This window comes from Coturnix japonica, chromosome 2, assembly GCF_001577835.2.
Source record: "Coturnix japonica isolate 7356 chromosome 2, Coturnix japonica 2.1, whole genome shotgun sequence".
Taxonomy (NCBI): domain Eukaryota; kingdom Metazoa; phylum Chordata; class Aves; order Galliformes; family Phasianidae; genus Coturnix; species Coturnix japonica.
The window spans coordinates 82,756,642-82,889,391 of NC_029517.1; the positions used below are offsets into that span (position 1 = coordinate 82,756,642).

At 41.1% G+C, this 132,750-nt stretch overlaps 5 protein-coding genes and 1 long non-coding RNA gene across 9 annotated transcripts in view; 2 read left to right on the forward strand and 4 right to left on the reverse strand.

Annotated features, from left to right (window-relative positions):
* The window catches only part of CNDP1 (carnosine dipeptidase 1), a 12,446-nt gene extending 6,308 nt beyond the window's left edge, over window positions 1–6,138 (reverse strand). Inside the window, 5 exon segments of the mRNA XM_032442612.1 lie at window positions 576–738; window positions 1,861–2,004; window positions 2,224–2,348; window positions 4,777–4,862; window positions 4,864–6,138. Coding sequence (XP_032298503.1) covers window positions 576–738; window positions 1,861–2,004; window positions 2,224–2,348; window positions 4,777–4,862; window positions 4,864–4,934 — 589 coding nt within the window. The 5' untranslated portion in view covers window positions 4,935–6,138.
* A 9,437-nt stretch (window positions 6,139–15,575) lies between these two features.
* Window positions 15,576–31,867, reverse strand: CNDP2 (carnosine dipeptidase 2). The gene is made up of 12 exons (XM_015855164.2): window positions 31,737–31,867; window positions 28,955–29,035; window positions 28,255–28,398; window positions 26,201–26,363; window positions 24,638–24,726; window positions 23,569–23,769; window positions 23,016–23,100; window positions 22,317–22,477; window positions 20,368–20,532; window positions 19,709–19,850; window positions 18,977–19,124; window positions 15,576–18,200 (listed from the first exon to the last, which is right to left on the reverse strand). Exons 2-12 carry the CDS (start codon window positions 29,012–29,014, stop codon window positions 18,131–18,133), a joined length of 1,428 nt encoding a protein of 475 aa, XP_015710650.1. The 5' UTR covers window positions 29,015–29,035; window positions 31,737–31,867; the 3' UTR covers window positions 15,576–18,130.
* Window positions 31,868–42,629: 10,762 nt separating this feature from the next.
* On the forward strand, window positions 42,630–51,841 carry DIPK1C (divergent protein kinase domain 1C). Its single transcript, XM_015855219.1, has 4 exons — window positions 42,630–42,894; window positions 46,587–47,264; window positions 50,568–50,732; window positions 51,446–51,841. The coding sequence occupies exons 1-4, from the start codon at window positions 42,712–42,714 to the stop codon at window positions 51,659–51,661; spliced, it is 1,242 nt and encodes a 413-aa protein (XP_015710705.1). The 5' UTR covers window positions 42,630–42,711; the 3' UTR covers window positions 51,662–51,841.
* A 7-nt stretch (window positions 51,842–51,848) lies between these two features.
* Window positions 51,849–71,977, reverse strand: LOC116652940. The gene is made up of 4 exons (XR_004306173.1): window positions 71,650–71,977; window positions 70,883–71,005; window positions 55,541–55,668; window positions 51,849–51,985 (listed from the first exon to the last, which is right to left on the reverse strand). It is a non-coding gene; the product is annotated as an uncharacterized LOC116652940 (long non-coding RNA).
* A 1,973-nt stretch (window positions 71,978–73,950) lies between these two features.
* On the reverse strand, window positions 73,951–94,457 carry C2H18orf63 (chromosome 2 C18orf63 homolog). Of its 4 annotated transcripts, none has more exons than XM_015855166.2 (15): window positions 94,326–94,457; window positions 92,567–92,718; window positions 91,298–91,376; window positions 90,760–90,816; window positions 89,599–89,710; window positions 88,195–88,236; window positions 86,744–86,820; window positions 85,322–85,431; window positions 84,440–84,536; window positions 84,248–84,333; window positions 83,508–83,691; window positions 81,104–82,144; window positions 79,809–79,928; window positions 78,648–78,734; window positions 73,951–75,374 (listed from the first exon to the last, which is right to left on the reverse strand). In XM_015855166.2, exons 2-14 carry the CDS (start codon window positions 92,698–92,700, stop codon window positions 78,678–78,680), a joined length of 2,196 nt encoding a protein of 731 aa, XP_015710652.1. In that variant the 5' UTR covers window positions 92,701–92,718; window positions 94,326–94,457; the 3' UTR covers window positions 73,951–75,374; window positions 78,648–78,677. The 4 variants fall into 4 exon arrangements, with proteins under 4 accessions (XP_015710652.1, XP_015710651.1, XP_032298504.1 ...); XM_015855165.2 differs by lacking the exon at window positions 94,326–94,457 and adding an exon at window positions 94,030–94,287; XM_032442613.1 differs by lacking the exon at window positions 94,326–94,457 and adding an exon at window positions 93,397–94,287.
* Window positions 94,458–94,538: 81 nt separating this feature from the next.
* Window positions 94,539–108,147, forward strand: LOC107309963 (cytochrome b5). The gene is made up of 5 exons (XM_015855168.2): window positions 94,539–94,757; window positions 101,910–102,038; window positions 104,208–104,237; window positions 105,844–105,878; window positions 107,020–108,147. Exons 1-5 carry the CDS (start codon window positions 94,614–94,616, stop codon window positions 107,096–107,098), a joined length of 417 nt encoding a protein of 138 aa, XP_015710654.1. The 5' UTR covers window positions 94,539–94,613; the 3' UTR covers window positions 107,099–108,147.
* The last annotated feature ends 24,603 nt before the right edge of the window (window positions 108,148–132,750 follow it).

Consider the following 132,750-nt stretch of genomic DNA (forward strand, 5'->3'; position numbering starts at 1 on the left):
ACATGATGCAGTTTCTGCCTAGGCGAGAAGCAGCAAAAGAGCACAGATCAGCACTGCTGCAGAAGTGCAAACTACAAATAAAGTTGCAAAATAATTTTTTAACCATCAGCAATATAGGTACATGGGACAGATTTTGCCTTCATGTACAGCAGTGAAAGTCCTAGAGGACCTTTAAGGGTCTCTTCCAACTGCTCAGAAGATTCTACAGTTCTATAAAATGCTCCTAGCTGCCATCGTGGCAGAAGGTGCTAAAGGATTATGAGGCAGGAACAAGAAGAGTAAGGGAGAGCAGTGGCTGACTCAACAACCCAACAAGAATCTTAAAGCAGAAATGGACTTTCTAATAAACACTGTAAAGTGCTATTAGCATCAAGTGGCTTTTCCACATCGATTATCAAGCAGTCAGTGTTAAGTCTCACCAGTCACAGCATGGTATCAAGTTGCTGGATTTGTCCCATCAGATTCCATGGGAGAAGTCCTTGTGCTGTAGTTAACAATACAGGGAACATCCTCCTGCTGGAAATCTCAGAGTCACGTCTCAAATAATAACAGAACAATTACAGTTGGGTACACACCATTGATTTCAGTCAATATGTAAGGATCAGTTTTCCAGCCATCTTCCTTTTTGGCAGGCTGCACATCCACGTGGCCGTAGAAACAGATTGTGAGGTTTTGGGGATCCTTGCCAAGTTCCCCAAGAATGACAGGTGGCAGTGGAAGGTGCTGGCCATTCAGCAACTGTAGATCAACATTATAAAAGCAACATGGGGAAAACAAACAAACAAACAAACAAACCACTTTGAAAACTTGCAAATGTTATAAGAACTGGAGAACTCGTTGCATATAATTCTGCATACTCAGTTGATTTGATCAAGTTCTTAAATCTGACTTTGAATCCAAATCTAGCCTACTTAGAGATTAAGACTTTTTTGCTTTGTCTTATGCTGGGACTTTATGGAGCTTCTCTAACATTTTATTGCGGTAAATGGACTCTTAACTAGTAATAGTACTGGAGGAGAGTAAGTTGACTGTATGCTGTGTTGACAAACACAAATCTTGTGATGTTATTGTCACATTATTGTTTTGAAAACAGGTTGTGGCTCCAAACTACTCTTATAATTCACAGCTATGCAGAACAGATTACCACGTTGGCAAGGAGAGGCTGGGTATCTCACAGGGGTGAGAAATTAGAAGTAAAAGAATGTGCATTCCTCCTTGAATTCACCAGTAGAATTGATATGTATTAATCTGTTGAATACTAAAACGTAGCTGCTGCTTGTCCAGCAATAGAAGGCCCTAAATAGAGAGATGCGCCTCCAGTCTCTGCTTCAACAACATGTAATCCATTCCCTGCTGTTATTGACTCAGGCTGTTGATACATATCTCGGCAACCATAATTGCATGCCATGTGCTCAGGTTTTATTTGTGAATGCATTCATTATGACTAGTAAATGACATTGCCTGGTAGCATATGAGTTTGGAATTCCTCTGAGCACAGAAGCCCAGCAGTTTGGGGCAGGAAAGAGCCACATTCTCAATGAGATGAGTAAACTGGAGATAAATTTTCTCAGAGGCCCACTCACACCTGTTGTTTTCCAAGAAACATTAAGCCCCCCAGAAACCAAAGATGATGCTTAAGGTCCCATTTCTGGTAACATTTTCCTTGTAAAAGTTACTTCCTCATATGGAGACTTTGATAAAGAGCCAATGCATTAACTGTTGTAAATTATCAAGAAGGAAGTTAAAATAAACCCTGGAAAAATTCAGACCTTTTTCCTTTTCCTTTAGTACTATAGTTAATTGGTAAAACATGACATATGCACAAATATGACATTTTAAATACAAGAAACAGACATGCACCTGCTGTGACCCCAGGCTCACTGAATTAACAGTGGCTCCCAAAGCTGCAAGCCTGGCTGCTGCCAATGACATCATTTGTATCACTTCTTTCCTCAGGTCTGGTTGCACAGAATCACTTTCCACTGCCACCCATTCCTTGAGATTCTACACAGGGAGAGAAGAACAGCTCAACAAGCTGGTTGATCTAAAACTCAGGAATCTGTGGTGATTGACCTTTGGATATGAATATCAGCACTATGATAGAAGCAGTGTGTTTTCCAACTGATTAAGATTTGCCAAGAGCCAGGATTGTCTTTCTTGGAACATGAGCATCCAATACATTAGTACTGCCCTTCAACTGTTTCCCAGCAATATAATCCCTACCTCAATGAAGTCACTTTGATGTGCATCAATGTAGTGGAAGATCTCAGTCTCCAGAGCTGAAAGGCAGGAGGAGGACATTCCTGCCTTAAAGAGCAGCACAAGGCTGAGCTGGGCACAATCTGAAACTGAAAGTTAGAATCAAACATTAGAGACATCCTGTAACACACACTTCTTTTCTGTGCTATAAACCACAGACAACTGCAGAATACTGAACTTTATTTAAGTCCTCCAAACCAGGAGAAAGGACACCTGAGTTATTTTATTGCATAAAATCTGCATTCATAATCAATCTTCCAAATGAAAATTATATATATATAGTGGAAAAAATGACCAAAGAGTAAATAGCTTTGCAATTTCTGCTGTGTAAGGAAATCAGGGGAAGTATTTTCCAAATAAATTCTCTCTGCATCAGTTTTCAATGCACAGCTTCACATTGTACATTCTGCAAAGGCAGCTGCAGGGGAAGGCTTACAAACACCAGCACAGGGCAGCTGCCCAGGGGAGTCATCTTTCCTTTTCTTCATTTCCAGAAAGGGATGAAAATGGATTCCCTGACACACGCTCTGTTTTTCACGTGAATAAGAAGTAACCCCAGCACAGATAACTAATAGCTGCTGTAGGTGAACAACAGCAGCAGCACTCAGTAAGTGCAGAATTCATTTAGTACTTACACACTTCTCTGTATCTTGTTTTTCCTGAGGTGCATGATGATTTAAAATCATAATTTTTAAAATTCTTTCTTTCTGCTGTTTTCTTTTCTTGTTCCCTTGAAGTTCTTACTATAGTTTCTTGAATAGGTGTTAAGCAAGTAATTTATAGAGTGAGGCTAAATTCAGAATGCCTGCTATGTTGGGCTGTGCAATGGGATGGATCCTGAGGTCAGGACCCAACACACTGACTCTATGCAGGTCCAGCCATAATTCCCTAACTCTGATGCATCATAAAATGATTATCTATAAGCAATAACAATAATTTCAAGTATGGTCTTTTTTTTCTGATAGAGAATAGGAAATGTGTGGAGAACAAGAAGAGATAAAGAAAGGAAGGGGAGTAGGAGAGTGGAAAGAAGAGCTGGGGTTACCCCATTTGGAGGACAACAGTCAGCTAAGGGACTGCAGCACCAAGAAGCCTGGTATGTTCCCAGCAACAGACACGGCCACTGTTCAAAGAATCATAGAATCACTGAGGTTGGGAAAGACTTAAAAGATCATCCAGTCCAACCGTTCACCTATTACCAATAGCTCCCACTAATCCATGTCCCTCAACACAACATCCAATCGCTCCTTGAACACCCCCAGGGTCGGTGACTCCACCACCTCTCTGGGCAGTCCATTCCACTGCCTGACCATCCTTTCTGAGAAGTAATACCTCCTAATGTCCAGCCTGAATCTCCCCTGCCACAGCTTGAAGCCATTCCCTCTGGTCCTGTCACTAATGACACGAGAGAAGAGGCCGACCCCCAGCTCACTACAGCCTCCCTTCAGGAAGTTGTAGAGAGCAATAAGGTCTCCCCTGAGCCTCCTCTTCTCCAGGCTGAACATTCCCAACTCCTTCAGCCTCTCATCATACAGCCTGTGCTCCAGACCCCTCACCAGCTTTGTAGCCCTCCTCTGAACATGTTCCAGGGCCTCAATATCTTTCTTGCAGTGAGGGGCCCAAAACTGAACACAGTACTCGAGGTGCGGCCTCACCAGTGCCGAGTACAGGGGAACAATCACCTCTCCCCTCCTGCTGGCAGCACTGTTTCTGATGCAAGCCAGGATGCGGCTGGCCTTCTTGACCACCTGAGCACACTGTCTGCTCATGTTCAGCCCAGCATCAATCAATACGCCCAGGTCCATTTCCTCTACGCAGTCTTCCAGCCACTCTGCCCCAAGTCTATAGCACCGCCTGGGGTTGTTGCAGCCGAAGTGCAGGACTCAGCATTTGGTCTTGTTGAACCACATCCCATTGGCTTCAGCCCAGCTCTCCAGCCTACCCAGATTCCTCTTTAAGGCCTCGCTACCCCCAGGCTGATTGACACTTCCAGCCAACTTGGTGTCATCTGCAAACTTTCTGAGGGTGCACTCAATGCCCTCATCCAGGTCATCAATAAAGATACTGAAGAGGACAGGCCCAACCACTGACCCCTGGGGAACACCAGTCATGACCGGTCGCCAGCTGGATTCAACTCCATTCACCACCACACTGTTACTGCAATGACACTTCAAACCAGCAAAAGAAACAAACAAAACAAACAAACAAAAAAAAATTAAAATAAAATAAAATAAAATAAAATTAAATTAAATTAAATTAAATTAAAACAACCCTCTATTTTTTTCTAGGGTAACCAGACAATATAAACCCAGTCAGGACTTTCAGTGAGTTCATCTCCTAGAACTTAATTACTTCAAGAGGTTTGGAATCTTTATCTTTAAAATCAAACAAGAGAAAGCAAACCTCCAAGGCAACGGTAAGTAAAATCTGCTTCTGTGGTTTCAGTACTGACCTAAAAGCCTGCAAGACCTGTTTTTAAACAGGGAGTTCTTTGTCCATTTGTCAAAGCACATTTACCTGTAAAAGCTGCAGATTCATTCCTGTAGAGCCAAACCAGACAAAACAGCTTTGAAAACCATCTCTGAAACACTGCCTCAGCCAGCTAGAAACTTGGTGAAGAACAGATCTTGAAGACTGGACATAGAGATCCTGAATGTATGAAGTCTGGGCACCATTTTCTAAGTTTTCCTTTCAAACAAAGCTCCTTCCACGTTGCCTGTGACACAATTTGTGCAAATGTGCCATTCTTTGAAGTAAACATTTGAGAAGCTTTGTGACACTGGATGTAATCACCACTATCCAGTTCCTCATTCCTGCTGACACTGGGAACACTGGTATTGCAAGAGACCCAATGCCAGTACTGCAATACGTGAGAGCTGCAAAGCACAACTACACAGGTCACCTGTTGATTGAGCCGAGAAAAATCCAAACCTAGGGCAATTTTAGGATGGAGATATTAAGTGTAGGATATAATTTATATGATAACATTTGAAGGAAAATATCATAAAATCATTAAGGTCTGAAAAGACCACTAGGATCATCTAGTCCTGCCATCAACCCATCATAAGAAATAATCATGTGATGATCAAAGAAAGAACTACATTCTTCCCACAGCGTTTCCTCTATGAGAAGACAAACCTTGCCTCTAGCAGGTGGACCTAACCAACCATCCCCTTCACGTATTACCATCGTCTACCAGAGAAAGCAACAACTTGGCATAAAACAAAAGGGATTTTTCAAGCAAGCATGAAAACATTCAGCACATTTAAGAGGAGACGAGCTTCTAGGATTTAGCAACAAAAATGAGGTGGAGAATGAGGATTTGGAGTTTGGTAGGTAAAGTTATTTATAGACAGCTTTGAATGGATCTTCAGTAGGGATGGCTTAATAACAGGAGTTTCTCAACAGGCATCCCAAAGCTCAGTCTGGCTATTTCTTTCAGCCTTGGGTTGTGCAAACGGCTGCAAAAATTTGGCAACTGAAGTCCATTTTACAGAGAGCAAGTGTGATCACACATACCACCAGCAGCACTTCCCAGATGCAAAGAGAAGACAAGATTGGGAATCTCTACCGGGGGTGGTGGTGGCTCTTCCCTGATGAACAGGGTTTACTGACAAAGGTTAAAACTTGACACTTTCCATGGTGCTGCCTGGATGGATACAGAGGTTATTTGGGCTGATTGATTGGTTCATGATTTTGCACTGCCTCGCTTGAACCGGGAGCAGGTTACTTTCATTTGTCACAAAACCTCCTTGATGCCTCAGTTTCACATGCATTTCACTCATTCTTTCTCGTTTGCTGTTTCTAGACCTTGACATGGTAAGTACTTGCAATGAATGCATCCTCGTTTAACCTTATTCTCTAAAACAAAACACGTTTTTCTACTTTCTGATACCCCCAAAAAGTACCTTTTGGGTATGTTGCACTTGAACAAGGAAGGTCAGAACTCAGGTTACAATATGGTTATTAAAGTAACCACATCCATACAACAAATAAGTATTGATTTCTCCATCACCCATAGTTTTCCCTCTTTCTGTTCACGTATTCCATCTTGCATGCATTTTCACTGTAACAAAAAAATAAATGAGTATATATTTTTGGCAGCTTTGGGTCACTCAGAGAAATGCAGTTCTTTTAATATTACACAAAGTATCACAGGGGGCTTTTAAATGGGGAGATATAGTGTGGTGAGGTTATCTTCCTCTTTCTATGCTACACACAAATGACCTGGAAGAGATGCAGACAAGAGATATACATCATCAAGTTGTGTTTTATTAGCTTCTAATCACTAAAGAAAATGGAAGAAGGGAACCAAAGCCCTGTGGAAGGAAAAAAAATCTCATTCAGCAAGCAAAACATTCTAGGGATAAGTGAGATAACTGGGAGGTTTTTCATAGACAGTCTTCAATTAAAGTTTATGGAACACCACAAGAGTGATGGGTTTTGTTGTGTTTTTTTTTTTAAGAGTTAAGCATTAAACAATGGCAAAGTTCAGAAAATGAATGCAAGGAGATACTTACGCAGTCCTCCAGAGCAGCAGAGAGCACCAAACACTCAAACAAGAAATTAGGTAGCAGTTGTGCTGCACTTTGAGGAAGGTGGGAGCAGCAGATGGGGCTTCTCATCCACTCATTGCTCGTGCACAAACAACGCTGATAGTGTTGGGACAGCGTCTGGGAAAGCTTGTGCAAAAAGAGGGTTGGTTGATAACGGAGTGGAAAGAATTCAGGCAAGGCTGAAACAGCTCAGTGTTGTGAGGAGGGAAAAACAATCCGAAAGGATGATAAAGCCTGCAAAAGAAGAAACATCAAACAAAGACTTCAGTTTTCAGTTTCAAGTATGTTTGATTTGCTCTCATTTTAAACAGCACAGTTACTGCCTTACAGAAAAGTGCAATATGACTATTTTTAGAAATGATTTCCAACATTCACACAGTTTCTCTTCCTTTGTTTCTTTGCAGTGAGAACACTGTGTCTCACTTCCTTCCATCTCCTTACATACTCTTAAAAGAAAACTCAGTGTCCTTAGAGGTTGATTTAACAAGAAATCCAAGCTGATTCTTTAACTTAGATGTGTCTTCGATAAAATATCAGCTAAGCTGATGAAGATTTGAGAACTCCTGAATGTGCTTTTCCACCATCCTCCCCATCCTTGACATGTTTGTCTTAGCTGATTCATCCCAGAGATGCTGAGATGCAACATTTGACTGGGGAGCTGCAGAGGTTGCCAATGAGAACTGAACATTTTACAACCACACTTCATTAAAAATAAAGGCAGAAACCACCTCATTTTCAAATGATAAAAATAAAAGTTGGTGTGGAAAGAAGTAAAAAATGTGTATGGTGGTAGGAGTTAATTGATGGTGGCAGGAATCACCATCAGGCTGGATAGCAGAGATACCTGGGCTGTTATTTAACTTCCTTTAATGATATTCACCAAGAATTGTCCTGCCTTTGATGGAAGCAGGCAACCAAGGACCAGAGGCCTTTCCAACTGGGTGAGGCCCTGTGAGGCTGTGAAACGCAGCTCTGCAGGCCAAGGACAGACCTCGTGCAGCCACTAGAGCTGTAGCAATGTGGAGCCACGCAGATCTGGACATGGGCACCCTCACAAAGCCCATCTGCATGTGGAGATGGCCAAAGAAACAGCATCAAGTCCAGAGAGCTGCGTAACACAGCAAGGATGCTGTTTGGCAAGGAGCAGAGGCAATCCTGGCACTTGGTGTCAGATGAGGCTGCAGCCCCCAGCAGAAGCCCTGAAGGAGCCCTGAGTGTGAGCTGCCTTAAGGGCTTTTCAGAGAATTGCAGTGGCTCTCCCTGCACTTCTTGCTCACAATGACCTCCTAAAGAAAAATAAACAAGCATCTGTTTATCAATTCTGTTTTGCTACATGGCAATAATAGTAAAGAAGAGAGCCCTTACCTCTTTGTATTCTTGTTTTGCAGCTTTATGGCTGGTGATGAGACTCTGAGCTGGAAAAGGTCGTCTCTGCCACATGCAGAGCAAGGGCATTAATCTTAGTTCAATGTTGTGCCCTGTCATTATGAAGGGTTACTTGAGAGTTAAAGATTAACCCTTGGTTTAGATGTTTAAATCTGTTTATCATATAATAATCCAAGCAGGAAACCCAATTCACTCACACAATGATTAAGGAGAAAATTTCCCTTTCCCTTCCCCTTTCCTGCTTTTCTCTCTGCAAATGTTGGATCCTAGCAACAATCTCAGCATCAGAAAGCACTCGAACAATGCTGATAAGCGTTCCTGATTTACAGAGGTGCTTTGGAGGATGGAAAGAAAAGAACTGGCTTTTGTTTGCTGCTTCAATTTGGAAACAGGAAAATAAAAGTGTACGCTTCTCCTAAAGGGAAGATCTTCTTCCAGGGAGTAATATTTCACTCTTTGCTCACTGAGGAAAACTTAATATTTATCTAAGAATCTTTTCTGATATCGACTGAGTTTGCAATCAGATAAACACTGATTTAAGGAGATCCTTCTTGGGAAGTTAGCAGAGCTGCCTTCTCTTTTCATAACAGAAAGGTTCATATGAAGGAACTACAGGAGATACAACTGAGCACTGAACTACACACAATAGCATGTAAGGCTGAGCTATTAACCTGGTTCATAACACCCTTTAAAGCACAGTGAGCATCAAAAGGAAATATACAACATACACAAACACTGCTTACTGACTTGCTGGGATGACCCTTGGCATGCAGGTAGTACCCTCTTGGACTTGGGTAGCCTCATCATGATTTTGCAGCCAATTCTTCCTTACAAGACAGCCTCTAAACCTGTAGCAGATTCCTCATTTTAGGTGCTTGCGTCTGTGTACAAGCTCTGTCCTTATGGTTCTCTGTCCATTCTGAAGGAGCTGCCATTCAATTATTAATACCTCGCATTAACAAGTCTTACAAGTGAGGTCACTTCTCACAGCCTTAGGTAGACCTTTTCATTAATGCATTTGTGTTTTATTTAATATATAAAACCCACTCGCAAATGAAATGTGAAGTTTTGGGGATAAATTAAATGTGTATTCATATTTATTTGAAATATTTTTGCATAAATCTTGCCTTCCATTACCCTAACTTTATATCTGCTTCTCATTGGAGTTTTTCTTGAATTACAATAGTAAGTGTAAGATTAGAAATAGGCCAACTAAATTTGTAGTCATTTAATTGTCTATTTATCACTGTATTTCAGGGAAACAATATGATTGTGGGAACAAAAAAGAGTGATGATTACTATGTAACTTGTTATTTCATCCCTAATTGCTCCTTATTTTATACCTTGCAACTTGGAACAAGGTTTAGAGTCCACAGGGTAAGAGATTTACTGTTTGATGGTCATCATACCATTTATGGAGAATCATAAACGTTGACAACATTGTTTAGAAGCTTTTTATACGCAGGCAGCTTTATCTCCTTCATAAAAACACTATGATGGTAGCTTATTAACTGCAAGAAAGGCTAACCTTCAAGGAAAGATAACTCAATTTGAATAGTTTAGCTAAGTGCTGACACTGACACCTCCTTGGTAAGTCTTCAAGCAAGAGGAAATAGCTTGCAGAGAATTAAGAGAATTAAAACAGCAGGTTAACGTGAAGGAGAACCAATGTCTTTACTTATCTTGTCCTTTCAAAAGGTAAGCTATCCAGGTCAGGGATGGTCTCCCACTTTGAGTTTTTACTATACCTCAGGGAAGCAGCCTCGCTTGGTTGATGCAAGTATGAGTAACTTAATTTCAGAAGCACTTCAGCAGAAGTATCATGCCTTAATTATCATCTTAATTTAAAAGTATGGTAAGTAATTAAAATACTAAGTTTGAGAGAGCAAATACATAAGCAATATACTGTTGGAAGAAATAATTCATTGGCAGAGAAATGATATAATGGGTTTCACCACTACCTGTCACTCTATAAGCAATTACCTCTGTCTCCAGCCAGCTGTTTTTCATTCCTTGAAGGTTTTTTTCAGGAGGAGGAGGATGTTGTGATATCACAATCAGTGGTACCTGGTTATTATTGCAGCCTACTGTCATTTCCCAGCGTATCACCTTCATGAAATTTAAAGTATCCTCTCCTCCTAATGGCATAAATCCAGAACAGAGAAGCTCCATCACACAGTTCCCCCAACATATCACTCACCTTCAAGCATTTCTGCTTCTGCTCCCAGTGTAGTAGCAGCAAAGCCTTCCACCTCCTCACTCCTGCCCACATCACAATGCAGATTGAGTAGAATTTCCCAGACATTATCTCTTGAGATACTCATAACAGATGCCACAGTCTGGGACTACAAGTTAGGCAGCACTCTCTGCTGCAGAACTTGTCAGACAGAGCTGTGAAACTGCACTGGGCGAGAAGCAAAGACCACTGAGATCCAGAATTAACAGCTTCTACCTAAATATTGACAATCCCATTTGGGTATGGCTACGGAAAGAGGACAGTTCATGGAAGACCTCAGTTCCCAGGCAAGAGGTCACACAGCGCTTCACAAAGGCTGGTGGCTGTAGGCTGTGCTGCATGTGAAGCAGTGAGGTCAGCACCTCCCAGGAGCAGGGCCACCAAGGCTTAAGACACTGTAAAACAGCAGTTGGTAACATAGAAACTCCTCACCACATAGTTCTGGTACAGTGAGAGATCTGTACGCAGATCTCTGAACATAGAGTTTAAATATCAGCCTGGGGAAGAACAAAAACAACTCTTTAAGTGTCTTCTCCACTACAGTGTATTGAATGGTGGGATAGAAGACTTTCTATTTTTCCAAAAGCAAGACTGTAAATTTATTTAACAGTTAAGAAGTATTTTTAGATATTAATTATGCTAAAGTGGCAAGAGGTTCTACCAGTCTTGATATCTTTCAGGCAGCTTTGCTCACCCAAACCACAACAGCATTCTCCCGGGGGTGATTAATGCTCTCCATACAGGTGAGGTTCTTACCCATAGATAATTCACAGACAGCAGTTACGCAGCAACTACAGTCAGACACTGGCTTTACGAGTTTGCAGCGTTAAGCTGATGCTAACCATGCGGTACATCTTTTACACATCTTCATACTGCCTTCTCCCAGGAGAAAACATTCTGTGGGGCCCAGGAGCCAGCAGAGACAGGAGGTGAAGGCCTGATGGGGTAGTGTACAGTGTGCCCCTGGGAGTACCAAGGGGTTCACACTGTGAGACAGTTCACTGGCCTCTGCATTCTGGCTGGCTGTGCCATAAGCAGCAGCCTTCAAATACAGCTTGTATATTTCCATTGCTACCATTCTGCTGTTGGAGCGAACCAAAGCTAGCAGAGACATTCTTATTTTAACAAGTGCAATACACACTTAAAGAGCTCAAAAATGAACTGTTCATGCATACATACAAATGCATATGTATGTATAAACATGTAAACAAAACTTGCATCATAGGGTAGCTGATGCTACTGTTGGGTGGTCTGTGTGGCTGTATCTATCAAAGTACCACTGTTTATATCAAGGGTTAAACAAATACTGCCAGAGCCCAGAGCAAGTGTGTGTGTTAAACTGAGCCTCTGCGCCAGTGATGTGTAGGCATCACACCATCAACAGCCTGTTTTGTAAGAGATGTGGTAACACCCCAACAAAAGCAGAGGAAGATAATTACAAGGCTGACACGTTTGGTTAGAAAACTAGTTCATATTTGGGTGCCTTGTTAAATGCCTGCATGTTGGCCCTGAGCCTGCTAATGTGTAAAGTAGATCAAGGCAAGCAGGTCAGGCACTTTGGATGAGACGCAATAAACTTAATGGCAACTCCAGTGAAAAAAGCAGCCTTACTTGTTCCAACAGGGTTTACAGTCTAAGCATAAAATAATTTGCCTACAAATAAACGTTCTCTCTCCCTTTGTGACAGCCTTTTCAAGTGGAGGAAAGGTTTCTCATATGTTCAAAGGCCTTCTATTAGAAGTGCAGCACATGCCTTGATGTGACTTAAAAAGGCAGAAACGGCTTTGTATTTTTTGTACGACAGGAACCTGGACATTTAGAAGTGATGTTTTCACAGCTCTTAGCCTCTAAGAGAATGACAGTTCTGAAAATCAGTTTTGGATATAAGCCATTAATCCTACACTCCAAACGCCTAAATCTTCATGCAAGTTCCAGAATTTCTGTTGAAATATTCGGTGTAATTCACAAAGATAAAGTTTACATCCATTCAGTGCACTTCAGAGGAAAGAAAATCACGTTTTGGATATATATGCACGTATGACAAGACTCCTGTGCTCAAAAAATGAGCAACACTCACTGGCTTCTGCTCTTTCTGAAGACTTTTTTCTGTGTGCTCCCACCTAACTGAGCAGTAGCCAAACCCCTTCTGAACTCTGTCCTTCCTACTCCTGCCTTCAGCAGATTGCTCTTAATTATAAAACTTAGAAAACTGAAAAGAGTTGTGTGGCCAAATGCAAGGATGTGTTTGAGAGACAGAAACACAAATATCAAAACACATTTAGTGAAAAGGGAGAGGATTCTTTCCTGCCACAAGGATGATGTAATGCAGCCAAAAGGGCCAACCATACTTTGCAGGGCATCAGGCCCAGCGCTGCCACCAGGCAAGGGAGGGGGCTGTCCCACTCTGCTCTATGTAGCCACACTTCGAGTACCACACAAGCTTGGGTGCCACAATATAATTACAATAATTCCTCTAGAAGAGCCAAGCTTGGGAGCATAATAGGCATAAGGATATGAAGTCCAAACTCTCCCTTCAGTATCTTACATGAATGATTTCAGCTGAATGCAATGGCATCACAGATGTCTCAGATACTTCAGAAGCATGCAGCATCTCCAGCCACAGGTAAACACGCCTGTTATCTACCTAGACTTGCTCCTTCTTAGCTGGAAAGAAAGGATATACTCTGTGGAGATATTAGATACTGCACTTCACTAAGGCTTTACACGAAGTCTGTAAGAGAGAAGAAAGAGCACGTTTTCCCATACAAAGCTGATTTTCAAAGAGTCACATTTATAGCATTAAAAATAAAGTCAACTTGAAGTAGTGTGGCTGATCCCTTTTGAATTACCTCAGCACGGTGTCATTTTTATCCGGAGACTTCATTCATCCCTGTGACTGGTAATTGGGCCCTAAACCGGATAACAGATTTAGTGGGATCAAGTTCTCAAATTCAGAGTAATGTGAAAACAGATTTTTTCATCTTTAAACTGAAAGAAAGATGAATGTTTTCCAGGTGATGTGCCACTCTAAGACCTGAAGTAAGGGGTTTACAGGGCATGTTGTTTTGCATTTGGTGCATTCCCTGTTAGTACTAAGATACAAGTCACTTTTTCCCTTGCCAATCTTGATAACTCTCAAAAGATTGGTAAATCTGAGAAAATGACTGAAAGCCCAAGCTTGTGAACTGATGCATTGCTTGTCTTATTCGAGGTACCCAATTCTCTATCAGATTCCTGCATACTACTGGATACGTTATCCTCACTACTGCATTGGTAACTATGAATTTTTATGGAAGAAAAGACTGCCCCATTGCAGACCCCTTGCTACTGAACAAATATCAATGCCTTATTTTAGATCCACTCTGTTTTAATGTGTCAAGTATAATTATTTTCAGAATCTTTCTTTTACACCCTTTAAGACCTGTGATCTCTTAGTAGCAGAGATCACAGAATCATAGGCTCACAGTGACTGGAAAAGATCTCCAAGATCATCCAATCCAACCACCCATCTACCACCCATATTCCCCCACTGAACCACATTCTTTCATTTCATTAAAGCTTTTCCATATGAATCCAATTACAGGAAGGAGCTGGAGGAGCACTTATGGCTGACACTCTCTCCACTCGTGAAACCACGAGAAGTTAAGAAAACAAGATGTATCATCTTTAATATTAAATATTTTAGCTTGATGACTGAATCACCTGTGATGTCATAAAGGAAAACTTCTGCAGAGCGGGCAATGTAATACAGAGTAAATCCCTGTCAATTTAGAACTAAGTAAATCTAGCGCTCCCTTATTATTCATAGTTTTTAAAAATTTATTCTGTCTCTTAATTAGTTCTTAAAATGACATTTAATTCCCTTGTATATCTTGAACTTCAGGAATGGCTATAATTCTGTACAGTAACAGTTTATATTTGTTCTTCCATTTACTCACTGTCCAAGAGAGCAATAAAGCTGCATCTTTAGATGACTTTTATATTGACATTTAGTGTTTTTATTTATATGTAGACAGGATCATCAACCTTCAAAAGATCCTTCCTCAAACGCTGTTCATACACACTGCTTATGGACTCTGACTTTACTAAGGTGCATCAGTGAATCACAACCCCCTTGGTGGAGCTTTCCCCTGCAAACCTAGAATCTTCTGATACAGGTGAGCAATCTTCTTCCCTTCCTTTATAGCACCTCTCTATCATGGATCCTTTCATCATCACACCTCTGTTGTAACACCTTTCCCATTGTATTCCATTGTATTCTTCTGTCCCATTGCTGTGCCAAGTTAAAAAAAAAAAAAAAAAAGAACAAAAAAACCAGTTTTAAATGGCCTCAAGTTGTGCCAGGGCAAGTTTAGGTTGGATATTAGGAAGAACTTCTTCACAGAAAGGGTAGTTAGGTACTGGAATAGGCTCCCCAGNAGGTTGGATATTAGGAAGAACTTCTTCACAGAAAGGGTAGTTAGGTACTGGAATAGGCTCCCCAGGGAGGTGGTTGAATTGCCATCCCTGGTTGTGTTTAAGAGGCGTTTGGATGTGGTGCTCAGGGATATGATTTAGCAGAGGGTCTTTAGAGTTAGGGTACTATGGTTAGGCTGCGGTTGGACTTGATGATCTTCAAGGTCTTTTCCAACCTGGATAATTCTATGATTCTAAATTAGAAAACTTTGTTCTTAATGAGCCAGAAGTGAATAGCCATATAGTTGAAATTCAGGATTGTGTTTTTAATATGCAAACAGTCATTACCCAGAACAGCAAAAATGAAGTGACTTTTAAAAAGCCAGTTACGGCTTATTCTGTAAGAAGACACATCTCATTGTGGATTTTGCTAAAACTCATGAGCTCCTGTGAGCAGTGAGATACTGCAAACCGAAGTTCACATTTTCTGTTCTGCCATAGCTTCACCCATGTGGACAAGTGACTGTAAAATGCATAGTGGAGATCTCCATTCCTAGTGTAAGAGAAATGAAAGTACACACCAGCTCACTTGAGCTCACAGCAGCACGACTCTGGGCATGAAATGTCCTGTCTTCCAATAGGGCCATTACTAAATATTTGTTAAGATTGTCTGGAAGGGAATCTGAACATGAAAACAAAATTGCCTTGGGGGGAGGGAGCAAGACAACAAAGAAAGTACAAAGGTGATTCAAGTCCTTTGCTTTAGTATTTGAGAGTATTCAGCACATTTTGACATAATTTGGCTAAGCAGAAGTTCACAGAATATCTTATCAACTGCAGACCATGTACTGTTTGGGTCAGCAGGCAATAAGCTGAGCTCCTGCCCTGTTCAGACATAACATCTAAGTATCAGATGAACAAAACATGGGTGCCAAACAAGAATAAGCTTTAAATAAACCAAACAGGCATGTATCAGTAGCCCTTATAAGCCCAGTCAAGATTTAGATTAGAAGAGAGCATAACCCCTTTTCTTTTTACAGCCTTACTTTTGTTTTCCTGTCAATAGAGAGATGGCATTACTCTTCTCTGCTCACGTAAACTGGAGACTGCAGCCCTGCATCTTTCTAAAGTTGTTCCTGTGTAACTCTGCCGCACAGAAATGATGGTGACTGTAGGCAAAGAGATGAGTAAGAAACTGCACAATCAGCAAGAATATTTTTCTATTACATAACTTCACAATGGAATTATTCAGCACATTAAAATACCCAGCAGCTACACGAGTACCCAACATCTGCAGTTCTGTTCTTCTGTAGTTCCTTCACTAAACAGTAACTGGTCTGACAGCCAAGCCAGCTCCCCCAGGAGCCTTTTAAAGAGCATATATTTACACCTGCATTCGTGTTATATATTAACTGGAGTTGAACAACCTTTCAGTAAACAGGTTAAAAAAAAAAAAAAAAGCAGCAATACAAAGCTCTGCATGGAAAACTCCAGTCATGTGTCCAGCAGATGGTGCTGTGATGTTCCATACTTCACTGAATTTCCCCCCCAAGTTTTGCTACCTCACACTGTATGTAATGCCCAGCTTCTGCATTGAGTGTTGCTCTTCAAACAACATGGGCTATTGTGATTAAGTAAACCCCTGTACAATACGCAAGAGCCAAATACATCAGCAATCCAGACCTCTGCCAAAGGTATTAGTTTCCTGGAAGCCTTCAAGAAGGCAGTTCTGAAGCAGGCAGACAGAAGCTGGTATCGTGGTCCTTTCTGCCTGCAGTGTTCATTCCAGTCAAGTACTACAGCTTCTGTTATCACCTTCCGTGGTAACAAAGGAGGCTACACCCAAAGCAGGAAAGCTTTCAATATAGTATAATTATAGAATTACAAACTGGTATTACAATAGAACAGTTGTAAAGTCCCCTTAATTTTTAAAAAGGCCATATTAGTTTAACATCTTACTCTTCAGTGCTCATTTTGCTCAGGACAAAATCCTATTTTAAGCTCTTCTCACAGGGTTCTGGCACTCACCGCACGCTGAAATATTCCCACAGTCCACTCAGTAGACTCTGTTTCCAAGCCTTTCCCAGAAATTCCTTTATATACTTAGTGCTGTTTTGGACAATTTTCACTACTCTGCCATATTGTGATTATTCAAGAAGTGCAGGACCTTATGCAGAATCTTTAGCACAGAACTTTAGTCAATTACCTGATTCTCAACACAGCAGTTAGAAATGACAGCTATAAATTTCTAAACATAGCTCCTAACATTATCAGCTTTTTGACCATCTAATAAGTTCTTTTACACACTGTGAAAAACTCATTACCTCAAGTCCATGAAGTGGATTTTAGAAGTTTTTATGCTTCTCAAATTAATAGGTAGAAAAGCAACATAAACTAACCATGGGGTCTTTTCAGATAGTCATCCCATTTAAAGAAGTATGAGCCATCAACTCAGTGACTGGGGAAAGCTGCTTTAAAAGCAACAACTGCTTGGACATGTTATCCTATATAATCAGTTGGTCTCTACATACAGATGAATACTTGTGCCATCTTGCATATACCAGGTTGTTATACCAAGTTAGTTTCAGCACCACCAGGAGGTGAGAACCTTACACTATCCAGTGTTACTAGAGAAGCTTGGTGCTTACAAGCACCAACACAGCCACATTATGCAAGTCTCAGCCTGTACCCCAGCTGAAAATACAAGTGTAGTGTTTAATGATACTGGACCTCAACCTCCATTAGAAAACAGAAAAAGTAGGCAGAGAAGCTCTAGAAGATGTATAGTAAGAACAGAAGCCTTCTTCCTGCCCCAATAGCCACTCACAGTTAAGACTCCAGATCAAACAACAAAAACCGGATAGTCAGGGCATTTCTGCCTTCTCTTCCCTACAGAAGCAGCAGATGCTGCTCAACTCATCACTATACAAGACACGTAGGAACACACCATGCTCTAAGGCATTTCTCAGAGCAAAGCATCATTACTTAATATTTGCCTAGCTTAGCCTGTTAATGCTAGTCTGGGAGGCCAGAACGAGTACAGCAAATCAGAACTCTGAAGTGAGGCAGGGGAAAGATGCCTTTCAGGACTACTGGACAGATAGGAAATAGTCTGTCATTTGAAGGATTTGAATAATTATTTTTGGTTTACAATGTTTGTTTCTCAAGTAGAATCGCATGCTTCCCTCTTCTCCAAAGCAGTGGAGTGTTGGTTGAAAAGGGGAGGCACATAAGAATTAACAGACACTGTCCGTAAGAAAAGGAATCTTCTGAATCACAAGCCAGAAGGTAAGGTGTCTTAGTCCTTCAATTGTGAAACTTCATAGAGGTACGCGCCAAGCATCTTCACTCCCTGGATGTAGTTGTACCTGCAAAGACAGCTCCCATTAGTACTGCTGTAGTTTGAGCTGTTTTCCAAGCAGCTGTGCATACTGCAGAATTAGTGCTCTGCCTGTAGCATCTGTTGCCAACAAAGTTGTGGCAAGAAAGAGTATTCCCAACCTTCCTAGTGACAGGAAATGTCCTCAAGTTGTGCCAGGGCAAGTTTAGGTTGGATATTAGGAAGAACTTCTTCACAGAAAGGGTAGTTAGGTACTGGAATAGGCTCCCCAGGGAGGTGGTTGAATCGCCATCCCTGGTTGTGTTTAAGANTAGGTACTGGAATAGGCTCCCCAGGGAGGGGGTTGAATCGCCATCCCTGGTTGTGTTTAAGAGCCATTTGGATGTGGTGCTCAGGGATATGATTTAGTGTAGGGTTTTTAGAGTTAGGGTTCTGGTTAGGCTGCGGTTGGACTTGATGATCTTCAAGGTCTTTTCCAACCTGGGTAATTCAATGGTTGTATGATTCTGTCTTGCCAAGGGAAATGCAAGAATTGTCACCTATGAGTTAAGTAAGACAGAGTAGCCCAGCTTTGAGGCTGAACTATGAGAAGTTCCTTGTTGCAAGCATGCACAACCAGAAGCAGTAAGGATGTAAAGATTCAGCTATGGATCTGTCAAGCACAACCACCCACTCAGTCATCCTCCACTAAGGACACCTTCCCAACCCTTAACATGCTTGATTTGCCTTAGATCTTTTCATAATATGTGAAAAGACCTGCAGCACAACTCAGTCTGGAACAGGGAAAAAAATATATATTCTTACCTATTTAGTTTCTCATTCTGAGAGTGGGCACCATCGTCCGCAGCTCCAACAGGAAGCAGCATGACATTCTTGCCTGTTGCCTCTTGAAAAGTGAGGGTAACAGGAATGCTTCCTCCCTCCCTTGTCAGGTCTGGTTCAACTCCAAAAACTAAAACAAAGTGATACTCTAGTCAGTTCAAAGTTGCATTTGGTTTTCTAACAGATCCTTACTGCTGCTTGAGCAATTAAGTACTGCTTAAGTAAGTACTTCCGTACATTTTCTAAAGCTTCTCTGATAGACTGCAGAAGTAACAGGACCAGAGTTTCACCCCAAACATAGTGCTGGAGTATTGTCAGTTTCAGAGTCTAGTTCAAACTGTTTATACTATCTGAAAGCCTGCTGAACCCCAACAGAAATCAGATTTGCCCTTGTTAACCCTACCACAGCTAAGGATAACAGAATGCATAAGTTTGGAGGGCTTTGGTTAAGGAAATTACCTGAACTACTGACAGTTGCGTCCTTATTTAAGAGCAACACCATGACAATAGACTTGCTCCATGTTTTGAATGAGCTCAATAGTAACTTTTCCTCCATCCTGTACTTCAGCACATGAAATGCTTTCTTACTCAGTGAGTCAAATGTATCACTCAAGTGTGAAACACCACAAATACTCTGCAAACATGACCTCCACAGTATTTCTTGAGGTGCTGGAACAAGAATACTTCCAAATACAAAGTGGAAAAGCCACTGACCTGTCTTCATGGCCCTTCTGCCAGCCATGTAGTGGGGATGGTCAAAGTCTGACACCCAGGGCTTGCCACCATGGCCCAAGTATACCTTGAATTTGTTAGGGCTCTGCAGCTCTGCAAACTTTTTGGTCAGGTAATCTTGAACCTATAGGGAAAAAAAAATAAAAAAAAAATCAAGTAGCCTTGATACTTTTACATGTATAAACACTGAAGATAAGAAACGAAAAGCATACTAGAGACTTGCAGGTCACAACTGCATGCAACAATAGCTTTCACATTACTATTATCTCTCATTACCATGTAACTCTGCAGTCAGTATCACCACCAGGGAAGTAAAAGTATTACTGTAGAACAGTCATTCACTATGATGAACTCTTATGCTTTTGAATAGGCTCATGCAGTAGCTCAAGTGCCCCACAATTAAAACAGCATTCAGTTCTCAGCTGCATCTTCAAGTTAACTGAGAGAAAGTGGACACCAAGGCCACAACAGTTCAGTGTGGGACTACACTCATTCCCTCTAATACATGAGCTGAGGTGCAGGCAGGGAAGACTGTAGCAAAGTAAACAGAACTGTTTCAGAAGCTAGAAATACTTTTCCTCCTAGATATGGAGAAAAGAAGCTGAGAGGCTTTTAGAGATCATTACTCCATCTCAACATACATGCTTTGTGACCTCTTCAGGAGTCATGTTTGGCACAAGTCTGATTGAGAACTTGCCAATCACTTTCCTAGGAATCACAGTCTTGGCTCCAGAGGCTGAGAAGGCTCCTTCAATTCCATGGAGAGACAAAGAAGGATATCTCCATCTATGCATAAGGATATCTCTCTGCAGAAGCAAAGGAATAAATGTAAGATTACATGAAGTTTGACAGATGAAATTAACTTGGGAGATCTCTACTAAAGATTTGCAAAGAACAGTGCTTTCTCACATGGACAAATGCACCTCAACCAAGACCACTCAGTAGCAAACAGAAGCCAACAATTCTATTAAGCACACATTCAAATACAAGAGCTGGCTTCCAGTAACTCCAGTTGGGCTTTCTCCTAGTTCTGCAGAACTTACAGGACACGCACATTCTGCTTCTGAAAAGAATACAAACACATTTATAAAAGATGCTCAAGCACTATAAGAAGCAGCCTGGAAGTTCTGTTCCCCATAGCCTTAAGTCAGGCATGTGTCTTCAATACTGAGTCACACACTGACAAAGATCACATTTTATGAGCCTCACCACTGCAGACTGCAGCATACAGCAAGCTCCTCTTTCAGCTGCTGACAGTATCAGCCATAATAAGCTGAATGAACTGAGTTCACTGGCATGAGTGCTACTACCAGCCATCACAAGGCCATTTCAGATACACATTTCCTCCTCGCTGCCTTGGACACAGTTCAGTACACTGGATGTTGTGAATTCAACACATCTGTGTCCTGGGCAGACAACTACAGTAACTTGAAACTGACCTACACTGTAAATATTAGGGAGACTTAATTTTGTGGGCTTTCATGCCAAAGTTGTTTTGTTACAGGTACAACTTGCCTCTACGCTTCTCTCGAGCAGAACTATCACTGCTCAAAACCTTCAAGCATGCTGCCCCTTACCTGAAAATTACAAGCCTTCTCATATCTCCCTTTAGCCCCAACACATTTCTTGCACACATGTAACTGAATTATCTCCATGAATTACACCAGGATTTCAGTCTAGCTAAGATGGAACAGTTTTAGTACCTCAAGTGAAGGGCACCATGCCAACTCCTTATACACAAGTTATATTTCATTCATTACTTTATAGAGAAAGACTAAACACTAAAGTCTGTGTGCTCTCAGTTGATATAAACTCCTGCATGTAGAAACAACACTGAACATATAAAATTGTTACTTACAGCTACTTCAGTTCAGTCTGAAGTCTTCTCCTGATATTACCAGGAGAAAAGACAGACCTGAATATGTAAACTTGTCCTTTATAACACTTCTTTCAGCATGTTATGATAGATTTACATCTATGGCTTAGATTTTTAAGATCAGTATATACTACTTGTACCTTGTGAGTATTTTCTGGCATTCATTTAGAGAACTCATGGGATGAAGGTTTTAGAAACAAAAGACATGCCTATACTGGACTTGAGCCCAGCCAAACATTTCAGCAGCCTACAAAAAGGTCCCTGCTTGCTAAGGCTAGGAAGATGTCTGGTGTGTCAACCTTAAGATCACAGTTACCATTTTCTTACCTCATGAGAAGATTCAACTGCATAAGAAACTAAATTTCAGATAACCCACTGAACTTCCTACAAAAATCCATGAACTCAGATGCTTTGTGCAGACACAGTATCTGACTTTGGGAAACATTTCTCCTGTGCTAACTGTATTTATCTAGCTTTAAGAGAACAGCATTAGATAAGTTCATACAAGTTCAAAATGCTATTTACACATTAGTAAGGAACAACTCAGGAGCAGCTTTAGTATTGCCTAGACTGCTTGCTTTAAATACAGGATAGCCTAGACAAAGTTTCCAAGTGGGTGCTTCACAGAGTAACTGCTAGCACTAAGCATACAATTAACTGTACAGTATGCCTGAACTTACACACCTAACTAGGGCAGGCAGGAGTACAGCGTACCTTTGTATCATGGAGTAGTTTTGTTGCTCCTACGTCTTTTGCATATTCTTCTAGGTCAAAATCAATCTTCTCATAAATGGCCAGCTCCTCATCAGTAACAGGTGCCACTGCTTCATTGACGCCAGGGATGAGGATTTTCCCTTTCTTGTCTATGAGAGAACCTGTAAACAGAAAGCACTTCAGATCAGGATTTATCCAGAATAAATAAATGCCATTATGGGGGAACACTTCCAGTGGGAAGTGGCAGTCAGTCTTCTGAAAACCTCTGTAAATATAGTTAAATGACCTTCCACCTCTCAGGGTCTTTTCCACAAAACATAAAGGGCACTGATGGATTTTGCAGCTATCCAAAAACATGTACTTTCCTGCACCTAAATATAAATCTACTGCTACATGTTTGGCTGGCTGTTTGAAGGCAGGACTGCTCAAGAAGCTCAATATGACATCTGTAGAAGAGTTTGCAGGAAAGATCTGATGAAACTAGCCCAGAAATGCACAACAAGGCTTTAAGAGAAGCTTTGCTAGACCTTCATATTTCTGTATCTAAGGGATCGTTCTGTTTCATGTTTACCCTGCAAAGCACAGCTTCATTGGCTTTCCATAGCCAATGAAGTGTAAGTAGTACTCAGGAATGCTTCACTGCTTTAACAGGACTCATTCCCATTTTAGATGCATTCAATGAAATTTGCTTTTTCTTACCCATTAGAGCAATGAGATCCGTCATAGCCTCATGTATTGAACCACCATAAACTCCAGAGTGAAGGTCTTTGTCACTGCATTCTACCTGGTTATAGATGAATTATGAGATTCAGGTTAATTATAGCATGAAAACAGTGAAAGTTGCATAGATTTCTATCCTAGATTTTTGTTGCAAGTATTTTGAGGATGAGTGTTTCTGAATGCTGACCATTCAGTTGTAGTGCATTTGAGCAGACAAGCTTCCTACTGCTTCGTAAAGTGCAGTAATACTGGAGACTTCAGAGGTGACTTCTTTACTTAAAGAAGTATCTGGATGAAGTTACCTGCCATGATAATCCTTTAGCAAAGCTCCTGGATAGCTGAAAGCTAACCCTTCTATCCAAATATCATATAGGATACTAAAAAGAAGTTATTTAGATTATTATAGTGGAACCTGTTCTATCTACTAGTCAGTCCTATCATCTCTGAAAAAAAACTATTGGCTTGAAAAACCTGGATTCTCTAATAGTATTGAGCTAGATTTTCTCATTAGGCCACGTATTTCAGAACTCACCTCTATGAAGTAGTAGCAAACACCCCTCAAGCCATAGGTGATACAAGGTTTGTTCTTGCCTAGCCAGTAGTTGTCAGAAATGCAAACATAATCCACATCTTTGAAGAAAGTATCGCGCTGAGCAAAAATCAGTTCATCAAGGCCTTCTGATCCTGATTCCTCCATACCCTCTAGGCAGAACTTAATATTTACTGGAAACTCCTTTGAAAATGAACAAGAACAGATTAAGTATATGACAACATATAATTCCTTCAGTGACCAGTAATTTTGATCTGTCACATAACTAAGCAGAACAAGGGTAGCTTGGTTTTGCAGTGTCTGAATGCATTAATTCTATCTAAAGTCTGTCTTATGACACCTAGATGTACTTAAGTCAAGGGCACTTAGTCCACCCTTCATTTGATGGAATTCAAACTCTTCAAAAAAGGTTTAACTAAGCTCTAGAGCAACTGGTTTCCAATCCTCTTAGCTGTAGAAAAGCAACAGATCAGCTGCCAAGGGTAAGTCACAGGGCAAGAAAAATTAGTTATTAAGCATAAAAACTGCCCGCTATAGTAGGAGTCAGGGCTACCTTGTCTGACCAGTCTACCATATGCCAAAAGCACTAGAGAACTGCTAATTCTCTGCCCAGTAACAATCAGTCTTACAAGACAGATAGATAACTGCTTAATTTCTGGCTGTACTTTTTCTTTCACAGAAACAGGAAAATTTCATGACACCATGTTAATCTCTTATAATTCAGTGGCAGTGAGACGTTAAGCTTTGCTAAAGGGCAGACTAATTTGACATTCTTTCATTTAAGAAAATTATTACTCATACTCCAGATGACTGCATATGTATTTTCCTTCCTACATATTTCTTTAAAGCAAAAATGTTTTAAGTGCAACCCAAGCCATCTACAAAACCAGCCTGTCAGCAAGTCAGTTCAGTTCTACCAGGAAGTCAGGAAATGTTGCACCATTCCTCCAATCAGCTGAATAAGCAGCCTCAGAAGGGTTTGTGGCTGGATAACATTTATTGCTAGACTCAGCTGTACGTGGAAAAAGCAGAATAAATATTGGGTACACACCTGATTAGTTTGCTGATAAGCCTCCAAGGCATTCAGCCAGGCAAGCACTGGACCTTTGTCATCTGTTGATCCTCTCCCATACAGCTTCCCTGCAGACATCAGGCAAATTAACCAGAATGGAGAAAAATTAGAATGAAGTTTGTCATCTCTTACTTGCAGAAAAAAATATCCTTCTGGATAAGCTTTTCAGCACTAATTATGCTAACTTTCCTTTGAGATTCTTCTGAAGCAGCAGTTTCATACCCTACTTCATATACCCATGCAGTGGGATAGGTACTGCTGTAGTTAATCCACTTTCAGTGCTACCTCACCTCTTCCATGAGCTGCTTGCTCCCTGGGTAGAAAAGAAAACCTGGAAGAGATGCAACTGCCATGGGCTAATTCATCCCCATACCCTTTCCATTAATACTGTTTTCTACAATTACATCAGTAGGGATACAGAAACAAGCCATCTCCTTTTAACAGAAAGTTAACCAGCACAGTTTCAATTTAATAATCCTTTATTTGAAGAATACAATTTCAGTAGTGACCAGTTCTCTGAATACCAGAAAACTAGTCAGAGAAGTTCTACAGGTAATGGAAAGTCTTAGGAAATGGCACGTGAGATAAGAGGCAGATATTGATGCAACTCGTAAGAGCTGTGGCTACAACCCCTAAGCTGTATAACCACAACATCAGACCAAATCACAGAGGTTGTGAGCCATTGGTGAATATACCACCTACACTAGCAGGCTGCACAGAAATAAGCCACTGCCTGAGGTAAGTCTCGCTTTTACTATCAAAGAACAATCTGATTTATTAATTTGGACTCTGCTACTTATGACCTAGTGCCCTGCTAGAAATACCAGTTACCACAAATGCTTTTTCTTGGCAATGATTAATGCTTATGCAATACAAGAATGGTTAATGTCACAAGTACAGAAGAACCTTTGACTCTTAACACTGAGCAAATGAAACAAGAAAGGGGCTGTTGACAGCAAGAACTTTTAAAGTTTTCCTTTCCTCTTGGCTATAGGAAATGTTATTTAAGCATAAGTTACTGCACAATTTCTTCATCCCCATTACTGGATACAAACACTTCCCTGGGTACTGGCTCTCAAATAGCTTGTGCACTCACTGTAGCACAGTGCACAAACAAAGCAAACCATGCAGGCTGCTGTATCATTCCTCTCTCACCAGGGGTAAGGAAGTAGCACTGAAAACCTGCCCCTTGTAGTGGTTCAAAAGCCTCAGTCTGACACGACCTCACAGGCTGCCAGTTCAGAAAGGTAAAAAGTAACACAAAGAAGGTTTATGACAATTTCTTTAACCACTGAAGACAACAGTTACAACTTCATTGTAGTTACAAGGAGGAAAGCAGGCAGGTACAACATAGAAACCCAGAAAAAAAACTAAGAGTAACTGAAATTTTATATCCCTATTGCTTACTATTTTCCCCTACATCTTTTCAGTTACATCAAGGGTTCTCTCTTTCTGTCTCCCTTCCTATTAAGGATATGACTCTAGAATAATTAAGGAATGCTAGCTAAATAAGTGCTCCATATCTGAAGTCCACGCTCTTACCATCTCTTTCTACCAGTGTGAAGGGCTCACTGTCCCAGCCATCCTCCAGTGCTGCTGGCTGAACATCCAGGTGGCCATATACACACACAGTCTTTTTACGTGGATCTGAGCCAAGCTTTCCCAGAACAATTGGAGGTAGAGGGATCACTGATCCATCAGGCAGCTAGAAAAAGAAGGCAGAAGTTTTTGTTTTTAAACACAAATATAGAATGTCAATGGCACAATTATATTACATTAATTATTTTAACACTGCACCTCTAATCTCATAACCTTTACAGACAGCTAAACAAAACTCAGCTACTTAAACTGACTACAAGAAGCAGAATGTGTCTGTGAAAGCATCACAGAACCATGTCAGAAAAGAACTCCTTACAAGTCCCAAAAATAGTCAAAGTGTTTCCAAGCTCAGAAATACTAAACACTCCTACGTTACATTTTAGCCGAGCAAGCTATCTGCATGCCAAACTGCTGTATCTAATGCTTACCTCAGCATCAGTGCTGAACTCCATTCAGAGTATTCTGCACTTCTTGTCACTGCACTTTCATCCTGTGCACAGTATAGATCTCGTGACAGTGATTTCCTGACAACAAAATCACTGAGTAAAGCATGCCTACATAAGGTCTTCAACAGCTCTATTTCTCCATTCTAGCCTACGCTGTTAAGTGAATGGCAGGGCAGTGCTGATAAAAAATTGAACTCAACTTAGTTCTTTGAAGCAACCTGTAAGCAATTTCCACATGCTATTCTCAGTAAGCACTTATGTCTATATTGGTGAACACGCGCCTAAAAACTGTTCAGCAGATCGAAAGCAGCATCAGATATCACTTCCAGGCTCCAAGTTCAGATTTTTATCAGCTGGCTGCATGGTCCCTGACCAATTGCAGCTTTAATATTGCAAGAAGTTATGGTAGTCGGTACAAATTGCTGTACAGTAGTAAACTTAAGCTGGATGAAACAACTTGGCCAATTGCTTTACATTGCTCTTCACTGCTACAGCAGCAATAGTTCTTACCTCCCAAGAAAGTTAACACTGTGTCACGGTTTTGTTACAAAACCATGACACACTGATGAACAGAGCAAGTTTGTCTCAGTGAATTAATTGAAACTCTCAAGGTGTAAAGAGCCACCATTAAGAACCACATTTTTCTTTGAAAGTGCTCTGTTCATGTTCAGTCCGTATTTAAGAAGATTTAACACACAGTCCAACATGTAATGATATGCTTAACTGATACGCATCCCAAGACTGACTATAAAATAAAGGTCTTATGAAGCTTAAGACTGAAGAATGACTTTATCTCATGTCTCCTGAGACTACTAGACCAACTTGTTAGAGTTAGGGTGCTATGGTTAGGCTGCGGTTGGACTTTATGATCCTTGAAGCCTTTTCCAACCTGGGTAATTCTATGATTCTATGATACTACAACTCAAGGTTGCAACTCACAAGGCTCCTGTAGCGATCTGATCCAGAAGACCTTTATATAACAACAAATTAGTAATCCATTTAACAGCCCAAGTATACCCAATCCTGTGCTGTGATATGATGTATATATAGCTCAGCCTTCAGGCAGACACTGCACTGTGCATATCACTTGGCACCAAGATAAACCCAACCAGCACACCACAGCTTGTAGGCATATCCTACTTGCTACAGGTGATTACAGCACCTGCATGTCCTTGTCTTTATCAGAAAGCACAGCAAGTTCTCATGTGAACATCCCTTTTGTCTGATGACATCAATTAAGTTGTCTTTCAGAAATTCTCATATAGTTCCATTTTGCTTATTTAAACTATATCTTCACAGATAGGGTCTGCACAGCACGCTACATGCCAGTGGGATACCTGCTAGATTCTGCACAGTTCATATTCCCAGCATCTAAAGGGATACAAGATTATCTACACTATCCTCTTTCACTATAACTGTAGCCCTAATAACATTTTAAGTGATTCTTTGAAGTGTATGAGCACTTTACTGGGATCACAGAAACTAGCACACGTCTTGGCACAAACATCTTGTCACCTTAAGAACTCTGTTCAGAGACAGATGCTCACATACCTTTTGTGTCCCGATATCCACAAGTTGAGCTGTGCCTCCCAGTTTCTCAATACCCTTTGCAGCAACTTCCATCATGCGCCTGATTTCAGCCCTCTTCTCCGGCCATGCTGACACACTCTGGATTGCTACCCACTCAGCCAGCCGCTGCAGGAAGACAAAAGCCACAGTTTTCACTATGCATTGGATGGGAGGCACTATTAACACTAAAATCAACTCATATCAATAAAGCTTTAACTTGAGGTAAATCAACTCCATTATCTACACAATGGAACACTATAACCACTGGTATCACACTCAAAAGTTCTCTAAAATCTCACTTTCCCACAGTTACACTACACTACCAACCTAGCTGTTTGCAGATAAGGAAGGCAGACTTAAGACTATGGTATTTTGTGCAAGTTATGCCCCTGGTTGCTTTTCTTCAGGCAAGCAGAATCAATTAGCATCTATCAGACTTCTCAGGCCATCTTAGCTCATTTTTCCAAGTGAGATAGTGAGAGCTGAACACCACACCACATACTTCTTGTCTGAGCGTTGCTCAAACCAGTCATACCCTCTGCCTGGTCCCTCACCTTCCAGTTACCTGACTTCATTATCAAGCACGCTATACTGGTGTAACTCAAGCTTGAAGTTTTAACTTTTTACCTTCCAGTATCCCATAGCTACCTGTACTGCAGCACAAATGTGGAAGAAAACTTACCTCAACATAAAGGTCTTGGTGTTCATCAATGTATTTAAAGAGGGTGTCAAGAGCAGCCATCTTCTGACCAGAATGTTGTTGCTGAAAAATTATGTGACAAAAATAATTTAGCCTCCTGAAGTTTCACTACAAAAGGCTTTCAACTTTCACCTGCTAATGCTACACATCAAGCCACATGAATATAAAACTTGAGGCTACAGCCTCTTAGGAAATCACAAAGCGACCAAAACACATTCAACTGGAACACCACTGTCTCTGCCTCTCTCCAGACAAACTGTGGGAGTTACAGCTGATCAAGCTGATCTGTAAAGACACTTCATGTACTTAACTAAGAAACACAGGCAAAGCATTACTCAAATGAAACATACTCTCTGAAGTTGTGTTTTGTTATAAGAGTTCAGCTAACAGCATGCCTTAGTGGACCTAGCTGTGTTCAAGGCTAAGTGCTGTTTCCCTATCTGACCTCCTCCACAGAGCACTGAAAGCAGGCAGTTTAAGAAAGTCCTAGCCTGCCACTCAACCTTCCAAAGGAGGCTAGAGTGAAGCCACAGGAACAGAAACCAGCCCCAGCAGAGGCCAGGAACTAGTAAAGCACTACCACTTCCCTGTTTTTGTACAGCTATTTTGTGCCATCTGAAGCTCATATGATAAAGTCCAAGACCTCATTCCTTCTCAACTCCAAGTCAGAAGAAAATTAGGTTTACAATCCAGCCTCTGGAAACAAGAGACCTGGACCATAAGCAAAACTCCAGATTTGCATGCTACTCTAAGCAAGTACATTCAGCAGCACTAGCTGCTACAATCCAGGAGCTTGTTTAGTCAGCTTAACACAGAGCCTTTAGGCCTTTCCACTTCTACACAGAAGTCACAAGACAAGCATGATGGTCATTAAAGTATCTGGCTGTTCATCTCAGGATCTCTGGAACAGCTGACTGCTCTACATGCAAAATGAATGCTACCAAGCTGTCACAGACAGCAAACTGTGGTATCAGCACATCCTACTACCCCAGATCTAAGAGAGACTTATAGAACACATTTTCTGTCAGTCAAAACTGCATTCACACCAATCACTGACATCCTTTTACTCACTGGAGATAGCGCTCTCTTTAGTAGTCATGAACTGGTGCAAATCTGAGACAACTTATAATCCTTTAGAAAGATTATATAGACACAGCCAAGTTGAAGTACTTCCTCCTACCAAAGCCTGGTTTCCCTAAAGCAGTCACCATACTTACATGCAGCTAAAGCACACACATGATTTATAGAAACATAGAATGGCCTGGGTTGAAAAAGACCTCTAATTTCAACCTCCCTGCTATGCACAGGTTTGCCAACCACTAGACCAGGCTGAGCAGAGCCTCATCCAGCCTAGCTCTGAATGCCTCCAGGGGTGAAGCATCCACAAACCCCCTCAGCAACCCATTCTAGTGCATCACCACCCTCTGTGTGAAAAACACCCTCTTAATATCTAACCTAAACCTCCCTGTCTTAGTTTAAAGCCATTTCCCATTGCCCTATCACTACCCACCCTCATAAACAGCCATTCCCCCTCCTTTTTATAAGCTTCCTTCAAGTACTGAAGTCCACAATGAGGTCACTCCAGAGCCTTCTCCAGCTTAAGCAAGCCCAGTTCCCTCAACCTTTTTTCACAAGAGAGCTGCTCCAGCCTTCTGATGATCCCTGTGGCCCTCCTCTGAACCTGCTCCAAGAGCTCCATGTCTTCCTTGTGCTGAGAGCCCCAGGCCTGGATGCAGTACTCCAGATGGGGCCTCACAGGAACTAAGTAGAGCAGGGGACAATGCCCTCCCTCTCCCTGCTGGCTGCTCCTCTTCCCTTCTAGTGCACTTCTCATTTACCAGGACCCCCCAAGTCCCTCTCTGCCTGGCTGCTCTCAAGATCTTCCTCCAGTTTGTATAAGCACATGGGATAGCCCCAACTCAAGCGCAGCACCCTGCACCCAGCCTTGTTAAAACTCATTAGGTTCATACATGCCCACTTCTCCAGCCTGCCCAGATACCTCTAGATGGCTTCCCTTCCCTCCAACACCTTCCTGCACCACACAGCTTGATGTCTTCTTCAAACTTGCTGAGGATACACTCGATGCCACTGTCTATGCCATTCAGATTCAGAGAAGTCATTAAGGGTATCACCACTGCAACTCCCCCTATAACAGCGACCAGTTCCTACAGCAGACACCAAACCAAACCTGCTCTGTCACAGAATCACAGAATGACCCGGGTTGGAAGGGACCTCAAGGATCATGTAGTTCCAACCCCCCTGCCTGGCAGGGCCACCAAACATACACATTTACTAGATCAGGTTGCCCAGGGCCCCGTCCAACCTGGTCTTGAACACCTCCAAGGACGGGGCATCCACAACCTCCCTGGGCAGCCTGTTCCAGGACCTAACCACTCTCTTAGTAAAGAACTTCCCCCTGTCCACGATGACATGGACTGAAACGCCTCTTCAAAGCACAGCACGTAGGTGAGAGCACCTCGCTATGCCGGTAGAGGCCTGTAACCCCTCGGAGCACTGCCCGCTCTCACGCCGAAGCCCCGCCCCGAGGCTGAGGCCGTCCGCATGGCTCCGGGTCCTTGGAGAGATACAGAAACTTGACCACGAGCGTTCCGGGGGGAGAAACGATCAGAGCAGCGGGCAGCACGCAGAGAAACGCCCGGGGAATGGCCACGGGAGCCGAGCAGACCGGACACCACACAAGGCCCTCCGCCACGCCAGCAACCCCGCCGCCCTGACGCTCACGGTCTCCGGCACGGCCACTTACCGTCCTAAGGCTGCACCGGCTTCCCTCGGGAGCGAGCAGCTCCGCCTCGGTGGCTTAAATAGCCTAAGGTGGCCCCTCCCTGCACCGAGTACCGGCCGGGGCTCAGCAGCGGGGGCGGAGCGGGGCGGGGCTGCGGGAGCTCCTCGGTGGGAAGGACTCACTGTAGGCCCTGCCTGAGCTGCGGGTGTTGGCCCTGCACGGGTCTGCCTGCGATTAGGACTGGGTAAGGGGCTGGGTATGGGAATGGGGAAAGGCATCTTCCTCCTGGCCTCCTATCCTCTGCCCCGGGAGCGTGCCCTAGTGCTGGGTCACCCCACACTGGCCTTTATCAGTGGAAGAACAGACCCCCAAAGTTACCTTACCCAGGCAATTTGGCTTAGAAGCTGGAATAAAGTTTCTATCCACAATTATTTCTTTTTTTTTTTTCCTAATTTTTTTTTTTTTTTTTAAAGGGAAAAGGTTGCATAGGAGCAATGGGAAAGAAAACGTAACAAACACAAAAACAAACACAAAAACAAACACAGAACACTGCTACTGAAATGTAGCTTGTGGCATTTCTGAAGGGAATCCGCTGTGATGTGACAGATGTTTTTTGTAACATATATAAATGTGTCAGCGGATGCTGAGGAACAGCCACTGGTATAATCTATCTGGATGCCACTAAGGTTTTCTCTCCAAATTGGAAAGGTATGGATTTGGTGGGTGGATTATTCTATGGATGAGAAGCTGTGAGATCATATCCAGAGAGTGATGGTAGATAGCTCGATGTCCAGATGGAGATCAGAGATGTGTTCCCCAAGGGTCAGCGCTGGGTCTGGTGCTCTTTAACATCTTCATTAATTACACTGACAGTTGGATCTAGTACACCCTCAGCAAATTTGCTGATGATACCAAGCTCTGGGGTGTGGTCAACACACCTGAGGGATTGGGTGCCATCCAGAGGGACCTGGACAGGCTTGAGCAGTGGGACTGGGTAAACCTCACAAAGTTCAACAAAGCCAACTGTAAGATCTTGCACCTGGGTTGCAGCAGCCCCCACTACTGATATAAGCTGGGAGATGAAAGAATTGAGCTGAAAAAGACCTGGAGGTGATGGTGGACATGAGCTGGCACTGTGCCCTCACAGCCCAGAAATTCAACTGTAACTGGGCTGCATCAAAAGAAGTGTGGCCAGCAGGTGGAGGGAGGTGATCCTGCCCTTCTAATCTGTGCAGGTGAGACCTCACCTGGAGTACTGCATCCAGATGTGGAGTCCTCAGTACAGGAGAGACATAGAGCTGTTGGGGTGTGCACAGAGAAGGGCCACAGACATGGTTCAAGAGACAGATAGTGTTGTTATTCTATAGGCAGTAGCTTGCTAATTAATAAAAAAGAGGGAATTGTTGTAATACAAGAAGAATTTTACAGAGCAGCAGCCATGGATCAAGATAAGCACTTTACAGAGCAGCAGCTGCAGAGCAGGATAAACAGCATGAGAACCAAGGACACCTCTAGCAAAAGAGTGAAAGGCTCGTGGCTTTGAAGCGGGGTTTTAGGGTTCTTATTGCAGAAGCTTTCTTCCAATTAGTACGTGTGATTTTTGAACACCCTTGTTTGTTTGCTATAAAAGTACGGCTCTTCAGGCAATAGATGGACACAGCTATATTTAACTATATTGGTGTGTGGCTGTTTGTCCTAGCATGCTGACCTTTTGCTTTCAGTTTCACCAACAATAGAACAAGGGGAAATGGTTTCAAACTAAAAGAGGGGAAATTAGACTTGACATAACGAAGAAGTTTTTACAATAAGAGTGGTTGGGCACTGGAACTTGCATGGAGAATTGGTGGAAATTCCATCCCTGTCAACACTCAAGGTCAGGTGGGACAGGGATCTGAATAACATGCAGATTTATGGCATCTAAGAATCTCACATCTCTTACTTTCTTTTTCCTTTCTCGGAATTAAGATAATTACACAACTGTTATTTGAGGGTGCTTTAGAGGGAAAACAACAAACACCACAGCAACCAACAACTTGGCTACAAATTAACTGTCTTCCACCTCCTTATTTATCCCAGTATTTCTCTATCTATTCCTTTTCATCTTTATCTCGATACAGTTCTGCTTAGGTGGGTTACAATCTCAGCTTTCTAAGCATCAGGCGCTTGCATTAAATGAAGTAGACTCTTTGCTTGAAAGGAAAGATTACGTCTGCAGATATACAGAACAGTGCAGCTCTGTTGGTTTTGCTTGCTTTCCTCACACACAATCGTTCTTGTACTAATGACAGTAAATCTAAAGTACTATGCAAGTTGCAACTGATTTTTAAGCAATTCCTCACTGATGGCTTTAATCCACTGCAAACTTTAGTGTGCTACTTAAATCACTCCCATGTACGTGCCTCTATATGTACATTTTGACTCAATTAATACTGCTTACCTTAAATACTCTAATCTGAGCAATGACTTGAAAGCTTCAAGAAAACATTTTAGCACTTTTTCCTTTCATATTTTCAGGTGTAATGCATTAAGTTCTGCAGAGTCTTGTTGCTTCATACAAACAGCCTACATCACAGACCTCATGAAATCAACTTAAGAGCCAAAAGTACACTTATGTGTTAGAGGAGCTCTTAGTCCTTAATCTCTTAGGACCTTATGAAGGAAGGCTGAGGTAGTTGGGCTTGTTTAGCTTGGAGAAGGCTCCAGGGTGACCTCATTGCGGCCTTCCAGTACTTGAGAGGAGCTTATAAACAGAAGGGAGACTGACTTTTTACATGGTCTAGTAGTGATAGAACAAGGGGTATGGTTTTAAAATTAAAAAAAAAAAAAGGGAGATTTGTATACCAGATATAAGGAAAAATTATTTACTCTGGGGGAGGTGTGAAACTGACACAGGCTGCCCTGAGAAGCTGTGGATGCCCCATCCCTTGAAGGTGGCCAAGGACAGGATGGATGGGGCCCTGGGTGCTCTGGTGGGTGACAGCCTTGCCAACAGCAGAGGTTGGGACTGCATAATCTTTAAAGTCCCTTCCATCCCAAGCCATTCTAGGATCTGTGAAATTTATGTATGTCGGCACCTTATACCAGCCTTTGTTGAGTTTTGTGTCCTTTCTGCCATCAGTTTCTGGCCAAGTATGAAATCTTTTCAGGGACTAGAGAAGACGGAGACTGATGTGTTTGGACCCAAGAGAAGGAAGTAAAGTTTGTGGACCAAACCCAATTATGGAATTGCAATCAATTCTTCCATGTTTGCTTTGTCTGACTAAAGGTGAACAGAGCTGTTTACATGCCCTTCTGTTAGCACTGCAACAATGGAAACCTCACCTTTGCAAAACGAAGTGGCAGGAGGAATGTGGCCTCAAAGACAAAATTCATTTTGAAGTAATTAATGAGTTGGATCCTCCCAAATTTCCTCAGAAAACAAAACAAAAACCCAAACATAAAAAACCAAACTCACCCACAAACGTTTATGTTTAGCTGAAAGAGTGTGCTGTGGGGTGCCCACGTAACCATTTTCCTCATCTGAATCTTGTTGGATTGGCCTTGCACTGGGCTATACACGCATCTTCTGCTGTTGTGGACAGAAATATGAATCAAGAGGATTGCTGCAATTGAGACAAGAACTAAAGTCGAGAGTGCTGCTGCTATGATCCTTCTTCCCCCCTTGCACAAAGGGGCACCCGTATTAAATGGGATTTGTGTCACTTGGTAGCGCAAGTAATAAAACCAAGCTTGATCCAGCATCTCCTTGAAAGTCTCCAGGGATGGGGCATCAGCCACATCTCTAAGCAACCTGTTTGCACCTTTCATCAAACCTTTCTGCACCTCTGTTAGCTCCTGTAACAATAAGAATTACTTACCTGTTAGAAGTCACACTTGTTGCTCCTTCAGATCCTGTGGAGTCCTTACCAAATACCAAAACTTGGTTACTCCGTGCCTTCAGTAGTTACTACCTCCTACGCTAAGCCTATTAAGGACACCTCAGATCTTGAAGTCTCTCATCTTAGGTGTTAATTTAACCTGTAAACAGTGAAAACACTAAGTAGAAAACAAGGGTCTTGCTGTACACTGCTGGTTAACTCTTTGCCCCCTTTTGTTCGGTCTTTATGCAAGGTGGCTTTATCCCTCTCTGCAAGTGCTATTTTGCTGAGTCTGTACGCTATATTGCAATCTGTATTTTCTCTATCTACTTGTCAGGATGCAACAGTTGCAAGGTGGAAATGTAGGTAGCTGTTAGGAACCCAAAATAAACCTGTAGGCTGGCTAACCTGCCCACAGGGTTGGAGAGACCAAGCTAGGAGAGTGGCAGAGAGCCAGGCATTAAGAAACTCTCATAAATTTAATGAGCAGATTGCCTAAATATGAATGTGCTTTCTGGCAGCACACTCTACTTTTCACTGCCCTAATGTTGCCCAGGAGCAGTCAGGTTTTCTATTTTGGGGATCTTAGTCTCACAGAGGGCAGGTACAACTCCCTTTGCGGATTTTGAGGCACAGATGAAAGAGTGGTTGGAAAGGCTGTTAGTATATTGTTCTTCCTCAGTGCTTTGGAGGACTGGCTCACAAAGTGCAGAGCCAACACATCTTGGAAAGTCATTGCGTGGGCATGCCAAATGATCCCTTGTTTTGCTGAAGTGTTAGGCCAGATGTGCCAGTACTCTAAAAGGAGTAAAAAAAGTCCACCAATGTCCCTTTATTCAATGTCTGCTTCTAGGAGTCACTAAAACACTCCAAGCCTCTGCCTACAAGTACTGACGCTCAGCATTAATACATCAAGGCAACAGCTCGAACAGGAGTGGTGCAATGTGTGTCGTGAAGTAAACAAGTGGATTAGGCAGGCAAGCAAAGAGTCAAAAGCCCAGCTAGATGTGGTCTGACTGCAAATGAGAGTCACAGCCCTTGGAGACTGCCTCCGTCCAGAGCTTTTCTTTGGAATGACCATAGATCTCAAATGCTGAAACCTTTACCCTTTTGTAACTTAATCTTAACTACCCTTTATTTTATCCCAGCTTTTCATCCCAGCACAGTGCCCTGTTTATCCACGCTGGACGTGCATGGAACATGCTGTGTGCATGAGTAGATGTCACTTTCAGTTTCTCCTTGAATATATTTTGGAGTGTTGGAAGACTTTATTTCAGTCTTTTTATTACTTGTTGATTTGCCAAAGTGAAAGAGAAATATTAAAGAGATTTGGCCAGTGCTGCATGCGCTCCTAAAGGAAATGGAGCTAAAGTGTTTCCCCAGATGGAATTTTCCTCCAGTGTTGCAGCTCTATAGGAGTTTTCTTCGGTGCCTGTTGTGGCTTCACCATGGCTCCTTCCCCCACCCTTTGGTGGATCTCCCCACTTCCCAGACTGAGTATCGCATCCAGAATAATGTAATCCATTTTCTATTGAGAGATTTATTATGAGATATTAGAAGTTCTGCATCAAAAGCTTCACTACAAAAAAGCATTTTTTGAGCTTATACAAAGTTCTACTTTTAAGGAAAGCATTTTAATAATCCAATAAATAAATGCAGATATTCATGGTGCCAAATCGAACAGAAAACCATTGGATGGGTTCTGCTAAATGCAGTGGCTGTTGGCTCCAGCCTGTAACAAATAATGCTTATTCAAAAGGTATGTTATTGCCCAGTACAGTGCTTCTCAGTTAATTTAGTTTCTCATCTAAAGACACGAAAAGCAACACGGCCTGGTAGAAAGAGCTGACTCAGTGCCAGATTATAAAATGGCATATGACAATAATATTAAATCTCCTGAAAGACCTGTCTACAGAGAGAGCCACGCACACCTTGTCAGTTTTGATGACAAGCAAGTTATCCTCTATTAATTTTCATGTGAGGAACTGAATTGCAAACAGTCTACAAAAACTGTACTTGTGGAAGAAGCTGTGGAAGACCATTTCTGAGTCTTCTGAGCCGTAAGAACTCCACTTGAAGCACAAGGCAGTGCTGCGTTTCTTATGTTGGCTATTGGTATTTCTGCAGCCATAACTCCCTTTTAAATAGGCCTGGCTATTTGTGGTTGATGGACAGTGCCCCTATATAACATGGGTAATGTCATAAGGCAGTGGTACAGCTGCTGTTCAGACAGTTAGATGGGATCATTCACATGTATTTTCTCCCCAGGAGAAACACGGGAGAGTCACTCACACTAATGGATATTTAACCTCAATGTAATTGTGAGCTGTTTGTTGTAAGCAGCACTGCAACTTGTCTGCTCTTCTCTAAACAAACATCACCCAACATTGAAGCCATGCAAACTTGCAATGTATTACCTAAAGAAAAGCTAATTACTTTCAGAGATGGATTGGAAATTGAATTTCATTGATGGATCTTTTTGCAGTTCGCTCCAAACATTCATCATTCACAAAGAAACTGCATAGAACAGTTTGAAGGAAACAACTGAAAGTAATTAAGTTTTACAGAGCCCATATTGCAAGTTATCCATGATTCTGCTGAGTCTTCTATTTTCATTCTTTTCCCCTGCTTCAGATCTGCATTTGTAGAAGAGAAATCAAGAAGTGGGCGTACCCAAAGGTAAATGCACTGTGATCTGCCATAGGTGATGCCTACTTTTCAATTGATTTTAAAACACGGAGTACTGCAGTACACAGACCTTGAGCCAAAAGGACGAAGCAAAACCATCAGAAAAGAAAAGAATGCTATAAAATCAGATCTACGTCTGTGAATGGAGAAAAGCAGCACCAGTTCTGTCTGGAACATAGATGTATAAATTATAAAGCCTTACAAGTGCAATATCAAAAGTGACCACTTGGTGGTCACTCGTACCTTCAGTGGCGATGCTTTTTCGTATCCATGAATTGGTTGTTTGCTTTCCGTGGTCCAAGAGTGCTCTGAACACACCTGGGCTGCATTTTAAACACCACAGCAACACAAGATGGTCTTTGGTTGTCCCATATCAGTACTGTCAGTGGCACAACTTTAAAACCTGCTTGGTGCAAACTGCTAAACTAATTTCAAGAGGTTCTGCAGCCATAGGATTGGATGGGTTTTTAGTTAGATGACAATATCCAAGCCATAGCAAAATCCTCTTGACCAAGACACTGGAATGTAATCCAGTCATTGAAATAGATCACAGAATCACAGAATGACCTGGGTTGGAAGGGACCTCAAGGATCACAAAGCTCCAACCCCCCTGCCTGGCAGGGCCACCAAACACTTAACTTTCCTACCATTCTAAGGTACCACATATCAAAATGACTGCAACCCTATTAATAATATATGTCTATTGTGTAACATAAGCTGCCTGGCTCAATTAGAAGTTTTCTCTTTTTCCTTCCTACATAACCTTACAACAACTTCAGAACAGTTCCAGAATTGCTTCCAGAATCTCATAAAGGGAGACTACAAAGAGCCAGATTCAGCACTGGTACAATGAGATCACTGGGCCTGAGTTTGATGCAAAGCTTAGAAACTGCGTATATAAAGACAAGAAAAGAATTGCAGCATTTCTCTCTTTGTTCTCCTTTCATACCGTACAGATAGACACGTCTCCCTTTCACACACTCCGGATGGAAGTACAGTGTGCCACACACTGCCAGACTCCATTGGTAATTACCCCACAGTGCTAGAGATGTTTTTCTCCAGTCACTAACTCTAATCCCTTGTCTCCAATTCTGGCAAAGATAATTACACTTATAATTCAGCTTATAAACTGATTGAGCTGCATCTTACGCTTAATTAAGCTGTTTTTCTTCTTAATGACTGGTGGAATGAATGGACAAGGGATGTAGCAGAGAAGCACGGACAAGTCTGTGTTGGGAATCATTTTGGATATATGGACAAATATTCCAGAATTCTTTATAATGTGAATGATAGGAAAGCTTTTTCTGTCTGAACACTTTCTCTAGTTTATATCAGTGCATCGATCACATGTTTCCCTTGTCCACAACACTATATACTCTGCACTTTATATTCTGCCCTTTTTCTGCTTCTGGCTTGCAGTGTTACCCAGTAAACTCAGTGCACACAACTTCTGTGAGCAGTTTGCAACATATTCTTTTTGATTAATGACATAAACGAGAAAATACATTTGGATTCCTCTTCTGGAGTCAGTACTCTGCAGGGGAATTTCACTGCCTAAAGGACATGTTCAAATGTACATCAGATCTTATGATGTTTTTCTGTTACTCAGCTTCACCACAGCAAATCAAAAAGAAATATTCATGCATTAACATTTATTTTAAGGTGCGTTTGAACGGCACTTGAAAGTTTCCTGATCTTGTGGGAGGAAAGTGGGAGAGCTGCGTGTGCCCTGGCCTGGCCAAAATGTGCCCTATTTCCAGAGACAACCTAGAGCCATTGACAGAAGGTGACATAATCAATCAAACCAAACTATAATTCCTCATAAACCGGTTTTACATTTCATTAACTCGAGTGCCAAGGTACTTCTTAATGATCAATTTATTTTTTCTTTTAATCTCCCCCAAATTAATTAAGTAGTTGGGGAAGTAAGGACTTTCAGCCTAATGTAGCCTGGGCAACACAGCTTCTAGCTTAAGTCAATGAGAAAAGTGTGGGCTCAGCACATCCTCACACTGAGGACTCCTCATGGTCCCAGCTTGGCCGTGCACCATGGTTGGACACCATGCCAGGCTCCTCCATACAGCCGTGCCAGGGTACCTCGCTGCTGGGCGCTGTACCCCGCTGCTGTTCCAGCTCTGAGCTGTCACTGGGGATGTGTGATATTTCTGATGAGACCAACGTGACGCTGTATGTCTGTTCCAAGCAGTAATTCAAACTTTTTGGGTAATTTAATTGGATAGCAATTGATATCATTGTGCCAGAATTATTTTTACTGCCCTCATATTGCTAGTTGAACCTCCACTAATTAATTTCCATCAAGCTTAAGTTTCAGTTTAAATGAGAAGAAGAATGCAGCTCCTTTTAGGAACATAGGAGTGAAATATCAAGTAGCCATATTTGAATGCATGTAGAAAACAAAGTTCCCCTGATGCAGGGGTCTTTCTGTTTCATTCTGCCTTGTTTTCCTAGGGAAAATTGCAATGGGGCAGAGGGACACTTAGACTTCACAGTGGCTGGGCTGGAGCTAACCATGTTAGCCAGAAGGTCCTCAAAGTTCAGGGGAATCTAAAGCCAGCTTTCCATTTTGTATCTGTCAACTGACTGCCAGGAAAGGCTCCTGATCCTCAAACACCGAGGCTGTGATCTCTCACTGCATCCAAGTTTTCTGTACCAATTCTTGTTGTGATCTAAAGGGATGCATATATGGGTGTGTCTGTGTGTAGATACGTGCAGAGAGAGTTGTAGGCTCTTCACTCTAAAACCCAGTGCATTTTAGCTGCTGCCTGCAGAGGAAATGCAGAGTACCTCAAAAACCTACAAGTACTGCCTGCAGTTCTAACCAAGCTGATGCACCTGCCACCAGGAGCAGCCCTCACACTGTGTGTAAATGCAACCTAATGATGCGTGGCCATGGGGTAAATCGCTTTGGTTGGTTGAAAGATCCTTTTCATTTATTTTCGGAATGATGCAAATGATACACATACAGAACTTTATAGATGTGAAATGGTGATAGATAATGTCCTTCAGGGGAATACTGACACGGAGAGAAGCCAAGATCCGTGTTTGGAAAAACGAAATGGGAAAAAAATACATAATACTCTTATTTATAATAAGTATTGGAAATCTGCCATGAGGTGTCCCTTCAGCTTGCTGTTCCCCAGGCTGAACAAGCCCAGCTCCCTCAGCCTCTCCTCTCAGATGGGGTGCTCCAGCCTTCCCCTGATCACCTTAAATTAACCAACTAACAAAATATGCTCCTGGGCAACTTACACAAGGCTCACACATTAAAATTAGTCCACTGCATTATTCTCCAGTTTTCTATCCATGGGGCAGAGTGCTATTCTTATTCATTAGGGTAAATAATTTACCCTATGAATGTTTTCCTTAGCCATAATTCATCTTCCTGCTATAGGATTGCAAGTAGCCTGAAGTAACCATCCATACAAAGGAAAGAAAACGAATTTGGTCATTTCTTCACTATATCTGGAAGCAGACCCGAGTCAGGCAATGTAATTTCTTTCCTCAGAGGGCAGTGAGGTGTTGGCACAGCTGCCCAGAGAAGCTGTGGTGCCCCAGCCCTGGAGGTGCTCAAGTCCAGGTTGGATGGGGCCCTGGGCAGCTGAGCTGGTGGGGGCAGCCCTGCCCATGGCACGGGGTGGGGATGGGTGGGCTTTGAGGGCCCTTCCAGCCAAAGCCACGCTGTGATCCTCTCACTGCACCGAGATGCTCGCTGCTGTCCCGGGCTGCCGTGGAGCCACGAGGCAGCAGCAGCACAGAGCTCTTCGGCGGCACGGGATGGGGCAGAGGAGCGGCGGGAGCTGCTGTGAGCAGCCCAAGGGGCAGCGCATCTTAGGGGTAGCGTCAGTAAACGGGCACCCATCGCCGGCAGAATAAAAGTGGACTAGAAGTTACTGCAGAATAAACAACTTCTTATTTCCTTTTTTTTTTTACTTTTTTTTTCCTTTCTTTCTTCTTCTTTTTTTTTTTCTTTTTCTTTTTTTCTTTTTTTTTTTTTTTTTCCTCCTATTTCACTGGAGCTTTCTCCAAGAGCCGTCCATCTCCGAGCTGCCCTTTTCAGAGTGTCAGGCAGCCGCCGGGATGAGGAGAGGCTCCCACAGCAGCCCCCGCCCGCTTTCTAAACCCCTTTTATTCCCGGGTGCGAAACTTGGAGGGGAAGGGGGAGGCGGAGGGGGGAGAGAAGCCAACGAGCAGCTCCATCGGCGGTGGCAGGGGCCGCTTGGCACGGGGAGAGCAGACAAAAGAAGGCGGAACTACGTGGCTTCAATTCAAAAGGAGAGCTCCGGGCTCCGCAGGGACGGCACCGGCCCGGGGCGGGGGCGGCGGCCGCGGGGAGGCGGCGTGGTGGGGCGGGGGGCGCCGGGCGATGGACGCCGGCACGGAGCGGGGAGAGGGCGAGCTCGGGGCTGGAGCGGCCCGGGCCGGCCGCGGCGATGAGGGGCATCCCGGGCTGGAGGAGGCTGCGGCTCTCAGGCTGGCGCCGGTGCACCCTCGCGTTCCTCCTCGCCTGGGCCGCCGGCTGGGTGGTGCTGAGCGCTCTGCTCTTTCTCCTCCACGGGAGCGTCTTCTCCGAGCGCTGCACGGACGAGGACGGACGCCGCATCCTGGCCAGGCTGGTACGTGCGCCCCGACGGGGGCTGCGCCGTCGGCAGCTGCGGACGGGAGGCTCCATAGCATCACCGAGAGCGGGGCGCTGCCGGGGCCGCTCGGGAGCGGGCAGCCCGCTCCGGAGTGCTTCGGTTTGGAAGGTGCTCGCAGGGAAAGCGGCTGTTTGGGGACAGCGAGCAGCTCGCACTGTCTGCCTCACGTCTGGCACATATCAGACGCGGCGCTTCGGGGATTCACAGAAGGATATTTCTGAATATTCGTTAGCACCGAGAGACCTGAAAAGAAAGAAAATAGAGCAGATTTTAAGGTTGTGTGGGAAGCACTTGGAAAAGAGGAGCAGCATGGGTTAAGGCTTTGGGATTGTTTCTTAATTAGGGTATTTGTAGTGTTGTTGGTTAAAGGGAAAGGGAATAGAAAGGGAAAGGAAAGAGAAGGAGGAATGGAAGAAGGGAATGGGAAGGCAAAAGGGAAGAGGAATGGGAAGAAGGGAATGGGAAGGGGAAAGGGAAAGGAAGATTGCTAATAGAAATGAAATAGACTGCAGCAAGCAAGCAAGAATGGCTCATAAAATGCCCTAACGTCTGTCTGTATAATAGAGGAGGAACAGTGGCTGGGAATGCTGTGCTCATCTGCGTTCTCAAGGTGTGCAACCCACTGTCTTCCTAAGTGGCATTAGAAAGGGATTATCCTTATTAATTAATGGTTAGAAAATGAGCTCAGCTTCATCGTCAGACCAGAGATGGGTCTTCATACACCTCCCATCACTGTGTGAGTCCCACAGCTGTTTGGAGTGCACTTGGTTGGCAAAATGATCTGGTAGCTGTAGTAAAACTGAATTCCAAGGGAAACTACGTTCATCTGTACTGTTTTCAGTAGGAGATGAGAATGTGAGCTATTTGAAACAAGTGAAGATGAGTACTGCATTTGTGCAGAAGTACATGATGAGAAGACAGGACTCAAGCCTCATATATACACCAAGTGATGGCGGTACAGTAAATTATGTAAATGAATGTAAACTCTAGGTAAGGTTTATGTTAATTTAAACTTTTACATGAAGTTAACCCCAGCTTTTTTTAGCTTATCTTGGTGTACTGAGGTTATAAAAAATTATGCAGCCAAATTAAACAGAAACAGATGACAGAGTCCAAGCCCTGCTTCTATTTGCATTCTTGTGTTGTAAAGCTGTTTTTCTATATGGCTTTTTGCTTAGTATCACTTCCATATTTGGGCTTTAAAAGTCTGGTACTTAGTGGCATTCAAAGGGCGCCCATTAGGAAGATTTAAACTATCTCAACAGATCTCCACGTGCGGCCATTAGGATGGAGATGTCAGTGTGTTGGACCATCCCTAGATCTGTTTGGACTCTACTTCTCCTTTTCATCAGTGGTCATTGTGAGGAAGTAAAATCCTGTATGGTGAAAGTTGCAGTTGGTGAAAAGGTTCCTGAGCTGGTAAATAACGGAGGCCATCTTTTTGCTGCAGGGTAATCTGAATCACTTGTCTGAAAGTTTTCAGTCCACAAAAATGACTTTAATATAAGCTAATATGCTGGGGAGTGATGCCATCAGGATGGAAGAATCATAGAATCATAGAATTACCCAGGTTGGAAAAGACCTCAAAGATCATCAAGTCCAACCACAGCCTAACCATAGTGCCCTGACTCTAACAACCCTGTGCTAAATCATATCTCCGAGCAATGACTTCCCTATAAAACTGCATGACTTTGGAAAAGTCATTTGCTTCAATATGAGCTATCAGTGCAGAACGTGTCAAAAAGGGAGATAGGAGCTCCAAGTGTGTCCTAAAGTGAGAAGTAGGGAAAGGCAGTTGCTTTTCATTATTTGAAGAGGCCTTTTTGAAGTTCTTGCTTGTATTGATGACCCATAGAGGTCATGGATGATACTTGAAGGCTCATCTCTGCTTAAACATTATAAGAGTAGGAACGCCTTGGCTAATTTCTCTTTGCAAACATTGCACAGTTTCAGTGTAAGAAGACTCGGACTGTTTGTCAGATACTGGTTCAAATGGAACAGCAGGCAAGTCCTGAACTGCAGCCGTGTTCAAAAATGACTCAGCTCCTCAGTCTGGGAAACGTGAGACTATTTTTCCAAACTGCTTTTTCTTATTATTGGTGTTACGTATGATATGATGGCAACACAAAGAAACAAGCTGCGTGTTCACATCTGACTGCAGGTCTCCTGGGCTTGTGTTCTATTAGATGTGAGATGTACGTGCATTTGGCCCCCCAGGAGTTAACATGGCACTCTAAAAACATCCACAGGGCAAGGGTTCACTCACGTGTAACCAATTACAGGACTAAGCCCTCTATTCTCAGTTCTGGCATAACAAGAATTAGGTTATAGTTTTCTCAACAGAAGAGCAATGATTTTAAATGTAATTATGTTTAAGCTCCAAAACAAAAGGTATTTCCTACTTAAAGAGGGAAAACAAACTTTTTGGGAGCAGATTTTCCCAAACAAGATCATTGATCTGCGTGCTCTGACAGCCCAGGGAGTCTGCCAGGGAGACCATCCTGTGGATGCCAATGTGTCATTTCACAGAGGTACATTGCCCTGGACTGAAGGAGTTCACTTCCAGGGCTGCCCTTGCTGGCACTGGATGTTCTCCTTTGGGCTGCGAGAACATTGCAGTGTATACTCTGTGCCTGTATCCAGCAAGCTGTGTTAACCAATTTAGCACCATTTCCTGCATCATTCCTGGATTCTGGACATAATCCTGCACCCACTCTCCAGTGTGATTTTTAACATAGTCTGTTGCCTGGCATCAGAATGCATTCCCCTGGTGTAACATCTCGGAGGCTACTCTGAGAAAATACATTGCTTAAATTTTATGCTCATGTTTCCTGTTTATGTAAAGGCAAGTTACAAATGAGGCGGGGGTCAAGCAGCCCGTGCAAGCACTCTGCGTGCAGCGGGAGCTGCCAGCTTGGTTCAGTGGAAATTTAAACGCCAGAATGAAGAAAGCTGACGCTGTCAAGCCACCTCCCAGCTGTTTGGCTTTCTTCACCACCACAGTCCATTCCCCTTCCACCAGAGACCGCTGATCACTCCCTCTACTGCTGCGCCCAAAGTAGTCCCTGCAGCTGCGTCTCTGAATGCCCACAGGAATATAGGAACAGCCTACACTTTTGGAAGTGACGGCATGGAAACAATTATGAGTTTAGGGAAGGATTGGTGAGGGAAACCTTGCAGTTCTTTTATAAGTTTGCGGTGACCACTTAACTATCAAACAGCAGTTCCCAGGCTACAATGGGCTGCTTTCCTCTAAGTCTTTAACAACATATCTATGCAGTTCATATAAAAATGTCACAGGGACAGTGATAGGTACATATGAAAACTGGGCAAGTCATGCAGCACACCTAAATGTGTTGGAAGTTTGTCACGCTGAACTCCCATGTGGTGAAAACTTAAGAAGTAATCTGAAGAAAGAAAAAAAAAAAAAAGCCTTTCCTTTTACCATTCCCCAAATTGCTGTTTTGACGCAAGACTCCCCATTGTAAGGGAAGTCTCTAGAGACTTCCAAAAAGCCACTGAATCACCCAAGAGCTGTAGAAGGTGTGTGCTTCACAACTGCCACAGCCCTCTTGAGCTTAGAGCCTTAGAACCTTCACTGATTTTCTCATGTTCTCCTAAGTGGTCCATTGGAATGTGAACATGAACGTTCTTCTCTCTCACTCCAGTGCCTTGACTACAGCAGTGGAGCCTTGACCGGTGACCTCTGTGAAGACCTCTGTGTGGCGCAGAAGCTGGTGTACAAACACTGCCTTTACTATGACAGAGGTAAGAAGGTCATCCAGGCTGACTGGAGAGGCCAGCCCATCATCCTGAAATCCAAAAAGGAAATCTTCTCCAGCTACCAGCATCTCAGTATGCTGGATGAGGCGGAAACACAGGACATTCCTGAAACAGAGATTCTGCTGATGATAGCCTTGGAGGTCAAAAATGTTCTGGGGCTGGAACTATCTAACAATAGCACGGGGCCCCTGTGGACAAGGAGGAAGGGACCTCATTGGAAAGCGCAGGTGGCCAGCATGTGGTCCTTGCTCCAGCAGGAGGAATACATTTTCTTTAGTTTGCTGCAGGACTTCAGCAAACATGTGCTACGAATTATTGGCTCTTGTGGACATTTCTATGCCGTGGAGTATCTTACAGCTGGACATGCCTGGCACAAAACTCTTTTTCCCTTGGAAAACATAGTAGGTCCCTCCCTCGCTGGCCGCAGAAGCAGAGTGAGAGCCATCATTGACATTGCACTCAGCTTTCTGGACATGGTACAACATTTTGATAATGATTTCTCTCATCGCCTTCACCTGTGTGACATCAAGCCAGAAAACTTTGCTATCAGGCATGATCTTACGGTAAGCTGGGGCTTTGGGGTTGAGTTGTGGATAACCGAGGTTAAATTCTAATCTGAAAGTTGCAGGGTTAAAAATTGACAGTTCCTCCTCACACAGTTTCCCACCAAGTTTTTGCAAAACAAACATATATTTAGAAGCGACATATATTTAGGAGCTTCTTTGCTGCTTTTCCTCCTAGTAACACATGCAGCCACTTCGGAGCACTAGATCCTGCTGCTTGTTTTCAGGACTATTTATTCTGTTCTCATTGTTTCACCTGCTCAAATGTATTGACACTGACAGGGTCGTATCCTTTGGATGTGATGACGGATGCCTCCTGAAGGCAAGGAGATCTCAGGAACTTTTAATGAAGCCGTAACTTGAGTCGTGGCAATTATTTCTGGTAGCGATGCTGAAAGGAACGCTAAGGCTGAATCTTCTGGTCTGACACAAGGGGAACTCCCTGTATACAAACATACACATATTTCTGCTTTAGTCTTCAGCTTCTTCAATATGGAAATGATTCCAGGATGGTGACATGAAACTCCATGGTACTGTTACTGTTTGATTTTTCATTATAAGACTGTAACTCAAGTGAATAGCTGAAAGATTTTTTTTCTAAGTGGTGAATATTGCACAGCACCGCTTTGCTGAAAATATCTTACATTCATCCTGCAGACAGGAATTCTGCCCATTTCAGCGGGAATTTTGTGTATGGACTGGAGTCCCTGTGTAGTGTTTGAATCAGACTTGCGATTTGCAGTGACGTTAATGGAGTTCCTGCACTTTGAGTGAATGTAAAGAGTTTTCAGGAACTTATATGCTGTTATCAGAACTCACAAACACTCAAGTCCTTAGAGCACTCGAGAAACATAACCTAAACTTATAGTCATTAAGAGCAATTAGAATGATTCCCCTTCACCTTCCCTTCAGTTACATTGTTTATTCAGGTGCACTGCAGCAGCTGAACAGGGAACGGGTGGGAAGCTATGGCAAGAAACTGAGAAAAGCATGCCAATACTTAGACAGAGGTTCTTCAAGGCAGGCTTTACCCATCTTTTACAGCTATGCAGGCTGTAGCTGCACATGAGCACACACTAGAACATCTGTTTTGCTATCTACTTAGAGAAAATGAGATTTCATTTAGAAGAAGAGAGAGAATATTTGATGTGACTTCTGTTATAAGTCCTCCTTGGTTCTCCAGGATTCTCCCATGAGCTCTGAGGGCCAGAAGAGACAGTAGTCATCTTCTGGCACAGTAAACCATTCTCAGGTAGCATTTTCTAGGAGAATTAACTACAACAGCAACAAAAACAAAAAAGTAAGTTGTTGCTCACACACGGTTCTCCCAGTGGCACTTTACAGCCCGTTATGTGATGGTATCACCTCCTGTCACTCCGCTTGGCTGAGGCAGGAGATACATACAGCCAGAAAGCTGAGAATGAAAACAGAGATAGCTTCTGCTGGGTGACTGTGGGAGGAGAGTGAGAAGCAGAAATTCTGGGCTGTGTTGTCAATTGCCAGAATTGGGTCATAAAAAAAAAAGGCAGCTTTTCTTTAGTCCTTCCTGTCTGTTTGAGGAAATGTTTTTATTTGCTTGCTTTTGTACTCTGTACAGGATAAAAATACAACTGCATAATAGTACCATTATTACTTATCTCAGTAATGAGACTGCTAATGCTCAAAGAGATGCCTGGCATGCAATAGTTTTGAGAATTAGTATCAAATGTTGGGGATAGCTCTCCAGCCCTCATTCCAGCCTTCTCATGCTGCTCCTGCAGTACAGGAGGGTAGAAACCTCTGCCTTGGTAAGTCATCCTGAGGGCTCTTTTTCCTAGCAGAACAAATGATGAGATGGTCAGAGATGCACAGTGTTGGCAGAGGGCCACAAGGAAGCTTGTGCAATGACCAAAGGACTGGGGAAATTCTGCACAACTTTTGGTGTCTCTTTGCTCTGTTCTTGCACCAAATGCATCTTGGCCAGATACAAGAACCTCCAAAGAAGTGAACATCAAAACTGCAGAAAGCTTAAGGAAGAAAAAAAAAAAACAACAAAACAACCAGCCTGTTGAAACCTGTGAATCTCCCTAGGCTACATCACGACTATCAGGCTCTCCAAGAAACTTAAAAACACTTGAGTTTCTGAGCTATGCCTCATCTCCTTATGATTTTCCCTGGGGAAAGAAAAAGGATAAAAATAAAATAAAAAGCATAACATGAAGATCAGACCTTGCTCTTTTGCCTGTGGAAGGTTTGCTTAGCCCTCTACCAGACCAGACATTTTTAGCTCCTGGAGATGATCCAGCTGGTGATCCAACCACAGTGCAGCATCACATGTTATTTAAGGGGCTGAATCTTAAAAATGAGACTATCCTTGGTGCCCATGTAACTCTACTTTGCCCAAGTCCCAGATGTTTCCCTACCTGCAAAATATTTCAGCCCCTACAAGGCTCTCTGAGTGAAGGTTCTGAGTGCTAAGTGTGACTTTGAAGTTGTGCTGATGGCTGCGTTCATCGCACTATAGGGTGACTGTTTTCACTGTGTTCACCCACAGTCAGTCTACATTCAGGCAGCCACCATCACCTTACTGTCTTCCCTCCTTCCCTTGCTGATTTCTGAGGTTTCTTAGTGAAGCATTCATGAATGGAGTGACACTGATAGAAATTGAGACTCCAGCCATTCGGTCCCGGAATGATTTCAAATCTATCCCAGGCAGTAGCACAGTAAACGACTAAAACTGTAACACACAGTCCCAACTTCCCCAGCTTTAAGCAACTGCAGGTATGTTACTACAGCTGAAGAGGTACAAACCCACTAAATGCAATGGCAGGCCTGGAAGAGCCATGCCACTTGTGGGTACTTCTGTGCATCACAGTGCTCCTCTCCACAGTGGTAAAGTCATGGGCTTAGTGTGGAAAGGCAAACTGCAAAATGATACCATCTGGCCTGTGGGTAGACTTGTGACATAGTATAATTAAAAGGTTGAGCTGCCATCTGCATAGACTGCAAAACAAGTAAATCAGTCTTCAAGTCGGATAGTTCTGGTTTAAGGCAAATCAATCCAGCTGACCCCAGGGACGCATACTGTCCACAGATAATTTTCTCTTTCCTGCTGTCTTGAATGTTGGCTGTTTTTGTTTAAAATGTGGTATTCATAAGACTACTGCTGCTCAGTTAAGCGAAAGAAAGCTCTTTCATTGAGATCCCAGTTCTCTGCTGTGCTCTCTGCACTGCATTTCCCAGAGAAAGCAGCAAAAGAATGCTTGGTCGGCCCTATCCACAGCCTGTGCTCTGCCTGTTTTGATGGGTTGTTTTGATCCACAGGTGGTGGCCATCGATGTGGATATGGCTTTTTTCGAACCCAAAATGAGGGACATCCTTGAGCAGAACTGCACAGGAGATGAAGATTGTAATTTTTTTGATTGCTTTTCAAAATGCAATCTGAAAATCAGAAGATGTGGAGCACAGAGAGCCAATAACAACTTGCAAGTGAGTAGGCACAGCTGCTTTATGCTTTCATTTCTTTTAAAATCATGTCGACTATAAAATGCATGGCATGTAGTAGAACACTGTGCAGTGCATGTAGACACATTTATAAACATGACCACTTAAGTGCCAGTCCCGTTCAGAACTCACATCCTGGGGCATGCAAGCCAACCATTTATTTGCTGTCTATTCACATAGCTCCTGCAGATGCTGTTTGCCCAGTTCCTTGGATAGGAAGTAGGACAAGCGGCAAATTTGTCATTACCTCCTCCACTAACAGTGAAGTCCAGGCTACTTGTAAGCAACAGAAGGTTGTGGCTGTGACTCTCTGCTTTACAAATGGAGTATGCAGATGAAGTGGAGAGTGGGGTTCATAGGGATTGTGGCCCTAGTATGAGCTGTCTTATAATTCACTCAACTTGTTCTGTTGCAATGTACTAATTCCGCACAGAGGCTGGGCGAGCACAGCTTGGCTGTGCTTTGCCTGTTTCTCCCCTCCCTACCCTCACCATTTCTTATGCACAAGGGGATGCCTCTGTAGAGAGAACAGTCTCTGTACAAGTTCCTTTTCTTTATCTTCCTCTTTGAATGGCTGGAGGCATTATGGGTTCCGCTGATACAAGAGTAGAGACATTTGGCTACAGTCCCAGGGAAGCAACAGGGCTTTAGTTACAGCTCCTGCAAGGCAGCAATCTGCTCTTTTTTTCTTTCCTCAGGTCATTTGTGACAAAATATTCCGCCGCTGGTTTTCTCCAAGCCTCAGAGGATCATTAGTTTCCTTCCCTCTGCAGCCGCAGTTGCAGAAAGCTGTGCAGGAGTGTGCAGAGCTGGGACATGTGGATGCTACCATGCACCAGAGAACTCTGAAATCTCTTATTGAATTAAACCACCTGCTTCGGGTCAGCCAACAAGAACTGCAAAGGGCAGAGTAGACAGAAGGCAGAACTGCAAAGGCCACATCACAACCACTGCTTTCTGTCTGCCCTCCATGCCTTCTACCCACCGTATTACATTCATAGCACATATTTTTCCAGCTATGCAAATGAAATTCATGACTGCAGGTGCAGCATGTCCTGTTAATATCTCTTGAAATACAAAATTGTTTTACATTACCTGATTTCATTCTTGTCTATTTTCCTGTATTCTCCATTGACATTCATCATTTGCCTGCTTGCTCAGATAGCATCTGTCTGAGTAGAGCGCTCCGAGTGATTATGCATTTCTGTAGGGATGGGATGGTGCTCTGAAGCTGAAAACTGAAAGTACAGCAAAACAAATATCAGTCATTAACAGTGTGGCAGGATGGGTGTGGATAAATACATGCATGATGTTTGTTTTTCTTTCATTGCAGAATAAGAGTTTTAAAAGTAAAGACTGAGTCTTCAGTATCAAAAACCAAGCTCAGCATGGAAACGTATTGTCACATGGAAGAGCTGCTTTTGCACAAAGCACTTCTTTCTGATGTTCCCAAATGGTGTGTTAAATTACTTGTGCCATAACTAACTTTCTGGGGAAAAATTATGTGATGATACTCAGGGCTTTACTAGAGCAAAATCATTGTACTAATGCTTAATTCCCATGTGGATACTCATATTCTGCAGTGAAGAAAATGACACTGACTTTTCCCACATGAGCAAGCCCTCAGGCACTTGAACATCAGAGCGCTTGGTAAGAAGCACTACCTTGCCAGATAGCAGAATAGCCCAGGAATGCCAACAATCTGTCCTTTGCCCTGAGCAGAGCAATATCAACATCTTGAGATTTCTTACTCGGTATTAATTTTATGAACAAAAGGAAATTTTCAGAAGAATTCTTGATCTTGGAAACAGTTTAAAATCATTAACCTTCCCTTCCCAGCTTTGTAGCAGGTGCTGGAGAATCTGACATGTTCAGAAAACACTGTATACATTTAGCCTCAGTACTAGGTAGTATAGCTGTGAGCTGTGTGTGGCAGAAAGACCCACAAACAAAAATAAACCAACAGCCTGTGACAGCCCTCAGCTCACAACAGTTCCTCAGTCTTAAGACTGGTGGTACTGCTTTGTGAATGTGAAACAACACTTAATCTTTTGTATCTGTGTATGCCTCAGCCTTACTACACTCCTGAAATGTGAGAGCACTAATTTTACATAAGCTCTCTATTTCTGGGCAGCAGCGGTCCCTTGCAGTTGTGTTTCCAAAGTGACAGCCCACTTTGACACTTACCCAAAAGTAGCTCAAATTTTCAAACTGGTATTAGTTTAAAACAAAACAAAACAAGAACAACAACACTATTTATTCCAATAAACTACTGTGATTTTAAAAGTCATTGAAGTACTGAAAAGCTTGTAGAGAGAACAAGGTCAGCTGTCTTGCCTGGGGCTGTTCTGAAGGCAAAGTGCTGCTCATCCAGAGCTAGGACCCCAGAGCTTCCATCTTAATGTGCTGTGTTCAGTCTGTGCTTCTCCTCTAGTCTGAGAGACAGCATAATAAGGTATCCTTTGCAAAAGCAGGAAAGCAGGACAAAACAAAGCACACAAATTCCAGAGCAAGTCCCAGCACAAAGTTGTGAGGGACCGTTGTGATATAGGAGAAAATACTGAAGGAAAGAATCAGATGGTGTGAAAGGGTTGGGGACACATGAAGCATCTTATGTAGAGAGAAGATTAATAGGAAATGGAAAAAGGTACATCTCACTTTGTGAAGACTTGGTGTATGAGGTAAGTTTGAGTAAACTGGGGGAAGTCTGGGGAAGAAGAGACTGAAGAGGGGTATGGTGACTCTTCAGAAACTGAAAGAGGATGACAGAATAGGAGTGAACTGTTCTGTTCAAATGTTCTTGGTGGATATGTCAAGTAATGAGAAAGAAAAAGGAAAAGTAAAAAGGAAAAGGGAAAGGGAAAGGGAAAGGAAAAGGAAAAGGAAAAGGAAAAGGAAAAGGAAAAGGAAAAGGAAAAGGAAAAGGAAAAGGAAAAGGAAAAGGAAAAGGAAAAGGAAAAGGAAAAGGAAAAGGAAAAGGAAAGGAAAATTATACAGTAGTCAGAGACTCTCTAATAGTAAGAAACACTGGACTTATGGAACAGATCATTTGGAAAACTTCAGACTTCATAACTAGCAATTTTTAACTGTAGGCTAGAGTGAGAGTCAGTCAGGAATTATGTGAGTGTGGTTATGTCAATGATCCTGCCTTCACATATATCTGGTGCCTTTATGCCTAGGTACAGTGAATCTGTTATTGCCAGATGACCTTTGTGCTCTTGCATCTCCTTCACAAGGGAACAGACACTTCCTAGATACTTCTCCAACCCTTTGGAACATAGCTGCAGGCATTGCTACCTGACAGGGACCTCCTTCCCCCACACCATGCACTTTCTCAGGTCATTAAGTTTCATTCCTTCCTTTCATGATCCTGAGAACAATCCTCACAAACGGTGCCTCAGAAATCCATCAATAGAACACAGTAGGATTATTATACATGGCTGGGTTGTGAAAGTATCACTTACACAGCCAGCTCTGGCTGGCTTTGGTACACCTTCAGCAATGAGTGCAGACACAGGGAGAATCTAAGAGCCTTTTTCTCCACTGCCTCATGCACCTTGCAGTGTCACTTGAATCTGATAAACCATTGGTCAAAAGGTGCTCCTTTCTGACAAAAGGCTTTCCTTTTGCCTTAGCACTGACATAAATATAAAACCAGCCAGCTCAGGGGTTTGGCTGGGTCAGATGGGTACTGCTGAGAGTCCTGCTTGCTGTTGGGCCCTGGCTGATTTTCCACTTCAACTCTGCATCCTGACCGTGGATGCTGTGGTGGTTTCTCACTTTCAGGTATCTTCAGAGCTGTTACTCCTCCAGATAAAAAATGATTCCTTTTATATTGATTCACTAACAGCATTTGGCTGCATTGGAAATGGCCACTTAACCCAACAATTCTGTTCCCTTTAAATTGATCTCAGCCCCATCTCTGTGCCTGGTCAGTCTGTTCCTGAATCTTTTTCTCCCTATTAAAGAGGCACTACCTCTTGCTTCATTTCTACCTCTTGCTGTATTCATGCCTTACTCAGCAACTTTCTGCCAATATTTATGGCTCTCTGTGAAAGAGGAATGACATTAAGTCATTGTTTATTCCTTCTTTGTATCTTGGTTAACAGCAGGTGTTTCAACTCTGCAATAATCTAAATACACTTATCCATTCCTGTAGTTTACAAGAGGTGAAATCGGCTGCAAGTTCATTTCCTAATCTTTAGGAAAAATAAATTCAGCCCTTTTCTCAAGATTTTCATAGAGAACATCTTCAATGCAGACTTTTGTCCTGGTATAGTATCCTTTTCAAAAACATCTGCAAACCACAGTCATGCACTAGGGTAATATGAAACAAAGAAAAACATACACCAAAGGATTTTCCTGTTCTCCTTTCTGCTTCTGGGCTTGACATAATGGTGACTAACCCAGAACAGCAGGTCATTACTGTAGCCTATCTGTACTGTAGCTTTTCATACAGAGCCTACCTAAACCCTAGTGGGAGCTGACTGAAGTCCCTTCACTAAAAGTGTTCAGATGCATTGCTTGAGGCAGCAGCAGTAGGTACAAAACCACTTGTTTGGGACTGGGGAAGAAGGGAGGGAAGGATTTATTTCCTTTCAACTAGAAACACAGACTGAACAAAATGCTTCCAAGTAGTGAAAAATGGGATCAGGATGTAGAAGGAGTTAGGGACTCTGCTCTGATATTTGTTTTTTTTTTTCTGTGGTGAAAAAATGTGGACAGAAAATGCTCTTTTAATTTCTTTTGTAATTTTCAGAAAAAAAATTGAAGCCATATACCATGCTACCTACCTTTCAGCAGATCATACTGTGGTATGTAATTGGGTTGGAAGGTGATGAATTTCAGCTTGTAATGAGTATCAGACTGTGACATCAGAACCTGGCGCTTCTAGTAGCGGTTTCCACATCTGGACAAGCAACTGTAAGAAAAACCATAGCCGCTATCAATGGAAGCATGCAATTAGCTTAGCAATCCTGGCAAATGCTCTCAGCAGCCCAGAACAGATGAAAGATGAAATCCACCTGTTGGGAATGAGCTGCAGCGGGCCAGAGCAATGAGCTGAGTCAGGAGCCTCTGGCACTGTCACCTCTCCTGATCTTCAGTGAATTCAGGAGAAAGGCCGACACTGTTTTGGCATTTAGCAGCAATAAAAAGGCTGCAACATGTAGGGAGTGAAAGACTGAGTTGCTTGGAAGAACAAAAATCCAGAACAACTAAATTCAGAACCAAATCTAAAAGGAGACTGTACTGAAAAATCAGGGAACATCAAGAAATTACTTGGGGGAAAGAAAAAATCCCAAGTACCCCTTCTGTATTTCTTTAAAATGAAAAAGAACAGCACAGAGGGTGCTGCACTGGCACCTCCAGAGTAACTTGGTGTTTGTGTGTAAGGATCTAAATAAGACTGTCGGCACAATATAACGATGTCTGCAGACTACAGGCTGGACAGAGCAAAATAATGTTGCTAAAGCTTTCAGAAGTATTATTTATACAAAAACAGAAAATTGCCCCAATTACTACAGCCTGTTATCAGAAAGAAAGATAAAAAGAAAAGAAAAAAAAAGAGTGTTTTTCTCAATAGAAGTCTTTTATGTTTATAAATGACAATATGGTGAAACGTTGAAATCCCTAGGAAAGTTACGATCCATAATCTTGTGGGGTTCTTTCAAGTTTGATAAATGAATGTCCTGCCAGCTTGGGCCCCTGAGCAGCAGTGGTTGCTGAGCTCCTTGAAAACTCCGGGATTATTTTGTCCTTCTGAAATATACCTTTTGCTGCCTCTCTTTTTTCCCCCATAAACTGCCAGGGTTTTCTTCCTATACTACAAATGTGCAGAAGCGGTGATGACAGCCAGGAGGATGTACATATGACTGAGTGCATAATCACTTCCACAAGCATCTGCTGCTAGTGCTTTCAAGAAACATGCAATCCAAGCTGGAGGCTATTGAGAATAGCGCTCATTTTCTCTTGCTGGTTCCTTAGCAGTTTGTAGGTACATAGTTAGAAACAGAAACCCCCCCCCTTCCACTTAAATTGGTCATAATCTCTCCAAGATTCATGCTACAGAAGGAAGAGACCAGACTCTAATGAGTTCAGAATGGGTTCACTCTCTTAAAAGCATGACTTGTAAAGTTATGGGAAAGAACATGGTAACATTTTTTTTCTTTAAAAGAAGAGGTTAAATATAAGTATCTAAAAAATGTAAAAGTTTCAACCAATATCCCAAATTAATATTTATGTTTGTAGAATTCAAAGTGCTCTGCTTCTTTTCCATTTGAAAGAAAATAAAGCAGAACTTGTTTCCTACACCAAATTTCAAATATATTCAAATTACTTTTTCTCCATTTCTCTGTGAGACATTCCAGGCTGTATCACTGTTCTTAGGAAATAGATTTTGTCCTCTGTACCAAGGAAGTTTATACCTGGAGAAATAGTTTCCAAAAGTCAAAATTTTCTCTAGTACAAGGATTATTAATCACTGTTCTAATCTTTCAGATGATAGTTGTCATTGGCTAAATCAGATGATAGTTGTCATTTATTACATGAAACAGGGACCTGATTGATAGATTGAATACATAGCAGGTAAGTAAATATCCATGTAATTACTCTAGTATTCAAAATCTAGCTTTTATCATAGAATCATAGTTTCATTAGAGCTGGAAGGGACACTTAAAGATCATCTAGTCCAACTCCCCTGCAATGAGCCAGAGATACCTACAGCTACATCAGGTTGTCCTGAGCCCCCTCCAGACTGACCTGGAGTGTCTCCAGGGATGGGGCATCCACCACCTCTCTGGACAACCTGTGCCAATGCTTCACTACCCTTATCATAAAAGCTTTTTCCTTATGTCCAATCTAAATCTCCCCTCTTTTAGTTTGAAACCATTTCCCCTTGTCCTATCACCACGGACCCTGCTGAAGGATCTGTCCCCTTCTTTCTTACATAGATACTTTAGATGCTGAAAGGCCACTCTCAGGTCTCCCCTGGAGCTTTCATTTCAGACTGAGCAAATGTAATTATACCAATAGTATCTGATTCTAGATTAAAAATAAATGCTTTGCCAAACCCAAGTTCAGATATGCTTTCACATGGATTAAGACTATAGCTAAACCTTGGCAAAACTGTGTATTCCAGTCAAGAGCATGGAGGAATTAAAAATAACCCTTTCAAATTTACATCCAGAGCCTTTCCTTTAGTCATCCCATTAAACTATTTGTGGAATTAAGGCAGCAGGTGTACACGTGGACGTTCGTGCATCTGCCTGATGAACAGTAACTTTACGTAACATGTTCACTGAATAATAGAATCATAGAATATCCTAAGTTGGATATTAGATATGGACCCATAAGGATCAAGTCCAAGTACACAGTATTTTTATTTTTCCTACTATATTCTGTACAAATTGGGCAAATGTAAGATGAATTAGTGATATGAATGAACATCACACACTGCAGGAATAATAAATTACTGGAATACTTAATCAAATTCCACATCCTTACCCATTGATTTTACTAAGATTTCTTATGTGATTGAAGAGACAAATTTGATGGATCAAACTCACATCTCCAACTCTTGGAAAATGTCAGATGAACAGTAATTTATCAGCCAAAGCAAAACTGCTGAAGAAGCATTAGTTAATGCAAGTGTACTGCATGGACTGCCATTTCAGTAGATATCTCTCTAAACCAAAGAAGTGAAGCCAAGAGTCAGCCAGCATGGTGATGAGTACCACTGAAATGCCTGCAGTAGGAATCTGCTAAATAGCAGGGGCCCGCCTCATTCTTTTTGTGTTTGCTTTCCCTTGCATGTGTACTTAGATGAATTCCCATATGATATTAGCCATGCTTTAGCCAGCTGGATCATACTTTACAACAGCCTGACTCATTGACATTTTGGTGTTTGCTCTTGATTCATGTCAGCGGGACAGCAGAAGCTCCTGGCATTTTAAGTAGGCAGAGGGAGGAGTAATATGAGCTATATATCTATTTAATATATGTGAGAACGCAGACTTTTCACTGTAGCCCAAGCTCGGCTGCACTGACTCAGAAGCAGTCCAAAGGTGCTCTCTGAGGACATCAGCAACATCCATCACACTCAGTCACTGTCACGCACACTGGCTCAGCATTGGCAGTGGGTGTGTTGGCAACAGGGCTGCAGATCCACCCATACTGCAGCTACTTCCTCCCAGCTCTAGGAAGAGGCAGGGAACAACAGGGCACAGCTTCTTCTCTTCACTACTTGGAGAGATGAGCAGGTAGATAGGGCACTCCTGATAGTTCAGAACAGCAGCTCAGCCCACCTCCTATCTCTCAGTGCCAAGTAGAGCTGTTGAAGTTGAGTACCCTGTCATTTTATCACCCACTTGGTAAGAGGGAAGTCCTTGACATGGTGATTTACAAAGCTAGAGGGAAGCTGTGCGCTGCTGTTTGGGAAGCGGAGTCAGCTTAGGCTCCTCCCCTGGAGGCTTTCTTGGTATCATTTCCCAGTGTCACCCCAAAGCACTAATAAATCTTGAAAAAAACTTCAATTTAGATGAGGTAAAATGAGGAACACAAAGTCAAAGCACTTAAAGTCTTTTACTCAAAGTGAAAAGAATGTCTGGATAGTGCTGACAGGCAAGGAATTAAGAGTACTAACTCACCCAGACCGTAAGAGCAAGTTCGCTAGGAAATATGACCCTCTTTTGGGTCTTAGTAGGCTGCTAATTCGTGAGTCTTTAACACACTTCTCAGTCCTGAGGTGTATCCACTGGGAGTCGGACTGGATGATCCTGGCCTGACCTCAGAGCTGTTGGCCAGGTAAGATACCGACTCTGGATGGAAGAAGGATTTTCAGCACACACACCTGCCTGGGCATCTGGATACAGGTCTGGTAGCTGGATTGTGCAGTTCCACAGCCATAATACTTAAGCTGGCTTCTCTGAGGACATGTTCTCAAGCAGAACTTATGCTGGAGTGCAGAGCAGAGTTGGAGCAATGCTGAATCCATAGACATGGGTTTTTAAATGGAGTTTGTATGCATCTGTGGACACTTCTGGAACTATGAAGGGCTATTAAAAGAAGATAATGACATCTTTTCCCCATAAGAAGAAGGTTGTACAAAACAAATCCAGCTTTGCTCTTGCATAAGAATGGAGAATATTTTTATGAGAGAATTGAGCTTCTTTAGCATTCAGAAGAGACTTCTGTCTGTAGTTAAGTGGAGCATGTAAAGGAAATGGAGCCAAACTCTTCTGAGAAGCATGTGGTGGGAGGAAAAAAGGCGACAATACAATGCAGAACATGGGAAATTCCAGCCTAACATGAAGAAAAAGTTTTATATTTCAAAGAAGTTCAAGTCCTGGAACAGGGTCCCAGTGAATCTGTGGGTTCTCTGTCCTGGGAGATACTCAAGTGCAACAGGACAAGGCGCCAGGAATTCTGCTCTAAATGAGCCCATTTGAGTGGGAGGTTGGAACAGGTCATCTCCATGCCCCAGTGCCTGCATAAACCCTTTCCTACAATGTTGATCATACAGTTTAAAATCAGAAAAAACACAATGGCCTTTCTTAACTACTATTACTCAAAATAACTAAATGTTTCTTGCATCTGTGGCTGTGGTTTACGTAGGAAGCCAAAAGCACATATTTGGTCTCTATCTAATAAGTTCTCCATCTGAATTTCTAAGACGACAGACACTTCTTAAAACACATTGTTACTTCTTTTGGAATAAGTGGATAAAGGCTTTCTTGTGATAGGTGCTGTGCAAGACTGGAGTAAAGCGCAAGGCCTGAATTCATACGCACATTTAGACTCCTTTTCAGTGTTCTATAAAAGACCTAAAGGGACAGAAGTGGTTGTCAATATAATCTACGTTAACTGCAAGACCTCAGCGTAAAAAAAACAACCAGAATCAAGCTTAGGAGTTTGATGCCCTTTGGTGTCACTTAAATACATCCTCCCAAAGAGAACCTCACCACTGAGAGAGTCCCACCACTCCTTGTCTATCTTAGATTGAACTGGAAGATAAAGGGGAAAAAAAGGGACCAGATAAACAGTGGAGGTGAAAAGATTTTAAAAGATAGCTGCCATGTAGCTAGCAGAGAATTATGAAGTAAACTCTGTGGAAATTATAAAATAAATGTCTTATAGCTGTTGGGATGAATAAGGCAAAGGAGGATTCTAAATAATTTATCACTAGTGTTAGGAGTTTGAATGTTGTAACTTTATCTCCCAAATAATTATTTTGAAAGGCAGATATATATATACTTAAGCATTATACCAAGTTACTGTGTTCAGTCTCAGATCAGAGGTAGGAAGAAATGGGCACATGTCCATCTTGCCTTTGGGCCAAGCTATTTAATCAGAACTGGGAATACAGACAAACCTTCTCAGCCTCCCCCTCTCCAGTGTCATTGTATAAAGACATACTTTGCAGCTCTCTCCATGAAAACGACCAGTAAAAATATCATGCTGCATGATTCCTTTTATCAAGTGGAAAATTATTTTTAATGTACTCCAGAAGAAAGGTAGCAAGTACGTACCAAGCGTTCTTGCAGTCATTATACAGGGGTATATGTCAGTCCATAAATCAATAGCTGGCCCAATGCCATTCACTTCTGAATAGAAACCAGCTCTTTTTGCAGAGTTCTGCTCATAGCAGCTGAGCAACAATGCTAAGTAGCATGTAGCTATCAGGAAAAAAAAAGCAGGCATGACAACACAAATCATGGAGCCCCTGATGAACATCTCTGCACATGGCTGCTTCTTCTAATCACCATCAGAATTTAATGAGACACCTGCAGTTTACAGACACTCATGTTCCAACATAAATTATCCTGAGAGCACAAAGTCTTCTTTTAAAAATTTTCTTCATTAAATTGCAAGCCACAAAGAGTCCATTGTCACTAGCAACACACTCCTCATTAATTTACAATTGCATGAAACAATATTCTTCTGTACATGACCTACCACAGATCTGAAGATTAAGTCAAAGCCTGTCAAGATTTCCCAATTAGCAGAGTTTTGAACTCTTCGGTTTTCATTAATAAAACAACGTCGAAGACATAGAAACTGATTCCTTGCAGTGCTTCAAATAGAGTGGTTCTTTATAGCCTGATTCATAGCAGGTGAGTTGGAGTGCTGCATGCAGCTGTGGGTCTGCTAGCTACAGCGTGCCGTACAAGCTCCCAGCTTCCCTTCCACTTCTGCATCACTCAGAGCAGCCTCAGCCTTCATAAAACAAAGCAGTAGCTGGTTAGAAAGCCAGAAATTATGAAGGTAACATGGCTGCATTTCACACTGTGCCACCTACTGTAGGCAGAACCATCTTCAATGAACTTAATGGGGCTGCAGCTTTTTACTATGTCTGAGAATCTTGCACAGGCTGTGTTATGCTGGCCTTGGAAGTGCTGTGCCTCCTCTTGCTTTATCAAATGGGATGTGTGGGGAGCTGCTCCATGTCAGAAAGGCAGCATTTTTTTCCTCCAGCATTATTCAGATCCTCATCTTCAGAACAAAAATCTACTGGAATAAGTTTATTTGAAAAATTATTTTTCAATAAAGGAGATGGAACTTTCTCAGCTAAATGTAAATGGAACCTTTGCTAGAGGAAATTTTAAGGTAATACAGACCACTGGGAGAGGAAAATTAACATTCAGGTGCCTACTGGCCACAGTCTAGCATCTCTCTAATGACAGACCAACATCTTTCTGAGAGTTTCAATTGAGTCATATTTGGACATCTGTCATCTGATATCTTATTCTTGCTCTTGTTACCTCAGAGCAGCCAGGCACAGAGACAGTGCTTTAGCATTCCTTCTTGTAGAGAAGGGAACTTATTTTTAATAAGAAGAAACAAGCAAGTGACATCCAACACTAAATTTCTTGGAGTTTTGGCCTTTCTTATAAGACAGTGACAAAGTAGCCTAAAAAATGCGTGTTTCCATTGTAATCAAGTCTCAGCAGTTCAAAACTTCCTTCCTATGGGCAAGGGTGCCCTTGTTTGCTCAGTTCCTGCCAAGCAGGGTCATCTCTGCACCTCCTGCACCCAGGGCCAGCCCCATGACTGCCCTTTGTCGGCACAACTGGCTTATGCAAGCACAAAGTTGTAAGGTAGGCTGTGAGAGCCTCATAAAAACTTGACAGCCAGCATCTAAGAGACATGACAAACCTCCCACCTCCAAATTACCTGAAGGTAACCTATTGATTCTGATTCTTCTTCGTGCGTGAATTGACAGCTGCCTATCACTGCCATGACCTCCAGGACATGGAGGCTGAGAATCCCACAAACATTGGTGGGTTTATCCTCAAGCAACCTCTACAAAGTTAAGCTTTGTTACTATTCTTTTTGCTACATATTTTGAATAGCTTTTATTTATACTGATTTTTAGAGAGAAAATGGAGTAAAAGCTGTTCTTTGGGTTACTAATGCTCAGATTCACAGCCCACCTCCTGGTCTGCAGCAGTGGGGGAATCGAGGGGATTCCTGGGTTGGAGTCGTGTCCAACACCTCCTTCCTTCAGGGTGAGGTGCTCCTGCCACAGCTTGGGGCCTCTAAGCAGGTTACAAAAGGTTGGCTCAGGAAGCTGAGATCAGGTTTGGTGCAAGTTTACTGACTTCCCTTTCAGGCTATGGAGGTGAGGTGGCATTTGGCAGTGTTTCAGGAGAAAGAACGTGATGAAATATGGTAGGTAACACATAGCTACAATGGGTTCAAGTGTGGAGTCAGAAGAATAATTATCAATGGCAGCGTTCAGGGAGCAGGAACCCTTTTTCCTGTTGAGACTCCCAAAGCAGCTCCATCAGGAAACTCATAATACCTGAGAGGCACAAGAAAAATATGAAACTTAGCAGGAAATCTGCTCATGATGAAGCCACCAAGTGAACTGGGGAGGTAAATCACTCATAGGCATGGACCAGATCCAAGGTAAACAGGCAATGACCCACCAGCCATTAGGGAAGGCTCTGGTAGTAAATTGCTCTGAAGAAGTGCACTGCTTTAAGTATTATTTTCAGTGGTGAGTTTCCACAGTTTTCTGCTTGGGAATTCTCTAGCAACTTTGTAAAGAATCACAGAATCATAGAATCATAGGGGTTGGAAGAGAACTGGAGATCAAGACCGACCCATTCTAAAGCAGGTTCCCTACAAGAGGTTGCACAGGGAAGCTTCCAGGAAGGTCTTGAATATCCCCAGAGAAGGATGCTGCCCCTCTGGGCAGCCTGTTCTAGCGCTCTGTAAACCTCAAAGTAAAGATGATCTTCCTCATATTTGTATGGAACTTGCTATGTTGCCCTTTTTCCTGCTGCTCCACACAACTGAAAAGAGCCTGGACCCATCCACTTGACTTTCGCTGTTTAGATATTTGTAAACATTTACAAGATCTCCTCTCAGTCTTCTCCAGGCTGAATGGTCCCAGGTCTCTCAGCCTTTCCTCAAAGGGAGCTCTGCAGAGCTTGTCTTGAGCAAGTTATCCTCTAACCTCTGCTGATATATGCAGTTATTCCTCCCCAGATGTAGGACTCTGCACTTGCTCTTGTTGAACTTCATCCAGTTCCTCTCTCCCCATATATCCAGCCTGTTTAAGTCTCACTGAACGGCAGCAAAGAGCAAAATCTTCTGAAAAAAAAACAATGTAAATAAAATCTGCTTTATGAAATACTACAGCAGCTCCATGTAATTTACTGGGAGCACTTGGATGACCTGGGTAGGAGGCTGTGCACGCTCCCTGCAAGGCTGTGAGCATTCCAAAAGACCCAAACCCTGATGTCCAGCCCATCAACAACCTGATTCCCAGCGGCCTCATGCCACCTCTACATCCTCCCTTCCATAAAAACTCATCAGGCCACTAGAATATTTATATGATATATATATTTTTTTCCCTCTAAACGAGGTAGTATTTTTTTTTTCTTACATTTACAATCAGATAGGGGCTGTATCTGCTTATTCAGAACCTTTCTTATTCCCTGCAGTTCTTGATTCCAGGGAAGCTTCATTCTGCTGTGACTCTGAAACAGATACAACTGTGCCAGGCCACATCCAGAAGCAATTGCTAATCAGATCCTTAATTTGTACGTTCAGCTCACACGCACAGCAGGTGGGTGCAGGAATCTGATGGCTTTGGATTGTGAGAGGAAAAGGAAAAAATATGCTTGTTCTGTATTTGGCATGAAAATGATTAATCTTCTTCACTTTCTTTTAAGTTAAAACATGGGATATGGAGAGAGTGAGACTAAGATTTTAATCTTTTCACTGAAGTAAAATAATTAAAAGACTTTCACAAACTCATTTATTTCCACATGAAATATTCTATTTCAGGCGTGCTTGAAAAAGAATTTCAGAAGTTGGCAATTCAAAGCAGGAGGCTGCATACTGATAACAGGAAATATCTCAGTGCAGCTTCAGATCACAGGAACCTACTAAGCAAAGGAGCCAATTTTTCTTTCTACTTTTGAAGAAAATACCCCTGGTTAGAATGCTACTCTGAAATCAAAGCACATGAATGCTTGTTTTGCAAGAGAGACTATAAAAATGGACTGAAAGAGCTGCAGCTTCTTGGGTATCACACAGTTATTTACTGCAAAAAGAAAAGCTATGAAGTCCTTCCTCTTCTAATTACCTTTCATTTATTGTGTACAGACAGGAGATGTGATGCTGGGCATTTTAAAAACTGACTGAAGGTGAACTTTCTGCTGGCTGTCAAAGCGTATGATGTTCTAGGCCTAAGAGGGACAGAGGCAGGCAGACCTTCTCTCCATGGGGCATCAGAGCGGGAAAAGCTTCTTTCTGTGATGACAAAACACCTCCTAGGACATAATGGCCCAAGATTTCCTTGGCAGCTCTGTCAGGATTTTTCCTGACTGATGTTTCCACACTCACTCAGTACTTGGACATTTGGAGTTTGGCAGAACTGGAGAAAAAATCTGCAAGGGAATTTGAGGTTCAGAAAGTCACATTCACATTATTGACATTCTAATTTGCCGTAAACTCAGACTTAAGCCCAGAAGGAACCATTGAATGCTGCAATCTTCTGCAGATCACAGAGCACTGACTTTCATAGAGTTGCCCTTTGTGGAGGATTCATAAGCATTTGTTTGATTACTTATTTTGTCCGCATGAGACTTGATTGTTGATTTGAAGACATCCAGGCATGGAAAGTCCTCCACTTCTCTTCATAGCTTATTTCAATGGCTAATCACTCTCACTTGCTCCTCAATTAAATCTTCCTGATTCTGGCTTCCAGCCATCCATTCCCACTATGCATTTCTCATTAAGTAAGACAGCTAAGAGCAAGTCAGGGTCAGTTACTGGCAAACTACATTCTCTCTGCAAGAAAGTATGTCAGCATTTTTTTTTTTTTTAATTATGAACTCTTTGTACATTTATTTAAATGAACTCAAAATAAAACAAAACAAGAACCCACTGACACCACCACCACCACCGAAACCACAGTGAAATTAAGTGGTAGCATTTCATTTCAAAAGGCATCAAGAGCTATGTGAGCATATGGTTTTAATATTTCTCTAGGCAGGCATTATCAACAATTGGCAAAATACAAAAAGATACGTGTTTTTCCTGTGCTCTGTATATTGAACATCTGCATTATTTTCTACCTCAAGCATCTGCTTATGAAGTTAGAGAAATCTGCTGACTAAGGAGGAGGCCAGAACAGCATGGGAAATTCAAAAGCCATTATCAGCCAACCACGTGAAGGGAATGACTGAAGGGAATGAAAGAGGGCTCAGAGTTTTACCTGTCTGTAGCAAAACTCATAGAGAAAAAAACCTCAAAGTCTCAACTATGGCATTCAGTACCTCTATTTTCTTCTTTGTAGTTGTTTCTTCTTGTCAACTCTACCCTAAAATCAAGATGGACAGAAAAATAGAGCCCTCAGAGCCTGGAAGAAACATGAATTACTCAAAAATGCTGGGAAAAAAATGAACAGAAGAGAGGAGGAAAAGAAATCTGGGCTTGCTTCCATTGAAATCAGTGGTAGCTTTGATCCCAATGCTAATGTGTGCTTTACTACATTGACTGATTTATTTCTTACACCCATTCCTTTCAGAGCCAATACCTGTCAATGTCACTCAGCATTTCAGTGTCTCTGCACTGGGGGAGGTCCATCTGCAGGCTGGGTTTCAAGGTACATAAGGACAAAATGAAAATCTGAGGTGAGCTCAAGAATGATTTGTGAATCCACCAGACCCTGAAGTCCACAGAGATGAAAATTAGGCCAACAGCCCTAGGGCAAGGGCAGGAAGAGAATAAATACTCTAAATAAATAAATAAATAAATAAATAAATAAATAAATAAATAAATGTCTCATATGAATTTCAAAGCAGACCCCTAAAAAACAATCCAGATAAGATACGTTTTAATAACTGAGACATTGGTCTAACTTGAAATTGTTGCTCTTCAGCAGGCACAGGCAACGCTGTGTGTAAGCAATCATCCTGAATGAGTGGGTCCCAGAAATACCATTACTGTGGTTATCTGACTGCACCCTTTCACACAACTGAATGAAACTGAAGACAACCTACATGCATTAATACGTTGTACCTTTTCTGCAGGATGTTCCAGCATCACATTAAGTGCTATTTCTAGAGACTGCCTGCAGCAGATTTAAATTCTGCTTGGGTTGAATAAAGGGAAGATAATGCTACTTCAATCTCTTCAAGTCATCTGGGTTTCGTTTTGATCATATTTCAGAAATATTTACATGCTTTCCATATAGTCTGTATGAGTATTTTTGTAACAAAGTTCTCTTTCCTAAGGTCATTTATTTTGGATTCAGTGCAGCCATGCTGATAAACAGGAGACGAAGGGGCATGAGAACATATTTCCCCATTTTGTCGCAAACTCCAAACATCAAAATGTACTCCCCAGGTGCTAAGAATAGTTTGAGGGCAAATCTTACATATGGAAATTCCCATGACTTTTAATTAGCAGAGTCAAGAACTACAGGGATCAGCCACCCCTGTACCCATTCTTTAGATTATTCTTGGGGGCAGCTGAGGCTGAAGCACTCCTGCATCCATATCACGGCTCTCTGGGACAACCTGCCTGACCCCGAGCATGGGGCCTACCCTTGAAGCCATTCAACTCTCAGCCAGTTGTTTGCATTACACACACCACTATTTGCTCCCATATAAATAGCTCTGCTTGGTTTATGTTCCTATTTATCACTGCCAATCAAGATAAAAAAAGGGAAAGGGTGAAACAAAGTCCTCAGCTGTGTAGGCTCCAGCAGCTGACACTGAATGGCACCATCAGGTTTCCTTGAGCATCTATATAGGCATATAGATACTCTATGGCAAAGGCCAAAATCCATTGATGGCACCTAGGATAGAAATAGCTCTGCCCCTCAATCTTGAGCCCATTCAATTCTAATCCCTTGCATTGCTTAGATCCACTGGTACCATTAATCCATTTATTTCCACCTCCTGGGATACTACAGGACCACTTCCCAGATATCATAGTATATCCTGAGTTGGACCCACAAGGATCATCAAGTTCAGCTCCTGGCTACACACAACAACAGTCACAATTCAAACTCTATGTCTGAAAGCAATGCCCTTGAATTCCGGTGTTTGGGGCCATGCTTACTGCCCTGGCCAGCCTGTTTCATGTCCACTGCCTTCTGGTGAAGAATCTTTCCCTAACTCCCACCTGACACTCCTTTAATGCATCTCCATCTCCATGCTGTTCCCTCGGGCCCTGTCGCTGTCAGAGAGAGCACAGCTCAGAGCTGCCCTTTCACTCCCTGTGAGGAGCTGCCATGAAGCCTCCTCTCAGCTACTCTACTCTACACTGAGCAAACGCAAGGACCTCAGGCACCCCTCATATATTTTTCCCTTTATCCGTGTACATGGTTGAAGAAATTCTCTTTTCAGCAGCAACCACTGAGCATAAAAGGATAGAGGAGATGATAGAAGAAAAGTGGTTATGCAGCCAAAGGATCAGCATCACCTATCTAAAATCAGCAGCAATTGCCCTCAAACTTGCATCCTGGAAAAGCCACTGCTCTAGAAAACAAGTCCCAGGGTCCCTCTTTTAGAGGTCCCTTCAAATCAAATCCTGCAAGCATAGAGAACTGGCAAACTCCTTGGTCCTCCCTAGGCCATCACCTGGGGTGATGCAGGTGTGGAAGCCAAGGTAGGATTGTATAAAATTTATAAGGAGAAGGCAAGGGAAACTAAACATTTCTGACTAAGAATGAATTACCTTGATTTCAAAAGACGAAAACAGTGAAAAGAAAGGTTACTTCAGTTCTTGCCAGATTCTCCTTTCAAATGACACCTGGCTCCACACTTAGTCACATCTCCCCTCTGAAGTAACAGAATGAACAATCTAAGCTGCATGAAAATCACTGCTGGCCTAAACATGACTCACTGGGAATGAAAGCCAGGCTCATTAATTACTTTCTGCAGAGCGTTCCCCATAGTGCATTATTCATGCTGAAGTCTTGAGCATGCTGTAGTTTCTGAGGCAGAAGTGGGAAGACCTTCATTGGACTGCAAGCTCTGAGCCTTTGGACTGAGCGTGCACCAACGTGCAGGAGAGGAGGGATGGATATAGCACAGAGCTCAACATGACTGATTAACTGGTGCTAATACAAGTGCCGTCATAACCCTAAAGGGAGACATAATTACATGTGCAAAGAACTCAGCAGGAAGCAGGCAACCAAGGTGCGGTTATAAATTGTGATGCTCACCTGCTCTCTGCTCTTATCAGAAGCCGGAGCCTCTGACCACGTGTCTCCCTGGACAAGTGCAAGCAACACATCATAGCATCACACTGCCTTCGTGTTTGTACAGATCTCCTGAGCTTACCTGACTGATGCAGTCAAAGGTGATAATATCTACAAGTAACAGTGAATTACTGCATAAATATCTTAGCCTATGTTCACGAAATAAAATTTAAAAAAAACCTCAGTGCTAAACCTTTGGCAATGAGCATATTAAAAGAGTGCTGCATTATTATTCTGAAACCCTCTCTCTGATGATGCAAAGAAGCATTTACAGCTGATGTGAAGGAGCCACACTTTGCGTCAGATTTCCCTTGGGTACTCTGTGAAACTGCACAATAAATGAGCATTGCTGTAACTTAAACAGATACCAGCTCTTCAGAGACATGAAAATAAGAATGTTGTGCTGATAAAATGTAGCCCTGGCAGGTCTATTACACTCTTCACAAAGCGTAATAGTTTCCTTCCAACAGGAGCTGTCTTAAAAATTAATGATGCATACTTTCAACATTATGCCATTACTGATGCACAGCTAAGTGGGTTCAGATGAGACTGCAGCTGGGCATGTGGGTGGGTATGTCCCTGATGCACTGGGGGGTGAGCTCAGCAAAAAGCTTTCCTGCTGCACCTTTGTTTGTCTGTCTTATCTATGGTGATGTTTTATCAGATCTCCCAGCCTGTGTTCTCCTGCTCAGTTGCCAAGAAGGCTGCATCAGATCTCCATCTTGAGTAAACAATTGCATATGACAGGACACAAATGCATCTTTTTGATTGAAGCTTGGGACAAACACACAAATAATTTCAGTTGCAAAGCAGAAAAAACCTTCTTCTATAGCACCTTCTAAACTTTTTGGTTTGAACGCTGAATGCAATACTTACTTGCAAAGATGCAATCAGATCACAGCTTATCTCTGTGAAGATGCAGAGTCATACAGCACTCAGTATCAAACTTCCCATTGTATTATTGTCCCTGCCTAACAACGCAGAAAGTAAATGGCTTTTAATTTGGATTTATTTAAAATTATTGATCTCTGCAGTCACACATCAGACATAAAGGGCTCTCTACAGTTTAGTACAGCATGGTGCCTGCTCCTGCTCCTCCAGCCCAGCAGCGGTCTGGGAGAGGCAGTGGGACCCATGCTCAGAGCTATGGGTTGCAGGTTTGGTTCTGCAAGACATGAGGGTTCATTTTGTGAGGGTCAGCATACCACACCCTCCTGTGGCCTCAGAACTAACCAGACATTGGTACGTCAATAGCCAGCGAATGCAAGCATACCAAGTATTAACAGTAAGGCTGAAACTCATTTTTCTCCTTTACATCTGAAGGGTGGTTTACACTATTTGAGTTTACACTGCTAGCATCAATCGATTCCTCTCTAAATGAGAATTAATGAAGATGTATACTTACACTATGCTGGGCTGGCCCAGTGCCCAGGAAAAGGGAGCCATGCATTTCCCATTACTGGATGCGTTCAGTTTCACTGACGGGCAGAATCCTGATTTCATTGTTACTCTTTCCAAACTGCAAAATCTGCAAAGGCAGAATATCCAATTAGTGCTAGAAGACTGAAAAATAATAACCCGGGTTTGGCCCACCAGACCAAGTGCTTGGCTTCTCTGGGTGGCATTTTGGTGAAGGCATTCCTAAAGGAACTGTGAGGTTTGATACAAAATTAAATGCTTTTCACACAGTCACTGAATGTTTTGGGTTGGAAAGGACCTCAAAGCCCACCCATCCCCAATCCCATGCCATGGGCAGGGCTGCCCCCCACCAGCTCAGCTGCCCAGGGCCCCATCCAACCTGGCCTTGAGCACCTCCAGGGATGGGGAATACAGACTTTTGTCAACCTTTGAAGTCTGCTCTCCCAGGAAATAAAGCTTTTGGAACTGAGTCTTATTTCAGTCTTGCTTTCAATGAAAAGAGCACCACATAAGGTTTACAAATGTTTGAGTTTACACACATTTCAGCTCTTTACAGTGCTGGTCATACATGCTACAAGATGCACAATGAGCTCCAGGAGGATATTTAATTTATAGAAGGCCCGTTTTTCTTTTTTCTTCATTATTTTCCACTGACTGAATGGCAGAAAAGGAAATGAAATTCATTTTATAGTATTTTTTTTTCCTTTTGAAGATACAAAGTACACAGTATCAGTTTGAATTATGACATCTCACCCTTTTCCTGTTCTTCAGCAGAGGCTGAATTTTGCTTCATGTTCCTCCTTGAAACTATCCTGCAGCTGTGTTGCTCTGCCTACAATAAAAACATAGAATCATAGAATCACCAAGATTGAAAAAGGCCTCCAAGATTGTCCAGTTCAACCTTCTGCCAATATTTGCCCACTAACCCATATCCCTTAGTATTATATCTACAGGTTTTTTGAACACCACCAGGGACAGTGACTCAATCACTTCCCTGGGCAGCCTGTTCCAGCACTTGACCACCCTTTCAAAGAAGAAATGTTTCCTAGTATCCAACCTGAAATATCACTGCTGCATAATAGAATCCCAAACATAACATAAAAAGTTAAATGGGTATCTGTATCTATTTTGACTGTGCGAGGACAAGTACCTTTTGTAGCATCTCCCCATGGGATAAATTTCATTCTGGAAGGCGCTGGAGCACATGAGCAGCTTGAGCCAATTCTGCTGCAGCAGGCTGAGCTGAGTCAGGTGGGCAGCAGCTCTGTACAGTCAGTCATCTTTGCACGTGCTTAAATCTGCTGTAACATCTTGTATAATTAAGGAAAATGCATTTCACTGGGCCAAGTGCTTTCTGGTTAGTTACAGTAAAGTTCAACTGCAGCACTTCTACCCACATGGCCGCTTCAAATAGTTTAATAGTACTTAAGTAAACTCATACATTGATATGCAGTTGAAGCCAGCTGAGCTGGACTGCTCTCACACAGCCTGTCTGTCAAAGGTATTATACAACAGGGAGATGCATTCTGCAGAACATTCAGATGCATCAGCTTCCAATAGTTTTCAATTTCTCTCACTGAAGTAAGCTTAAATCTTTTTTACATAGAGCCTAAAAATAAGTTTTTTGCTCTTTTGAAAAACAGTAAGATCATTGCAAGAAGCTACGTGTGTTCCTGATAGAATTGGGAACAATTTGCACATATTTTCCAGCAAAGTAAGGCTGTTTTGTCCCAGAATCTAACGCTGCCCTGGGGAGATTAAGCAGCTCAGAGTTTGCATCCAGTTCTGTGCATATCCCAGTGAAAACACATTTGCTCATCCTGGCTGCAAATTTTTAGGTGAGAGGTTGAGCCTCTGCTCTGCATTGTCCAGACTAGCAACACTACAGCTTTGCAACAAGATAGAACAGTGGAGCTTTTTCACAGCTGCGACACATCATTTTCCTGAACAAATAGGAGAGATGCCATGAAATTCTTCATGGTTCTCCATGAAGTGAGGACCAGCATGCTGATCAGCACACGGCCTGAAGTCCTTGAATTACTCCATTCACTCCACTACTCTGTGATACAGCGAGAGGGGGCTTCAAGCTGACTGTTTTAAAACCAACTATTAACACAAGCTGGTACAAACTCTGCACCAAGGGAACTAAATAGCAAGCTTCCCTGCCTGAATAATTTGTAACATTCTAAGTTTAGATTTGACATGGAGCTTGAGCACAGGCCAGTTTAAAGAATGTAAGAAGTCCCTTTGACTTGCATCTGTTACATCTGTGGAAGAAAAGGACACTGTCAACTTATGAAAATATGCATAATACACCAGATTGCTCTCAGAAAGTGCATATTTTCTAAATAATGTAAACTCATTACAAATGGTTCAGCTGTAGTTCTCCGAATCCTCCAATACTGCAGACAGAGAAAGCTTTGTCAAATTAAGTCTAAATTGACTTAGACAGAAAAACTGATCAAAGAGCCACGCAGAATGATAAAACCCAGTAGCCATCAAAGGGTGGGCAATATCTTCTGCCTTTTGACCTCGGACCATTTTCTAACTCCTGAAGATTTCATTAACTTTTTACAATTCCACCTGTTAGCAATGTACAACAGGATATTTTGGGGCAGGTGGGTGAGTCTGTCTGTTCCTTTCCCCTTGAGAAATCCATCCTGCAGACATCACAGGCAGAGGCCCCGGGTGACTCCAGGCAGTGAGAGCATTGCCCAGCTAAGTGAGAACTCATTACAGGAGGAACTGAGAGAAGCCCTTAACACTGCCCCCCACACAGCAAAAGGCAGTAGCGAAGATCCCTTCAGCATCAATAACCCCCTGCAAAGGCAGTCCCAGCACTAACCCTGCCTCACCATCAGTGGCATTTTCACCACCACTCCTGCACCTGGTGCATTTTCACTCTGTACCAAACACGTTGCTGCATATTTATAAGGGCTGGAAGGGTTAGAGTAACAGGTTCCCACCCACAGCACAGACTAGAAAGGATTTGGCCATTTAGCATATATGAATTATTCAGTAGTTTATTTGAAGTGGAACAAATTGGATCTACAATAATTGTATTTCCACTATCTAGAGTATTATAATAGATAACACAAAGTGATGCAAACATTTTGAAACATGAGACTGATGCAGAAAAGGAGATAGCAGGCAAATGCTGGAAACAGGCGGCACTTAAATAGCAACTATAGGAGACAGACCAGATAAAGCGCAAGTTTATATAGCATAGCATAAAGACAGTCTTTCCATAAGCTTTCCCATATTGTGAGAAAGAAAAAGATAGATTACATCTAGACAAACCTGTGAAAGAATAACTAATTTATGGCATTTCGAAAAGTGGCTTTGTATACCAGTTTGCTTTCAGTGTAAATATGGTTTGGTTTCTTGATGAATACATTGCTCTTCTTTGTGTTGTTTGTGTTATTTAGTTGTTTTGTTTTGTTTTAATGTATATATTATGCAATAAATTTACAAGTCACTGAAGTGCTCACTGTCTTTAAATGCCGGCACCATTAAATTAGAGCTATGCTAACATTTTCCATTTGAAATAAAAAGCGATAAACAAAGCTTGTCACTGTAGAATAGAAAAATCCTAACGTGAAACATGAGGCAAATAAAAACACAATGATGGCAATATACAAAGTTCTCATAAAACACGTGAAGTCTCAATGTACCAGTTCCTTTAGGAAAAAAAAAAATGGTTTTGGCAATGTATTACCAAAGCAAATGTTATACTACACTTTTATATTGTTTGAGTTTAGAAACTGGCATTTGCCTCTTAATTTCCACATAACACAATAATACTTGCTTACAAACAGCAATAACAGGACCAAAATAATTTATACATAAATTTGTAACTACATTTATTTTGATAAAATTACTTAAGTGGCAGCAATATATATTCAGCATGAATCACTCAAAATTGTGTTGTGGATCGGACTTTAAAAACCCTTTACATCCTGTAGTTTTATATGTGAGAATGGAAATTTGCTAAAAGATATAACAGGAGCTAAAAAGCTGTAATCAAATCCAGCTTTGACATTGTTCCCCAACTATAAAAACTGGAGTGTTTATTTTCTAACTATTTGACAAACGGAAGTTACTTAGGAATGTTTTACTGGTGAAACAAAGAGACGCAGATAATATAGCATGCAATTGTGTCATTAAATATAATTATGACATAAAAATAGAGACTTGAAACTTCAGAATAACTTGGAACAGCAATCAAGCATGTAAGCAAGTGCTAGGTTAGACATAATGAGATTAAAGAATTCCAAACAATTAGCTGAATTTCCAAAGCCATTTGAGGATTATTAACCTAAATCGTCTTGAGTAGAAAGTGACATATGGATTCACTTGACCATATGTTTTTAACCTTCCATTTTTCATCCAGAAACAGGTAGCAGTGACATAACATAAACAGAGTAAAGATCACAAAGCTCAGACGTCCTTAAGTACATTAATGACCTCTTGGAAGCCTGAATGAGGAAAACATAGAAAAAACTGAGATCACAAAAGAAATCAAAAGACAACTCAAAACTGCACAGCTAATATACAAACAAAAGTTGGTGTATCTCTGTATTTGTGTTTTCCTTATAGAGTTTGAATCTTGAAATTCATGCTTTTCTTTTTTGCTCTTTTTACACAGAACAAATGAAAAATCTGTCCTTGATAATGGCATATTCAGTTTTACTTTTCCTCTTACATACAGTTTTTTAAATTTAAATCTCTCAAAATATTCTTTTTGTGGTTCTGGAGGCAGAAATTTCCATTGTAGAAGTATGTTCACAGCGTCTTAACTAGCTGAGATAAGTCTTAGCTCTATTAAGTAGTAAGAGAGAATCTGAAGAAACCATTGTCCTTGCAATAAATTGGATTAACCCCAATTTGGAACAAGCCTGCAGCAATGAAAAATAGACAGGATAACAGCAATAATGTGATAACGTCTACTTTTTGGAGCAAGGCTCTATCAATTTACTAATGCATACAGACCAAAGGTTATTTCCAATCTGATTTGGAAATAAGCTTTCCTCCATTATAAAATAAGTTGTTTTATCTTTGAGAGATTAAAAAAGTTATATAACAAAAAATATTACTTCAACTTTAAATTTTACATCACAAAAGCACTTGAAAGATGGCTTTGTTTAAATTCCTACTATATTGTTTGAATTACAAGAGAAATTCCTAAATGTTGGCTTGGGGCAATCCATGTTTTAGAAGAAACAGTCTAACAGTGTTCCAGCCCCGATATACAAAACTGCTGAGAATTCTTACTTAATTCCAGTTGTGTTCATACAGTATTCTTACATCAATGGTAGAAATTAATTTCATGTAAAATATTCATATTATTACTCTCTTGGATGAATTTTTAGCTTCTTATTTGTTAAATGGAATTTGGCAACTAAAACCAAGGGTCAGTATCCTACAATAACATGAGAGTAGAGCTACAGGAAGAGTTCTGTAGATGAGTGGCTTGGGAACTTCAACTCCGCTATTTTGAGTATGTTCTTCCCCAGAGGGGGGTGGGGGGGGATTGTCTATATACAGATACAAACAGAATGAATGAGAATGGTTTAGTGTTAAAATTAAATGTTAAGGATCTTAAAATATTATGTGCTTCTTTCATGACACCTTATACGCTTTATAAAATAAATATATTTATTTATTAAATTTATAAAAAAATGGGGAAGAAAATTACTCTGAATTCTTCAAGTATTTAACAGGCTGTGAATGTGGCATATCAGTAACAAACCAACCCTTTACAGAAGACAATTGTAAAAATTGTAAAAATATACATATGTATTTTTACTGTCATGAATTACAAGATCCAAGTCATTCTTGTCAACCACATCACTGAATTCCACTCTAGGACTTTCTCACCCACAGCTCTTGCTGCACAGTAAATTTGCTAACTTAAAAGTAGCTTTCAAGTGTTGAAGAAAAGACATGTATTCTGAATGCAAGTGCAGCAATACATTATAAAGAAAAATTAAAGCAAAAAATTTTCAGAAATGGAATTGTAGGCACTGATCCAACAGCAGAAGTTATTTTAGCTCTAGTTTTGTTTTTAAATTGCCAATGCCAATGAAGAATCCATACCAATGGTATTCTTAGAAATCATATATTAAATATTTGATAAAACAAAGAGGAAGGGTTTTAAACTAAAAGAGGAAGGATTTATACTGGATATAAGGAAAAAGTTGTTCTACCATGAGGGTAGTGAATCACTGGCACAGGCTGAGGTGCAGAGAGGTGGCAGATGCCCTGTGCCTGGAGGTACTCAAGGTCAGGCTGGACTGGTCTCTGAGCAACATAATGTAGCTGTAGGTGTCCCTGTTCACTGCAGGGGAGTTGGACTAGGAGACCTTTAAAGGTCCACTCCAACTCAAACAATTATATGATGCTATGATAAATACTTCATTGATGACAATTTGTTCTCCAGTGTTTATGCTTTACCTACAATAATCAACTCAGCCATTTGGTGTCTAAACCATAAATATGAAGAAAAGTTGTAATTTTATGTATGCTTAAAAGTTAAAGTTCTGGCCATTCTCAGGAACACTATCTCTGACAATTCCCAACAAGTCAGAGACTTTGCTCATACAGATATCTATACTCAATCTGCTGAAACAGATCACATCTCAAGAAGGGCCATGCCTCAACTGTCTGGCTTTGAAACTAAAACAGGGCAGATGAAATGCTAGATCCAGAAACAGATCTGCTGAATACCAGAATACAAAGGCCCTGTATGAAAATCATCTACGCACACAACAGACTTCCTTCAGGGAGGCAGACAATTGATAGTAATGTTCACCTGAGGGAAAAGTAGGGCATAAAGTATACCTCTGAGACAACATGCATATTTGGCTACTTGTTAGCATCTATATTGAAGCCAAAAGCTGGATTAAAAGACACACAGTTTATATTTTCCTTTTAAAAAAAAATAATTTTGTATTTTCTATTTGATTTGTATGATGCTTATATTTTTGAACTGTTGTGTCCGCATGACCATTGTGTTCACACACCAATATTGTTCTCTGAATAAACATACTTCTGCTTATCTCTAAAACAGTGAAATGGAAAGTCTTGCTCCTTCCTGCATATTTTACTCATAATAATGTGCAATATGCTACCAGAGCAACGAAACAAGAGGTTTTCATATGTTATATGTATCCTTAATATTCATAGGAAAAGTTTACTCTATCCTGCAAGACAGTTATCAGCAACAGTCCATGCCGTGGGTTCAAATATCTGGCCAAAAACTAAACTTTTTCATTTTGTATGACAGGCCATTGTGTCCTTGGATTAGATCTTGGCACCACAAAAGCATTTAGCTACTCTATTTCATGCAGTGGTATTAAATAACGCAGATAGGCTCACTGTAATGGTTTATCATTTTAACTTTAGTTGAGGTTCAAATTAAATTCAGCAGAAAATAAATAAATAAGGTTTATTTTAGACTAAAAGAAAAAGAGCCAATCAAAATACAAATTAAAGCCAAGTTCACAGCACTAGAATATGCTTTTGGCTGTAACTAAAAGGGGAAAAAAAAGAAAAAAAAAAAAAGTGTCCAAAGAAAACAAGGACTTTGGCTTCTACTACCTCTTTATTTTGTTCTAGAAGCCAGTTGTTTAGTAAAGTGATTCCTTTAGAGACAGTTGCTATCATAATCCATAAAATACAAAGGTTATTATAGACATGTAATAGTATTTTAATAATGAGAAAATATTTTAACTTTGTAATGAACATACCCAGAATTTTCTTCAGTACTCCATCCTGTCCTAAATAGAAGGCTTATTTCTTTTGACTTTCTTTAATTTCGAATGCCCTTCTTCTTTCTGTTAACATAATAAACAAGCAAAAGATTGGGAAAACAAAGCAGTAATACAAGCTAAGCTAACAGCTCAGCTGGAAAGTTTCTTCTGAGTGTTCCTCGGCCTCCAGCCAAGGCACCCCCACATCTATCTGCACATCCAACTCACTGGTGCCAGTACTGGTGCTGCAGTGTGGGTATGGCAGGCAGCCAGCGAGGACTTGCAGCCACCTCCCTAAAGCAGCTTGGAGGACTCAGGTTGATACACAAAGTGCAACAACCCTTCATACTGTGAATGGGTAATGAGACCTCAAACGGTCATCAACTGCTTGAGATTAAACATAAAAGGCAAGGGAACCTGGCTGGAAACAGAGAAAAGCATGTGCAACATATGCTCCTTCTGACTTATTTTATAGAGTGATTATAGAGTATGTTTTGAAGGACTGACAGTGAAAAGTGTAGCCTAGAGATACAAGTAACAATTAACGATGAGAAAAAAAAATTAAGAGGAATTTAAATTACACACCATTGTCATTAGAACAGAATTTAGAGAAAAATGTAAAAAAAAAACTCAATTGGTATTAGGAACATATTTAATTGTTGCTGCCCTTTCTAGTAATAAAACATCTGAAATACATTAAATAATTGAGAAAAAAAAAATCCAACCTTTTAAAATTCCACATTGATTCATAAATAGCCTTTAAAAGTTCATTTCGACCCAAGCAATGCTGAATTGAAGTATGTGAGATGCACGTAACATTTACACGGCCAATAAGAATAAATATATCCCTAGTTAAACTAGACAGGGTAGAACTTCTGTCTGTAAAACTCTACTTCAGAAATGTATTTACATTATGTAACATCATTAAAGCTTTCATTCTAGTACTAACTTTTGCAGGAGTGCTAAATGCACATTTGAAGTAACTATACTAGCATAACTGATCACTAGAATTAATTTTGGAGTGGGCTTAGTAATATTTCTTCATTTCCCTGTTTTAAATGAAACATGTTAAAATGATAAAACTTACACCTTTAGTCCAGTCTACAAGAACTCAAATTAAGAAATGAAAAGGAAAGTGTATGTGTGTGGGTCTTTTACCTGTCTTTTTCTAGCAGAACCTTTCTTTACAGATGCTTCCCTGTTGCTCTCTTTCGTTGAGTGAGTCAGTTTTGAGGTCACTGCTTCATCACGTGTCAGATATTTGTGCCCTGTTAACATCTTAAAATATAGAAGTTTATATGTTCGTTTGAAAAACAAACAAACAAACAAAAACAAACCCCACACAGTATTCTGTCAATCAGATCTCACTAACACTACGCATTGTGATCTCTAATGTCTATCACTACCAGTGTGAATTATAACCATATTGCTCCACAAAACAGGTTTCATCTTGATATCCTGACTTACCCTGTTCAGCAAATGCTGCATGTCTTGTCACTCTGGAAGCTGAAATGTGTATGTTAGATGGCAAAAAACATATGCCCTTTAATTTCCTGTGGTTTGGCATTTAGGAACTAATAAATCTGAAAAACTGTGCACATGGAACAGCAAAAAAATGCTATGATATAACACACCACGTTACATTTTATAGGTGAAAACAATGAGAAGCACAACACATTCATGCATGAACCCCTGCGGGACATCATTCCCATAAAAACTGCACTGTATTATCAACGTGCAGTAAGAATCATAGTCAATTCAGATTGTAGAGAATGCCTTGAGGTCATTTAGTTGCAAATTTTACTTAAAACTGCGATAACTTCAAAGTTAGATCACATTGCTTTGGGCCTTACCCGGTCGTGTTTTAAGAATCTGAAGAGATAACAGTTCCACTTTCATGCAACTTGCTCCAGTGCTTAACTACTCTTACTCTGGAGACTTTTTATGCCCAGTAGGAAACTTCCATGTTGCGACGTGTATTTTTAGCAAAATTTAGATTAAACTTGTATTTGCAAAACCTTCCACATTCATCTAACAGAGCACTGCTTTATACACTGCAGACAGCACCTCACAATCAGTGAGGTTTGAGATTTCTCCAGGGACTGCTCATTAAAATGGTTTTACACTGACTGTACACTGAAAAGTTCACCGTATTATTCTCAAACAAATTTTAATACACTGTTAAAAAAAACTGTGTTAAAGAAATTAAAACTAATTACCCCACCTTAAAAGTCCCACATAAAAAAAATCTCAGAAGATAAAGTAAAACATCGTCCCTTCCAGAACAAAAAGAGCAGCACTGGTTCAAAATGTCAATATATGAAGTAGAAATATTAGACAATTATACTGAGAATTATGGTAGAACACAATGAAAGTCATCCCCTTTATCACTCGTTGTTTCAGAATATGCTCAGTTTGTGAGAACCAGTGATAATGAGTGCACTTTACTGTACCTGATCATAGACGGAGTTGGTATGAAGACAGCTTGTCTTGGCAATACAGTTCTTAGAATGGTAGGATGCTTTGCTTTCATCATTTTCATCAGTGCACACTGTATCATTTAAGATGGATTCATGAATATTCAACCGTGGTCCTTCATTTAATTTCTTTGATTGTTGCTGTGATAAACTGGAATTTGTCATTTCATTCTCTGATTTACCAATCTGCAAATATACATTCTTCGACTGCTGTTGCTTCCTGAGAACTTTTGTGGTATTTTGACTTGTAGAATTTTTTCCCCCTCTAAAACTGGAAGTGGAAGTTGCAAACGCATTTAGTTTTGGACTGATATCAGATTTCTGATGCACTGGCCTAACATTCTTAAGCAAGGAAGGAGAATTTGCCTTATTGTGACCGACTTCACTTGAACTCCACCCTACAGCTGAGTTACTGGAAGAATCAGACTTAATCATTTGTCCACCAGTCTCTGTTTTCCGCTGAAATACAGATACATCTTGTTTTACATATGCTTTCTCAGTAATTATCTGAAGTGAGCCGCTGCAAGTGGCAGGTTTATAAACCTGAGTTAAGCTGGACTTGCAAACAGTCAACATTGAAGATTTAACACTTTTTACTGGTGATTGTTTTTCAGCGTTTTTTCTTTTCTTCCCATTAGTTTGATTTGTGGCATTTCCATTCATCTTCATCAAGCTTCCTTTGAAAATTGGTATAATTTTGCTGAGCTTTTTTGGAGAGAGTTCGAAGGCTGAGCTTCCAGACACTCCTAAGGACTTCTGAAGTGGTAGTTCTGATATTCCTGCTATTTGTCTATCAATCAATTTCTCAGTTGCTTCAACACTAATCTTTTCCACACTTCCTTTGCTACTTGAAGTGTGCGGTTTTGGCTCTTTGATCAAATGCTCCATCCAGTGGCTGTTTTCCGTACTGCGTGAGGAAGAAACGTTAGCCAAAGTCGGCTTCTTTGGAGGTGTCTGGGTCAGGGATACCACACAAACCATCTCACCAGCCAGTTTCATAGATTCAGATTGTATTTCCTGAAATACAAGAAGAGTTGCTAAACGCAGTTATCTGGGTTTAAAAACCTGATCTCCTAATGCATCTCTATATAATATATACGTGATACACATCACAATATGTAACCATGCAAATTCCTGTTTTGAATTAGAACAATCTGTATTTTTAAACAACATTTTGTTGTAACCATAGTTGAAGATTTGTTTTCACCTTTCCTAGTTTTGTTTTGTTTATAAAGTATGTTGACATATTGCATTTCTCAGAAGGAAAGGCTTAAATTACAGACACTGTCATAAAATCATAGACTCAGAATCACAGAATGGTTTGGGTTGGTGCCATGGGCAGGGCTGCCCCCCACCAGCTCAGCTGCCCAGGGCCCCATTCAACCTGGCCTTGAGCACCTCCAGGGATGGGGCACCACAGCTTCTATGGGCAGCTGTGCCAGCACCTCACTGCCCTCTGAGTAAAAAAACTTTCCCCTCACACCAAATATAAATCTCTCCTCTTTTAGTTTAAAATCATTCTTCCTTTTCTTGTCACTACCAGATCATGTAAAATGTCTGTTATTATTTTGGTTTAATGATTCTCAATTGGGCAATGCCCTTTCAAAGGGGTCTGCAGAGAGTTTGTCTGATAGTCTCTTAGGACTGATAAAGGCATCAGTATTGTGAACAAAAGATGTCCAGATGCCTATAAGAACTGCAGATGACAACAAGGAACCATCGTAGCTTTGATCATTGAAAAGAAATAAACAGGAACTGTGTTCTGAAAGAGGATTATAGTATTTTAGAATCTCTGCAACTTCTGTCAGTATTCTTCATTTAGAATTAATTACTTCACTTCTTTCACATACAGCTACCCAAGAAATTTGAGTCTCACAGCCTTTGTTAAAACTCCAGTTAAGGGTATTGTGCCTCCTCTCCATCAGCAGTCAGAGTAAATATAACAGCTGGAGTGCTTTTAAATGCCTAACTTTATACAACCTAATTTTCTCCTTAGTTTATTTAAAAAAATAATTTGCAAAATATTTTAAAAATTGTTATTATTTTAGAAGGAAAGTTCTGGAAACTTGATTGTAAAATAAGGATTATAGAACAGCAAACACTGATGGCAACAAATTAACACTATGATAATACTAATTCTAATGCTGATTTCCTTTTTAATGCATTTGTCAACTGAGCAACAATATAACAACATAAATAGAAGTATAATGACAGATTACACATTTATTAAAAAGTTGTCGTTATGAAAAGTACACGTTCATGTTGCTAATGAGTTCTGAATACCACAAAGCTCCCTTCAAATCAGAGTATGTGCCATCAGTATTTTTATTAAAAAGAAACAAAAAACAAAAAAACACAAAGAACAAACAAAAACCCTTACATGTGCTGGGATCCGGGTGAGTTCCTGTGTAGCATAAAGTGCTTTACTTGTCATCCTTACTGGAAATCCACACAGATGTGAAAACTTAGCCTTCACATCGGAAATAAAAGAGTTCAACACACTTTCTGAATCTGTCCTAGGGAAATACTGCACTGGCTGACTTCGAATGCATCTTAGAGGGTACCTGAATAGCGTTCAGGGATACATAACAAAGTTCTTTGTATTTTCATAATTATGAATCACTTTAGGGGAAAAAAAAAGGGGACCATAAAAGATCTTTAAAGATTTTTTTTTTAATTATTATTATTATTCAAAAATGCGAAGAAAAGCATCTACTTTCTCAAGTGACCAAAGCCTACAAAGTTACAGGACTTGAAACATTCTACGCTACTGCAATAATGACGCATAACTTAGCAAGAAAATCTCTTTAAAATAAATCTTTGCTCACCACAGTTTTACAGAAACAACACATAGCATTAATTTAACTGTTCCTTTTAAGTCACCATTTAGACTAGCAGTATCTTGCTTACAGAAGCTGAGAAGCAACCTGATCTATTTGACTTCCTATTATTCAGTTATAGCAGAAACAGATGTAATGTTTTGTTTCAGTTTGACCAGTGCAACAATTCCACTGATTTCTATGAAGTTGTAGAAGAAGTAGTGCATTCAAAGACAAAAACGTAGGTCTCAGCTAGGAGAGTATTAGAGAACATGTAACAAAAAGTATTCTCAAAGGATACGTAAATAACCTTTCCCCTATTGGCTTGAAGTAAACACTCAAGTATATTTTTCTCTCCTCAATATCATCTGGAAGAATATAGCCATACTAAAAAATTAAAAAAGAAAAAAACAATCCATAAATGTGCATTAAAATATAAAGTTTAATATAAACACAAGGAAGAGAGGGAAAATACAAAAATGGTGCTTTTTACCAGATTCTTCCAGTGCATCTGAAATTCTTCATATGAGTGGAAAGGAGATTCTGGAGGAATTCTATGGCTGATGCTTATGATCTGACCCATTTTCATGCTGTGCATGGGTGAAAAAAGATGCTTATAAAGGATGTCAAAGTTCATTTGAAAATACATTGGACTTTTGAAAAAAGAGTCATGCATTGCAATATGAGCTGCCCAGGAGGTGGTGGAATCACTGACCCTGGAGATGTACAAGAAACGTTTGTACGTTGTGTTGAGGAACATGGATTAGTGAGAACTATTGGTGGTGGGTGGATGGTTGGACTGGGTGATCCTGTGGATCTTTTCCAACCTTGGTGATTCTGTGATCATTTGGCATTTAAAGCATTTCTGTATTATTCTCAAGTTTTGAGAACTAACATCTTTAGTTCATAAGATTACAACAGAGCAACAGCAAAGTTTGCTGAAATATGGAAAAGAGCTTGGAACCTACAGGACTGATTGCTCTCATCTGTAATACCTGCTATCACTGAGTATAAAACAAATGTAAATGTATCATTACTTCTGAAACTTATGATGAAAATCACAGGTGAGCACTGAGACAGCCTGTGGCAGAGATGAAAATATTTTTATCTTTAAATTTACAGATTCTTCTACAGTTATGCTCAAAGAAAAGTAACATTGCAACAACAGCAAATAGACGACTAAAATTGAAATAACATTTAAACATACATTATGATTTACTGATTTTTCTTTCACAATTTCCATAACACTGAGACCTAAAAGTAAAATTTCCTGAATGTAAAACATGTGTTCTTACCACTAGCACTGAATTTACAATTTGAATGGCAAACATTCCAGGAAATGTTTGTTTCTGCTGGAATTTAAACAAACGCCTACCTTGGCAAAACATAGCACCAGTTAGCTAGTATGGAATGACTGTCAATAACTGCGTTTTCGTTGCTCTCAAACTGCTTTATGGTGTTTGTCAAAATATCAAAATCTCCCAGCTTAAAATAGGGAAAAAAAAAAGAAAAAGTTAATTGCAAATATCTCTATAGCAGTACAAAATTTAGATATCAATTTTGATATCACAGTATAATGAAGTTTATACATTATTCATTTATCAGCTCTCACAGACTGCTTATGAAATAAGCAAAATGTACAGTATCTTATGTAAAAGCCTATGCTTCCCAAAGATAGGTAAAAGGCTTAAGGGCAATTTAAAATCAGTGAAAATTAAATGTTGTGTTAATAAGAGTACAGAACAAATTTCTCAAACTAAGAACTGTTTCCCTTTCAGTCAGTTTTAAAAATTAAACTCAGAAAGTCATGTTTGACAGCCTAGGAACTTCATAATGTTACTCTGCGTATTCAAGTGCCAAGATCCCAGCAACAGAATTAGGCACAGCGCTTCACCCTGTGAGGAGCCAAAAACACATTCACACATAGGAAAAATTGGGCACTTGGGACCAATCTAACACAAAGATTTAAGGAACATTTTCTCTTTCCATGTCATGGTTTGCATTTATTAATTGATAAGAAAAATCAGTCCATTTTTGTTTTAAAGAAGTATTCAAATAGTCAAATTGACAATGAAGCCATGCCATGATCCTTTCCATTAATCCAATTTCAAAATGACACGAGGACAGCTTTAGTATTTATGTTGCCCAACTAGGTCACAAAAGAAATCTTATTTTTTTTTCTGTTCTTAAAGAGAATACTTTGCATCCAAGATACTTATTTTGGAATGTAATCAGAAAGTCTGACAAATATGCCTCTGTATGCATGGATGTACCAATATGGCCAATTTTTAACCTCAACCATTACTTCTTAAGCCATTTATAAAACTGCAAGACACAGGCTGCTCCTGTTTTGGATTCTGCATAGAAAACACAGCGAATTCCAGAAAAACAAAACAAAACCCACAACAAAACCTCAAACAACATCCATTTACATTATACATGGTGCTGACATGTTACCTGCAGCTTCACTTCTAATACATTACTCAAAATTGATTATTTATTACAGTGAGATTGTGAATGGCTTTTAGAAAAGACTGTTAGAAGGAATTTTAGAAAGTAGTCTGGAATCATTATTACAAAGATGCTTGGTATGCTTGCTGGAATGCCCCAGTATAAAAAGTAATATGGATGTCACATACTTAAAACAATTGTATAGAGTTAATCAATGTGATTGCTTCTTAATACATCAGAAATAAGCAGTTCTAACCCCACCATCCTAATTGTAAGTCACCTAGCAGAAATGAAGATAAAGACTAGTAAGATAAATACAGCCGTATAAAATAGAACTGTGTTATACCTCGGGGGGTGGTAACCGAACTGAGCAAGCCTCCACACTGATGCAAAGCTGTGTCTCTGACACATTCACATCTAGAACTAAAAGAAAAACAAAGTCCAAAGCCCTGTCCCAAACTATAATTCAAGTGTTAGATTACCAAACCAAATGACGATTTAAAGCCATTCTCAGTTAAATACTGAGTTTAAAAAACAAATCTCAGCATGGAAATAAAAACTAATTGCATTTTAACAATGAAAATAAATCCAACAACTAATTGCAAACTATAAATCTCCCTGTGAACTCAAGCCATCCATGCAACTGAGAGCTTGAAACCTATATGTTTTATATTAAAAAAGTAGCTATTTTCAAAGCAAGCATATTTAACATAAAAATAAACATTGGCTGCACTGAGTCATCAAGCTCAGTATTACACTTGCAGACATGGTTAATATCAAAGACTATATAAACAGGGCAAGCACTTACTGACATTTCTCTGGAATATTCACCTGCCTGTGGTGCAGAGACTGAACATATTACAATTCCAAATACATATTCTTGCTGCAAATTTGATGTAAAAATATGTATCTGTTGTAAATTGGGTACAGTATCTCAAAATGTAATCTTTCATTTTTTATACTAGTTTTAAAAATAAATTTACTTTTGTATTTTCTGCAATAGTTTAGCAGCATGCTTTAATTTTGTGAACTGCAAACCCCACACAGTCACTTTTGTTCCTTTTCCTATCTGTTATTATTGGGCTTCCACACTGTAATTTCAGGCTGGTGCATTTAATTGAAGTAAACATAATGTTTTACTGGTAGGTTTTAATCTATGGCCACAGATTAGTAGTAAAAAAATATATACTTTTCTGTGGGTAATTTTTCAAGGGTTCAGACAAACTGACAACAATTACATAGAAAAAATAATCTGCCATCAGGTCTATTTTGTCTGAGATTACTTCAGGAAGTTATATGGAAAATTTATAGCTCTCTATAACTTCCTGAAGGGAGGTTGTAGTGAGCTGGGGGTTGGCCTCTTCTCTCGTGTAATCGATGATAGAACTAGAGGGAATGGTTTTAAGCTGCACCAGGGGAGATTCAGGCTGGACATTAGGAAATATTACTTCTCAGAAAGGGTAGTCAGGCATTGGAATGCACTGCACAGGGAGGTGGTGGAGTCACCGACCATGGGAGTGTTCAAGAAACGTTTGGATGTTGTGTTGAGGAATATGATTTAGCTGGGAAGTATTGATAATGGTTGGACTAGATGATCTTCTAGATCTTTTCCAACCTTGATAATTCTGTGATTCAGAATGAAAAATGAAAAAAACCACTGTGTTGTAATAAGATCGGAGCATCATTTCGATCCTAAGTTCACATCATTTCGATCCTAAGTTCACATCATTTCGATCCTAAGTTCACATCATTACACCTCACTCACACAAGCTTACTCCTAACTGAGACCATACTTACCAACTGCATTTTGCCTTCCCGTTTGAGACAAAAAATCTTTTCCTTAATAAACAAAAGAGATAAACATTATTTTTCTAAACCACAAGCATCTTAAGCAAAAAGCAAATTAGATTGAAGTATCTTCATGGATAAAAATTCACAGATTTTTTTTTTCTTCTAAGAAGAAATTGAAATATATATACGTATGTATATACATATATATGTAAAATTATTTTTAATTGGCTAAAGAGTTAATAAATTTCTCAAATTCAAAATCAATGCTGCATAGTACTACAATATATTTTAATATCTATCATGAATTTGGCCAGATTTAGCAATACATATATATGACTAAGTAAGCTGCACGCACCAGGAGTGAGCTGTTGTCAAAGTTTTGCTGAAGCCAGTTTTATACGAGCTACCATCTATCTTTCTATCCATTAATCCTGAATAAGCTCATTTCAGAGAACTGCATATTCTGAAGACACTGAAAATGAAGATACTGCTCATACTGTAGCTGGATAAGGCACGCGCGTTTTTCTCAGTGTATATTTTGAATCATCCGCACAATTGCTTTTCTTAGAAGGAGTGCACCACAGTGTCCAAAACACATCAGTCTTCCCATATTTCTATAATTTACAATTATGCTACACAGCATAGAGATGCCAGACAACAGAATTCCAGAAGAACAAAAACTAGTAGGAGATATATATGATAGAAAAATGCTTCTCTGCTAGAAAAACATAAGCAGGCGCAAAAGTTCTATTGCAGAACCTGCAGAACAGACAAAGTTCTTAGAAGACATTCAGTGCTGTAGAGGAACTCTTAGGTCATGGCTTGACCTGGCAATTGAGCACCTGATGAAGGGGTGTGGCTGATCCAGGGAGCACAGGCACACTGTTTGCTCCTGTGATTCCTATGTGACCAGATGGAGTAGACCTTGGGTGGAGCCAGCATGGGCACAGGTAAGGTCCAGACTCCATAAGAGCATCTCTTGGACCTAGGCTGCTTCTTGAGAGGAAGTGCTCTGTAGCCAAAAATCACCTTCACCAGTCAGGTGAATCTGACTCTTCTGTATGTGACTATTGGCCACCTGTGAATACTTTGCCTGTTATCACCAGAACCCATCAGAAGCAATTTCACTACTTTGTGAGCAGAACAACTGTGATAATATCTGGTTTGGAAATGACTAATCTTCATGCTGCATTTGGTCATAATAATTATTTAGCCTATTATAAAGAGGAGAAGATGAAGAAAGGGGATGTTATTTTGTTTCAGATTTTAAACTTGAATAAAGAGACAAAGAAACTATGAAAATGTGATTACAGAAAAGAAGAAATAAGAAGTTAAATTAGGAGAAGTAAATGCAACAACAGTGATAAACAAAACTAAATCTTTGATTCCTGACATGGATTAGTAAAATACCTTGCACCAGGAGATGACCGGCCTTGTTCCACCTGGGTGCAAGTCTGGCTGTAAGTGTGTAGGAGAGGCAAGTTTGGAGAATGGTTGGATCAACTCTTTGTGGTGCTTCCAGCTAGTAACAACAGAGAGAAAAAGGGGGGCGGGGGGGAGTCTTTAATGTATCCTTTGAAAAGGCTTAAGTCAAAACTTCAGCTTTGCAAAGTGAACTAATCTCAACAATGTATCTCAAAAATCCAGATATGCATTTTCACTTCCGGATGAAAAAAACCCAAAAACCTACAACTGGCTGTGTCTGAGCTATTAGTTTCGATTGCAATTAGTTTTTGTGAGTTAGCAATTTCAGTACATTCATAAAACCCATTAAGTGCAAACTAAAGGATAGTAAAGCATTTGCAGAACAGTCTGAAACACATTGTTATGCTTCTGGGTTCTATTTCTTCTCTGTGCTTTAGTTTGATTTCTGAGACAATCAATCCTCTGTGGGCTGGGGAGTGATTAAGCTCTCTGAATACCTCACTAGCAGAATCTATAGGACATGAAGGTAGCTTTGCACCAGCAGAAAGGCTCTTTGGTCTGTCTGTCTCAAGGCCAAATGTTAATGCTTTTGAACAGGATTAGGACTCCACTACAGCAGAGGAATCTAGTGAAATCGCTTGGGGAGTTTCTTAAAACTTCTTACTGGTTGAATATACTGTAAGGCAGAACGATGGTAACAAAGATGATAACAGATATTCAAAAGGTTATTTATGAGGAAAAAACTTACCAACATGGATGCCTAAACTGGGAAATGCTGAGGCAGTCTCCAAGAGATGCTGCCTTTGTGGTGGTCAGCCCTTAAATGAGGTCTAGAGGAGATGGAGTCAAGCTCTACCCCTTCCAGGAGCACAGCTCAATTACTCTCACCTGTGCTCCCACAGCTGACCCGACACTTGCCTCAGCTGGTTAATGAGAGGTTCAGGATGTGATTACCAATTTCCCATACAGTTTACTTGGGCTTGTGAGAGACAATCTGACAACAGAATGGGCTTTTCTTCTTTAAAACTTTGAAACTTCTCTTCTGAAGAGAAAATTGTGTGGTCTATGAAGAATACTCGTCTTTGTCAACAACAGTCACAGACAAATGTAACTGTCCGAAGAACTCAGACATCTTCTAGCACTTACAGTAGCTTCTTGTCTCTTTACATATGCTTCACATAATCCTGACTTGTAAAACGGTATCTAAAATAAAAAGGAAAAGAAAATTCAAGTGTCTGAAATTGAAGAGAATTTTATCAAATCATACATTCTGGCTCCCTGGTAACCTTGCCATAGGAAAGCATATCGAGGAGTACTTAAAGAACACATCCTATACTTTAAAGGGGAATAACAGCTAAAATACATTCAGGTGTTTGTCATACCATAATCTCATTTCTTGGTGAAGACGTGCTATGCAGTAAGCAGAAGACTGCCTAAAACAAAATGGCAGAATGTGGCCCTGCTGCTCTCACTGTGGTATCTTACCAAGTCAATTTTATTCCACAAGAGGTTCACAACCCGAAAAGATCATTTTGTCAAAAGAAAAAATTACCTAAGCAGCCATCTATATTACTAATGCATGGTAGAAATTGTGTAACTTATTCTTGGTGCTCAAACAGAGCCCCTTGTGAAGACGTGTGAATATATGTAACTACATACACTTATTTATGCAATGATTACTGACCGCCATGATAACTGAAATTTGATTTAATGTTCCAATAACAGGTGCAGAAAGGACCTCTTGGTACAGGAATATCAGCTGTCTGTAGAATTAAAAAAATAGGAAAAAAAAGTCAAAAATAAGCTCTCATTTTTAGTTTTTTTGGAGTTTTTTTTTTGTTTTTGTTTTTTGTTTTTTTGTTTTTTTTTTCCCCTTCCTATTACAAAGATAATACATGTGATTTTTAATCAGTTTCCAGTGGTTTGGTGTAATGTGTCAAACAAATCCAATTTATTTACTCTTAACCCACCCGCAGTGGTCTAAGACAAAGATTACAGGCCTTCGGAAAATTAACAGATCTGCCTCAAAGCATTCCATCTGGCAGAAGTTCTCATTTCTTCCCTTTGCAGGGAATGGAATAACACCTTGTGAGTGCTAAGGAATGTACACATTCTTTCTGAGTATTCTGTTCATTGTCTCAGCCTACAAAAAAAGCATTACAATATCTTGAAAGATGTACCTAGAGCAGACTGAGCTTGCACGTTTACAGAGTACATTTTAATATTCACTGATTCCAAGTAGGTTGTTTTGTTAGTTTTAGCTGATGACATTTAAAAACATAATAGTATTTTTTTTTCTCCAATAGCCAGCACATCACCTATCAAAATTCACTGTGTTTACTGCTAATGACAGCTGTGCTGATTTTACTACAGTTAACTCTAGTTGCACTAATAAAATCACAGAATCACAGAATGACCCGGGTTGGAAGGGACCTCAAGAATCACGTAGTTCCAACCTCCCTGCCTGGCAGGGCCACCAAACATACACATTTACTAGATCAGGTTGCCCAGGGCCCCGTCCAACCTGGTCTTGAACACCTCCAAGGACGGGGCATCCACAGCCTCCCTGGGCAGCCTGTTCCAGGGCCTAACCACTCTCCTAGTGAAGAACTTCCCCCTAACATCCAACCTAAATATTCCCTCTTTTAACTTAAAATCATTTCCCCGTGTCCTGCTATCGTCAGCTGTTTCGAAGAGTTTACTCCCCTCCTGGGAGTAAGTTCCCTTCAGGTACTGAAAGGCTGCAATGAGGTCACCCCGCAACCTTCTCTTCTCCAGGCTGAGCAAGCCCAACTTCCTCAGCCTGTCCTCATAGGGGAGGTGCTCCAGCCCCCTGATCATCTTTGTGGCCCTCCTCTGGACCCTTTCCAAAATCTTTATGTCTCTATATCTCTATAATCGCTGAATAGCAAACACCAGTCACCAGTTCTGAAAATAACTGAGAATTCATTACCTGCAGACTTTTATCTGTGTGCTCCTCATTTCACTTTCTGGTAACTGGAGGCTCAGTGTTATTGTAGCAGCACAGAGTTTCTGCAGCTCTGGCAGACTGGCAAAGAATAGAGACTGATGCCTTCTGCCATTCATGTTCTACTGTTGATTTCACTGAAACAGAACCTGGATCTTACAAGAATGAATTACATTCTTTAAAGGCAGGTATTTACAGGATTTTGTAAGTACACGATATCAGGTGAACCACTAATCAGTTAGTTATCTTCTGACAAAATTAGATAGGTAATAATTACTTGGTGAACAGAAGAAGACAACTCAACATAGTTTTCTTATAAAGAATATATTATGCTTTTTTTTTTTTTTTTTTTTTTTTTTTTTTTTTTTTAAAACCAAAATGTCAAGACTAAAGACAAGGGTGAAAATATCCTTTACAACTTTTAACTTTGGGCTGGAATCCATCTGAGATTCAAGTGCTGAGGAATCCTGTGAAGTTTGCCCTCTTCTGGCTAGCAAGAAAATTGAAGTGCCAGCAGTTCAGCAGAGAGAGACCCTCATCTAGCCACAAAAAGACCCCTCCCTAGTGTTACAGGAGACCTCTGTACTCCCTGCTTAAATCCACCTCTCCTCAGGTGACAGTTCAATGCTGTATTGCCTACACGAAAGGCATTATCTTCTTATGCAATACTGCAGTCTGCACTGATTCAGAATTGAATTAAGTTATGTTGTTTTCCTATTTTAACACTCAAGAAAGGTATGCAGAATGGCATTTTTGTCTCAGTGGGTACCTTAGTTATGCTCTAACACAGTTATCAAAAGAACAAGAAAACATACCTGTTGTTTGGACTGCAAGCTGACTAGACATATAGTGGTCCTAATGAAGTGGTAACTCACACCCTAAGCTTTGCCTTAAAATACAAATTACTGACTACATTTTGTGTGCAAGAGTATGAGGCAGTTTGGAGCTCAGGCTCTTGAATTGCATATGACCAGATAGTTTATGAAAAGTCAGAATGCAGAGCATGTGCCTGTTGATTGCTGTAACACTGAAAAGGCCAGCTGCAACTTTGTAATTTTTGGATTTTTTTTTTTTAAAAAAGCATTGAAAAGAGGAACCCAAACAGCCAAAAGTTCAGACAGAGGACATGACCCTATTACTCCTTCTTGCTATTTCTCTCACAAACAGACTGAGAAAGCAGTCATTATAAACTGTTATCATTCCATAACGGTTTGCACAACTGAAATAGTTTGCTGTCATAAACTGGGAGTAGCACCTGAATCACACTCTGTAAGCTTTCCTTTACCTAAGTTACGTTTGAAACAAACAAGCAATCCCTCATCCCCCACAAAAACGAGCAACCAAACAAGAAAAAAAGGCAACACTGGAAGGACTGAATCAGGACACAGCGACCTGAAGTAGTTTGCTTTCTTCAGAGCTCAGAGAGCTGCTCTGGAACTGGGTTTTACCTCAAGTAACACTAGAGGAAAAGAGGGCAACTGCGTGTGGAAGATCGCCTCCGAGGGAAGGAGTGGGACCCCTCAGAGCAGCGGGGAGGCGCTGAGGAAAGCCGTGAGGGCACACCTGCGGCAAAAGGGTTGGGCAGGAGGTGTGGGCGGCTCACTGAGGCGCTGCCCCTCACGGCCACAGAGCGGCACCAACACCAGCTCCCGCCCGAGGAGCCATAGCACAGCGCGGCCTAAGGGGAACACAGCAAGGACAGCCCGCCCACCTGGGGCTGACTGAGGAGAGGCGGAGCACTGACCGGGTCATGCGGAAAGCGCCAATAGCGCCCGGGGAGGAGGGAACCGAGAGCACACACCACACCCTTGTGGCCACCCCGTTAGCCCCTCCCTTTACATGGGATCCGCCAATTAGAGGTAGGTATCGTGATGACTTTTTTGAAAGACATACCGTTTCACTAATGAGAGAGCAAGAAGTGGAGGGGGGGCGGGCGGTGATAGGCTGTTGGTTGGGCTGTATGTGGCGTTCGCGCATGAGAGCGGGGCTGTGTTGAGTCGAGGTGGTAGTGTGCTGTTTGTGTGGTGGGGACATGGTGGGCTCCAGCGAAGCCGGCGGTGAGAAGTGGCGGGGCCGCTACTATCGGCTGGAGGAGGTGCAGAAGCACAACAACAGCCAGAGCACTTGGATTATCGTGCATAACCGTATCTACGATATCACCAAGTTCCTGGATGAGGTGAGTGGCCTCAGAGGGCGGGCGGCGGCTGTCCCTGAGCATCGCCCTGGGCAGTGACAGGATCCAGCTGCTGCTTGTATTAGCATTGCCTTGTTTGCAACACAGCTCTATCAGTGGAGCTGCCTTCCCGAGGGAAATGCTTAAATATCAGGGTGTTCCACGTGTTGGTGACTCCGGAGAACGTCATCCCTGGGTTAAAATGTTTCATAGTATACTTTACTCTTTGCATACTTCTGACTTCAAGAGTGAGGTACTGATTTTTACAGCCCGTCAGACACTTTAAGGTATTTACACGTGATGGATAAGGAGAAACTCATGTTTGCCTCGTGCTGATGCATTCTGGGTTATGGTAAATGCTTCTCAGCAAACCAGGAATTAGATTAGCTGTTTCTATAGCATTACTGGTCAAACTCCACCATTTTCACCTATGGCTTTTTCTTTCAGGAGCTGAAAAGCTTAACATATGTCAATAATAAACTGTAGGTTACTAGTCCTTCTGAGAAAGCACTGCTAAAACATCATCTCACTCTTTCCTGATAGGAGATTATATATGAGTATCAGTTTACCAGGGAGTGAAGAACTGGGAGCAGCAGCAAGCTTTACCAGTCCTATTCAATCCTTTTATTCCTATTAATTCAATAGGAAATCCTTCTAGCTGCCACCTTAACCTATGGAAATATTCTTTTACTGCTTCTGGAGCTCAACGCTTTCCAGTGCTTCACTGTTAAAGACAACTTGGATGTTATCATGCTTAAAATGTGAAAGGTGGTACTGCCTTTCACTGCATTACAGTCATTAAAGGGGATATTTTCTCTGTGCAGCTGCTGTCTCTACATGAAACTTGTAGATGCTTAGTGGAATTTGGGCTTGGGGAACCATCAGCCTCAATCCATACTGGACTGAATTTAGTAGGTGGTCTGCGGGTGGGGTATGCACAGTGTGACAGCATTGGCTGTTTCCTAAGAAACTTAAGAAGATACTTTGAAACATGGATGAGTGCTGGAGAGGAAAGGGGTTACATACTTGCATATCTTAAAGACTCCAGGAACAAGTTTTTGTTTGTTTGTTTTTTGTTTTCCTTCCAAATGGAAACTCTCTTAAATCTTATGATTTGAATATGTATATGATTTTTCTTTGCTTATCAAGGAATATCCTCTTAAGATGAATAATCTAAAGAGCCCAGCTTTTGGAGTGTGCTGTCTGAACATGTTTGGCATGAAAGACCATGCTTAAGACTGGGAGCTTCTATATTTTTCATTTAAAGGCTGTTGGACGCATGTTATTGAAAACTTAGGAAACTTCTTCATATTTTCAGGCCTAACATCCTCTAGGGAAAATTAGCTACTAGGAATGATTGTGTACTCACAGCAGGGTCTTATGGCTATATCTGTACTGCAGATAATTAAATATATTTATAATACTAAATGTAAATTAATGAGTTAAGCAAGGTGGTAATGTTTGATGGTGTTTTTATGTAAGTAAATAAAGCAAGCCTGCTGCACAGGCTTTGACAGCAATCTAACAAGCTAAACGAGTAGTTTAGTCTATTTTAAAAAAAGAAATTATCAGTGTCCTAATCTCTGTTTCCTGTTGCTGTAAGAGCGCTCCTAATTTCTTTGATGGGATCTTGGTTGGGTTACTTAAGCTTGGCAGAGAAGCCAATGTGAATAAGAACACCTCTACCTTAGAGAAATTATGTGCTCTGGAAGCATGCTCTGAAACGTGTTGAATATTCATCTAGTGTTAACTTCACAGAATCACAGAATGACCCGGGTTGGAAGGGACCTCAAGGATCATGTAGTTCCAACCCCCCTGCCTGGCAGGGCCACCAAACATACACATTTACTAGATCAGGTTGCCCAGGGCCCCGTCCAACCTGGCCTTGAACACCTCCAAGGACGGGGCATCCACAACCTCCCTGGGCAGCCTGTTCCAGGGCCTAACCACTCTCCTAGTGAAGAACTTCCCCCTAACATCCAACCTAAATCTTCCCTCTTTTAACTTAAAACCATTTCCCCGTGTCCTGCTATTGTCAGCCCTTTCAAAGAGTTTACTCCCCTCCTGGGAGTAAGTTCCCTTCAGGTATTGAAAGGCTGCAATGAGGTCACCCCGCAACCTTCTCTTCTCCAGGCTGAACAAGCCCAGCTCCCTCAGCCTGTCCTCATAGGGGAGGTGCTCCAGCCCCCTGATCATCTTTGTGGCCCTCCTCTGGACCCTTTCCAAAATCTCCATGTCTTTTTTGTACTGAGGGCTCCACACCTGGACACAGTACTCCAGATGGGGAGTCTTCATGTTTAAGTTACTTTGGTTATTTCAAAGCTTGCTTTGGAAGCAAAGTTCAGAGTGAAAATATTAATGGTCAATGTCGACTTCTTTCATACGCTGAGACCTTGTGCTTTCATAGCACTTCTTAAATGGGATGGAGAGCTCTCTCAAAATGGGTTTTGGAACGCTTATTGAATTAAGTGCAGATAAAAAGACATACTGTTTTACTATGCTAGAAATGCCCAGGGGGGTGGTGGAGTCTCCTTCTCTGGAGATATTCAAGACCCGCCTGGATACCTACCTGTGTGATGTGGTGTAGGGAGCCTGCTTTGTCAGGGGGGTTGGACTCGATGATCTCTAGAGGTCCCTTCCAACCCCTACAATTCTGGGATTCAATTCTGTGAAATGAAAAATGGTCTCTCTGCTGTGTGGCAGTGAATTCACGTTTGTGTGATATGGTGATATTCTGGAAGATGGGTCTAAATTAATGAAAAACTTACATCAAAAGGTGCCAGCAGTAGCACAGTGTTAAGTCTGTCTGTATACCACGTGAATTCTTATTGCAGAAATCTAGATATTAAAGCCAGTGTTATGGTGAAACTTGCGGGGGGATTTGAAAATGCTTTGAAAAAGAGCAATTCTTAGCATTCTTCTTGTGAAACACTGCAGGCTGTAATTGTTTTGGAGAAGCGGGTGCTCAACCAATGAGTGTTTTCTTTGCACTGTGTAGAAAGCCCTAATGATGGCTTTCAAAAATACAGCTGGTAAGGAGCTGTAAGGAGCTTTCTGTTCTTTAACAGTTGATGGAATAATTTGGAGGACTTCTGACTGCATGAAAGTGTCTTTAAAAGCCTAACAGTTGTTTGCATTTTAACGCAATAGAGCCAGAGGTTCTCCGGGCATTTCTGTCTCTGCTTCTGGTGTATTTTGTGGTATACAAAACTGGTGGAGGCCTTAGGTTATCTGCTCAGAACTTAAATTGGACTGAAAACTCGATTCACCCCACAGTATGGGGGGTGGGATGATAAAGATTATGTATTATGGTAGTTAAACTTAAACCATCTTGAACTATGACACTGGGGAAGTTGCGTGACTGTAGCAAGAGGCAGAAGATCTGATAGGTGTTCTGGATGAAGTAACTACAGACTTTTGACCCAGATAACATCAGTGAATTTAACTGCTTTGTTGCTTTATCTGAACCTTAATGTGCTGCTGTAAGGAATTAGTCTATGCTGCGGTTCTACAAACTACCACTACACGTGTAACTTATCTGTGTTGTTTAGTTGGGATAGTCTTTGGAATGAACTAGAGTAGTTTATTTGAGCAGCAAAAACCTTTTCATTTCCACTGAACCACAGATTTATCTGCAAAAAATACTTATATCAAAAGGATTTTAATTTAGGTGTCATTAATGGAATAGTCCATGAGGGTCTGGTTACAGAAAGCTTTTTGTATTGAAGTGGATGTTCTGGTAGCAAGTGTTTTGCTTATCTTATGGAAGTATGAGCAAAGGCCACGCACAGATGAACTTTGAGAAACTCACTGAGCTGTGGTAAGCTGTGAGCTTTTGATGGAGTCTCCTTCTCTGGAGATATTCAAGACCCGCCTGGACACCTACCTGTGCGACATGGTATAGGGAGCCTGCTTTGGCAGGGGGTTGGACTCGATGATTTTTATAGGTCCCTTCCAACCCCTACAATTCTGTGAAATAAATCATTTCTTGTCATTTGTGAGGCTTTACATTTCCTGTTTTTTGTTAATATGAGTCTTTTCATTAATTGCTTGTTTGCAGACAGGTGGTAAATTTTCATTTTTAAGCAGAGTTACTGTCAAAACAACATGTGAAGTTTCAAAATACTAATAGGTTACTAGTAATATCTTCTGCTAGTTGGATTAAAGTGGAAATGTGTTTAACTCTAGTGTCGCCCTGCTCATAGAAGGGGAAAAGTACCAGTGGTCCAGCTTTGGTGGCAGAGGTCAGAGTGAATTTGACTCCAGCAGCTGATGTGTGGGGGAGTGTTGGTCATGATCACACTTCCTCTATGACAACAATGACTACAAAACCCATACATTCAAGGAATCAGGTGCTGATCAAGCAAATCCATCTGAGAGGGGTGGAGTGCCTCTTGGGGCTGTTCGTGTAGCTGTGTGATTGATTATAGCAGTACAAGGGAGAGATTTGGGAACGTAGTAGTGGATGACTGGGCTGTAGTCAGCAGCTTGCAGGTGGTTTGTTAAAGTAACTCGTGAAATGGCTTTAACATAGATGCAGTTGTACTGCAAGGAATCGACTTGTTTGGCCACTAGCTGAAGTTAATGGGGTTCTATCTATCTACTGATGTCCATGAGTAAGGCAGGGGTTCATTTCAATGCATGAACTTGAATGTATGTGGTATTAGTGCTTTGTAAATTGCATAGCTGTGCTTCCTTTTTGCTAGTTGCTGATGGCTTTGTCAGCAAGCATGTTTTCCAATAAATTTTGCTTCCTTTTCTGATGGAGGCTTATGTATACTTGACAATAAACCTTCCATGTGGCTTTTTGTGGTTGATACAGCATGACATGTCTCTGTGTGTAGTGTATTTCTGAGAGCATAATCTTTAAACATAGTATAAAAACAAAGTTGAATGAGTTCTGTTAAGACTTATTACAGCAGTATCTAGGAGAGCCTGTTAGATCCAAGTTCAGCATCTTAGACTTGGACTTGGATGATCTCTAAACTTTTGTTCGCTCCTTTCCCCTGAATACTTATCAGGCTGGATCCAAGGGCAGGATTTCAGTGAGCATTCCATGTTTGCACGCCTGTTTGCGTAATCTTTACTCTGCATGCACTCTCTTAACCTTTTTGGCACAGCTACTTCGCCTTATATCTCTATCAGTTGCTTAATCTTGCTTTTGCTGAGTCATGCTAGAGATCCTTTGCTGTTCTAGCTTTTTTCAAGGGAAAAAAAAAACCAAAAAAACCCTTTCTCAATCTGTAAAAATAAACATGTGCCCTTGTGAAGATAACTTCAAGCTCTGAAGTTCTGGCATAGCTGGAATACTGTCATCTTAATCTATATGAACAAGTATGAATGCCTGTACTCGGCATTGGTGCGGCTGCACCTCGAGTACTGTGTTCAGTTTTGGGCCCCTCACTGTAAGAAAGACATTGAGGCCCTGGAACATGTTCAGAGGAGGGCTACAAAGCTGGTGAGGGGTCTGGAGCACAGGCCTTATGAGAACAGAATGAAAAAGCTGGGATTGTTCAGCCTGGAGAAGAGGAGGCTCAGGGGAGACCTTATTGTTCTCTATAACTTCCTGAAGGGAGGTTATAGTGAGCTGGGGGTTGGCCTCTTCTCTCGTGTAATCGATGACAGAACTAGAGGGAATAGTTTTAAGCTGCGCCAGGGGAGATTCAGGCTGGACATTAGGAAGTATTACTTCTCGGAAAGGGTAGTCAGGCATTGGAATGCACTGCCCAGGGAGGTGGTGGAGTCACCGACCATGGGAGTGTTCAAGAAATGTTTGGATGTTGTGTTGATGAATATGATTTATCTGGGAAGTATTGGTAATGGTTGGACTAGATGATCTTCTAGGTCTTTTCCAACCTTGATAATTCTGTGATTCTGTGATTATTTTGTAAAAGAGGAAGAATTGATAACGAGTTAGTATGGAGGATTTTAAGTGAATGTTAACTTTAATTCCTTAGTCTAGTAGAAATGTTTGTGTCACTTTAATCTCCTGTGTAAGGATGGCTTTTCTGTTCAGTTACACTCTAGGTAAGATAACTTTAAATAGTAGAAGTTTTGCTTAAGTTTATCTTGTTAGATTCTGTAGTCAGGAACCTTAATAATGGAACTAAGGCACCAGTGCCTTAATTCCTCTGTCCCTTCTCAAGTGGTAGAACTTAGTTTGCCTTACTCCAAGGCTAAAGCAGTCTTGACTTGTTTCTCCCGAATAGCTCCCCATTTCCAAGATAAGCAGTGCATCTTCTTGGCATGTTGCTTATCTGATTACTGAGGAACTTTGTTGCTGAGAACTTGCTGAACTATAAGATGTGATGTGTCTTGCTGTATATATGCAGTTGATTCAGGGATAAAAATGTAGAACTGCATGTAATCCCAAAAGTGCATCCTAGGGAAGAATGAAAGTCAGTGCTTAGAAGGGAGTTTGGTTAAGGGAACGGTGATGAGTTGTGGCACTGAGAGGCAAGAGGCTTCTTGCCGTCTTGGTGGCTTTATTAGCAGTGGAGTCTTGGGATTCCTCTGCTAAAATGAAACTACTATTGTTGTGTCTTGTATGTGCTTCCAGCACTGCTTAAGCTGCACTAAAGCAGCTGGCTTACTGGATAATCATGCTATAACTTCTTTTAGGAAAGAAGTCCTGGAGGTTAGGAGAGGAGGCTCCATCCCCTGGCTGAAGCTGGGATTACCTAGGTCAGGTCAGGTTTCTCAGGGCTTTGGCAAGGCAGGCTTAAATGGTAGAAATTCTGCACGCCCTATACCCAATTTGTTCCACTATTTGATGACTCTTTTTACATATATCTTCCTTGCTGCAACGTATGTTTGGATAGAAATGTTTCCTGTGGAACTGTGAACACAGAGTGTAACTTTAGGTAACAGTTTGGCCCTGCTAAAACACTGACTATTTCTGGTAGTGTTCTAAATGCTGCTTTAGCTGCTAGGGTAATGCTTCTTGCTGGTCTGTTGCTGATGAAGTAAAGACCTTTCTTCTTTGATTTTGGCCTCTGAGAAAGCTAAAGCTTTCTAGTTATTTAGAGAGACTTAGATTTGCTCTAAGAAGTCTAGCAAGGACTTCTGCTTTTTTTCAGAAATAAAGAAATGAGATTCCATATTTAGAATGGGGGATGATTTTCAATAATGAATGTGACTGATTAAAAATTGCAGCACCCGGGTGGAGAAGAAGTCCTGAGGGAGCAAGCTGGGGGAGACGCTACTGAGAACTTTGAAGATGTCGGCCACTCTACAGATGCAAGGGCGCTGTCAGAAACTTTTATTATTGGGGAGCTTCACCCGGTGAGTATGCAAGAATACCAACGCTTGTTATTTTTGCGTGTATTTATATTGCTGTTATTTTGCTTCAAAATGTGGAGAGCTGCCAGTTTGGTTGGGTGCTACTCTGTAGCTCTGGATGGAGCTGGGCTGTTGCGAGTCCTTCCTTGTGAAGTGAGTTGGCTAGTGCAGAATGAGGATGGTCACATCTGAAACTTGGCTTCTTTGGAATATTTCACAGCTTATTTTTTTAATAAGTTGAGTATGGAATCATGATGTTTCTGGTGTACCCTGTGAGCTTTATAATGAGACTCTGTAATTCCTGAAAGTTAGATATTTAACTGTCAGGAACCTTTCTTATGTCAGCATGCAAGTGCTTACTCAGCCTCTCTCGCATATTTAGCCTTGAGAAAAGAAGGCTGAGAGGGGACTTGATCCAGGTTTATAAATACCTGAGGTGTGGGAGCCATAGTGGTGAGGCTGATCTCTTTTCAGTAGTGCGTGGGGACAGGACTAGGGGTAATGGGATGAAACTACAGCATAGGAAGTTCCACATGAATGTGCAGAAGAACTTCTTTACAGTGAGGGTGACGGAGCACTGGAACAGGCTGCCCAGGGAGGTGGTGGAGTCTCCTTCTCTGGAGATATTTAAGACCCACCTGGACGCCTACCTGTGTGACATGGTGTAGGGAGCCTGCTTTGGCAGGGGGGTTGGACTCGATGATCTCTAGAGGTCCCTTCCAACCCCTACAATTCTGTGATATTCATCACTGTAAATGATGTGCCAGGCTTCCATCTCAGCCTAGAGCTTTGTGTGTCTATTTAGAGGACTGCTTCAGCAGAACTGTAGAATTGCAGCATGGCTGAGGCTGGATGGGATCTCTGGGTCCATCTAGTTCCACGCCTGCTCTAGCAGGATGCCCAAGCCCATGGCTCCTGGAGATGTCATAGGAGGAGACTCCACAGCCTCTTTGGACAACCTGAGTTATTGCTCAGTCATCCCCACAGTAAAGAAGTGCATCCTGATGTTTAGATGGAAAGATGGAAAAATAAGTCTGATTCTTTGTCTTCCTTGTCTTTGGTCCCTTGTGTCTTGTGCTGTGTTAATGTAGATCATGCCACTTTTCCCTGTACTCTTCATATTTACTGTTCCTACGACAAGTTTGCTGCCTCAAGCTTTGAAGGATTGTTTCTAGCAACAGAACTGCTGCCATGGCTGCCTTCTATATGTTGCTTATAGGCTCTTCTATGGCAGTAGTTGAAAACCACTTACTGTAGCCCTAGGCAGATAGTGTGCAGAGAATGGTACTTTCCATCCCTGCCTGTTCTCTTGTCCTCGCTGATATGTTTTGTCTTGTATTTGTGGTGGATATGTACTCTTCAAGACAGTGATATCACACAGATGTTGGGATCACAGTCCAGTTCCTGTACCTATCTGAGTTTCTCTCTTAATGAATGTAACTACTGTAAGCCTCTCCTAATATGAAGATATTCAGGTCTGGTGTATGTTTGCAGTCCTGCAGACTTGCCTTCTGTTTCAGATGGCAGCTGATACTGGTAAAATTGTATCCTGGCTGCCAGTCCAGTTCATTCTTGTTTGACAGGTGCCTGTTTTCATTTGGTACGTGGAATTATTGAACTGTTTGTTTCATAAACTTAAAACTGTTATGAAAGTGTGGTTTCTTTTGTAGTAAATGTGACTGTCCTTTGTGAGTTTGTGAAAGATGAATAGAATTTGAGTCCTTTGCATTGAAGGTTGTACTAAACTAGTTAGATAACTGTGCTTAGTAATATGAGTAGGTTTGGTAGGAGTAAACTAGTGCTATTGCAATCTGTGCATTAGCTTGAGGAAACGGACTGCCCAGAAATGAAAGAAATGCGAAAACACTGGTAGGAGAAATAATGGAATATGTTGCAGACTCAAGTTTCACTTCTTTATTTAGTTGCTGTGCAAAATACACAGACATCTCTTTTGTAAGTCTCTTTCCTAGGGGAAAAATAGATACACATTAACAGATGAGAATTGTGAACTGAATTGAGTGATTATATGGGGCTTTTTTTTTTCTTTTTTTTTCTTTTTTTTTTTCTTTTTTTTTTCTTTCTTTTTTTTTTTTTTTGTTATTTATTGGTCTTTTTTCTCAGTGTTCTGGGTGCTCATCTGGATATATATATTTTTTGCTTATTTTCTTGCAGGATGATAGACCGAAGCTTCAGAAGCCAGCAGTAAGTGTGTTTCTTGACATGTTCCATTATTTCTTTTGGGTGTTAGGTGGTGTCTCTCTAAATGGTATACTCAGCAGCTAAAATAATTAACTTAATGTAAGTGTAGTGTTTCAGATCATAAGTCTCTTAAACCTGTTGATCTGGCCTTATAATTTTTCCTGTTAGCTGTTCTTTTCTCTAAGTTTTGTGGTTTCAAACAAAGAGGTTAAGTCTTACAGCATTATACTACAACAAAAAGATGAGTCCAGAATCTGTCAGTGGTTTCCTAGTATTCAGTTTAAGAAAGACATTTACAAACAGGATAGATTAAGCTTATACTTCTAAACAAAATGAAAAAACAAAAAGCAAATGGCATAACAATGTATTGGCAACGCTGGTAGATGCAGAATCCAGTCAGATTTGATAGCTGTAGTATAGATCAGTTAATTTAAAGCTGTGAACCCTTTTCAGGATGCTGTTTGCTTCCCTACTACTGCAGCAGACTTTGGTGTCCTGTCAGTGCAGTAGTACATTTGTTCCAGCATATTCTTCTGTTGTCCTTAAGGCTGTGTTGGCATTCAGCTTGTGAATTCCTAAAATCAATGTCTAATAAAGAAGCAAGTAAATCAGAGATGAAACTGTACAGTTGTTGCTGCTAAGCAAATAGAGGCTGGTTGGATGGGACCATCTTCTGGCCTTGGCACGACTGTTTATATGAGGTGTTAGACCATGCTCCACATGGTTTGACTTTAGAGTTAGTTCTTCGTGGAGGTATTCAGAAAATCATTAGCGATGTAATTACTGAGCCTTTTTACTTTAAGCTTACCATTTGTTGTGCATCAACCTGTGATAGGCTTCTGGAAAAGTAGCCTGTTTAGACCCATGCAAAGATGTGAGGAATCTTTTTCACTCTTTGACAGGGCTGTAAACATTCTCATACTTAAGGAATTCATTTTTTCAGTGATGGGATTCTGTTCAGTTTTAATGCTTAGATCTTCAGGGCCATGTGCAATTGCTAATCCAGAAATGAGTAAGTAGTCTTAAAAGCTGTGCAGCCAACACTTGATCTTACAGTGATTCTTTTTCTGTGGAAACCTAATTTTAAAGAAAAAAACCAAAACAAAACAAAAAAAAACAAACGCATGTCTATATTGAAAGGTATAATTTCTCTGTAATTCTTAGGCAGTCTAAAAAGCCACACTAACAGACTGAGCTTAACAAGCCTCGTGTGGATGTAAATGAGGATCTTGCTTCTGTGTAAGAGTCTCATGTATTTGTTTGGAGTCTGTTCAGTTAAATTTTAAGCAAGCAAGTGATCTTTGTCTTTTAGGCCACTCAAGGTTTTCATATGTAACCTGAGGTTGAAGTTTCATGGGAAAAGTGGCAGCAAAATTTCTTATGTGTTTTTTAATGAATTTTGTTGTAGTATTGACTACAGAAACTGCTGTTATCTAGCTTATAAATCAAAAGTTCTGTTACAGCAGATCAGAGAAACTTTTCCAAAGGCAGAGCATCAAATTGTTCTCAAAATTAGTCTCCCTTAATCAGTTTTGAGAAATTAAGGGGCCAGTCAAGTATGGACAGGAATATGTGCTTGATGTAAACCTCTTTATGCTTTGCTTTCCAGGAAACTCTTATTACCACTGTGCAGTCTAATTCCAGGTACAGTATGGCATCTGGTACCAAATATGAAATTCCTCACAATAATGTTTCTGAAGTTCAAAATATTATGGCATCTCTCTGCAGGAAACACAGATGTGGGAGGGTGCTGCTGCATAACAAGTCCCATTTTGTATATAGTCCAGTTTGGCATCTGTGTGCCAGTTTACATGCATGTTAGTGTAATGTCTAGATTTTTGGTTTTTCTCACATTGATGTTCACGAGGTGCTACCAAATTGCTTCTGCTTTACAAGCCATCATTTCTGGCTGCTGTTGGGTGAATAGAAGATGCTTGATGCTGTTAGTGACATATCTTCCATTTTTAAAATTTGCCACAATTGAATCGTAGAATCACCAATGTTGGAAAAGACCTAAAAGATCATCCAGTCCAACCGTTCACCTATTACTAATAGCTCCCACTAATCCATGGCCCTCAACACATACAGTCTTTCCTTGAACACCCCCAGGGTCGGTGACTCCACCACCTCCCTGGGCAGTCCATTCTAGTGCCTGACCACCCTTTCTGAGAAGTAATATTTCCTAATGTCCAGCCTGAATCTCCCCTGCTGTAGCTTGAAACCATTCCCTCTGGTCCTATCACTAATGACACGAGAGAAGAGGCTGATCCCCAGCTCACTAATTGTTGCATCTAAGAGAAAGAAGAGGGTTGTGTCCTGCAAGAAGGAAAACCTGTCAGTGATGTGGGGGGTGGGCATATGTTTATTGAGTTATGATTTATAAAGTTATTCTTTGCTTACTGTTGCCTATTGCTGAAACCTCAGAGGAACTTCCCTGTGGAATGAGAAGCTGAGTATTTGGAAGTTGTCACGTGTTGTGAAGTCCTAAATTTCTGTGAAATAGTTTTGAAATGAGTGATATTCTGGGCAGCATGCCATGACTCTATAAACACATCTCTAGTCTTCCTCTTTTCTAGCAAACAAATCTGTTGTAAGCTTTAGTGCAGAGTCTGAAGAGGTTAAACTTTTTTCCTTGGCTGGGGTGTTACTGGCCTAGGTGTTCTGCACTCATCTTAACATTACGTGTTTCTTGGGGTGGGAGGGACAGACAATGTTGAACCAGTGACTTTTTGAAACTTGTTGGGTGTCACTTCCTAAACTACTTGTTTCAAAAACTTCTTCCTAGTTCATGGTCCAACTGGGTGATCCCGGCAATAGCAGCAATTATTGTGGCCCTGATGTATCGTTCCTACATGTCAGAGTGAGCACCTTACTGAGAACTAATGCAAGAAGAGACTGATCTGGGAGAGAATAGAAGCAATCCTAACCCAATATATTTCCTGACAAAAGCCTGATGTCTGAAGATGAATTCAACTTTTTCAGAAGACTGAACAATTCTTTTCTGCTGTGCACTTTTCTTAATGTTGCCTTCTTATTTGCTGCACTGAGGTAATAAAAAGGCAGCATTTCTTTCTGTATAACAATATATTCTGAAATGAATGATCTGATAACTGTATTAGTTTCTGTATTAAAATAGTTTTGTAAGTAGCATTCTGATCTGGTTATCTTTTTAATCTGTAATGGGGTCTGTAGGACTTTCTTTGCATATAAATTTTATAGCTTTAAATTACTACCAAAACTTTGTACATGTATTTGTCCATGTACAAAACCTAACTTAAAAATCATGTTGTCTTCTTAAATGTAGAATGTTTGCATAAGAGGCTAATTAAAATAAACATAATGGAAAAAGCCGAGTATGGTAATGAATACAGGTGCCAGGAAGTGGTTGGGTCCTGCTAGTCAGGCTGTAAGATAACTTTCCTTCCCTATTGCCATGTGCTTCTAGAGTTGTTACAGGTATTCCTGCTGGCAAGCTGTTCTGTTGAATTGCCATGGGAAAATTAAAATATGAAATCCACTGGCCCAATTATGTCCGTCTCCATTTTGTGAACTGTTGAACTGTTGTGCTAAAAAGGCAGACAGTGCAGTGTAAGTTCCACTACAGGTAATGTAACTGCTACTAAGTAATACTGTTCTTGCCAAGCACTCAGGTGACTCTGAAACTTGTTCTGGAACTTCTAGACTTGTATGCAGTCTTCAAGTTTATCATGGTATGTCGTGAGCTGGGGGAAAAAGTGATGCTTAGAGTCTGTTTCTGACTGTTCTGCTATGCGCTCCTTGGTGCTTTACTATGGAGAAACGCACATTTTCTGTGCTAAATACAGGACAACTGAAAGCCTGCATTGTGATGAATTTTATTTTTATTTTTTAGTCATATATAAATGATCATGAATAAAAGTTTAATTGCTTACTCCTTCTTGGCTGAATTATACTCATTTCAATCCTCCGTGAAGTTCTTGGAAGGGGTGCTTTTCAGGCCCTTTTCAGAAGAACCTGTTTGATAATGCGTCCTCAAAGTGAGATCCTTTATCAAAGAGGGAAATTGCATCTATAATGTGAGCTAGTTTATCCCAGACCAGTTAGTGTAGGTAAATGATTCTAACCCGTCTGAGGTAGACAGCATGTGCTCAACGCCTGCTAGTGACTGTTAGCTGTGGTCTGCCTTTGTAAGCACTGACAGTCACCAGCACTTGTAGCCCCATTGCTTCAACTGCTCCCTGGGAACACCATAGAAGATGCATTCAGTGTATCACAGTATCACAGTCTCATGCGGGTTGGAAGGGACCTTAGAGATCATTGAGTCCAACCCCCAGGATTTGAGCCTCCTGTGTAGCAGAGCGGCACTTCTACCACTTGTGTAGGTCTTGTGTCAAGCTGAGAGAAGGGAGTTCTGTGAATTTCAGATGATAAACACATTCCTATGTATGCCTAAGACAATAATATGTCAAGGATTCCTTAATGGGGGATTCCTTTTACCTTTGAAGCAACTAAGGATCTATTAAAACCCCTGTTCTTGCAGAAAACATCTCACACTTTTGACTGTGAAAGTTCTTATTATCTTACCTTGGTATTCTTGAGTTTGCTTCTATCAGACTTAGTTTACAACTATGGGAATTTACATTTAGAGTAGACCCCATCACTTTAGTTGCCTTGGAGACTTGACTTGCACTATAAATGTCAGTGGCTGGGATTTTGTCTAGCACTAGTTTCTTGTTCTGTCCTATTCTTGCCCCGGCTTTTTTCTCTGAATGTAAGATGAAGCTAAGTTGAAAGTTCAGACTTTGTTGGCTTGTTACAGGTTACCTTTAAAAAGGATATATTAACTCTTAAGTTGATATTTACACTCGTAAACTAAGTTTGAAATACTGAAGTTTCTGTTAATTTTTACAGTAGTGTTTAAATTCACATCAGAGCAAGAAAAAAGATGTTTTGGAAAGCTTAACCTTTCAAACAGTTTTGTAAGAATTTCAGAAGGGGATAATTATGTTCATGTCAGCAAGTAGGGTAATGCAATCAGTGGGTCCATGCAGCAAAACACTTGTTGCAAAAGATGCTTTTTTCCTCTATACTTAAGGAGTTTTACAATGGTATTGATCTGTTTGCATCCCATATAGCTGATGCTTACTAGAGGCTGGATCTTACTGTGTTATGTCCTGAAGTATATTCAAGCTCTGCAGTCTAAAAGAAGTGCAGCTGGCACAGAGAATTTCCATAGTGTGAACTAAAAATGCAGTGCATGCAGATAAAGGTAGTCAGTGTTCTTATGGTCTGACAGCAAAAAGAAAAGAGTGGGCAGAGACCAATTTATTCTCAGAATGAGAATCCTCATCTTCAAATCCCATTAAAGATACTTGCTCTAATTTGCTCTATTTTTCTGGTAATGTTCTTTAATACTAATTTTTATTTGGACAAGCTAGTTTTGGTGATCAGTGTTTTAAATCAGATGTCATCCCCTGTTTACTTGTACAGCAGCACTGTTTATACTGCTCTTGTATCCTGAAATCATTTGTTCGTGTGCTGTGTTTTTGGCCTTAATTTGACTATGCTCTGTTGTTCAAAAGAGTACATAGTGAGAAGAGAGCTTCTTTCAATGGAGACAGCATTGGCTTCCTTTTGGTTTGTGTGGAATAAAGCCAGCACACTTGTTTGCTTTCTCCCTGTGCTATGTTGGGAAAATAAAATACTGTCTTTTTCTCTGGCCCACTTGCTTTGGCACAGCAGCCTTAATGCCTTTCTCTGGCATTTGGTGCTGTGTTGCATTCAGGATTTTGCAGAGTGCTGGATAGGAACTGGCAAGAGGCTAAAAACTAGGCAGATGGAATCCAGTCACAAATCTGCAAGTCTGTATGTTGGCAGAGACAAAAAGAATAAAGTCACTACTCTTTGTTTTCTGAATGTTTGATGTTGAGGGTAAATGGGTGTTTATGAATTCAGAGTTATGCTGACAAACTTGTTGCAGTGTTTTCTGCAAGGCTGGCGGTGAGGATTATTATCTGGAACTGTCAGAATGAATGAGCTAAACATACAAAAGGATTTTAGAAACCATACAGAAGAAAGGAGGAGGAGGAAGTTCATACTCCTGTACTCTTAGCTTTGATGACTGATCAGATCTAAGTTGAAGCTAGTAACCAATAGATCATAAATTTGAGTTTTGCTTCCCTGATTTTACTTTCCTTTCATGTTAAGTTGTGTTCCTTCTCATAGTTAATTCATTATGTGTTGAAATATTTCAAGCTGTGAGTGACCTGGCTTATACGTGGGTGAGCAGACAAACACCTGAATTCATGAGAAATGGTGAAATACAACATCTCATAACGTGACCAATGCTGAATTTTCTGTTCTTTCTGAAAACTAGTTAGGCTTGTTCTTGATCACCTTACATGTAAGAGAGTGCATAAAGCAATTCTTGACATTTTCTTTCCCAGCTTGTCGAAACTGGGATATGCAGTGCAGCTACTGTTCACTATTAATGGCTTCTAAAACAGAGCTCAAAATGGACTAGATTACACTGTGGAGTCATACATGTATAAGGAACAGATTTTGACTTTCATATAGTGTAATTTCTGCTCCTGTTTCTTCCAGTCTGCTGTGCTCAGGCAGAAAGCAAAATGCCAGAAAACCTTAGGGAAACAGTTGTGGTATCCCTGGACAGAACACTGATCCTATTATAGGGTAAAAGCACTACACAGTATCTCTGGAGTTCCATCTGCTTATGTCCTGGATAGATGCAGCCTTGTATTGTTTGAAATCATGAGGTCGTAGCCATCAGCTGTGGGAAAAGGACTGACTTCAAGTAGGATGTCTTTTGGAAACTGCTCCAGGGGCTGGGAGGTAGGTAGGCTGGAAAGTAGTAAGCCAAGCAGGTGGAGTATTTTCTAATGACATCTTGAAAATAGGGAAGGATTGTTTCTCCTGTCACATGCAGTTGTCACAGACTTCTGAAGCTAGTTGATGCTTTGAGCATCAATCATCGTGCCTTAACTGGGCTTGCAGGGATTACCTTAAGAGCATGATGCGTATTATGATCTCCTTAGGTATTAAGGGTTGACATGAGAGAAAAGCTCAGTCTGCATCTCAGAAGCCTGTAGGTTGGTGGGTTGGTAATTTGAAACAAGCAAATCTGTCCTTTCATTTGTAAACTGAATGGATTCACTTGTGTTTACTTGGATCCATTTTCAGAGTAGGATTGCAATGAGTAGCAGCGTTTCATAGAATCACCATGGTTCTTCTCCAAGCTGAATAATCCCAGCTCCCTCAGCCACTCCTCATAAGACTTGTGCTCCAGACCCCTCACCAGCTTTGTTGCCCTGCTCTGGACACACTCCTAAGTCTTGATGGCTGTCTGGTAGTGAGGGGCCTGAACTGAACACAGTACTTGAGGTGCAGCCTCACCAGGGCTGAATACAGAGGGATGACCGCTGCCCCTGCTGGCAACACTATTTCTGATACCAGCCGGGATGCCATTGTCCTTTAGGGCTACGTATCCATGCTGCTGTCCCATGTTCAACTGAGCGTCAACCAACACCCCCAGGTATATTTCTTCATGCAAACTTCCAGCCACTTGGCCCCAAGCCTGTAGCATTGCCTGGAGTTATTAAGGCCAAAGTGCAGGACCTAGCACTTGGTCTTGTTGAACCTCATCTCGTTGGCCTCAGCCCAGCAATTCAGCCTATGCAGATCCCTCTGTAGGGCCTTTCTACTTTCTGGCAAATTGACAGTTCTTCCCAGCTTGGTGTCATCTGCAAACTTACTGAGGGTGCACTCAGTCCTCTCGTCCAGGTCATCATTAGCAGTTCTGAACTCTGGGGCCACCACTTATGACTGCCAACTGGATTGAACTCCATTCACCACCACTCTGGGCTCAGCCCTGCAGCCAGTTCTTTACCTAGCAAAGACCTTACCTGTCCAAGCCACGGCTGTCAGCTTCTCCAGGAGAATACTGTGGGAGACAGTGGGAGTCATTTGCATGGGTCAAAGGAGTACAAGCGCTTTACAAACAGTACCGGAAAGCTGGTTTGTCAGCAGTCACACTTTCTGGATTAAATTTTAGGTGATTCTGTAGAATTATTTTTTGACACTGTTTAAGTAGCAAAGATACTGGAATAAGGACACAGGTTGTTACGTATGTATTTTTTTGCCTTGGTGAGGACATCAGACCTGAGCGTATGGATTAGCAATTAACTAGAATACAAGCTAGAGTGTTTAGATTTAAAGCTAACTTACTAGCTTCTTCATGGCAACTCCTGGTGGTGAGCTGCTCATACTGAATGCAAGATAACTTTCACCACCTTCCCTGAGAGATTTATGATCATATGCTTGAGAAGCTCAGCATCTAGTAGGTGTGAAAGTCTGACTGAACAAGGCTTACCTGTCTCAAGACCTGATGAGTCCAGCGTGTGTCTCAGAGCACACATTCTCAGGATCAACCTCTTCATGACTCCGTTTTTTTTTTTCATACAGAAAGTTGGTGGCAGGGAAATGAGTGTCAGCAGGTGAGAAAGAAAAGGAATAGTCACTGGAGAAAATAGAAATAGTTTTTCAATATTCTTTTGAAGCAAAGAATATAATACAGGGTTTTCTTTCTTAGCTGTGTACCCTAAGTGCTAAGCTGCAGACAGCCTTACTCTCTTCTCTTTGCCATCAAACTGGCATTGTGTTTTCTGTCACTGAAACAGATGAACTCCTTGAGCACTGTTCATGAACAAAGCTTTACAGCATGAGTGAACTCTGACCCAGTGTGGAGTGAGCATGGCTTTGGAAGCACCCTTCTCATAGGTGTCATCATGTAGGTGCGTGCTGTGCCATGGGTATGGGCTGCGTGAGGCACAGCAGCACAGCTCCAGACTTGTCACAGGTTTCCAGGAGAACATGTTTTAGTTTGTTCTTCAAATCAGCACAAGCCCATTAGGAATCCTTTAAAAACAGATGATCTTCCTTCTGGCTCATCTGAATTTAAGAAAACCCACTCATGAGGTTAACATCAATAAATCAGCAAACTACATCCTTCTTGTCCTTTATAAAGCTGTGTATTTTTAACTCATCATTGCAAGGACTGTACTTTTGTGTGTAAAATGCACAATACAAACAGACTGTTATCCTGCTTGTGGTGCTGAACTGCTCTGGTAACACCACTGGAAAGGGTGTCAGTTGCAGGGCTAGCAGGTAAGCTGATGAACCGAAATTCCCTTATAAATACTAATCTCAACATGTCAGAGTTTTCTTTCATTTTGTAAACTACTTGAGCAATAAAAATCTGAAGTACAGTATGAACTTAGACTCCAAACGTTGTCTTGAATTGAGAATAAAGTATGCTGTGGTGTATTATTTTAAGTAAGCAAGGGTGGTATGCATGTCTCCGAATACCAGTCATTCTATTGCTGGGGTAAAACTCTTAATAATCTAATTTTCAGTCTACTTATACAGTGCCATTAGGAGAAGGATACATTTACTTTAATACTTCTTTCAGTAACACAACAGAGAAGGTCTTAAAAGGTTTTAAAATGTTACACTTGTATGATGAGTTTTAGTATTCACTGATCATGGCCTGGCTGTGGTGTTGCTTTTGGAGACCAGTGACCAGGGATATCACAAAGAAAATAGAATTTCAAGAAGAATTTGATTGCTACATAATGAAACTGTGGGGTTTGTTTTCTTTTTATTTAAACAAACCTTAAATTGAAATAACTTCATGTATTTTAGAGATCAACCCAGATCAACCCTGTCCATGCAACAAAGTGCTGTCCACATTCTCTGGAATAGGCTATACCATAATGCAGAAACAGAAAAGTTTCCTTAGTCAAAGATACTTTTTGTTAGTGATTTGTTTCATAAATCAGCCATACATAGATTTGAAATCCATGCAAGCAGCTGCTCAGCACATGACAAAATTTCTTTGCTAGGATTATATAACAAAATAGGCATTTATCTTCATCTCTGTGTTGCATCGTAAACAATGTCAACAGAAAAAACTATCAAAACAAGTATTTTTGGCTTTTTAGTGGCTAAGGCTTTATTCTAAGATACACTTGGCTGCCATCCTCCTCTGGATTTCTCCATTTCACAAAGTAGTTTGAATCTTATTTTTACTGTAGGCATTTCATATTTCTGCCCTATTAGTAAAAATACCATAGGGTACATTCAGAGACTTCACAAGTTCATAACTTGATTTGATTTCTACTCTGACTCACAAAGTAGATCAGAGATTATGAGTGTAAAATAGAATTAGTGTAAGGTACTCATCAAAGGTCTTTAAATTACTGGCAGTATAAAAGTTCAGTGAAATGATGTGCAAGATAGCATGCCTCTTGCTTCTTGTTGCAGAGGTAGCTGCATCCCAGCAGCACAGCCATGAAGGAAATGCAGTCTTTATTAGAAATACTTGAGCAAAGTAAACAGATTTACAGAGCTAAGGCGGCAAGGTCTTTATGTTTGCTTAATGACAAGATCCAGTTGGACTCTAGTTGCTCTGTGCTGCTGAAAGGACATACATATCATTTTAATTGCTTATGTAGCTGCATATAGATAGATGTATGTTAATAATTGAGACAGGAAAGCTGGTATAGAAAAATCAACTATCAAGCATTATGTTCACCCGTGAGAAAAGGGCTCTGAAAAAAACTTTTCTCCTTGAATGTTTCTTTTCAGATATTTACCTACAAATGAATAGCTCTCTTCCACCATTTCCCTCCTCAAAGCCTTCTTCCTGGGGGCAAAACTTGTGCCTGCATTTTGTAGCTGTACAAAAGCACAGCATTCAACCTGGCCAAGGTCTCAGCCCAAACAGAGCTGCTCTGCCGTCAGACAACATGACCAGCAAGGAACAAAAGGTTTTCTAAGAGGTTGCAATGATCTATTTTTTCTCCTTGTCAAGATTAAATTACTGAAATACGTGCTGTGCAGCATTACCTGGCTTTTGTCAGCTCTGCTGCTGCATTCTCATCCTTCAAAACCCACTGGTCCCACTGCATGCACAGCATGTCATAGCCAGGGGCTGCGGGGGATTTGTATGGGTCCTGTACTCATGCTCTGGTATGCACTATACCTTTAATTCAAAGCTAGGCAGAGGCAGATGAAAACTCAGTGCTTTTAAAACATTTTGGAGCGAAGTGCTTCTTGAACACGAGTTCAAACTAACACTCTGGCCTTCCTGAGATGGAAGGGCTCTGGGTCACAGAGGACCTTGGTTTTCTGCTAGGGGAGTCTTTGCATGATTCTCAAGAACTTGGCAGAACTTTCCCTTTTTGTTTCAGCGGAAGAAGAAATACCGCACACCCACTTCAGAAAAGGGGATTTTGTATTTGTTTTTAGTGAATACTTGCCAATGCCACCAGCATATTGGCTTAAGGCAACTGCTGACTCACTCTGAGGCCAAGTGTTTAATTAACTACAGCTGTAGAAAAGTTGGGTTGTAAAGATGAAGTTTCAGGGCTGCTCATTGTGTTTTTTTCTGTGTAGCTGCATATTTGCAAGACTATGTTCACAGGCACCCTAGAGTACCTCTAACCTCTCAGCACACACATTTCTCTATGACTTACGAGAGTTGCTACAGGAGCTTCTCTTTAAGGTGTGCCAGGATCAGCTGTGTCAAATGAGTGCATGTTTGTGAAATGAAATCTGTGACCTTAGAGGTGTGGCTTTGTGAAGCAAGGATTGTAGGGATCTTATTAAGTTGAAAAATTGCAAAAAAATCCAACAAAATAAAAAAAAGCCAGGATGTGGGTGGAGGGTCATAACAAAGCTGATGAGTTGAATGAAAATAGTGGGGGGTGGTTTTGTTTGTTTCCTGTAAAAATTACCATTTACAGAAACATCTAAATCTGTAAGAAGATGAGAAGGAAAAAATCCTTCAGGTTTGTTTTTCAGAGTAATAGTATGTCAAAATATCTCTTGGTTTTAGTAAGCTATTTGTAAATATGCAGTGGGTAAACAGAAAAGCAAGGTTTGAAATAAACATGATTTTTAAAACACTTGGGTTCTGATCCCTTTTAAAAGCGAGAGATGATAAGAAAGTTTTTCCACTTGCCTATACAGTATATTTTCTCACTGCTGATGTGTAGAATAATGTTGATAGGAATATAAATGGGTATGGCTTTGGGGTTGGTTTTGTTTTGTTTTTGGGTTTTTTTTTTGATCACTGGAAAACTTGATTAAACCTTTCAGTCTCTATCACTGCCCCGCAATAGAACCAATCAATCTTTACATGGTTATCCAAGCAGTTTACTTTATTGTTCCTCCTCCTCCCAGTTGCCCTAATGGTCCAATAATCTTTTGTTTGCTTGAACTTCGCCTGTCCTGGGTAGTGTGGAGGCAACAGCACTGGGACAAGAGTTCAAGGCAAAAGAGTTAAATCGACCCTGTTGCATGACAGTTCCACTCAGGCTGACTGCTTAATTCACTGCTTTTGTTGCCTGAGAGCTTGCTGTTGCCTCCTATCCAAACTACATAGAAAAGCACCCCAGGCTCTTTGTGCCTGAAGGCCTAAGCCCTGGTCCAGAGAGACACTAGAGAGCAGGAGCAATAGAGGACTTAACTGGGAACAGTGAACTGATCTGGCCTATTCACACACAGTGTCTTTCCTTTTCCCCTCCTTTCTGGCAACTTGACCAAGCTTCAACCCCCTAAAGGCAGGCAACTGCAGCAGGGGAGGCTGTCAGAGCATTGATGGGACTAGCCAGGCTCACCTCTGGCCTGCTCCTTCTCACAAGAGTCTGCAAGCTGAAGCAATCACCCATTGCAAGGATTTGGGATTGTGTTGAGGCAACTGGTGGGTTGAGAGAAGCAGTAGCAGGCTGAATGCTAGCTGATGCCTGCATGGCTCACCAGGCTCTGCTCTGCATTGGTCAGGGAATGAAGATCAGTGCTTTTGTTGGAATTAGGAAATATAGCTACAGATGCAAAAGGATCACAGTAGATAACCTGCTTAGCTCAGCCACACCTGATGGACCTTCTGGAGGCCAGGCTTTGCATTTTGTGAAAGAGTCCTGCAAACTTGAGCTTTGACCTATACCTTAAACCAAACTGACTTCAGCCTTAGCCAGAGTCCAGCTGCCCTCATTGTTCTTTGCCCAGATACTTCCATGCTTGTGCAAGCTCAGTCACAGTCAGAATGGGTGTTTGGCTCCTAAGCCTGTGTTTTATTATCTGATCACTGCTGTGCTGGTTATGGTCCTGCAGCCCTCAGCACTAGCCTGTGCTCCTCACCTCAAATTTTGGGCCTGTTCTGCAAGCCCTGCTGTCATGCCAAGCTTATATTTCTCTGCATTGCATCATCAGGCTAAGGTCATAAATATTTTGTCAGAAACACAGAAGCTACATATTACTTACTTCTCTGTATATACAAGCTATGGCTGTACCATGTGAAGACAAGCAAAGCAAGTTAGGTGTAGCTACCTGGTCCTTACAAATGCTGTCACATAAACAAACACAACTAAACAAAGGGAAAGCTCTAGGCAAGTCTAAGTAAATTAAGCCTGAGAAACCTCACTACTGAAGCTCTGCAAAGTCAGCACAGAGTCCATGCCCTGTAACCTGCAACAACAATGCTGTCTTCACAGGGATGTAGCCCCCAGAGTACCTTGGACTGAGTTTTTTTTTGAATGCGAGGACACAGCATGAGAAGCTACCCCAAACCTGACCCTACCCTGTGCATCCTGTGTGCTTGGGATGTCAGTCCCAACTGACAAGATCAGGCTAGCAGAAAGATGTCAGCTGGGTTTGTTACAGCAAGTCCTGCTTTGTGGTCTTTGCATGATCATGTCTCATATGCTTACTGCTCTGTGGTGCCATGTTGGCAAGCAGAGACTAACCTCAGGCATCCTCATCCTGTGCATGGGGTCTGCCCACTGCTGTGTGTGATGTACCACCCACAGGCCCTAGCTATGGAGGACTGCCTGAGCTAGGTCTAAGCAGTGGAGATCCATGACCTGGTCATGCTTTATTTCCAACTGTTTGTGTAGCTGCAGGAATAATGGTGCTGGAAGCCAGACGAAAATATTGCCTTATGTCCAAAACTAAAGATCCTGAAAGTCATACTTGAATGTTGTTTAATCCTTGAGTCTCAGTATCTGGAGAAGAACCTTTGACTGAGTTAAATTTCCCAGTGAGTAGAATAGCATGATGTTCAGGGATGTCCTGGTGTTAAACAGGCTAAGCAAATTGGTACCCTTTATAGATTTCCTTCTGCTTAAAGTCCCTGAGGTTTTGATCGGAGAGGAATGGCTTTAGAATCCTCTGAGTACATGGGCAGGCTGAGTGAGGCTCAGCACACTACGCAGGTGGGGATAAGCTTTTCTTCTAAGATGTGAGGAGAGAGTAAAGGGAGAAGGAGCCTGAAGTCTGTTCCTCATGTGTGGAGAAATGCTTTAATGTTTTGTGACGCCGAGCTCAGTAGCTCTGACAAACACGTACTGGAGGATGTAGCCTTGTTCAGCTCGAAACTGCAGCTTTGTGCCACTGGGAGCTGGTGTATAGCCTAGTCTGTAACTCAGAGCACTAGTGCAAGCCTGTTTTCTTAAGGGGGTGGTTTGCAGTGGCCATGATTGTAATGGAAGAAGAATAGAGATGGGTAGGCTCAGCAAACTTCAGCAGCAAAAACAGCCCTTCAATAGGGTCAAGATCATCTGAAATGACTTTTCTTAAGCAACACAAGACTTTTTTTTCTTGTTCCCGATCCTCTGTTTCACCTGGGTCCCACCTAGATGAGAAATTTCATGTTGCTGTTCAGAGTGTTGAGTGTTTAAAACACTGTTAGTGTTTTCTGAAACAAGTCGTATTTTTGAGCAATTACATTTTATGATTCAAAACGTTAACATTTTGCACTACCTTTCAAAGTAAATATGTAACACTTCGAATTCTGCAACATTTTGAAACTTATCTTGAAATGGACATTGATTTTTGCCAATCGTTTTTATTATTTTGCTTACTGTCAAATCTGAGCTTCTGAAAATGAGTATTTTCCCTTCAGGCAATGTATTAAAACAATAACAACAACAAACCAATTACTTTTACAGCTCTTTGAAAAAGCTGTCTGTTAATCAAGTGCAAAAGAGTTCAGTACTTCCAGTCAAACTTTGGACTGTTTGATTGCCAAATGTCTATTAATCAGTAAAGGAAGTTTTTCAAACTCTGTGTGGGAGAGAACCTAAAAGGAAACATCTTGATACAATTTTAATGTTAGCCCTTCAATTACATAATATAATGCAATTCATTTTTTCATCCTCAGGGAAAAAAAATGTACCACTTTGATGATATGAAGGTGAAAGTTAAACGCTGGGAATAGAAATTAATCAGACAACAGTAGATTATAATCCAAACAGTAGATTATAATCCAAGATTAGATGTGATTCTGGTGAATGGGATAAAGTTTTTACTTTAACATAATCCCTTCAGTTAGTTTTCTTATATCATTTTGTTGATAAACTCTGAAAGTCCTTGATCTGCATGTGCTCTAGTTCTGTGCTGATTGTTTGTTATGGAAAGAGCATGCATTTCTGTCCTTGGAAATACTAAGAGCTTGACTAGACATGACCCTGAGTATCTGATCTAATTCTGAATTTGAATCTAATTTCAAGGTTGGTTCCGCTTTGAACAAGGATCAGACTAGATGGGATCAGGAGGATCTTTCCAACTCACCTTTTTCTGTGATATTCTGTATGTGTGTATATATATGTGTACACAAGCAAGTACTGAAAGAAGGTTACCCCTCAACTCCAGTCTAAGCATGGCCTTTTCACTAACAAAATCAGTATGAAGTTTGTTTAGTACTCCTGCTGTAATAGCGAGTGAAAAAATGATAGTCTTGGTCTTCCAAAGCATAGAAGTATAAAAAATTAGCTATATCGCAATCAAGCCATTTGAGTCAGGGGTTCCTGCAAGTTAATTTAATTTTCCATTAGATATTGGGTTCTTGGAGGAAAAAAGTCTGGATACAAACTTGAAGCCTTGCAGAGGTGGTGGCCTAAAGCAGGACAGAGGCAGGATGTAGGAGTCTTCACAGATTTATCTTGATCAGTCTTTGTTGATAAACCTGCTATTTCCACAGTATTTCTTTTCCTCTCTCTATGCCTGTTCTACTTCATCTTTTCCTTTTCTCTTCTAGTTCCTGTTGTCTAGGAAAGACATTTAAATTCTATCTAAATCCTTTCTCGGTGTCCAGAATTTATGTTCTGAAATATATGATCATCAGAAAAGAAAATACTGTTTGGAGAGAAAGTCTCCTAGGAGACATGATGTATTACTCTATCTTGGTTTCTCAGCCATTCAGTATGCAATCACAGCGCTACTCCAGCTTTTGAAACAGACTAAGAAGCTTGGGAAGTTAAGTGGATTTTGACAGCAGTTTAAAACTGAAATTATGGCTGGTATTTCTTCAGTGCAATCTCCGAGGGTTTGATGATTCTTAGATTCAGGCATTCATCTGTGAAGCCTGAAGTGTTGCAATCTTATCCTCACCCACAATGAGAAGAAGTTGTGCAAGTGGATGAAAATGGCTTTGCAATGGGTTAAAGGAACAATGTAATTGGGAAATGCATTATATAGAGATCAGTTTAGGCTGCTGCTGGTATAAGTGAGCATAACCCTGTGCTAACCCACAGATTTACTCCATCTTTTAGCGTGGGGCATTGGAGCAGTGAGAGAATTACTAGTTACACTGCTGGAGATGAAAATAAATGCAGAAAGCATGGATGGCAAAGTGAGGCTCTGTCTGCCAAGAAACACAGGTTTCTGACTAAAGTACCTTCATTTTCCCTTCCTTCACATACTGAAGCTCAGGGTTCAAAGTAGCCTGGTATTTAGGTGTAATATTTGGATGGTAAGGAGCATAGCACTAAAACAGAAAATAATGATACTATGAACTGAACTCTGGCAATTATGTTTCATTGAAAGGGAGTTTTCAATTAAAAGGACCGTAATTAATACCAGCTACACAGAAGATTTCCTCCATACTTCACCAGAGAAGGTTGCTGTAGAGCAGCATGAAATGGTGTTTCTGGAGATGGTTTTCATTTATCCTGAAATGAAATGTTTACACTCAAAATGAACAAACAGTCATGCAGAGTAATAAAACAGCAGTGGCTCATGCAACCCACTTCTATTCAGTGGCTTCAGTAGCTCCCCCTGACTTTTCTGCCAAATGAGGTCAAAGATAAAATATAGCATGAAATCCCTAGAAGCCAGGATTGAAAATTGAGTTGGCTCTCTTGTTAGCCAATCTCCTTTATCTCTTCATTTCTCTTAGCAGTACAGCTGGGTCTGGAAATCATCCCCAGTGATATGGCTTCAGTGGAGACGCACACATACATATGATGTTTTCATGTCATTAATGAGCATTAACTTGCAAATTGGCTTTTTGGACCCATCCTTTAAAACTGGACAGAACAGGGTGACTTCATTGTCTTGACTGATGGTCGACAGCCAAGTGAACACCGGTGTAAGACAGAGACTAAATAGGGGAAGAGCAACAGAAAGTGGTTTTTACAAATGCCTCCAGATGCTATTGTTTCTGTCAAATGCCCGTGGTTTGAGGACTGGTGGTACAAATAGGCCTTCTTATCTCCTTTCTTGTACTCCCCTAGCTGAGATAGACAGCTTTCTTTCCTGGTTTTTGTTTGCAGACACCTATAGTGGGAGACCAGAGATTATTATCTGGACATCCTCAGAAAGAAAAGGAATAGTCTTCTTTCTCTACATCCTACTCAGCTGTTACAACTTTTGCATCCAAACTCGAGTCTGTTGCTCATTTTACAGCTCTGGAGAATAGTTTGCCTATCTGTGTTACTGAGAGGAGCGCTGTGATGGATTTCCCTCTAGTGATGAAATATGTCAACTACAGATTATTCCACAAATCTATGGTTCTGGTACAGTGATAGTGCATATTTCTTCTTTCCTTTCAGAAGCGTTTTGTGAGGGGAGGAAAAGAGAATCTGATATTTCTTGGATCTGGAATACTATGAAATGAGAGCATAAACAACAGGACCCTTTACTATTGGAAAAAAAACCACAACAGCAACCCTTTCCAGATTTAACAGAGTTGTACATTAAATACACATTCACACTAGGTTTGGTGCTTACTCTGGAGAAAAACAATATTTACGAAAGGAAAATAAGTAATATTGTGCATTTTCTGGTGGAACAGGTAACTCTTTAGTCCTCTTCTTAGTGTTTAGAAAATACCTTGTATTCTTCAGGCCTGACCCTATTTTCAGACTTCTCATTCTGTACCAAGGTTTTAAAATTGTATCAGAAATAGAAGCTCCAGGGCTCAAAACCAGCATATTCTATTTGGTGTGGATTCATCTACTTTTGCTCAGCCAATGAAGGAATTATTTACTTAACCTGAGTGCAAAATACAATAACCGATCTTTTGCTATTATTGCTTTCTATACAACTGTCACTTTTAAAATCTAAAGCATGTGTAATTGAATAATTCTGAAGTTATTGGTTATTTTCAAATAAGCTCAGCAGTAGAAATAAGTTTTGGAGTTATTAGAATTTGACACTGCCTGTAAAAACAGGGCCAGCCACTAAACTCAGCCACTAATGCCTGCCCTTAGGGCAGCAGTGTGTGAGCAGCGTCTGTAGGGACACAGAGTGCTGTGAGAGGCTGATGTGCCTTCTGCCCAGCTACACCTTTGCTCATGCCATATTAGAAAGGGGGCATTCTACACCTTGCTTGAGGTGTCCGTTATGTGGATTTTCTTAGATGTAATAAGGGAAACAGGGTTAGAAGTCACAGTTTTTGAGAAACTGGAGATAGGGATCTGTTTTATCATGCAGACAAAAGAGAGGTGCTGTGTTTGGGCAGCAATCATCAACCATCATCATTGCATGGGGTACAGCCCTTTCTCTACTGCAGGAAGAGATCAAAGGACGTTAGGGAGTGGCAGGCCAAACATTGCCATGCTAACATAACTAGGACAGGAAGCAATAGAGGAGGCTGTGTGGGTTGTTATGGAGCTGCCATAGCCAAAGCTCTTCAGGTTCAGACGAATGCATATTTTTAGGTGTAACTTTTCTTGGTGTTTGAGTAGAGTGTAGGTTAACTGACCTCTTGTGGTTTTACGTGCCTTAGGGTCAAATAAAATGATGTTTCTTGTGGTTCAGTTGTAATGTCTGATCCCTGAGGCATCAGTCTTGCGTTGCGGTCCCAGACTGACTCATGTAAAGAGTCAATAAAAAATGAAATATAGGGAAATAGAACATCTCTAGCCCTGGTTCATGTGGTGCCGGCAAAGAACAGAGTGATTATAAGATGGTTTAGAGACCAGAATTTGTAAGGAGGTAAGTCACCGAGTTGCTAGCCTTTAAAACAATAGATAGTCTGGTTTGCCTTAGCAGCATGTTTCCTTATGAGAAAGACTTCCTTGTATAATAATATCCTTAGTTCTGCAGGAAAGGTTCAATGCAAAGTGTTAAAGAAGGGTCAGCAGTGAACAAATCCAGGGGTGCCCCTCACACATACCGTCATCACTGGGTAAACTGCCCCATGCTTGTGTCCACTGGGACAATCCAAGGGAGGCAAAGCAGGGCTGAAGGAACCGCAAGCTTTCAGACACCACTCTGAGACATAAGCCACATGGTTTTGGAGGGTAACATTCAGCTCTGGTAGGGGAGATTTACATGTGATGTGTCATTTATGTACCTTATCCTCCTTTTTCCTGTTCCTTGACCTTTTCAGCTGCCCTTTTGCAAAGCTTTTTCCACTCAGATGAACATCCCTAATCACTGTTTTGCTATATTCACCTTCAATTTTTCTGTTTGTGATACAGTTACTGAGATCATTTCAGTTTTATAGGGCATTACTGAGGTGGCTCCCTTAGCCCCAAAGTCCCCATCCAGCTGGCTGTTCAATTTGGACATTTCTCTTGCAACATTCCCTCGACCACTGTGAAACTCAGCAGGACCTCCCTGTGCCCCCACTAACTTTTGCAGGTCCTTCTCACTGTCATCTGCCACCTCCAGCCATTTCCACACGTACTATTCAATTCACGTCAGTGTGGACCAGGGACCATCTGCCCATGTACAACCCCAACAAATCATTTTTTTCCTTTCACTTTGCACCTTCAGTGATCTGCCTCTCCCCCAGTCTCTATATGTCTCCACGCACATTATGCACTGAAAATATGATTGTATGATCCGCAGAATACTTGGCATGTGCAGAAAGACAAGCTTAACAGATATTTAAGGATCTTCCATTGATTTCATTATGTATTTTGAAGAGCAGTTTTCTGCAAACCTGGTAAGGGGTTGTGGGAGAAGGAGGGACTTATGGTTGTCAGATGCAGAATCACAAAATTGTAGGAGTTGGAAGGGACCTCTAGAGATCATCAAGTCTAATCCCCCCTGCAAAGCAGGCCCCATATAGGCTGCACAGGTAGGTGTCCAGGTGGGTTTTGAATATCTTCAGAGAAGGAGAATTCAGAAATTCCCTGGGCAACACGTTCTTGTGTCACCCTCACTGTGAAGTTCTTTCACATACTGGCGTGGAACTTCCTCTGCTCTGGTTTATGGCCATTTCCCCTTGTTCTGTCCTCACAGACCACTGAAAAGAGGTTGGCCATGTCCCTTTGACTCCTACATAAGATATTTATAAACATTAATCAGATCCCCTCTGAGTCTTCTTTTCCCAAGGCTGAACAGACCCAGGTCAACCAGCTTTTCCTCATAAAACATACATTGCATCATAGTATTTTCTTTTTAAAGATAATTCTAAAGTTCAGATTTGTTGTTCTCACAATACTTGCAACAAAACTATTGCCCAAAAATGGAAAGGGTGTAGAATCTAAGAAATAATCAACATGACTTTCTGAAGACCTAAAAATCATTAAATATTTAAACTAATCTCTCTGAGAATCTTAATTATATTTAAAGAGCAATTCTTCTCATATGCATGACAACAGAAATGGTTTCTTCTGTGTCAATAAATCCGCACGCAGGCTGTATGTGACATCACTTCTGCATATTTTAGAAATTAAAATAAATGATTTCTATCTTTTAGAGTTGTTAGCATCACAACGCTGATATAAAATGATCTTTCTGTAATTAGATCCTCTTCATTCCCTCTGATGAGATCAAATCCTGAATTTTTAATTTTAGATATATTACCATACAAAACTTCAGGGCTCCTTGCATTTCTTTTCAGTTGCACATTAAATGCACGTCTTCCCAGCTTAGTTTCCAGTAACTGGGGATTTTTGTGTAAAAATTCCCTAACGTAGGCAAGACCTGTAGGCTAAGAGCCAAACTGAAATAATTTTCTTTCCTGCAGATGTGCCTGGAACAAGGATTGATGTTATTTTGCAATCAGGAAGCCAAGCAAAAATCTCTCAAGGCACTTCACAGTTTTCAGTATAGTTGAAACAGCTTAATGAAGGACGTAGCCAGTGCTGTGGGAACATGAAAACTGTCCTGTGAGACTTTAATTACTGAAGATACAAAAGAGGGAAAAAGAAAATGGACCAAAAATTCAAGTTAATGTAGCCATTATCTGGCAGGCTTTGCAGTGCTGACACCGTAAGATATTTCTGACCTTGTAAACCAAGCATTTTTAAGATGCACTTGACAGACGGTGTGGGTTTACATCCTCACTGCAATACTTGCTTAAAGCTGTCTGCTCACAACAGATTTTCAGGTCCAGGTGAATATAATCTTTAATTAAAAATTGTTTTGGAAATTACATTTCAGTGCTGCACAACTGTTTTGACTGAAGGCCCACAGTTGCATTTCTTAAATCAGAAGGCCCAGACAAAACTCCTGAATGATTCACAGCTTTCCATTTTAGCAGCAAGGTGCTGAAGTAGCCGTGCTTGGCACGTCGATAACTCCCGCATTAGGGAATGACAAGAGGAACAGACACAAAACCTGTAGAGAAATACAAGGAGCAAGCTGCTAAATGCCTTTTACTGGACATTTATGTGTGTCAGAGCACTATAGGACAAATAAAACTGTCTGTAAAAATAAGCAGCTCTTGGAGATGAATGGCCCATCACTACATCTGTTTTGGCAAAGGATGTAAAACAAAACAGCACTGAAATGTCCCAGAAGAATTAATCATGACCTGTTCAGCTAGCAAGTAAGATCCCAGATTCTCCTCATCTAAACTCACTCCTGGTAAGTAAGCTGAAAAATGTGACAGACTTCACCAGGAAAGTAGCTCCTGTAGCAAAGGAAAGGGACTATTCATTTTCTGATAGTAACATACAAGGAGATAAAGGATAATTCTTTTTCTGTCCCCAGAAGTACCAAATCAATCCCATATAGAAGCAGGTCATCAATTCTCTCTCTTCAGGATTGATTCCCTTCTGCTACTTGCTCAGCGCTATCTCAGGCCTCAGCTGCAGATAGGAGTGAGCCAGGGCAGAGCACAGTTAATACACAGACAATTAAAGTTCCTGTAGTATGAATGTTTATTCATTCCTATAATTTTATCTTTTGAAACAAGAATGCATTATTTGATGCAGAATAACTTGCAAACTGTCCTGCAGACTTCTTGCCAAGAAGGCCATACAAAGATCTGTGTTTTACCAGATCTGTGGTTTTTTTTGTTTTGTTTTGTTTTGTTTGTTTGTTTGTTTGTTTGTTTTTTGTCTGGCAGGCAATTATTTGACTGCTATCAATCTGGTCACATTTGACTGTGTCCTTCTCCTCATAGTGGAAGTCTAAAAGCTCAGACACTGGGTAACATTGTCCTACATTTTCATTAAGGTATGTATGTTTTAAATTAAACAAAAGGATAAATAGAGGAATCCAAGAAATTAAGAATTTCTGGATTTGTAGCTCCTCAGAGTTACAGAATTGTTGTTGGTAGGAACAGGCAGGAGAGGGACTAGTTGCCATCACATCAGGGAAAGATGCATAGGGCTAAGCACCACTGAAGATGAGATCCTGGCCTAAAGTGGCCCTTTGATTTGAATCAATGCAGCTTCTGCTTGAACTTTTCCCTTTATTCTGAAGGGGAAAAAGACCCTCATTGCTGCAAGAAGTGGATGAGGAGGACAAAGCCCTGACCTCAGAGCCTGTGCTGCCACAAGCAAGAGCTGGACAGAGATGCTTCATCTCCTTTCCAGTTGGCAGTATCCCATGATCCCAAATGGCATTTTCCTTTTAAATGTGAAAGTACTCTTCAAGGCATTTATTTCAAGATAACGCTGTATGATAAAAAATATGTGAGGTTAACTTTGGGCAAAAGAAAATTCAGTTTTATATGGTCATTGTTTAAGAACCTTCTCATAAAATTTTCTTTAAATTCCAATTAAATAACTTCCGGTGACCTTCTAATGCATCTTGGGCATAAGAATCCCCTAATTTTTTCCTGCCTTTATTTAGCGGTTTCTTGAGGGAAAGGGTGCTCCTGCTTTAAATTTCTGGAAAGTCCCTCGCTGTTGTTCACAAACGTGCTGCATGTATTTTAATCATAAATTATTTTCTCCTCAGTTTCTGTTTCATTTGGGTTTTTTTTTCCTACCATTCGTTTGGCTATTGGTAGTGCTGGCTCTTGGTCTGGGATATGTTAACTTCAGGCTGGTTCCATAGATGTATGTCTCTCCAGTGACTTACTGGACCTAAAAGCAGAGTTTGCAATTTTATGGAGCAGCTGAAGCTGAAATCCCGCACGTGTGTGCAGTGGCTCTCTGCAACATAAACTCCCTTTGCAAACGGTTGAATTGTATTTGCACACGTGCAAAGCTAAATAAATACATATGGATAAAGCTGTGGTGAAGAGGCTGAGAACTCTCGTTTATCTGAGAGAAGCCCAAGCTGGTGCCTGCAGGGCAGAGGACAAGTGATACTGCAGAGGAAGGGGATACATGTTCTGGGGAGGGCACTGCATGTCTTGTAGCCTTGTCAACCTTATTTGAAAGCAGCTTTCCTATTTTAGAGCTTGTAACTAGCTACATAAAATGTGGTGCATGATGTAGACAAAAGCACTATGAAATGCTATGTCTGCTTTCTGTAAAGATTAGCCAAACAAGTTGGGTTACGAATAGAAACAAAATACTGCTGGTTCAAAAAAACAACCAGAGAAATTGTATTTTCAGCTACCTCATCTATTTTTCATTCAGGATAAAGTGCCTGTCACTGCCGTACTGCCAGGTAGTGTGAAACATCAGATAACCAGGAAGTGGTCTCAAAGCACAGACATAACTCACAGGTGTAAAATTTTATGTGGTGAGGAATCCCAAAGAAAATGGAGCATGAGCAGATCTGAGGCAGTGGGCATCAGTGTGCAGTCTGCTGATGTGAACCCTCCTGCTGTGAGTAGACTTCAAGTTTTCTTCTGCACTTTTATCTCTCTTCTGATTGTAGAATTCTCCTTTACGTTTAATTTTTATTTTTGTGGGTTTAGAGCAGGGCATGTCTTTTTTTAAGACACATGCATAAATATGTTTTAGTAGTCATTTAACTGAGATTCTCTGCTTTCAAGTTTGTAGAGTCTGGCAGTGATAAAACTTGGAGTATATTGAAACATAATTCAAAATGTAAGGAGATAAAGTAAATGAAATATGTTTCAAGAGGCTTGAAATCACAATTTGTGTACTTTAGTCAGCATTAGTGTCACAGTTTAATTGTAACATAACAAAATAACCATTTTAAAAAATCATGTTTTGGAATTACAGAGTATCCTGGGTTGGAAAGGACCCACAGGGATCATCGAGCCCAACTCCTGGCTCTATACAGGACCACCAGCAAATAAAACTCAGCTGAGAGCATTGTCCAGATTCTCCTTGAACTCTGGCAGCTTGGGGCTACGACACTGCCCTGGGCAGCCTGTTTCATGCCCACCATGCTCAGGTGAAGGAACTTTTTTCACAACACCCAACCTGGCCCTCCTTTGATGCAGCTCCATACCATTAAACTTCACGTCAGCATTGATAAAACTCAGTTTTTAAAAGGCTATTATTATTTTTTTTCCCCAGAGTTTTAAATTGTAAGTTTAACAAATCCAGATGCATTCTCTAAATCATAGTATTTGTTCCCTCTGGAGATTCTTCTTTCCCAGAGTTTCAGTACAGCAACAAAACAAATCAATGAGACTTCTTATGTGGCTTGTGCATGACCCAAAAAGACATCAAGGCCCGAGTCCTACAGAAACACAATGATTTTGGGAACAGCTGACACTAGAGTTAAGAATTCTATTGACACCTCAGGTGCTGAATTTAGCTATCAATTAACCACACCAGGAAACCTGGCCCTTTCCACTCCTGCAGGGAAATGTTAACAGGAGCAAAAGGCTGGGAGGGCAACAGAACATCATCCATGGGATAGAAAGTCTCAGTCTTTACTCTAAAGTCACTTTTCCCTAACATCTGTGTTTGTATATCTCACTTCTACTGGCTCTTTTCTGATGGATGTCATTTCCTGATGTTTGTTTTATAGCTGTTCAGCACTTTTATTACCCTGCCATCTGCTCTAAGCAGTTAAAAACGCTTTTATTCTCAATTTTTCTTCAGGGATGTAGAAGAGGCATCTGCCTCCAAATGTTTAAAGTCTCCCAATATCCTTCTACAAATTATTTATGTGAAATAATCCATATATATTCAGTATGATTTACAGGTGAGTGAAGAAAAACTGCATTGCTTATACCTTAAAAAAAAAGTAGAAAACCAGCATGCATACCAATTGCTCATTGCTTTTTCTAAGCAATTAATAAAGTTAGGCTTGAAATCAATGGAGTTGTTCATCTGAACATTCCTTTTTAAACGTGATCTCAAGTATTTTGCTAAATGAGGATCCTTAAATAACTTCTTACTGCATTTCTTTTTTTTTTTCAATCTGTAGTCCTAATAGTGCTAAATCTACAGGACATGTTATAGTAAAGCCCTGTGTAAACACTGATTAATCTAGTTAGTACACTGGGGACTCTGAAACAGAAAAAGAGACTTCTTAAAAGCTTCAGAGTGGAATTAGTGAGTCTAAGCTGAGCTTAAAACAAAGGATTTCCAGTTGTCAGGCCATGGAAATAAATCCCCTCCTGACCCAAGTGTATCAAGGGATGAGGTGATAGTTCTTTCAAGTTTTTTCAACTGCCCCCAGTGTTTGGGGCTCTTTCTCATATATTTGATAAGAGCTGTTGCTAAAGACCTTGGGAAAAACATGCTTTCCCACTGCTATAGGCCTCTGCTCCAGCCTGTCCTTATTAGTGTTCTCCAGGTGATAGGAAAATCCCAAGTGTGTACGGATGAATCCATACCAGGGTGGCCAAAGCAGCTGCCCATCCCCATTGTGATGTGAACTGTGGGGATTAAACCAGATCTGCAGTCCTGCTTATGGCTCTCAAGGTACAGGAGGATACGAAAAGACAACTCCACACTGGAACAGACTTCTGAAAGTCTTTTTATGTACTGATGTTCTTCTCTAGCATGAGTTCACAGTTCTTTGTTAATCTAGCAGCCATCTCCTGGGTGCTTGAGTGGTGGGGGCTGAGGTCCAGGCTTGCCATGGCATCCACCTTGGGTCTGGCCATAGGAATCTGGCCCCACAGGCACAGTTAGCCCCACCATGGATCCCTGCTTCAGACTGGAGGTTACTTATGCTGCCAGAAGAGCGTCTTTCTATTTTACATCAGGCAGAGGAGAGGTTTTTGTTCAGCGTTGGCCCCAGAAACAGCCAAACTTTCTTCGCTGAAATTTTCTTAAAGGAATGTGGGGAAAAAACAGCTGAAAGCAGATGCTCATCATGCAAAAAATATTTCCAAGTCATTAAACAACTGTAAACTGATTTTCTAGCTTTTAGAGTTGGCGCTGTCACTTTGTATAATCAAACAATAATTGCTAATACATTGCGCATTCTGCTGTCTCTGTATGCTTTTCGTCCTCTTCAAATTTCTAATGCAGCAGTACCATCAAATTTGAAGTGCAGGAGCCGAAACACAAAGAGAACATCCCCTGTGGCACAGTTCTCACACAAATGCTTTGTTCAAGGAGCTGGCTTTGAAGTTTGGTTGCCTGAAAGGTGGAAAATTCTCAGCAAACAAGTGTGTATTTGTGGTAGAATTCTCTTACTGCCCACAATACTTTGACTTAGTTAGCAGTCACTCACAAGGGAAGGTGGATTACACTGAAGAAAAGCATTGCATTGAAGTGACTGAGACCGCAGATCCCATTTTATTACCCCTCTGTTTCAACTAGCATTGATTTCTCCTGAGCAGCCCTCAGACACTACTTTGTACCCCTTTCAAGAGGCCCAAAAGTTTGTGGTTGCTTTCTGTTGTCAGCAGTGCCAAAAATCATGCACAAAGTACCTGCTTTATAGAGTACAGCTCAAGATGAAAGAAGATGGAGAATCACCGCCTGCCCAGGTAAACCAGCCTGATTTGCCTGTGGCTTTTGGCAGACCAGAGCTGTCAAGGGCATGCTCTGAAATGATAACATCCCTGAGACAGCCACTGTCTCATCTACAGCAGCAATACTTTGCAAAGTGAAGCCAGAGCCTGTCCAAATCAATTTCATGTACCAGGGATATTAACATTACGACTGGAAAACATCATGATGCTCCTTCATGGCTTTCTAAATGTATGCCTACCCCACATGCGGCTGGTTTTGATCTGATGCTGAGAAATCTGAGAGGGACTTTACAGACAAGAGTCAGTGTCTGAGAAGGTCTGGAGAGCCAGCGGGAGTACATTCATCTAAAAATGGTCTGTCTTACCAGCAGGAATAAATTTGTTCCTGTTTTCACACAGACATGCTCAGTGTAATTTCTTTACCTGTAAATATCCCATACAGCTAAAAGAACTCTCCTAATACTTTTTCTGTGCAAACTCCAGATGGAACAAAAATCAAATTCAAATTTTAATAGAAGCATCAAATATACATTCCAGTTGAGCACGCAGATCCACTTACACAGTTGCCTCTATAGAGTAGAAATAGTATCTGACTGAGTAGAAATTGTCTCTGGCAATATTTCTATGCTCCATTGATCGGGACAAGGAAATAGTATCTATCTGTTTAGTGCTACATGCTATTAAGATACCCTTCAAACCATAGGGCATTTGGTGTTTGCCTTCTAAGGGACACACCGGAAATGCAATCCAAACAAGCTAAAATGAGAACTGAAAAGACATGAATTAAGCTTCATTACACAGAATGATGTGGATGCTGTTAGAATTACAGCATCTTTAATTCTGTCTGCCTTTGTTCTCCTTAGAAAGGAAGTAAATTAAATCAAGATCATTTAAATTTTGAACTCTTAATGAGAATACTGATACAAAAGTGCAGGGTAATCCACATTAGAAGACTCATTTACATTCATTTTCTTGAGAGTGCCTGCAGAGAGGGTACATGGATTCACATGTATTCTAAAGGTTGACACCTGTCATTGCTTTGCTCTCACTATTGATCAGATGTTTTTTGACAGACGTAAATGTGCATTCATTCCATAGACTACTGTCATTATTGGAGCCATTGTCAGTTGGCATTTTAGGAAATGAACATGTGTGATCGAAGGATGGAGACCTGGCATGGATATATGTGATGGTTGCTTTGTGAGCAGTGTCAGTATCTTTTCCTTCCCCAGAAGA

Coding starts and splice junctions, on each gene's coding strand:
- CNDP2 (XM_015855164.2), bottom strand. CDS start 29,014: ATGGCTGCTCTTGACACCCTCTTTAAATACATTGATGAACACCAAGAC. Junction 26,364..28,254: donor TGGATATCGGGACACAAAAG/GTATGTGAGCAT, acceptor TTCTTTTTCTAG/CTGCCTGATGGATCAGTGAT. Junction 24,727..26,200: donor CACACTGGTAGAAAGAGATG/GTAAGAGCGTGG, acceptor TGATGTCTGCAG/GGAAGCTGTATGGGAGAGGA.
- DIPK1C (XM_015855219.1), top strand. CDS start 42,712: ATGAGGGGCATCCCGGGCTGGAGGAGGCTGCGGCTCTCAGGCTGGCGC. Junction 47,265..50,567: donor CTATCAGGCATGATCTTACG/GTAAGCTGGGGC, acceptor TTTGATCCACAG/GTGGTGGCCATCGATGTGGA. Junction 50,733..51,445: donor GAGCCAATAACAACTTGCAA/GTGAGTAGGCAC, acceptor TTCTTTCCTCAG/GTCATTTGTGACAAAATATT.
- C2H18orf63 (XM_015855166.2), bottom strand. CDS start 92,700: ATGAATGGCAGAAGGCATCAGTCTCTATTCTTTGCCAGTCTGCCAGAG. Junction 79,929..81,103: donor CCAACTCCGTCTATGATCAG/GTACAGTAAAGT, acceptor CTATATTTTAAG/ATGTTAACAGGGCACAAATA. Junction 78,735..79,808: donor GTTCTGCTAGAAAAAGACAG/GTAAAAGACCCA, acceptor TTATGTTAACAG/AAAGAAGAAGGGCATTCGAA.
- LOC107309963 (XM_015855168.2), top strand. CDS start 94,614: ATGGTGGGCTCCAGCGAAGCCGGCGGTGAGAAGTGGCGGGGCCGCTAC. Junction 94,758..101,909: donor TCACCAAGTTCCTGGATGAG/GTGAGTGGCCTC, acceptor TAAAAATTGCAG/CACCCGGGTGGAGAAGAAGT. Junction 105,879..107,019: donor ACTGTGCAGTCTAATTCCAG/GTACAGTATGGC, acceptor ACTTCTTCCTAG/TTCATGGTCCAACTGGGTGA.